Source organism: Myotis yumanensis, unplaced genomic scaffold, assembly GCF_028538775.1.
Source record: "Myotis yumanensis isolate MYYU_CA2020_CCGP unplaced genomic scaffold, mMyoYum1.0.hap1 SCAF_23, whole genome shotgun sequence".
NCBI classification, from domain to species: Eukaryota; Metazoa; Chordata; class Mammalia; order Chiroptera; family Vespertilionidae; genus Myotis; species Myotis yumanensis.
In genome coordinates this window covers 382,250-520,888 of record NW_027223774.1, presented here as the reverse complement: position 1 = coordinate 520,888, position 138,639 = coordinate 382,250, and the positions used below count along the sequence as shown (strand labels likewise).

At 47.9% G+C, this 138,639-nt stretch overlaps 7 protein-coding genes and 1 pseudogene across 13 annotated transcripts in view; 4 read left to right on the top strand and 4 right to left on the bottom strand.

Moving 5' to 3' along the window:
• LOC138999749 (zinc finger and SCAN domain-containing protein 4-like) overlaps positions 1–11,948 on the bottom strand; it is a 32,219-nt gene extending 20,271 nt beyond the window's left edge. For 2 of the 3 annotated variants that reach the window (XR_011469444.1, XM_070401968.1), the window contains exons 1-4: positions 11,723–11,948; positions 4,369–4,451; positions 2,420–2,775; positions 304–430 (exon numbers count right to left, since the gene is read on the bottom strand). The gene's annotated coding sequence lies outside the window, so the exon portion shown is untranslated. Of the gene's footprint in view, positions 1–303; positions 431–2,419; positions 2,776–4,368; positions 5,208–11,722 lie in introns of those variants that run through there. The other variant, XM_070401969.1, reaches the window with a different exon arrangement.
• A 13,402-nt stretch (positions 11,949–25,350) lies between these two features.
• Positions 25,351–43,129, bottom strand: LOC138999745 (zinc finger protein 814-like). Its single transcript, XM_070401963.1, has 3 exons — positions 42,984–43,129; positions 41,308–41,434; positions 25,351–30,347 (listed from the first exon to the last, which is right to left on the bottom strand). Exons 1-3 carry the CDS (start codon positions 43,014–43,016, stop codon positions 28,195–28,197), a joined length of 2,313 nt encoding a protein of 770 aa, XP_070258064.1. The 5' UTR covers positions 43,017–43,129; the 3' UTR covers positions 25,351–28,194.
• A 5,322-nt stretch (positions 43,130–48,451) lies between these two features.
• Positions 48,452–57,555, bottom strand: LOC138999920 (zinc finger protein 420-like). Its single transcript, XM_070402139.1, has 3 exons — positions 57,367–57,555; positions 55,898–56,024; positions 48,452–51,984 (listed from the first exon to the last, which is right to left on the bottom strand). Exons 1-3 carry the CDS (start codon positions 57,400–57,402, stop codon positions 49,541–49,543), a joined length of 2,607 nt encoding a protein of 868 aa, XP_070258240.1. The 5' UTR covers positions 57,403–57,555; the 3' UTR covers positions 48,452–49,540.
• A 1,099-nt stretch (positions 57,556–58,654) lies between these two features.
• LOC138999526 (vesicle-associated membrane protein 3 pseudogene) lies at positions 58,655–59,557 on the top strand (annotated as a pseudogene).
• Positions 59,558–60,322: 765 nt separating this feature from the next.
• On the top strand, positions 60,323–88,796 carry LOC138999980 (zinc finger protein 418-like). 2 transcript variants are annotated; one of them, XM_070402219.1, is made up of 5 exons: positions 60,323–60,544; positions 61,919–62,045; positions 69,475–69,677; positions 76,800–76,926; positions 86,857–88,796. In XM_070402219.1, exons 1-5 carry the CDS (start codon positions 60,509–60,511, stop codon positions 87,762–87,764), a joined length of 1,401 nt encoding a protein of 466 aa, XP_070258320.1. In that variant the 5' UTR covers positions 60,323–60,508; the 3' UTR covers positions 87,765–88,796. The 2 variants fall into 2 exon arrangements, with proteins under 2 accessions (XP_070258320.1, XP_070258319.1); XM_070402218.1 differs by lacking the exons at positions 76,800–76,926; positions 86,857–88,796 and having other exon boundaries at positions 69,475–72,933.
• Positions 88,797–91,243: 2,447 nt separating this feature from the next.
• LOC139000191 (zinc finger protein 587-like) lies at positions 91,244–99,982 on the top strand. The gene is made up of 3 exons (XM_070402469.1): positions 91,244–91,276; positions 93,858–93,984; positions 97,180–99,982. The coding sequence occupies exons 1-3, from the start codon at positions 91,244–91,246 to the stop codon at positions 98,742–98,744; spliced, it is 1,725 nt and encodes a 574-aa protein (XP_070258570.1). The 3' UTR covers positions 98,745–99,982.
• A 2,187-nt stretch (positions 99,983–102,169) lies between these two features.
• On the top strand, positions 102,170–115,573 carry LOC138999985 (zinc finger protein 417-like). 3 transcript variants are annotated; one of them, XR_011469494.1, is made up of 4 exons: positions 102,170–102,271; positions 104,604–104,730; positions 110,064–112,054; positions 112,095–115,573. XR_011469494.1 is itself a non-coding variant. In XM_070402228.1 (4 exons), the coding sequence occupies exons 1-3, from the start codon at positions 102,239–102,241 to the stop codon at positions 111,599–111,601; spliced, it is 1,698 nt and encodes a 565-aa protein (XP_070258329.1). In that variant the 5' UTR covers positions 102,170–102,238; the 3' UTR covers positions 111,602–111,612; positions 114,172–115,573. The 3 variants fall into 3 exon arrangements, 2 of the variants coding, with proteins under 2 accessions (XP_070258329.1, XP_070258328.1); XM_070402228.1 differs by having other exon boundaries at positions 110,064–111,612; positions 114,172–115,573; XM_070402227.1 differs by having other exon boundaries at positions 110,064–115,573.
• A 3,570-nt stretch (positions 115,574–119,143) lies between these two features.
• Positions 119,144–135,517, bottom strand: LOC138999975 (zinc finger protein 418-like). 2 transcript variants are annotated; one of them, XM_070402211.1, is made up of 4 exons: positions 135,129–135,516; positions 133,002–133,128; positions 124,265–124,853; positions 119,144–123,838 (listed from the first exon to the last, which is right to left on the bottom strand). In XM_070402211.1, exons 1-4 carry the CDS (start codon positions 135,159–135,161, stop codon positions 122,026–122,028), a joined length of 2,562 nt encoding a protein of 853 aa, XP_070258312.1. In that variant the 5' UTR covers positions 135,162–135,516; the 3' UTR covers positions 119,144–122,025. The 2 variants fall into 2 exon arrangements, with proteins under 2 accessions (XP_070258312.1, XP_070258311.1); XM_070402210.1 differs by having other exon boundaries at positions 119,144–124,853; positions 135,129–135,517.
• Between the last annotated feature and the right edge of the window lie 3,122 nt (positions 135,518–138,639).

Here is a 138,639-nt window from a genome sequence, read left to right as displayed (position 1 = left end):
CCAAGTACTGCCGGACACTAACGCAGCAACATGAACGCCAACTGCAACGGAGAAGGTGGAGCCCAGCGGCCTGGTGACTGAGCGTCGACCTGTGAACCACGAGGTCATGGTTTGATTCCTGGTCAGGGCACAGGCCCGGATGTGGGCTCCGTCCCCAGTGGGGGGCGGGCAGGAGGCAGCCGATCCGTGATTCTCTCTCATCATTGATGTCTCTCTCTCTCTCTTCCTCTCTGAAATCAGTAACAATATCTTTAAAAAGAGAAGATGCGTCTAACCCGTCACTGGGTGGGTGTGGGGACTCACCCAGCGAGGTCACCAGGGCGAAGTTGTCCAGCATCACGTCGTGGTAGAGGCACCGCTGCGTCTCGTCCAGGAGCCCCCACTCCTCCCAGGAGAAGTACACGACCACGTCCTCAAAGCTCACGCGGCCCTGCCACGGAGGAGAGACGAAGCTGCAAACCCGCTGCAGGCCCGGCAGCCCCTCTCCCCGCACACCTGCCCCAACACCCGCCCAGAGGAACGCCAGGCCTCTCCCCAGGTGGCCCCCGTGCGCTCACCAGCACCCCAGCCAGGCGGCTCCCCAATACCCTCCCAGTGGCCTCCACGCTACACCCGTTGTGCCTGCAACCTTCGCTTACGTCCCTATGCCTAGGACCGGGGGCCCCTGCCTCACACACTCCCCACCTGCTCTTCTCTGACATGTCAGCCCTCACATGGCATCACAAGTACTTGGCTCAGCCCGGCCGCGTGGCTCAGGGGCTGCGTGTCACCTGTGAGCCAGGTCAGGGCTCAATCCCAGGCTGCAGGCTCGATCCCTGTGTGGGGCCTGCGGGAGATCAAGGATTCTCTCCCGTCACTGATGCTTCTCTCTCTCCCTCCTCCTTCCTCTCTGAAATCCATAAAGTACGTGGCACAAACTGGACCTCGTACTGTAACAGACCAAATGGACCCTCACGCCCCCTGTGAAGGCCTGTCTGCTTGGGGTCTCGCTTCCATCTCAGCCGCCTCGAACCTACCCAGGGTCCTCTCCTCCCGCTGAACCGATGTCCGCACAGTCAGACCTTTTCCTCTCTCATCCACCGGCCACGCTAATCCACCGTGTTGCCCCCACTGAAGTGTACGTGCTGCCGAAGAGCCGCAGCCCCTGTCCTCACACCTGCCCTCACTCCTCCCGGGCGACTGCTCTGCTGGGGCTCACACAGCCCAGTCACCCTGTGTCAGAGCCCAACTCCCAGGACCCTGTCGCCAACGACAGTCACGCCCTGCGGTTGGGGATGCAGGACCTGAACCCCACACATTTTAGGGGACATGACTCAGCCCGCACCTCACCGATGAGCTCATCTAACAGCCTGACTGACACGCCGGCTCCGTGAAAACCCCACGAGCTCCGGCCACTAAGGAACGACCTCCAGGTCACCTCGCTCCCACCACCCCAGCCCCTTCACCTCTGTCCACTCCTCCCAGGAAGCCTGGCACCTGCTACGTTCCTCTTCCCTCCCTCATGTGATTGACAGGCCGTCCTCCAGCTGGGGCCCAGGAAGAGGCCCAGCCCTGCACTGACCTCTTCTTCCCAGCCGGTCACTCCCCTGCCACCCGACTCCGCCCTGCACCCAGCCCCTCCCCTCACAGCGCCCAGCACCTGCCAGGGGGCTAACGTGGACCTCGGCTCCCATTTCCCGTCTGCAGACCTTCACAGCCAACCGCCCACACTCCCGCTCTCTGAATTACGTCCAATCTGGACTGAAATTACGCCCAGTCCCGACTGCTCAGCCCAGTTAGGGAGCTCCCACCCCCCGCGACTCCCTCCTCTCCACAGGCTGCTCCACCCCCATGGCTACAATCCACACACCCCGCCTGGCCTGTGGCAGCTGCTCTCTCTGTTCCCATCCATCTGCACATCCTGGCCCCTGGGCTGGACGCTGCCCCAGGGGCCCAGCAAACAGCAGACGCAGAGGACCAGGACCCCCTCCCACGAGCCGACGGTGAGGGGAACCCGAGGGCAGAGGGCGGGGACGGACACAGTGAGGGGAGCTATGGGCTCCGACCCCCTGCACCTGGGCCCAGTGCTGGAGCCTGGAGACCCGCCACCTGTCTACTCGGGATTCGACCCTCAGCGCCAACCCCTCACCCCCCCTCTGCTCTGCTCTCGGGGGAACAGCCTCCTGGTGCATCGTGCTTCTCCTCTGGGGACCCCCCCTCCCCCTCCTCCGCCCCCAGCCCGGCCCGGCTCCGGCCTGTGACTGCCACACGCCAGGCCGGCTCCCCGCTCTGCTCCCAGCAGCAGCAGCAGGGCCTCGGGCTCCGGGCAGCTCCCGTCCCTGCCCGGCTGGCCCCGGGGGTGTCACCACGGGCGCCTCACTGTCCTGAGTGCCCGCCCTGGGGCTTTAGGGTTTGCGGGGGGGGGGGGGGGGGCACTCACCTCGGCCAGGCCCCCCAGCGAGGCCGCCATTGCGCTCGGTGCCCCCAGGACAGCGCCCGCCCTGCCTTCTCCGCCGGGTCTCGGCGCCCAGAGTCTCCGGACGAGGCGCCGTCACCAGGGGGTCCTGCCAGCCCGGTACCGTCATTGGCTCCCGCAGACGCCGCTCCGCACAGGGCTTTCTGGGCGACGACGGTCCCACAGCCACGGCCTCCACAGCCACGGCCTCCGCGCCGGGCAGCCCCGTGGAACCTCCCGGAACAGAGGGGGCAGCAGTGCCGGGCGTCAGGGCTGCGGGGCAGCTTTTCCTTGAAGCGGCCGGCCCGGGGTCCTGGGAAGCTGCGGGCAACTGATCGCTTCTGTGTTTAGAGACAGGATTTCAGACTCAGGAAGGACCAGAGCTGCAGGCGTCCTTTTAGGGCGCCCCCCCCTTCCTCCCAACTCTTCCATCGGCCGTTCTGTGTCACGGCCCGTCTCCCCCCCCCCCATTCCTCCCAACTCTTCCATCGGCCGTTCTGTGTCACAGCCCCCCCCCCCCATTACTCCCAACTCTTCCATCGGCCGTTCTGTGTCACAGCCCCCCCCCCATTACTCCCAACTCTTCCATCGGCCGTTCTGTGTCACAGCCCGCCCCCCCCATTCCTCCCAACTCTTCCATCGGCCGTTCTGTGTCACAGCCCCCCCCCCCCATTCCTCCCAACTCTTCCATCGGCCGTTCTGTGTCACAGCCCCCCCCCCCCATTACTCCCAACTCTTCCATCGGCCGTTCTGTGTCACAGCCCGCCCCCCCATTCCTCCCAACTCTTCCATCGGCCGTTCTGTGTCACAGCCCCCCCCCCCATTCCTCCCAACTCTTCCATCGGCCGTTCTGTGTCACAGCCCCCCCCCCCCATTACTCCCAACTCTTCCATCGGCCGTTCTGTGTCACAGCCCGCCCCCACCATTCCTCCCAACTCTTCCATCGGCCGTTCTGTGTCACAGCCCCCCCCCCCCATTACTCCCAACTCTTCCATCGGCCGTTCTGTGTCACAGCCCGCCCCCCCATTCCTCCCAACTCTTCCATCGGCCGTTCTGTGTCACGGCCCGTCTCCCCCCCCCCCCCATTACTCCCAACTCTTCCATCGGCCGTTCTGTGTCACAGCCCCCCCCCCCATTCCTCCCAACTCTTCCATCGGCCGTTCTGTGTCACGGCCCGTCTCCCCCCCCCCCCCATTACTCCCAACTCTTCCATCGGCCGTTCTGTGTCACAGCCCCCCCCCCCCATTACTCCCAACTCTTCCATCGGCCGTTCTGTGTCACAGCCCCCCCCCCCCATTCCTCCCAACTCTTCCATCGGCCGTTCTGTGTCACGGCCCGTCTCCCCCCCCCCCCCCATTACTCCCAACTCTTCCATCGGCCGTTCTGTGTCACAGCCCCCCCCCCCCCCATTACTCCCAACTCTTCCATCGGCCGTTCTGTGTCACAGCCCGCCCCCCCCATTCCTCCCAACTCTCCCATCGGCCGTTCTGTGTCACAGCCCGCCCCCCCATTCCTCCCAACTCTCCCATCGGCCGTTCTGTGTCACAGCCCGCCCCCCCCCCCATTCCTCCCAACTCTCCCATCGGCCGTTCTGTGTCACAGCCCGCCCCCCCCCCCATTCCTCCCAACTCTTCCATCGGCCGTTCTGTGTCACAGCCCCCCCCCCATTCCTCCCAACTCTTCCATCGGCCGTTCTGTGTCACAGCCCGCCCCCCCCCCCGCCCCATTCCTCCCAACTCTTCTATCGGCCGTTCTGTGTCACAGCCCGTCTCTGCCCCGAGATGCCCTCCCGCTCCCCGGCCCCTGGAGCCGAGCTGTCACCTCCTGTGCTATTCGCAGCCCCGGCTCCTGGACCAGCTGGAGGGAGGGGAGGGTTCCCTCCTCCCCCAGAGGCGCCGCCAGAAATGAAGGAGAGAAGGAAGCACACTGCTCACCAGGACCAGGTTGCGCCAAGGCTCTGGCTCCGCAGGAAGGTCCGAACCAGTCAGCGCCGCGGGCCCAGCTTCCCGGCTCAGAGCTGTCAGGCAGGACACAGAGCCGTCAGTCTCTGCATGAGGCCAACACGTTACCCGAAAATCAGAGTCTGACAATTTCCCTGGATCTCTCCGTTCCGTCTGGAATATTCCAGGGAATGTGCAGGTCACTCTCAAACTGTCAGCAGATACACCGAGAGCTTCCGGAGCTTCCGGACCCAGTAGAGCAGTGGTTCTCAACCTCCTGGCCCTTTAGATACAGCTCCTCACGTTGTGACCCAACCATAACATTATTTTCGTTGCTACTTCATCACTGTCACGTCGCTACTGTTATGATCGTCATGTAAATATCTGATATGCGGGATGGTCTTAGGCGGCCCCTGTGAAAGGGTCGTTCGACCGCCAAAGGGGCCGAGACCCACAGGTTGAGAACCGCTGGTCTAGAGGAAAGAACAGGAGCTGAGGTGCTGAGACAAAACCACAGACCTGCAACCTGCTCAGGAGGCAATTCCTGCTGGGAAGACCCAGGCCATTCCGTGTAATTCTCTCATCACTGATGTCACTACCTCTCTCTCCCTCTCCTTTTCTCTCTGAAATCAATAAACTATATTTTAATAAAACAACAGTTGAGCAACATTATAAAGAACAAATCTGGGGGTGAGGAAGACATGAGACAAAAATAAAAACATAATGACCCACAATCCATGGGACACAGCCAAACAGTTCTGAGAGAAAACCATACAGCAATATAGGCCCACCTCAAACAAACAAAAAAAAAAAACACAAGAAAAATATCAATAAATAAGAGAAGAAAGGTCAGACCAGAAGTAAACAAAACAAACTAAAAACTACAAAAGTTTAATGAAAACAAGAGGTGGCTCTTTAACAAGAAAAGCAAAATTGGTAAACTAACCAGATTCATCAAGGAAATAAGAGGACCCAAATAAAATCAGAATCGAAAGAGAAATGATAACCGACACCACAGAAGTACAAAAGCATCGTAAGAAAACTAGAGGCCCGGTGCACGAAATCAGTGCAAAAGCAGGCCCTCCTTCCCCGGCTGCCGGCACCAGCTTCCCTCTGGCACCCGGGACCAGGGCTTCCCTCGCAGTCCCGGCTTCGTCTGGAAGGTCGTCCAGAAGAACAGCCGGTCTAATTAGCATATTATGCTTTTATTATTATAGATAATCTGAGTGAATGCCAACAAATTAGCCTAAAGAGAAAAATTCCTAAAAACAGAAACACTGAATACACCAGACCAGTGGTCGGCAAACTCATTAGTCAACAGAGCCAAATATCAGCAGTATGACGATTGAAATTTCTTTCGAGAGCCACATTTTTTAAACTTAAACTATACAGGTAGGTACATTGTTATTAACTTCATTAGGGTGCTCCTAAGGCTTAGGAAGAGCCACACTCAAGGGGCCAAAGAGCCGCATGTGGCTCGCGAGCCGCAGTTTGCCGACCATGGCGCCAGACCAATAACAACAAACAAAAGCCCTGGACCAGATGGCATCACAGGTGAGTTTTACCAAACTAGTCCAAAAAGTTCAACAAGAGGGAAGACTCTCAAACATGTTTACAAAGCCATCATTACCCTGAAACCAAAACCAGGGAAAGGCATCACAAAAAAAGAATGTTATAGTCCAATAACTCTGAAAAAAAAAGAAAAGAAAATGAGCATACTGAATTCAGCAATACATTACAAAGATCAGCCCTGATGCCCCTACACCAAAAGGTTGCAGGTTCGATTCCCAGTCAGGGCACATACCCTAGGTTGTGGGTTCAATCCCTGGTTGGGGTGTGTGCTTGAGGCAATCCATCGATGTTTCTTTCTCACACTGATGTTTCTCACTCTCTCTCCTCTCCCTTCCTCTCTCTCAAATCAATAAAAATATATATTTGGGTGAGGATTAAAAACAAAACAAAACAAAAAAACAGAGAGACCCTGACCGGTTTGGCTCAGTGGATAGAGCATCAGCCTGCAGACTCAAGGGTCCCAGGTTCGATTCTGGTCAAGGGCATGAACCTTGGTTGTGGGCACATCCCCAGTGGGAGGTGTGCAGGAGGCAGCTGATCGATGTTTCTCTCTCATCGATGTTTCTATCTCTCTATCCCTCTACATTCCTCTCTGTGAAAAATCAATAAAATATATTTTAAAAAAAAAACAGAGAGAGAGATCACACACTTTGATCAAGTGGGGTTTATTCCTGGGATGCAAAGATGGTTCAATGTATGCAAATCAATTAACATGATACTACATAAGCAAAATTGTATGATCATATCCATAGAGGCAGAAAAAGCACTTGACAAGATCCAACATCCTTATATATAAAAATATTTCTTAACTTTGGAGAGAGAAGAAGGAGAGGGAGAGGGAGAGGGAGAAACATTGTTCGGTTGCCTCCCCATATGCACCCTGACTGGGGATCAAACCCACCACCTGGATATGTGCCCTGATCAGAATCGAATTAGTGACCTTTTGATTAGCCCCACAACACTCAACCAACGGAGCCACACCAACCAGAGCCCAACATCTGGTAGAGTGGGAATAGAAGGAACATAATGCAACATAATGAAGGCCATATGGCAAACCCACAGCTAACATCATACTCAATGGCGAAGTCATCAAAATTAGAAAGGAAGAAGTTAAACAGACATTATTTGCAGATGACATGATACTATGCATGGACAACCCTAAAGAATCCACTAAAAAAATCTATTAGAAATAACAAATTCAGAAAAGTAGTGGGATGCAAAATGAATATTCAGAAACTAGGTGCATTTTATACCAATAACATACTATCAGAAAGAGAAACTAAACTTAGAAACATGCAAAAAACAAACAAACAAACCAGAAACTACTCTCTTATACCATATAGAAGAATAAACACAAAATTGGTTAAAGAACTAAATGTAAGACCCCAAACCAAAAAACTCCTAGAAGAAAACATAGGCAGTAAACTCTCTGATATTACTCTTAAAGAGTTTTTGCACAGCAAAGAAACCATCAACAAAACAAAAAACCAATCTATTAAGAAAATATTCCTCAATATCACATTAGGGGTTGAAAGGTAAAATATGTAAAGAACTCATAAAACTTAACACCAAAAAACAAAAACAAGCAATCTAGTTAAAAAATGGGCAGAGCACCTGAATAGACATTTCTCCAAAGATGACATACAGATGACCAATAGACATATGAACAGACAATCGCTGTCACTAATCAACAGAGAAATGCAATTTAAAACTATAAAGAGATATCACCCCACATCTATGAGAATGGCTATCACCAAGAAATCCACAGCCCTGGCCAGTGTGGCTCAGCTGGACGGACATTGTCCTGTGCACGAAAAGGCTGTCAGTTCACTTCCCGGTCAGGGCACATGCCCGGGCTGTGGGCTGACTCCCCGGCTGGGGTGTGTGTGGGAGACAGCTGTTAGATGTTTCTCTCTCTCTCTCTCTAAAATCAGTTACACACACACACACACGTGTGTGTGTTCATTTTTTTAGTGTGTGTGTGTGTGTGTGTGTGTGTGTGTATTTAAAAAATGAACATCAATAAAAAGATCTTTCTAAAAATCCTCAGTTCTGGATCTGAACTTATCCTCGCTTTCCTCACCTTCCTATAAAAAAAAACAAAAATGAAATCTTACTAGACGCAAAGACAAATACTAATGATTTCACTTTCACGTGGACTTCAAAAAACAAACGAACACACAAAACAGAAAAAACCTCATAGATATACAGCACATTTTGATGGGTGCTAGATAGAAAGGGTATTGGGCGACTAGGTGAAAAGGGGAAAGGGATTAAGAAATACAAATTGGCCCCAGCTGGTTTGGCTCAGTGGCTAGAGCGTCGGCCTGCGGACTGAAGGGTCCCAGGTTCGATTCCAGTCAAGGGCACATGCCTGGGTTGCGGGCTCGATCCCCAGTAGGGGGTGTGCAGGAGGCAGCCAATCAATGATTCTCTCTCATCATTGATGTTTCTCTCTCTCTCCCACTCCCTTCCTCTCTGAAATCAATAAAAAATAAAAAAAAGAAAGAAAAGAAATACAAATTGGCAATTACAAGAGTCCTGGGGATGTAAAGAACAATATAGGAAATATAGTCAATAATATTATAAATTACTAGAGGCCCGGTGCATGAAATTCATGCAGGGCCCTCACAGTCCAGGGGCCCTTGAGGGATGTCCAACTGATGGCTCAGGCCCGCTAGCTGTCAGCTGGACATCCTTAGCACTGCGCAGAGGGAGAGGCTCCCACCACCGCCACTGTGCTCACCAGCCGTGAGCCCGGCTCAGGGCTTTTGGCTGAGCAGCGCTCCCGCTGTGGCAGTGCACTGATCACCAGCGGGCAGCTCCTGCATTAAGCATCTGTCCCCTGGTAGTCAGTGTGCATCAGAGCGACCAGTCATTCTGCCGGTTGGTCTATTTGCATATTACCCTTTTATTATATAGGATCATGGTGCCAGGTGGGTACTAGACATTTGCACAACTACTTATTGGGGAATCATTTCTATGATGTACACCTGAAATTAATAAAATATCAAATGTCAGTGAAATTGAAAAATGAGCCCTGGCTGATGTGCTTAAATGGTTAGAGCACTGGCCCTTGAGGGCCACATGAGAGATGAAACCAATCAATGTTTCTCTCTTTCTTTCTCCTCCCTCTCTAAAAATCAATGGGAAGAATATTCTGGGGTGAGGATTAAAAGAAAAATAAAAAATTTCTGCAAAAAATTAAAAATTGTAATTCCTTGAAGGGATTTGCATGGGTTGGTAGGGTAGGAAAAAGGACAGATTAGGAGTGTTTCTAAAGCTGATCAAACTGTGCACTGAGAAGATATGTGGGTTGTTTTTTTAAAATAACTTTTTATTGATTTCAGAGAGGGAGAGTGAGAGGGAGATAGAAACATCAATGATGAGAATCACTGATTGGCTACCTCCTGTATGCCCCCTCGGGATCTAGCCCGTAACCTGGGCATGTGCCCTGACTGGGGATCGAACCCTGACCTCCAGGTTCATGGGTTGATGCTTATGAATTCCTGCCATTTAAAAGTCACCTGGTTTATGGTATTTTATTATAGAAACACCAGCACCCAGGACACTTTCCTTCCACATTAGGAAATCTAGTTGGTCCTTAATATAAACACCTGCAGAATTCAGCCACTTCCCCCGAAGCCACTACTCTGGTTCCATGACCCTTCACTGAATTACTGCAGTGGTCACCCTGGTTTTCCTTCCTCTTCCCTCGCCCTCACAGTACATTCTCCACTGTGCAAGGAGGGGGCCTAAGACCTGGGTAAGGCCATCTGCCTTCTCTGGTCCAAACATCCCGTCCCCTCCAGAACAGAGAACCAGCTTCTCGGACAGTGATTCCGGCCCTGCACCCCGTCCTCCTGCTCCTAGTTCCCATCCGGAAGAAAGGGGCTCTACAGGTTCCTAAATATTCCCAGTTTTACTAGTACATCCTGGTCCTAGGGATAGCCTTTCCACACCTGCTCACATGAGGTGCCAGAAAGGAAAATAATAAACCACAACCAGGTCAGGTTCCCAGGGGTTCATACCGGCCCGGGAGCCAGGTCAGCACCAGGCTGGATGCCTAACCTGGATTAGCACTAAGCCCTTGGACAAAGATTTCAAGGCCTAGTGCCTCCATGTCTTCATCACTCTCCTTTGGTCTGTTCTCGCCTCAAAGGGACTTTGGGGAACTTGCAAAACCCTCATGTCCCTCCTCTGTTTAAAATCCGCCATGGCGCCCGAGGAAGAATAGCGCAATTGGTTAAAGCCACGTCCTGATACAACAAGGCTGGGGATTCCATCCCAGTCAGGGCACAAAGGAGAAGCAACCGCCGGCACTAGCCAGTGTGGCTCAGTGGTTGGGCATCCACTTACAAACCAGGAGGTCAGGACACAGGCCCGGGTTGCGGGCTGGATCCCCAGTGGGGGCCGTGCAGGAGGCAGCCGATCCATGATTTCTCTCATCATCGATGTTTCCATCTCCCTCTCCTTCTCCTTTCCTCTCTGAAATCAATAAAGAAATATTCCTAAAAATAAATAGTGAGCCCTGACCGCTTGGCTCAGTGGATAGAGTGTCAGCCCGGGGACTAAGCGTCCCAGGTTCAATTCCGGTCAAGGGCATGTACCTTGGTTGCATCCCCAGTAGGGGGCGTGCAGGAGGCAGCTGATAGATGTTTCTAATTCTCTATCCCTCTCCCTTCCTCTCTGTAAAAAATCAATAAAATACATTTTTTAAGAAAAATCAATAAAAGGCCGGAGCCATCCAGGCTCAGCCAGCTGGAGTGCGGATGATTGAATAAATTCGTAATCCCTCACTAGAAAAAAAAAAAAAAAAACCACACACATTAAAATATAAATAAATAAAATTTCTTAAAAAAAAGAAATAGAGGGAAAAAACCCCAATGAATTCGCAAATGAGTGGAATAACAAAACCATGTCTCTCTTTCTCCCGTCCGCTCTCCAGTCAGTCAACCAGGGCAACCCACTTGGGCCTGGGGTCCCTTCCCTGCTAGAGAGAGTCTATCTTTCTCTCCATAAAACTCTGCCTTTCACCCTGGCTGGTGTAGCTCAGTGGATAGAGCACTGGAGGGGGGACTGGAAGGTGCCGGGTTCGATTCCCGGTCAGGGCACAGGCCCGGGTTTTGGGCTCCATCCCCCGTGGGGGGCGTGCAGGAGGCAGCGGATCCATGATTCTCTCTCATCAGTGATGTTTCTCTCCTTCTCCCTTCCTCTTTGAAATCAATAAAAACATATTTAATTAAAAAAACAAAAAAAAACTAAACTCTGCCCTGACTGGTTTGGCTCAGTGGATAGAGTGTCGGCCTGCGGACTGCAGGGTCCCGGGTTCGATTCTGGTCAAGGGCATTAAAAAAAGAAAAGAAAAAAAAACCCCTCTGCTATCGCTGAAAAAATAAAATCAAATAAGTAAATTAATTAAATTAAATTAAATTAAATTAAATTAAATAAGCCCGCCCTGGCGTGAGGAGCAGGCAGGGCGCACAGACTGGTATTGCGGGCGCGACCGGGCCTCCACCCAGGGCCCCGCGGACACCGCGCCCCCGGCTCCCCGACCCCCGGCTTCCGCCCCGACCGGTTCCGCGGGCTGCACCCTCCCCCGCCGCCCTGCGCACCCCGACAGGGCGCCCCGCGTCCGCAAACGGGAGGGACCCCAGCTCCCCCCGCCTCGCGGTCCCGGCGCGGGGCCTGGGCAGCAGGAGGGAACGGGACCCGCCCCCCGAGCTGCAGGGGAGACGGGAGGGGGCGGCGGGGAGGCCCCGGGGGACGCGCTCACCTCAGCCGGGCGCCTCGGCGCGGCCGCCGCCATCCGGGTCTGAGGGCGGAGCGGGACGGCGGTTCGCGTCCCGGCCCCGGGGCGGACCCTCTCCCGCGGCGCCTCGTCCGAACCTCCGACCCGCCTTCCTGCGGTGGACGCGACCCTCCCGGCGTCTTCTCCGCCTCGTTCACCAGCCACGACCGCCGCGCTCTGGGACCGCCGCGGCTGGGAGGAACACACCCAACCGGCCAAAATGACCGCCGGGGAGGAGGACGCCGGAAGTCCCGCCCCACGCTCGGGGCCACGCCAGGGGACGCCTCCATCGAGAGCTCTCATTGGCCCAGCGAGCTGCCACTCGGCGCAGGGAACGCTGGGTAATGTAGTTCTCAGGGACGGATGCTGGCGCTACCTCTACCGCAGGGAAATTTAGACCCGCCCCGCGCTGGGAAACTGGTTCCCTGGGTGCGAGGGCTTGGAGCAGCGGTTCTCAACCTGTGGGTCGCGACCCCTTTGGCGGTCAATCGACCCTTTCACAGGGGTCGCCTAAGACCAGCCTGCATATCAGATATTTACATGACGATTCATAACAATAGCAACATGACAGTTATGAAGTAGCAACGATAATAATATTATGGTTGGGTCACAACATGAGAAATTGTATTTAAAGGGCCAGAAGGTTGAGAACCACTGGAGCGACCTGGGTCCCTCCACAAAGCACCAGGACCCAGGCTTCTGGGGGGAGTCGGGTGCTGCCTGCCCCTTCTCACCCGAGTGTTTGGGGACATTCGCTCCAACTTCTGTGAAGTTTGGCTTGTTCTCAGGAGCTAAATGTACTATTTCAGATGCACACCCCCCCTACCCCCCAGGGCTACAGATGCAAATGACCTTATTATTCCAGAGTGTTCACCAGAATTATTTCCGTTCCCGGCTTTGAATCACTAAAAAGACATTGTTAATAGATTTTTGCAATTTGCATTTTTTTATTTTTTAAATGTATGTTATTGATTTTTTACAGAGAGGAAGAGAGAGGGATAGAGAGTTAGAAACATCCATCAGCTGCCTCCTGCACATCTCCCTACCGGGAATGTGCCCGAAACCAAGATACATGCCCTTGACCGGTTAGGGCACAATTTGCATTTCACATGCTGGGAGTGCCTTCAATGGATTTCAACTCCTCGCTGGGAAGTAATTACCACTTTTCTTGTCATTGCAGGGACTCACTTCCATGGGGAGTTGAACTTATCTCAGAAAAGAAAGAAAAAGGTTTAAAATGCAAAATTGCCAAACCGGTTTGGCTCAGTGGATAGAGCGTCGGCCTGCGGACTCAATGGTCCCAGGTTCGATTCCGGTCAAGGGCATGTACCTGGGTTGCAGGCACATCCCCGGTGCGGGGTGTGCAGGAGGCGGCTGGTCGATGTTTCTCTCACATCGATGTTTCTAACTCTCTATCTCTCTCCCTTCCTGTCTGTAAAAAATCAATAAAAAAATAAAAAATAAATAAATAAAAATAAAATGCAAAATTGCCCTGACCTGTGCGGCTCAGTTAGTTGGAACAAGGTCCAGTGCACCCAGAGGTGGTGAATTCCACTCTCCCTCAGGGCAGCCTTTAAAAAAAAAAATCATATATATATATATATATATATATATATGATTTTTTTTTAAATTGATTTCAGAGAAGGGAGATAGAAACATCAATGATGAGAATCATGGATCGGCTGCCTCCTGCACTGCCCATGCAGGGGATCGAGCCCACAACCTGGGCATGTGCCCTGACAGGGAATCTAACCGTGACCTCTGGGTTCATAGGTCGATGCTCAACCACTGAGCCAGGCTGGCCGGCCTATTGATGTTTCTCATTCACATTGAAGTGTTGTTGTTTTTTCCCTTCCTCTCTAAAAAATCAATAAAAATAAAATGCAAAATTACAGAAAGCTATTAACAATGGACTACATAGTGATTAGGAAATAGTTCTGGTGAAGCATGGGTGGATGGTGAAAACAGTTAAAGGCCTCAGAGAAGCTTTATTTTATTTTATTCTCTTAAAATATATGTTTACTAAAAATAAAATAAAATATATGTTTACTGATTCCAGAGAGGAAGAGAGAGAGAGAAACATCAGTGATGAGAGAGAATCACTGATCGCTGCCTCCTGCACGCCCCCCGCTGGGGATCGAGCCCGCAACCTGGGCCTGTGCCCCCAACCAGAATGGAACCCGGGACCCTTCAGACACTCTATCCACTGAGCCAAACCGGGCCTCAGAGAAGTTTTAGCAGTGAAGTCTGAGAAAGCGAAATTAAGGTGAGCACATAACTGGAATGGTCACCCAAGGTTTTGTGATTCTTCATACTTTAAAAAAATATTTTTTTATTGATTTCAGAGAGAAAGGGAGAGGGAGACGTAAGAACATCAATGATGAGAGAGAATCATTGATTGGCGGCCTCCTGCATGCTCCCTATTGGGGATCGAGCCCACAACACAGCATGTGTCTCTGACTGGAATCGAACCCGGGACCCTTCAGTCCTCAGGCCAACACTCTATTCCACTAACCAAACTGGCTCGGGCTGTGATAGGTAAGAAATAGTCAAACCTGTAGAGAATCTTTTGAGAGGCGCCAATATAATCAGGTCAGAGAGGTCAAGGAACAAACGGCATCAAAGTGTTACCAGAGTGTTACATTTAACAAGCACCAGGGCAATCAGGAAGGTTAGGAGGGGGAGATGGAACAATCAACTTTTATGGGACACAGCTGCAGCCAGGGAGGTTACGGAGATGGCTGCAGCCCGGGAGTAAACTAAAAAGCAAGCAACCTGATAAGAAAGTGGACAGGCATTAATTCACAACGGCGCCAAGATTCCCAGAAGAGTGACCCCTTTGCTTCCCCCGTTTGCTCCCCCCGTTAGCTAGAAAAAGTATATAACCTATGCCTGAACCCTTAGTCGGGGCTCACGGCCACTGCTCTGCCGCGTTCAGAGTAAGTTGTGGGCCCCGACATATGTTGGAAGCTAAATAAACCCCTTGCGTTTGCATAGAAAGCGTCTCTTGGTTCTTTGTGACAGCGGCTTGCACCCCGGATTTTACATTTGGAGGTTCCACCGAGATACCGGCGGGGGTGAGAGGGACCCCTTATTTAGGGCTGGAGGCTCTCCCCCTGCGGGGAGGAGAGGGACCCCCTATTTAAGGCAGGAGGCTCTCCCCCACTTGTCGCCGGGCACGCAGCGAGGTATTTGTTGCAGCCGCCTCTGGGTTCCAACAGACGCTTCTTGGGGTAAGTGACGGCGCCTTTCTGAATAGCGATCGCTTAGATATTGGAAACACAAATTTAGTTAGAGCTGGCAAATCTGTTTGGTCGGGTGGCTGTCGGGGAGGGGCGTGAGCCTCCCCCGACTGCGACAGACAGACGTGTCGGGAGGTCGCAGGCCACAACCCCGGGGGACGCCCTGGTGGAGTCTGGAGAGGACCAGGGACGCCTGGTGGACTCCTGTCTGTTCCGTCAGTTAGGTACGGATTCTGATTCTGGTTCTGTAGTTCTGTTGCCAGCTAGGTCAATTGGTTCTGTAAAACCTTCTTTTTGGATCCTTCGATTTTTGTCTCAACGCGTTGTGTCTGTCTTTGTCTTTTGTTCTTTGTTTCTTGTCGTTGGTGTGTTGGTGTGTTGGTGTGTGTGTGTTCTCTCCTCCACCCTCTGCTCCCTCCCTCCACCCTCTGCTCCTCCTGGATGGACGCTGTGGAATGGACTCAGACTGCTCCTTTGGGTATTGTGATTGATCAGTTCAAGGAGATTGCGGGAGGCTTTAGAGCTCCCTCAGAAATTGGGAAGTTGTTAAAAATTGAATGGATTGTTTAAACTCTGAATGAATGTCAAATAAAAATATGTGAATGTAAAGACGGAGAGGGAGGGGGGAGGGGGCAAGTGTGCTGGAGCGCGGTGCGCGGTGACCGCAGCCCTCGCCCCGGAGCCTGGCCGCGCCACGGGCCCAGGCAGCTGGGCTGCAGCGGCTGAGGCCCGGTCGGCGGCGGGTGCTGGGCCGGAGCTGGAGCCCGAGCTGCGCAGCCTGGAAGAGGCCGGAGGCCGGGAGAGGCGGCGGCAGCCCAGGCAGCCCGAGCCCCGCAGCTTGGGCCTGCGCTCGCTCAGCGCCGTAGGCGGCGGCGCGCCTTCGGGGGGCGGCGCTGGGGGGCTCGGGCCGGGCGCGGACTCGTTCGCGGAGCCTGGCGGCAGCGGCTGCGGCCAGCGGTGGCCGGCGTTGGCCCCGGGCTTGTGTGGAGCGCGGGGGGGCGGGGCCGGCGAGTCGCTTGCAAGAGGCCGGAGCAGCGAGGCCCCCGGCGGCGTCGGGTCCGGGGGAAGGTCTGGGAAAGGTCCCGCGCGGAGCCCACGGGCCGGACAGCTGGGGGCGGCGCGGCTACTCTGGACGGGAGCAGGGCTCTTCCCATGGAGATCGCGCCAGCTAGATGACAAAAAGTCCTTCTTGTAATTGAAAAGTTTTAAAATGTGTCTGGTATTTCTGTTCACATGTAAAGAGAAAAGCTGGTTTAAAACTAATGCGCGCAATTGTCCTGTTTTTGGACATTTAGATAGAGTTTTGAACTAGAGTCTCTTCACACATGTACAGAATAAAACCCAAGACTGATTATTTCCTAAGGAAAATAGCTAATTTTACCCAGGGAAGCAATGCAGGCTTGTTCTAGCAACAAGCCTCCAAAAGAAAATTCAGTAAGATTGCCTCTGTTACAAAATTTGCCAAAGTACATGCCTTAATAATAATAATTGGATTTGAATCTCAAGAAATTATGTAGCTACAAATTTGCCTCTTGACTTTCCCGAGAGAAAAATGGTGGTTTTAAAGTCAAGGGCTGGGCCAGGCCTGTTTGCCAGCCTCAGGTGTGGTTTTCCATAGCTGCTGGAAACTTGAGACCTTAAAATTTACTGAGTCAAACAATAAAAAAAAGAAAAAAAAAAAATGTTCATCTAGGTATTACTAATCTGAATGTGCCTCATACGAAATCTAGAGGATAGAATTGAATCTATTGGTTAATTGTGCCTTATATTTTTGAAGTTTACGAGAAGTCGCTGACCACAGAGAGACAGACAGCTATCCCAAGATGACGTCAACAAGGCCTGTATACTCACAAACTGATAATTGCTAGCTGTGATGATTCAAAGTTTTAATGGGAAATGTTATCTGTCTTTATTGTTTAAGTATATGTCTTTGTTGTTTAAAATTGTTTAGCTAGTAAAATTTTTGTTTGTATCTCCAAGAAAAAAAAAAAAAAAAATGATGAATGTATTGCTAATCTGAGGAATGTTAATTACTTACATGTCACCTTAAAAATTAATTAAGGCTCAGAGTTCTAACTAACTGGAATGTACAGCTTTGATGTGATGGAGGAAGGTAAAGAAATACTTAATGGAAGGTCTGAGGCATGGTTATGCATTTTTGAAGGACATAGAAAGAAGGTTTGAAGACTAACCTAAAAGAATGAAATTTGTAAAAATTGTGTATGTAATAAAAAGAAAAAGATAAATGTTAAAAGAAAGATGAATGCATGATAGACCAGTAAGCTGAGACAAGTAGAATAGGGAAACTAAACAAAAATCCTGTTTTCCCTAAACCAAAGACATTTGGAGTAAATGCTTTGCATTTGCCTCCCTAAACAAAGGTTAAATCGTTTATGTCAATCTGATTAGTGTCATTTGTTGTCCATGCCCAGGGACAAATGAAGTTAGAAAATAAGCCTTATTTTGATTAGTTCTTTCATTCAGGAGGAGCTAACCCGGTCCCTCCCTGCAACATGAATGATAAAATGTATGTTAAGAAATTTTAAAATTGCTCAAAACTCGCTGCCTTGGGTCCAGTTCTGCATGTATAAGAAGGGACAGAGTAAGGTTTAGTAGCAGGAGTGGAGAGGCAGGCAGGGCAGGAGCAGGCCAAAAGAAGCTGGCGAGGCCATCCAAACCACCCAGCCGCTATTGGCCAGAGCCGCCTGAGGCAGACCTCCTCGGACTGGCAACAGCTGACTCTGACTAGGACAGGCTGGGCTCTTTCCAACTGGGCCCCCATGAACCGATGGTCGAAATGAAAATCGGGGGCCAGACTGTGAACTTTATGGTTGGTACAGCGGCAGAGCACTCGGTAGTTACTCAGAAGGTAGCTCCCCTCTCAGGACAGGAAGTCACCATTATTGGAGCTACCGGGACCACAGCTGCAGACTGTTCTGCCGCCCCCGCCGATGTCAGTTAGGCGGCCATCAGGTGGTTCATGAATTCCTGTATTTGCCAAATTGCCTGGTCCCTCTAATGGGCAGAGACCTTTTAGCCAAAATGAAAGCAGAAACCACTTTTGCCCCAGATGGTTCAGCACAGCCCTGCCTAGGTGAAGAGACCTCTTCAATGATCCTGCCCTTAGCAGTGCCGAGGGAGGAAGAATGGAGACTTTATACCCCCCCAGCCAAAGGCCCCCACATCTGTTCCTGTCAGGCCCCCATCAGGGGACTTGGATGATGTTCCTGTTATCTGCTCAAAAGCCCAAGACTGTAAAGATACTTGTTCACTAAAAAGATAATTGTCTCTTTTCTTGAGAGGGCTCCAGAGGGCGCACGAGGACATTTGGCTGCGCCTTGGCGCCACCCAGGCAAAAGGCACCTCCTGGAGCCTCAATGGAAAGGTCCCTACACCCAACTCCGTGGTGCTGACGACCCCCACCGCTCTCAAGATAGACGGCGTCGTGACCTGAGTCCATCACACCCACGTCCGGTCAGCGGACCCATCCATGATCCGGAAAGACTTCGTCAAGCTACAGCGTGCTCGACCTGCCTGATGCTGGTAACATTGAATAGACTTAGATAATGCCTGCATCTTCATGGACATGGCTCCAAAGAGACAAGGACAATTTATAGAATCACATGTTTAGTAGCAGAAGATGTGGCTGCCTAAAGCGGCCATGATGCCTATATTATGTTTCATTGTCACATTAACCTTTAATTCTCTTGCAGGTTTAAATGTATGTTGACTATCCTGGAAGGGTACTATGTGGGGTGAGCCCCAAAAAGTAAAGGGTGCCTAGCTGCCAAGAGGGCAGGTGCCCACCTGGGCAGGGAACAGTGCCCATCAGGTTTTGGTCTCTGTTAAGAGACAGCTAATAGTTGGCAGCCTGTGTACTGCTTGCAGGCCTTTATGACCATGCCCATGTCAGGGGTAGTCTGAAAAGAGAAAAAAAAAAAAAAAGCCTGTTTAGAGTAAAAAGTCTGAAGCATAGTTATACATAAAAAGAAAGTTTAATGCCAACAACTAAAAGGAATTGACAAGGAAAGTCAGAAAATCTTAGAGTAGATCAGTATGTCTTTCTTCTTATGTAATTCCTCCGAAATTTGGCGATGCTAACATGGCAATACATTTCTTTGCATAGATTCAATAAGACCGGTTCCTAATAGTGGTTTTATTAACGAAAAACTTTGACTGGAGTATCATGTTTTAAAGAGCCCTGTCTAAGCTCTAAAGACTTGAAGCCAGTAAAAATGCCACGAAGGAAGCCTGGTATTCTGCTTGGAAGCCCTGAAGATGGCTGGCGCTGGAGTGTCAGGCCGATGCCCTACCATCACTGGCGGTTGGTAAGAGTAAAAGGGGAGCAGTAGGGATGCCTCTACGTTCCTGCGGAGCCCCCACACGCTCTGGGCCGCAACAAGTAGGAGGGCTACTGAGATGGGCTTAAAGCCTGGAGCGTGGGCTCAGGTGGAATTGCTACAGGTGAAGAATTCACCTAACTCAGCAGATACTGCAGGCGGGCCTGATGGCAGCTGGGTGGCATGGCTTCCTAGCCCTACGGGGCACATTAAAATTCAACCATGAAATTCCAGCAAAGGTAGTCAGTTACCATTCTTGTTGTGTTTATACAAACATCAGAACAGTAGATAAATTAATCTTAATTTGGCTTTTTAATAGCCATGGAGAAATTTTAAGAAGAAAAATCCTATTTCAATAGAAGTTGCTAAAGCTAAAATAGTTTCTTTCCTTATCATCAGGCAACAGTACTCAGCCTTAGCTGAGCCTGAGGGTCTCTAAGATTAGAAACCGTCCACAGAAAAAGGGGGGAATGAGAGGCGCCAATATAATCAGGTCAGAGAGGTCAAGGAACAAACGGCATCAAAGTGTTACCAGAGTGTTACATTTAACAAGCACCAGGGCAATCAGGAAGGTTAGGAGGGGGAGATGGAACAATCAACTTTTATGGGACACAGCTGCAGCCAGGGAGGTTACGGAGATGGCTGCAGCCCGGGAGTAAACTAAAAAGCAAGCAACCTGATAAGAAAGTGGACAGGCATTAATTCACAACGGCGCCAAGATTCCCAGAAGAGTGACCCCTTTGCTTCCCCCGTTTGCTCCCCCCGTTAGCTAGAAAAAGTATATAACCTATGCCTGAACCCTTAGTCGGGGCTCACGGCCACTGCTCTGCCGCGTTCAGAGTAAGTTGTGGGCCCCGACATATGTTGGAAGCTAAATAAACCCCTTGCGTTTGCATAGAAAGCGTCTCTTGGTTCTTTGTGACAGCGGCTTGCACCCCGGATTTTACACTTTATGAGTTTACTTGACCCAAAATGACAATTGCTGGGAAGCCCATCTCAACCGATTAAGAAAGTGCTCCAGAGAACGGCAGTTTTGCATCTTATTTTATTTTCTAAGTATGTTGTTATTGGTTTTAGAGAGAGGGAGGACAGAGAGATGGAAACACTGGTGAGAGAAACTACCCACCATAAACTGCTTTTAGTTAAAATTGTAATTTCAGACCATCCTATGTGGTTACTTTAGGTCTCTGAGTTTGTAAGGCTGTCAGGCAGGCCTACCTGAGCCTGGGTTAGTATGTGGCCCGTTTTGTCCACAGTCCCTCCTATCACCACACATTGTGGGCCTACAGAAGCCTGTCCTTAACAAATGCATGCTCACCCCGGCCAGTGTGGCTCAGCTGGTTGGAGCATCATCCTGTACACCAGAGGGTGGCAGGTTCAATTCCCGGTAGGGCACATACCCACATTGTAGGTTTGATCGTCGGGGCGCATGTGGGAAGCAACCGATTGATGTTTCTCTCTCACCTCAATGTTTCTCTCTCTCTCCCGTCCTGTCTATAAATATCAATAAAAGTTTTTTTAAAAGAATGCATGCTCTGTGACTGGCTAGCTACAAGGGGCACGAGCCAGACCAAGCTGGCTGACCTCTCCTTGTTGCCTGCAAGGTCCCTCCTTAATGCCCCCGGAAAACTCCATTTAGATGCCCGGCATCATCCCAGGCTGGTTCCTCGGGGCCCCAGAGCCCCAGGACCAACACCCAGTACTAGGTAATGTTGGTATTAAGACTGGAGCATAGCCCTAACCGGTTTAGCTCAGTGGGTAGAGCGTCCGCCTGCAGACTGAAAGGTCCCAGGTTTGATTCCGGTCAAGGGCATGTAAATTGGTTGGGGGCACATCCCCAGTGGGGGGTGTGCAGGAGGCAGCTGATGGATGTTTCTAAGTCTCTATCCCTCTCCCTGTAAAAAATCAATAATAATTAAAATAAAGACTGAAGCATAAGGAAGCATTCCAAAGTCTTGGGACCCAGATCAGTCCTGTCCTTGGGGTTAGTGTCAGGTTTGATCTCCTACCTCTTTTTTTTTTTTTTTTTTTTTTTAAATATATTCCATTGATTTTCCACAGAGAGGAAGGGAGAGGGATAGAGAGCTAGAAACATCGATGAGAGAGAAACATCGATCAGCCGCCTCCTGCACACCCCCTACTGGGGATGTGCCCGAAACCAAGGTACATGCCCTTGACCGGAATCGAACCTGGGACCCTTCAGTCCGCAGGCCGACGCTCTATCCACTGAGCCAAAACAGTTAGGGCTGTCTCCTAGCTCTTGAAGAAGTCCGGGAGGCAGCAACAAGAGCTCCATCATTCTGTGTCCTGCCCTCCTTACTGGTCGCTGGCATCGTCCTGACACTCAGGGGCAGCGCAGTTCCAGTGCCTGAATTTAAATAATCTCCTGCTCAGGTATGGCTCACTCAAAAAAACACAGCTACAGAACTTCCAGGCGGGCTCCAGGGTCCTGAGCTCTGAGCTCTCTACCTCCGCCCTCCGCTCTCTGGCTCCCTGTCCCTAAGCAGGTTCGGAAAGTGCCTGGGCGGGGTGGGAAGGTGCCACCTCACCTGCTATACCATCTTCCCTTCAAGGCTACAGCCCTGTGCTGTCCACTGTCCAAGGCCTGAAATTCGTGGCTTCATGTACGTGGTTGAGCTGGTGTGGCTCAGCGGGTTGGAGTGCAATCCTGTCCACCAAAGGTGGTGGGTTCGATGCCCCATGAGGGATCATACCCAGGGGGTTTGCTCCGGTTGGGGCCTGTGCGGGAGGCAACGAATTTATGTTTCTCTCTCACATCGATGTTTTTCCAGCTCTCTCCCCGTCCTGCTCTAAAATAAAAAAAATTGGCAGTCTAGATGCATAAAATAATTTATTGGCTACAAGAGATTCCTGAAGACATTGGTGCTTTATTCTCTAACATTATCTAGAAATTTTTAATATCCACAAAAGGGAGAGGAAGACACTCATCAGAGACTGAGGATTATAATAGGGTTGGTTAGAACAAGCCATCTCTTAAGTTCTAGATGACACACTTGAAACATATATTGACTCAGTCTTTACAAGTCTTTTTTAGAGAGAAGGGAGAGTAATATTCAGATGCCATGTATGCATAAGATATGCTTTCTTTTTTTAAAAGAAATTTATTTTATTGATTTTTTACAAAGAGAGGAAAGGAGAGGGATAGAGAGTTAGAAACATCGATGAGAGAGAAACATCGACCAGCTGCCTCCTACTGGGGATGTGCCCGCAAACAAGGTACATGCCCTTGACCGGAATCGAACCTGGGACCTTTCAGTCCGCAGGCCGACGCTCTATCCACTAAGCCAAACCAGTTTAGCCTTTCTTTACTTTTTTAAAATTAATATATTTTTATTGATTTAAGAAAGGAAGGGAAAGGGATAGAGAGAAATAGAAACATCAATGATGAGAGAGAATCATCGATCAGCTGCCTCCTGCTCGGCCCCTACTGGGGATCGAGCCCGCAACCCACGCATGTGCCATTGGCTGGAATCGAACCTGGGACCCTTCAGTCCAAAGGCCAATGCTCTATCCACTGAGCCAAACCGGCTAGGGCAAGATATGCTTTCTTTTTTTTTTTTTTTTTTTTAATATATTTTATTGATTTTTTACAGAGAGGAAGAGAGAGAGATAGAGAGTCGGAAACATCGATGAGAGAGAAACATCAATCAGCTGCCTCCTGCACACCCCCCACTGGGGATGTGCCCGCAACCAAGGTACATGCCCTTGACCGGAATCGAACCTGGGACCCCCCAGTCCGCAAGCCGATGCTCTATCCACTGAGCCAAACCGGTTAGGGCTCAAAATATATTTTAAAAAAATAAAAATGTCCTAAAGTTAAAAAACTATAAACTTGAATGCTTTATTGCATATCACTTATACTTTACTATCTAAAAAATTGTTAAAAATAAAAACTTCGACCTTCTACTCAGTAAGTATGGCAGCTCCATATTGACCCCAAAGCTCTTCTGTCCTCGTGTGGCCAGCCTGGCCTCAGTGGGATGTGGCCAGCAATGAAGGGCAGAGGTGGTCACTATCAGGACTGTGATAATTGTTTCTTAGGCTCATACCGATGTCAAACTGTAAAAAAACGGCTAAAGATTTCCCTAGTGGGTGTGGCTCAGTTGATTGGGGTTCCATCTTCTACAACAGAAGATAAGATAGGGGTCTCGATTGGAGGAGACCAAGATGGCGGCATAGGTAAACACCGGAGACCGCTGCCGCAAACAACCATTTCAAAAATACAACTAAAAGACTGAACGAACATCACCCAGAACCACAGGAAGGCTGGCTGAAGAGAGACTCTACAACTAGAAGGAAAGAGAACAGCAAATCGAGGCTCAGAGGCGGCGCAGTGTGGAAAATACAAAGGTACCGAGGTGCGCGCGCAAAGCGGGCTGGTGGCTGAGGGCTCGGTTGTCGTTTTCTGTCGGGACTGAGTCTCAGACTCTGGGCTCCAGATCCGGGCGAGTCTCTAGGGACCCAGACTCAAACGGGAGAAGCGGGATTATCCGGCATCAGTTGGAACCTGAGGGCAGCTTTCTCTCTGAGGTTTGCAGCGGCTGCCGGGGTTCTGAGAAGCAGAGCCTCTGGGAACGGGACTGAGCGTGGCCATAACTGCTCCCTCCGCCCGCCCTGTTGATCCCGCCCCGCCCAAAGCCTGCGCACAGCCATTTGCCGATCGCCTCAGGCAAAGGCTGGATTAGCGCCTCCCCAGAAGGCAGACGTTTTCCGTACAGCTGATTCCTATAGCCAGCCGGCCTGGGGGTCAAATCCCTCTAGTGTTAACTACAACAATTAAGGCTTGGCTAGAACAAGACTGCGCACAGAGACCACAAGGGGGTGCACCAAGAAAGCATAAAAGATGCGGAGACAAAGAAACATGACAGAAATGGAGGATATGGAGCTAAGAATCGCAATTTTGAGGGCTTGCCATAAATTTGTGCAGAGCCTCACGAAAACTAATGAGACCCTCGATGCTACGATAAAGAAATTAGAAAGTAAGCATACACGGACTGAAATAAAGAATATTATACCCAATAGCAGACCAGAGGAGTACAATAATCAAACCAAAGATTCGACAAAAAACACCCAATTGGAAAAGCAAAATGAAAAAAGAATCCAAAAGTGTGAAGATAGTGTAAGGAGCCTCTGGGACAGCTTTAAGCGGACTAATATCAGAGTCATTGGAGTGCCAGAAGATGAGAGACAGCAAGATATTGAAAACCTATTTCAAGAAATAATGGCAGAAAACTTCCCCCACCTGGAGAAAGAAATGGACTTACAGGTCCAAGAAGCGCAGAGAACCCCAAACAAAAGGAATCCAAAGAGGACCACACCAAGACACATCATCATTAAAATGCCAAGAGCAAAAGACAAAGAGAAAATCTTAAAAGCAGCAAGAGAAAGAGGCTTAATTACCTACAAGGGAATACCCATACGACTGTCAGCTGATTTCTCAACAGAAACTTTGCAGGCCAGAAGGGAATGGCAAGAAATATTCAAAGTGCTGAATACCAAGAACCTACAACCAAGATTACTTTATCCAGCAAAGCTATCATTCAGAATTGAAGGTCAGATAAAGAGCTTCACAGATAAGGAAAAGCTAAAGGAGTTCATCACCGCCAAACCAGTATTATATGAAATGCTGAAAGGTATCCTTTAAGAAGAGGAAGAAGAAGAAAAAGGTAAAGATACAAATTATGAACAACAAACATGCATCTATCAACAAATGAATCTAAGAATCAAGTGAATAAATAACCTGATGTACAGAATGAACTGGTGATTATAATAGAATCAGGGACATAGAAAGGGAATAGACTGACTATTCTTGGGGGAAAAAGGGGTGTGGGAGATGTGGGAAGTGACTGGACAAAAATCATGCACCTATGGATGAACACAGTGGGTGGGGAGTGAGGGTGGAGGGTGGGGTGGGAGCTGGAAGGAGGGGAGTTATGGGGGGAAAAAAGAGGAACAAATGTAATAATCTGAACAATAAAGATTTAATTAAAAAAAAAAAAAAAAAAAAAAAAAAAAAGATAGGGGTCTCACTCCTGGCCAGGTCACATACCTCCCTCGGTTGTGGGTTTTATTCCCCGCTGGGGTGTGTATGGAACACAATCGATCAATGCCTCCCTCTCATATAGATATTTCTCTCTCTCTCCCTTTCTTTTTCTAAACATATGCTTGAGTGAGGATTGAAAACAATGGCTCAAGATAAAAAAAACAACACACTTTGTGTCCCCATCTTTTGGGAAAGTAGGTTTGACTACGCTATATTCACTCCCCTGCCTTCCTCCTTATGGTCTATACTATAGACTCTATACATACAGACTCTATAGGGATCAGTATTCCCTAAATCAGTGGTCGGCAAACTGCGGCTCTCGAGCCACATGCGGCTCTTTGGCCCCTTGAGTGTGGCTCTTCCTAAGCCTTAGGAGGACCCTCATGAAGTTAATAACAATGTACCTACCTGTATAGTTTAAGTTTAAAAAAATTTGGCTCTTAAAAGAAATTTCAATTGTCGTACTGGTGATATTTGGCTCTGTTGACTAATGAGTTTGCCGACCACTGGCCTAAATAACAAAGTATGCTAAGTAATGAACATTTCCACCTGAGTCAACAGGAATGCGGCCCAGCTCAACGGCCACATCATGGACCCCAGGCCTCTCTTTTCTTCTCTTCTCGTGTCGTCACGGCTTTGAGGCGGACGTAACTAAGAGGCTACAGGAATCCACAAAACGATTGGATGATCATTTTTATTTTTTCTGACCATGATGGCAGCTTCCCAGGATGAACATGCCAGCGGGTCCTGAGCTCTGTGCACACTGATGGTGCAGTCACCGCCACAGACACATTTCTGGCTGCATGTTTTGAAGAGGAACGGTCCACCGAGTCGGCCGCATCTCCTCCCATCCCTATTAGGCCAGTGATTCTGTACCAAACACTGTGATTTTCCCTGGACCGTCTTTCAACCACTGACCACAGCCCAGCGAATGGTGGACATCAGGGCACGTGACACATTGAGACCAAAGAAATATAGATCCCCCACCAGTGGTTCTCAACCTTCTGGCCCTTTAAATACCGTTCCTCATGTTGTGACCCCCAACCATAACATTATTTTCGTTGCTACTTCGTCACTGTCATGCTGCTACTGTGATGAATCGTCAGGTAAATATCTGATATTCAGGATGGTCTTAGGCGACCCCTGTGAAAGGGTCGTTCGACCGCCAAAGGGGTCGCGGCCCACAGGTTGAGAACCGCTGCAGTGCCAATGTAATCTGCCAGATCCGCTCTGAGTGAAGGAACCATCATGCTACTCTCATAGGTACCTGAGGATCTCACCTGCTCCCCCAGGGTCATCGCCAAGACCCCTCAAACGCAGAGCAACCAAATCAGGACCAGAGAGTCTTTCAGTCCTTCCTGGGAGGCTGTGGACAGCGACTCAAATTTGGTCAAAACTGGACACTTATTTTTTGCCATCGCACAGCCTGTCCATAAGCAGAGAAATGTTGAGACCCCCCGTTACAACGTTGTTCACCTCTTCATGCTTGTAGAGCCTGAATCGGGTTATACACAACCCCATACAATGAAAAAGAATAAGCAAGATTAAAAAGAATGAAAAGCCCTGGACGGTGTGGCTCAGTGATTAGAGAATTGCCCTGTGCACCCACGGGTCATGGCTTCGATCCCCGGTCAAGGGCACTTACCTGGGTTGCATGTCCCATCCCTGGCCCCAGCTGGGGTGCGTGTAAGAGGGAACCAAGCCATGTGTCTCACGCACATCAGTGTTTCTCTCTTTCTGTCCCTCCCCTTTTCTATTCCTCCTTTCCATTCTCTCTAAATATCAGTGGGAAAAATATCCTTAAGTGAGGATTAAAACAACAACGACAAAAAGAATTGAAAGAGTAAGACCATGCCCAGCCAGTATGACTCAATGGTTGAGCATTGACCTATGAACCAGCTGGTCATGGTTCCATTCCCAGTGAGAACAAATGCCTGGGTCATGGGCTCGATCCGCAGTAAAGGGCGTGCAGGAAGCAGCTGATCAATGATTCTCTCTCATCATTAATATTTCCATCTCTCTCCTTCTCCCTTCCTTTCTGAAATCAACAAAAAACACATTAAAAAATAGAGTAAGGCCTTGTCTTGGCCAGTGTGGCTCAGCTGGTTGAGCATTGTCTGATGTACCAAAAGGATGCGGGTTCAATTCCTGGTCAGGGCACATGTTCAGGTTGCAGGTTGCATCACTGGTCAGAGCGAGTGCACGAGGCAATCAATCAATGTTCCTCTCTCCTCCTCTCCCTCTCTCTAAAATAAATAACAAAATATTTTTACAAAGAGTAAATTCTGAATTATTGTATAAGCCAACGTCATGAGCAGCAGACAGTTCCAAGTTCATACACTGGACGGTGGAATATCTCATCACAAATTATCACCCTCGATGAACACGTAGTCATTCCTCTGCAAGCTGCAATTCATTACTGCAGCTTATCCGTGTCCAAATTAGTCCTAATAGGAAAGCTGACCCCCTGGTCACTTCCATTTTGCCACAATATACACGAGGCCAGAGGTCAGCGTACATAAGCACATTGGGGTGTTGACTATCACAAAGTCTGTGGACCTGCCAGGTGGGAAAGGTGGAAGGAATTAGCCTCAGAATCTAGGAGCACCATAAGCCGAGAAGAAGAAGGCCTGGGAAAGTCAGAACGAGTAAAATACTTACACACACTTCCAACATAAATAAAACTTATGGCGAGTCTCCCCACTGTGCATATCCAGATAGAAGAGTTTCAATTCAGACAAATGACTCCCCAAAATGTTTCCTCCTCAAGTGTTGTCGCACCACACAGGAGATTGCTCATTCCCAGCACACTTAAGGCCTTTCAGCAGTGTGAACTCGCTGATGATAGCGGAGTTTGGAGCCATAGATAAAAGATTTCCCACATTCACTGCACTTATAAGGCCTCTCACCAGTGTGAACTCTCTGATGGTAGCGAAACGTAGAGCTGTAGATAAAAGATTTCCCGCATTCGCCACACTTGTAAGGTTTTTCGCTCGTGTGAACTCGCTGATGATAGCGGAGTTTGGAACTATATATAAAAGACTTCCCGCATTCACTGCACTCGTAAGGCCGTTCGCCAGTGTGAACGCGCTGGTGATAACGGAGTTTGGAGCTATATATAAAAGATTTCCCACATTCACTGCACTCGTACGGCCTTTCTCCCGTGTGAACGCGCTGATGGTAACGGAGGGAGGCGCCGGAGGAGAAAGACTTCCCACACTGGCTGCATTGGAAAGGCTTCTCTCTGGCGTGAACCCTCTGATGGTAACAGAAGATGTCACTCCCGGCAAAAGATTTCCCAGCGTCGCCGCACCCGTAAGGCCTTTCTCCGGGATGAACTTTCCGGTGTTTTCCGAGGCTACTGCTGGTGGGGAACGACTTTCCGCACTCGCCGCACTCGTAGGGCCGTTCCCCGGTGTGAACTCTCTTGTGACAATGAAGGGCATAGACCCTGGTAAACGATTTCCCGCATTCGCTGCACTCGAAGGGCCTCTCTCCAGTGTGAACTCTCTGGTGGTAAAGGAGGCTGCTTCGCCGGGTGAAAGATTTCCCACAGTCACTGCACTCGTAGGGCTTTTCCCCCGAGTGAGTTTTCTGGTGGGAATGGTAGGTCGAGCGACAGATGAAAGACTTGCCACACTCGCCGCATTTATACGGCCTCGTTCCGGCGTGAATGCTGAGGTGGTAGCGCAGGCCAGAGCTGGTGGTGAAAGACTTCCGGCACTCGCCGCACTCGTAAGGCCTCTCCCCCAGGTGGCCTTGCTCGTGGTACCGCAGGGTGAAGCTGTTGGTGAAAGCCTTGCCGCACGTGCCGCACGCGTAGGGCTTTTCTCCCGTGTGAATTCTCTGGTGGCGAACGAGCTTCCACCGGTTATTGAAGGATTTCCCACACTCGCTGCAGCCGTGAGACCTTTCCCCGGTGTGAACGCGATGATGGCAGCGCAGGGCCGTAGGCGTGATGTAAGATTTCCCGCATTCGCCGCACACGTAAGGTCTTTTCCCGGTGTGAGAGCTCTGGTGATAACCGAGGCCCGCCATAGAGGTGAAGGATCTGGCGCAGTAGGTACACTTGTAAGGCTTCTCTCCAGTGTGAACTCTCCGATAGCGAATGAACGCCGAGCCACGACTAAAAGATTGCGCACACTCACTGCACACGTGGCTGTTCTCCCCGCCGTGCCGAACCCGGGGACAAATAACGACGGGCTTGTGGCTGAAGACTTTTCCACATTTGCTGCACGTGGACTGCCTGGGGCCTGGATGCATTTTTCGATGCGGACTGAGGGCTGAGCTTCCACGGGAGAATCTTCCACTTTCGCCGGACACGTGAAAACCCTTTCCTGTGCGGACTCTGGGGTGCCGAACAAATGAGGGTTTGTACCTGAACGGTTTTCCGCACTCACTGGACGCAAAACACGGCCTTGCCGTATGGACGTTCTGGTCCTGAAGAAGCATGCCTTGGGGGTTGAAATCTTTCCTGCCTTCTCCAGAAGGGCCAAGGCTTGTTCTGTTCTGTGGAGTTAAACACGGGGTGACTTTGGTTGGCTCCTCCCTGGTTTGAGTGAGCGGTGGCTGCCGGTGTCCCAGGCTGGGCAGGAAGTCCCTCTCACCCTGCTCAGAGGCCAAGGTCTTCCCTGACAGGTGGGTGCTGCCGCTCCTCACGAATGAGGCCTTGTCCGCCCGACGTCTGAAGGGCTCCCCTCCCACGCGCGGCCCCTCTGGCTGGTGAGAGTTCACACCGAAATAAAATCGCCTTGCGCACGCCCCACACCTCAGCAGTTTCTGGCTGTGCTGTGTCCCCTGCTGCTCGACCACGTGGAAAATGTCCCTCAAGACCGGCCCGCAACTCTCGCAGGGGTGTCTCTTCTGGGAAGACGAGGCTGTCTGAGGATTCTTCCCCCGTGAGATTCCCACAGAAACCCTCTGTTCACCGGGTGCTTCCACATCGTCGGCTCCACAGCAGCAACCTGAACGCAAAGAAACGCCGGTGAGATACCTGTTGACTGAAGGGAGGGGAGAACCCCATCAATCATACTCACGTGTCAGCCCGAGCCGGTCTGGCTCAGTGGATAGATCATCAGCCTGCGGACCGAAAGGTCCCGGGTTCGATTCCGGTCAAGGGCACACTCCTCAGTTGCAAGGTCCTCCCGGGCCCGAGCCCTGGTCGGGGTGCATGCAGGGGGCAGCCGATGGATGTGTTTCTCTAGCATCAATATTTCTGTTGTTCCCTCTCTCTTCCCCTCTCTCTAAAAATCATTGGGAAAAAAATCCTCAGGTGGGGATTAAAAACAAAACAAAACAAATTAAGTATCAGGCAAATACTATCATATGTGAAGGCAGAAAATGCAGCCACCGAATGTTCATGAAAAACGCCAATATCGCACTGACCGGTGTGGTTCAGTGGATAGAGCGTTGGCCTGCGGACTCAAAGGTCCCGGGTTCGATTCTGGTCAAGGGCATGTACCTTGGTTGCGGGCGCATCCCCAGTACGGGGTGTGCAGGGAGGCAGCTGATCGATGTTTCTAACTTCTCTATCCCTCTCCCTTCCTCTCTGTGGAGAATCAATAAAATATATTAAAAAAAGAAACAAAAACACGCCAATATCCGCCTTTCAACACTGGGTGGATAACCAAATATTGTTCTTAATATGAAAATTTAACAAAGATGTATTTCAACGGAATGACACTTTAATCCAAGTGGATCTAACAGACGTACAAAGGACATCCCATGCTATCACAGCACAATACACATTCTCTCAAGTGTACACGGAATATTCTCGAGGATAGACAATTCGTAACAACGCAATGTTCCAGGACAGGGGCCACCTGCAGATACTCAACCTCAGGCCAGTCTGCAGTGTGTGGGTTCTTGACCTCATGTAGAAATGATTTCTTTTTTTTAAACCCTCACCTGAGGATATTTTCCCACTGATTCTTAGAGGGAAAGACAGAGAGAAATATCGATGAAAGAGAAACACATCAATTGGTTGCCTCCTGCATGAGGCCTGACCAGGGGCTGGGGAGGAGTCTGCAACTGAGGTACCAGCTCTGGACCGGAACTGAACCTGGGACCCTTTGGTCCCCAGGCCGATGCTCTATCCAATCAGCCAAACCGGCTAGGGCTCTTTGGCCCCTTGAGTGTGGCTCTTCCTAAGCCTTAGGAGGACCCTAATTAAGTTAATAACAATGAACCTACCTGTATAGTTTAAGTTTAAAAAATTCGGCTCTCAAAAGAAATTTCAGCCGAAACTGGTTTGGCTCAGTGGATAGTGCGTTGGTCTGTGGACTGAAAGGTCCCAGGTTCGATTCCGGTCAAGGGCATGGACCTGGGTTGCGGGCACATCCCCAGTAGGGAGGTGTGCAGGAGGCAGCTGATTGATGTTTCTCTCTCATCGATGTTTCTAACTCTCTATCTCTCTCCCTTCCTCTATGTAAAAAATCAATAAAAGATATTAAAAACAAAAAAAGAAATTTCAATCGTTGTACTGTTGATATTTGGCTCTGTTGATGAATGAGTTTGCCGACCACTGGGCTAGGGCATAGAAATGATTTTACAATACGAGTCCAAGGGATAGAGAAGTATGTGTATAAAAGCTGAGGCGGTGCCCAGCCGGCGTGGCTCAGCGGTTGAGCATCGACCTATGAACCAGAAGGTCACGTTCAATTCCCAGTGAGGGCACATGCCTGGGTTGAAGACTCAAGCCCCAGTGTGGGGCGTGTAGGAGGCAGCAGAACGATGATACTCATCATTGATGTTTCCCTCTCTCTCCCTTCCTCTCTGAAATCAATCAACACACACACACACACACACACACACACACACACATACACTAGAGGCTCAGTTCACAAAATTCATGCACTGGAAGGTGTGGGGGTCCCTTAGCCTAGCCTGGTCCTCTCACAGTCTGAGAGCCCTTGGGGGATGTCCAACTGGTGTGAAGGCAGGAGAGGCTCCTGCCACTGCTGCTGTGAGCTTGGGTCAGGGCTTCTGGCTCCCACAGGGGGAGCGCACTGACCACCAGGCAGCAGCTCCTATGCTGAGCGCCTGCCCCCTGGTGGTCAGTGCACATCATAGCGACCGGTCGTTCGGCTGTTTGGTCCATTTGCATATTAGTCTTTTATTGTATAAGTTATTTCATGTTTTAAATGATTTTTTAGAGAGGGAGAGGGAGAGAAAATAAACACACCCATGACAGAGAAACATCGATTGGCTGCCTCCTGAACACCCCCTACTAGGGAATGGAGCTGCTGCCCAGGCACCTGCCCTGACCAGGAATGGAACCAGAAACCTCTTGGTGCATGGGACAATGCTCATTCCACGAAGCCATGGCGACCGGGCAATGAAGTACAGTATTTAAAAAGCTGGGAAAGGCCCTGACCGGTTTGGCTCAGTGGATAGAGCGTCGGCCTGCGGACTGAAGGGCCCCAGGTTCGATTCCGGCCAAGGGCATGTATCTTGGTTGTGGGCGCATCCCCAGTGGGGGGTGTGCAGGAGGCAGCTGATCGATGTTTCTCTCTCATCGATGTTTCTAACTCTCTATCCCTCTCCCTTCCTCTCTGTGAAAAACTAATAAAATATATTAAAAAAATAAAATAAAATAAAAAGCTGGAAAGGGCTTAGGATAGAAGAAACAACAGGGGGGAGCCTAGCCCAGCTGTGGGCAAACTACAGCCCACGGGCCGGATCCGGCCAGTTTGAAATGAATAAAACTAAAAAAAAAAAAAAAAAAAAGACCGTACCCTTTTATGTAATGATGTTTACTTTGAATTTATATTAGTTCACACAAACACTCCATCCATGCTTTTGTTCCGGCCCTCCGGTCCAGTTTAAGAACCCACTGTGGCCCTCGAGTCAAAAAGTTTGCCCACCCGTGGCCTGGGCGGTGCTCTGCTTTGTTGCTCCAGAAATGTTATAGGAAAGTCCACGCCGTTAAGCGGAAGGTTGCTCTGAGTCTTTGTCCTGAGACCCTTTTATTTTTCCTGCAGGTGAGAACCTCAGGGGAGGGGGTCGACAGAACATCCATGGGTTTTCGGGTGTTTCTTTGTTTCGCTTTAGTATATTTTTATTGATTTCAGAGAGGAAGGGAGAGGGAGAGAAACATCAATAATGGGAGAAAGTCACTGATCGGCTGCCACCTGCACGCCCCACACTGGGGATCCAGCCCGCAACCCCAGCAGGTGCCCTGACCGTGAATCGAACAGGTGACCTCCTGGTTCGCAGGTTGACGCTCAGCCGCTGAGCCACGCAGGATGGGAGAGTTTATTTTTTATTTTTATTTTATTTATTTATTTTTTAAATATATTTTTATTGATTTTTCACAGAGAGGAAGGGAGAGGGATAGAGAGCTAGAAACATCGATGAGAGAGAAACATCGATCAGCTGCCTCCTGCACACCCCCCACTGGGGATGTGCCCCCAACCAAGGTACATGCCCTTGGCCAGAATCGAACCCAGGACCCCTGAGTCTGCAGGCCGGCGCTGTATCCACTGAGCCACACCGGTCAGGGCAGGAGAGCTTATTTTTTAAATACATTTTTTTTTATTTCAGAGAGGAAGGGGGAGGGAGACAGATAGAAACATCCATGATGAGAGAGAATCACTGCCTGCCTCCTGCACACCTCCCACTGGGATGAAGCCTGCAACCTGGACATGTGCCCTGACCGGGAATTGAAGGGTGAACTCAGGGTTCACAGGTTGGACGCTTCACCAATGAGCCACACAGGCTGGGATACACCTCTAGATTTTTTTTTTTAAATATATATATTTTATTGATTTTTTACAGAGAGGAAGGGAGAGGGAAGAGAGTTAGAAACATCGATCAGCTGCCTCCTGCACACCTCCCACTGGGGTTGTGCCCGCAACTAAGGTGCATGCCCTTGACCGGAATCGAACCCGGGACCCTTCAGTCCGCAGGCCGACGCTCTATCCACTGAGCCCAACCAGTCAGGGCCACCTCTAGATTTTTAAATAGACCCTCTCCCCTGGTGAAACTCGGTAGCCTTTCTTGAGGGCGTTGTAAAATTAGGTTTCCACATTCCTGTGATGCCTTTGGCATCTGTCTAGATCAGTGGTTCTCAACCTTCCTCACGCCGCGACCCTTTCATACAGTTCCTCATGTTGTGCTGACCCCCAATTTCATTGTTACAAATGGAACATCATGAAAGCATAGTGATTCATCACAAAAACAACATGGAATTATATATGTGTTTTCCGATGGTCTTAGGCGACCCCCGTGAAAGGGTCGTTCGGCCGCCTAAGGGATCACGACCCACAGGTTGAGAACCGCTGGTCTAGATTAAGGGAGTCACAGAACAGCTGACAGGCTGCCTCGTCTACCAGCAGGTCCGACCTGAGGAAGGGCCTGCACAGGTGAGTTCCAAGGGGCTCACCTGTAACTTTTCTTCAGGTGTCGCTTTTACTCCCATGGGACCTCGGGGTCACACAGACCGACCAGGACTCAGGGTTTTTTTTTTGGCATCGCTTGCCTAGAATCTTTTTTTTTTTTTTTTTAAATATATTTTATTGATTTTTTACAGAGAGGAAGGGAGAGAGATAGAGAGTTAGAAACATCGATGAGAGAGAAACATCGATCAGCTGCCTCCTGCACATCTCCCACTGGGGATGCGCCCGCAACCCAGTTACATGCCCTTGACCGGAATCGAACCTGGGACCCCTCAGTCCGCAGGCCGACGCTCTATCCACTGAGCCAAACCGGTTTCGGCTGCCTAGAATCTTTTTAAGGGATCGACTGCCTCGTTTCTATCTTACCTGAGGATGGAGGTATCCATGATGAGTGTCAGTGATCGTTGACTTTTTTGTTTTATTGATTTCAGAGAAGAAGGGAGAGAGAGAGAGAGAGAGACAGAAACATCAATGAAGAGAACCATTGATCGGCTGCCTCCTTCATGCCCCCTATTGGGGATGGAGCCCGCAACCGGGGCCTGTGCCCTTGGCCGGAATCGAACCTGGGACCCTTCAGTCCGCAGGCTGACGCTCTATCCACTGAGCCAAACCAACTGGGGCCATAGTTAATTTAAAAAATATATATATAACTTTAAGCAATAAGAAAATATATATATATATATATATATAATATATATATTTTATTGATTTTTTACAGAGAAGGGAGAAGGATAGAGAGTTAGAAACATCGATGAGAGAGAAACATCGACCAGCTGCCTCCTGCACACCCCCCACTGGGGATGTGCCCGCAACCAAGGTTCATGCCCTTCACCGGAATCGAACCTGGGACCCTTCAGTCCGCAGGCCGACGCTCTATCCACTGAGCCACACCGGTTACGGCACGATAGTCGATTTTTAAAGTTCGAGGCAGCTGCGTGTAATTGTGGTTATAAAAGAGGGTCCGTTGTAACTCTGTCAGCTTCTCGGTAATCCAAATTTAGGTGAGATTTCTATTTTCGTTAAGTACTTGGCCTCCAGAGTGGCTTTTCTTTTGGTAGGAAAAGCTTCCGTTTCTCTGGTGAAAGCATCTATAAATACTAGCTTTAGGGGGCACTTGAGCGAAATCAACTTGCCATTCCTTCCCAGGGCACGTGCCCCGGTGTTGTACTGGCATCGGGGGGAGAAGGAGGAAGGTGACTTTGGGGGTACGGCAGTGCTTAGTCCAGATGTCCCCGCGTAATAAGGGAATGGGGCACCCCGGAACTGCAAGGCATGACTGAGGGGGACTTCCGAGGCTGGAGCTGAGGGGCTGAGTGAGACGGTACCATTGAGGGTACCACTGAGGACATGTATTCACCCCAGTGGTTGAACAGGCTTAGGAAGAAAGAGGCCCGGTGAGTGAGTCAGGGCAGCGAAAGCAGCCCCCCACACCATCCCGCCCGCCGTCTAAAAGCAATGCAATGGGCCCGGCCAGCGTGCCACAGTGACGGAGAGTCGACCTATGGATCAAGAGGCCACGGTTCAATTCCCGGTCGGGGCACATACCCAGGTGGCAGGCTCCATCCCCAGTGCGGGGTGTGCAGGAGGCAGCTGGATCCACGATTCTCTCTCATCACCGATGTTTCTTTCTCTCCCTCTCTTCCTCTCTGAAATCAATTTTAAAAATATATATTCGGCCCTAACCGGTTTGGCTCAGTGGATAGAGCGTCGGCCTGCAGACTCAAGGGTCCCAGGTTCGATTCCGGTCAAGGGCATGGACCTGGGTTGCGGGCACATCCCCAGTGGGGGGTGTGCAGGAGGCAGCTGGTCGATGTTTCTCTCTCATCGATGTTTCTAACTCTATCCCTCTCCCTTCCTCTCTGTAAAAAATCAATAAAATATATTTAAAAAAAAAATATATATATATATATATTCAAAAGAAATGCAGTGGGGTTACCTGCCACCTCAAGGGTCACCGAGGCTGCTCTGGTGTGAGGATGAGATGGTCGGTGGGGCCTCAGGCACCGGCAGTTCTGGGGTGTTCTGACAACCACTGGTGTGAAGACCCAGGGGTCCCTCTGGAGCCCAGGACACTCCCTTCTCCAATGGCCCTGCCTCCATAGGAGGGGGGTGCTCCTGCAAGGGGTTGACCCTGAGACTGGTGAGCGCCCCTTGTCCTCAGGAATAAGACCGTCCCTCTGATGTCTGCTGTAGTCTGGGCGCAGGGTGACCCTGAGGGGCACAGGGGCGCCGTTTGTTACCACCAGGCACAGCTTTTTACTCTTCCTCGGCCCTGCCTCAGTGGTCAAGGACACTGCGATCGATTTCCACCAGTTGCTCTGTGGGGTCTGGAGCCCCAAGGCAACTTCTGTGATGCGCTTCTGGTGTCTGGGGCCGCCTGCTGATAAAATGTATCCCCAGAAGTTTTCAGCTCTTGGCAGACTTTGGGGTGGTGTTTCTTTTTTTAATTTATTTTTTATTTTATTTTTAAAATATATTTTTATTGATTTCAGAGAGAAAGGGAGAGATAGAAACATTGGTGAGAGAGAATCACTGATCGGCTGCCTCTGCACGCCCCTCACCGGGGACCGAGCCCGCAACCCAGGCATGTGGCCTTGACCAGAATCGAACGGGGGACCCTTCAGTCCGCAGGCCCACGCTCTATCCAGTGAGCCGAACCAGCTAGGACACAGTTATCTTTTTTTTTATTATTATTTGACAAAGTTTTCCATGTATTTTCAAACACTGAATAAGCCTGAAAAGTCCAAAATTTCTCTTTTATAAGGAGAAAGAATAAATCCTTGAGGTACTACAGGAGCCCTTTAGAATAACTCTAGCCCTAATCGGTTTGGCTCAGTGGATAGAGCCTCGGCCTGCGGACTCAAGGGTCCCAGGTTCGATTCCGGCCAAGGGCATGGACCTTGGTTGCAGGCACATCCCCAGTAGGAGGTGTGCAGGGGGGGCAGCTGATCGATGTTTCTCTCTCATTGATGTTTCTGACTCTCTATCTCTCTCCTTTCCTCTCTGTAAAAAATCAATAAAATATATTTAAAAAATATATATGTATATATATATATATTTTTTTAAATAGAATACCTCTTGCCGAAACCGGTTTGGCTCAGTGGATAGAGCGTCGGCCTGCGGACTGAGGGGTCCCGGGTTCGGTTCCGGTCAGGGGCATGTGCCTGGGTTGCGGGCACATCCCCAGTGGGAGATGTGCAGGAGGCAGCTGGTCGATGTTTCTCTCTCATCGATGTTTCTAACTCTCTATCTCTCTCCCTTCCTCGCTGTAAAAAATCAATAAAATATATTAAAAAAAATAAATAAAAAAAAATAAAATAAAATAGAATACCTCTAAGCCACTTCTAAGTTAAGAAAAATTCTTAAAATTCAAATCTTGGGAAGCTTGTCAAACATGCTTAATATTGTTATGAAATAATATTAAATAATTATTTAGCTAAGGTGGCAATAAAAAGTATGAAACATTAATACAGACTGGCAAAACTTTAATTCTTCAGATTGAAGATGAATTTCCTTGAAAGTTAATCAAGTATCTGATAAATGATTAACACAATCATTTGACAAATAAGTAGAGCCCTAGTCAAAAGGCAGAATTAAAAGGGACTAAAAAAAGTAGCAGATTTATCAAAAATCTTGACCAGGGCTCTACTTGTTTCTTCAAAACTATGAGATTTTAAAGTTAATTATTACTGATGTCATTTTCATGACAAATTTTGTAACCAGAGATAAAAACAGTAACATCGATCAACTGCCTCCTGCACGCCCCCTACTGGGGATGTGCCCGCAACCGAGGTACATGCCCTTGACCGGAATCGAACCTGGGACCCTTCAGTCCACAGGCCGACGCTCTATCCACTGGGCCAAACCGGTTTCGGCAATAAAATATATTTTAAAAAAATATAAATAAAAATAATTTTAAACGACATTAAACAAATTCAGGCTAGCTTTAGTATCAAATATTTTTCCAGAACATGACTAAAAAAAAAAAATTTGAGATAGTTCTTATTTTTTAATCTTTACATACACAATATTATTAATAAATGAAGAGAAGCCCTAACCGGTGTTGCTCAGTGGATAGAGCGTTGGCCTGCGGACTGAAGGATCCCAGGTTCGATTCCGGTCAAGGGCATGGACCTGGGTTGCGGGCACATCCCCAGTAGGGGGCGTGCAGGAGGCAGCTGGTCGATGTTTCTCTCTCATCGATGTTTCGAGCTCTCTATCCCTCTCCCTTCCTCTCTGTAAAAAATCAATAAAATACATTTTTAAAAAAAGAAGCTCTTTGACAGTGGTTTTGGCAGGAATATTTTGGATGACACTAAACGCAGACAACAAGGGCACAGGTAGAGGAGCCAGACACCATGGAAACACAGAGCTTGTGCACAGCAAAAAGGCAATTAACACAATGAAAAGTGTGAAAGTACTTGTAAGGGCTGCCACATAATGGGTAAGTATTTAAATATATAAGGTGTTCAACAACTGCACAGCAAAGGAACAATCCAATGAAAAAATGGGCAAAAAAAACTGAATAAACATTTCATCAAAGATCTAACAACGTCCAAAGATGTTGTTCCTACCGGTTTTGGCACAAAAGACAAATAAATAAGCTAAGACGGCCACCATCCAAAAAGCAGAAGTAAGTGCTGGTGCAGGTAGAGATACAATGGAACCATTGGCCCCTATGGTTGAAAGTGTTAAAAAAAAAAAATGTCAAAATTATAGAAAAAGAGTAGACTGCCAGGATTTGGGGCGCAGGGGAAAATGGAAACATGATGGTCAAAACATGCAGCACACGTCCCGTTAGAAGCTGAGTCAGTTCTGAGCATGTAATCAGGATCATGGTGACTATCGTTAATAATGTTTTACTTGCATTCCTAGCATAAAAAAATATAATAAATTAGTTTTATATGTTTAATTAACTTCAGTGAGGCAATTATTTATGAGTAGAGGCCCAGTGCACAAAATTAGTGCATGGGTAGGGTCCCTAGGCGTGGCCAGCGATTAGGGCCGACTGGGGCCTTCTGGCTGCTGGCCAGGGCCTCCCTTTGTTCGGCGCCGCCCCCTGGTGGTCAGCGCACGTCATAGCGAGTGATCGAACTCCCGGTCGAACTCCTGAGGGGACACTTTGCATATTAGCCTTTTATATATGTAGATATAGGGTATCCACCAGAAATGTATACATACTTTGAATAATTGTAAAGGCAGTGTTTTCGGGTTGTTTTTTGTTGTTTTTTTTAAGATATTTTTATTGATTTCAGGGAGGAATGGAGAGGGGGAGAGAGAGATAGAAACATCAACAATGAGAGGGAATCACTGATCGGATGGGTCCTGCAAGCTCCCTACTGGGGATCGAGCCCGCAACCCTGGGCATGTGCCCCTGACCAGAATCGAACCCGGGACCCTTCAGTCCCCAGGCCTGCGCCCTATCCCCCGAGCCAAACCAGCCAGGGCAAAGGCAGTGTTTTTTAAAATACATTGCATTTTCAAAATTTGGCTATCAGTTGTTAAAGTTTATATACATTTTGGGGGGGGGGACACTCTGTATATATAAAAACAGCACATTGTACACTTTAATATATACAAGTTTGTATCCTGACAAGGCTATGGGAGGTGGGGGGGAGGAAAACACATCTAAACACTACACACGCCGAAACCGGTTTGGCTCAGTGGATAGAGCGTCGGCCTGCAGACTGAAAGGTCCCAGGTTCGATTCCGGTTAAGGGCACGTACCTGGGTTGCGGGCACATCCCCAGTGGGAGATGTGCAAGAGGCAGCTGATCGATGTTTCTAACTCTCTGTCTCTCTCCCTTCCTCTCTGTGGAAAATCAATAAAATATATATATTTTTTTCTTTTTTTTTTAATGTATTTTACTGATTTTTTACAGAGAGGAAGGGAGAGAGATAGAGAGTTAGAAACATTGATGAGAGAGAAACATCGATCAGCTGCCTCTTGCACATCTCCCACTGGGGATTTGCCCACAACCCAGGCACATGCCCCTGACCGGAATCGAACCCGGGACCCTTCAGACTGCAGGCCGATGCTCTATCCACTGAGCCAAACCGGTTTCGGCAAAATATATTTAAAAAATAAAATAAAATAAACACTACACACTTCAGGAGAGTCTTAAAGCAAAGCCCAGGCTTCAGGTAAATAGCTACCCAGACACCTGCAAGTCCTGGCGCAGGTGGGCAGGAGGAAATGACAGCTACAGAAGGGATCGAACCCTGGGAGACAGAAGTCGTATGGATCTGGAGGATCTGGACACATTCACCCAGACACTGAGAGGCGAATCCGTGAAGCTCAATGCAGTACTACTTACTGACCCTGAGTCCCTTCCCCAAAGGGCTCAGTATGGGGACTGCAGGGGGGAGCAGAGGGCCGTGCACACCCACCAGCCACAGCAACACAGCAACTGCCCAGAAAACTGGGGAGGCAGCAGTGCTGGGGTCCAGGCCCGAGGACTGAGGGAGGGGACAGGGGGAGGGAGGAGAGTCCAGGCCAGGTCCCTGGGGAGGCTGTGAGTCTTACCCAGAGAGGACACAAGTGCAAAGTTCTCCAGCATCACCCGCAGGTACAGGCGTCTCTGAGCCTCGTCCACCAGCCTCCATTCCTCCCGGGAGAAATGCACGGCCACATCCTCCAAGGTCACGCCGGCCTGTAATGACGGGGACAGAGGGACATGACCGTTCTGTGCCTGAGAACCCACAGTCCCTCTCCCCACCCATCTGCCCCTCCCGCCTCCTCCTCCCCAGCTCCCACCTCAGAGGAACCCCACAGGTGGGCACAGGTGCCAGGGCGCCCACCCGACCCTCAGGGTCCCGTTAGGCAGGAGGCTCTGCCCTCAGCAGCACCAGGCAGGAGGGCACAGAGATGGACTCCAGTTCTGTTCCTGGCGGGCAGGGCGCCCATCATGCCATGCATTCCCCTCGGGGTCTCTAGATGGTGACGAGGCCCTGCCAAGCCTCGGCTCAGGCTTCACCTGTCGGTCCCCAGTGCTCGGCCCTGGAACCCTAACTCCCACTTCCCCCCAATGCACACAGCCTTCTGCAGACTGTACCCCTCACACCTCCATCCCCCGGGGGCACCCACCGCCACCCACTCGGGGAGATGCCACTGGGAAGGGCTCCTCTGTGCATCTGGCCTCCATACCCGCCCCCAGGGGCTCCCCTGCAGCTCAGAGGCCATGACCCCCCCCACTTCTGTGCGGCCCCCCAGCAGCCACCCTGTCCTCCCTGCACTCACCCTCCCCGCACACCCCAGGCCGAGGGCACCGGCAGGCACAGAGTCACTCAAAAAGGACCGCATTGCCCTGGCTGGCTTGGCTTGGTGGATAGAACGACGGCCTGGGAACTGGGGGGGGGTCCCGGGTTCGATTCCAGCCAAGGGCACATGCCTGGGTTGCGGGCTCGATCCCCAGTGGGGGGTGTGCAGGAGGCAGCCAATCGGTGATTCTCTCTCATCATGGATGTTTCTATCTCTCTCTCCTTCTCCCTTCCTCTCTGAAATAAATAAAGAAATATATTAAAAAAAAAAAAAAAAAAAAGGACCGCATAGGGGCCAGGTCGGGTGGCTCAATGGTCGAGCTTCAGCCTGTCAATCAGGGGGGTCACAGTTCGATTCCCAGTCAGGGGGGCACCTGCCCGGGCTCGATCCCCAGTGGGGGGCGCGCAGGAGGCAGCCGATCCATGATTCTCTCTCATCGTGGATGTTTCTATCTCTCTCTCCCTCTCCCTTCCTCTCTGAAATCAACAAAAAAAAAAAAAGATTTTTAAAGTGACCACGTGCAACACGGAAACTCCCGCGCCCCCTCAGAGCGCACCCCCACCTTCTGGGGGCTCCACGCGGGAGGGAAGAGGCGGGAGCTCGGCCCGCGATGTCATCTCATCTCCAGGCCTCCTCGGCCTGCAGGGACCCCCTGGTCCACGCACCTGCGGACGGTCCTCCCTCCCATGGGGTCCCCCGCCCACCTCCCGCCCGGCGCCCTGACCCAGACGCCGCGCAAGGAAAAAAAAAACAAAGAAAAGGAAAAAAAAAAGCTCATCATGAACCCCGATCTTTCCGAGCAGCTAGTTGCACCGCCACGATGACCTGCCTCCCGCCTAAACGTCACCCCCCGGGGCCTGGGCTGCAGGGGAGACGGGCGTCTGCACCCCGGGTGCAGGGTTGGGGTGGGGGGAGCGGGGTGCCCCCGGGGACACGCTCACCTCGGCCGGGCGCCTTGCAGCCGCCGCCGCCATCGGACTCTGCGGGGAGCCGGCCAGGCCGTCACGGTCCCTTCCCCGGCCCCGGCCTCGGACCCGAGCACCGAGGACCACGCCTCTTCGGCGCCCCGCCGCTTTGTTACCTGAAAAGGGGCTCTGGCGCCAGAATGCACTCGGGCCAACCTGCAAAGATGGACGGCTGCCCAGCGGCCGGAAGTCCCGCCTCCAGGCCGGGAGGTCTCCAGGCAACGCTTTCATCCTGAGGTGTCAGTGCCTCCACGCAGCGCAGCGCCTTCTGGGAAATGTAGTTCCCAGAGCTAAGGGGACACAGAAGGGAGTTCAGCCTCCTGAGCCCCGGGAACAGGGGTCCTCCAACTACGGCCCGCGGGCCACATGCAAATACAAATATTGTATTTGTTCCCGTTTTGTTTTTTTTTTGGTTTATTTATTTATTTATTTATTTATATTTTTTTGGTTTTTTTTTTTTTTTTTTTTTTTACTTCGAAATAAGATCTGTGCAGTGTGCATAGGAATTTGTTCATAGTTGTTTTTTTTAAACTATAGTCCGGCCCTCCAACGGTCTGAGGGGCAGTGAACTGGCCCCCTGTTTAAAAAGTATGAGGACCCCTGCTGGAATGTTTTCCCCTGGAGGGGTCCCGTGGTTCAGCTGCGACCCGCGTGAAGGGCCCGCTCCGTGTAAATTGCAGCGAAAACTCGAATCTGACGATATCGACCTTCGGATGGGTTATGAGGGCTCACTGCTCCCCCCACTTAGGGTACCTATTGCAAATTCCGTGGTCACCTGAGCTTCAGAACAACAGGCTATTTTAAAAAAAATACATACATTTTATTGATGTTTTACAGAGAGGAAGGGACACGGATAGAGAGTTAGAAACATCTATGAGAGAGAAACATGGATCAGCTGCCTCCTGCACACCCCCCACTGGGGATGTGCCCACAACCAAGGTACATGTCCTTGACCAGAATCGAACCTGGGACCCTTGAGTCGGCAGACTGACTCCTCTATCCACTGGGTCAAACCGGTTGCAGTGGTTGGCAAACTGCGGCTCTTTGGCCCCTTGAGTGTGGCTCTTCCACAAAATGCCGAGTTCTGCGCATGGGCCACAAAGTTTCAATCGCACTGTACCTGCGTGCCCACACGTGGTATTTTTGTGGAAGAGCCACACTCAAGGGGCCAAAGAGTCGCATGTAGCTCGAGAGCCGCAGTTAGCGGACCACTGGGTTAGGGCACAACAGGCTATTTGAAACAGAGAACCACAGGGCCTGGCTGGCGTGGGTCAGTGTGGCTCAGTGGCTGAGTGTCCACTTAGGAACCAGGAGCTCCAGGTTCAATTCCCGGTGAGGGCAGGAGTCCGGGTCAGGGCACATGTGGGCGTGGTCCCCAGCGGGGGGCTTGCAGGGGGCAGCCGATCTATGACTCTCTCTCATCATTAAAGTTTCTTTTCTCTCTCTCCCTCGCCCTTCCTCTCAGAAACCAATAACATTAAAACATAAAATAAAATAAAATAAAATAAAATGAAATAAAATAAAGAAAATGACAGGCTGGCCTTGACGCTGTGGCTCAGTTGCTCAGTGGATCCTGCTGATTCACCAAAGTTGCAGGATTGACTCCAGGTCAGGGCACATATAAGAATCAATCAATGAACGCATAATAAGTGAAACAACAAATCAATGTGTGTGTGTGTGTGTGTTTTATCTCTGTCTAAAGTCAAGAAATAAAAAAATTGCCCTGACCGACTTCGCTCAATGGTTAGAGCGTCAGCCCAGGTTTAATTCCCAGTCAAACGCATGTATCTGGGTTGCAGGTTCAATCCCCAGTCCCAGTTGGGGTGCATGCGGCAGGGAAACCAGTCCATGTGTCTCTCTCACATCCATGTTTCCCTCTCTCTCCACTCCTCTTCCCTCCCTTCCACTCTCCCCCTGAAGATTAAAGGAAAAATATCCTCGGGTGAGGATTAATAAAAGATAAAATAACTAATAAATTAATAAAAGATCAATTCTGGTCAAGGGCATGTGCCCAGGTTGAGGGCTAGATCCCCGGTAGGGGGTGTGCAGGAGGCAGCCGATCAATGATTCTCTCTCATCATTGGTGTTTCTATATCTCTCTTCCTCTCTGAAATTAATAAATACATATTTTAATAAAAAATAAAAGAAGCAATAAAAAAATTTTAAAAAGAAAGACCACAGGTTTACATGGTATCACTCATGCTAAAAGCCCATGATACCAAAAGTAAATACCTAATATATCATTGCAGTTCAACTTCTCTCAGAAGCATTCTTTTTAAGTTATTTTGTTGTTGTTAATCTTCACAGGAGAATATTTTTTCCATTGAGTTTTTTTTTTTTTATTGATTTTACAGAGAAAGGGAGAGGGAGAGCGGAGAGATAGAAACATCAATGATGAGAGAGATTCAATGATTGGCTGCCTCATACAAGCCGCCTACTGGGGATCAAGCCCACAGCATGGGCATGTGCCCTTGACTGGAATTGAACCCAGGACACTTCAGTCCGCAGGCTGACGCTCTGTCCACTGAGCCAAACCAGCTAGGGCTCCATTGAGTTTTTAAAGAGTGGAAGGGAGGGAGAAGAGGGGAGAGGAAGGAAGAGAGAGAAACATCAAAGCGAGCGACAAATCAATCGCTTGCCTCCTGCCTGCACCGGAACTGTAGATTGAACCTGTAACAAGGGATGTGCCCTTGAGCAGGAATCGAATCCAAGACCCTGCAGTGCTCAGGACAATGCTATAACCACTGAGCACCCCAGCCAGGGCTACATTTTTTTGGGTCTTTTTTCTATTTTCCCAGAAACAATCTTTTTTTTTTTAACAGTAATATCATCCTGTAGTTTGCTCACTCCATAACACTTTCCCAGAAATAATAAAACCCAGTCTTTAAAACCCTCAAAATGAAGGTTCAGCATGCACTCTCCTGAATAATAAATTTAATTAAATTAATTTTAAAATAAAAAATAAGCTAATACAGAATTGGAAATTGGTTCTTTTTCCACTTTGCTAAAACGACAAGGAATTTCCTTATTTTCAAGATACAAGGAGGCTTGTATTTTTTAATATATATATATATATGTATTTTTTTTTAAATATATTTTTATTGATTTCAGAGAGGGAGAGGGATAGAGAGTTAGAAACATTGGATGAGAGAGAAACATCGATCAGCTTGCCTCCTGCACACCCTCCACTGGGGATGTGCCCACAACCAAGGTACATGCCCTTGAACCAGAATTGAACCTGGGACCCTTCAGACTGCAGGCCGCCAGTCTATCCAGAGCCAAGCCGGTTAGGGCAGCAGTTTTTCTTCTAGACATATTCAGTGTGTAAGATATTCCAGAGAACAAAGGTGTGCAATTCCTCAGTGGGCAGCTGGACACACAATTCTGGAACTCTGTCAGATGGACAGTTTACCTAAGGTGGTGGGCAGTGTGTGGAGAGGGGGAGCTCTTAGTAACAGTAACCGGAATCCTAAACATGATGGTAATGCTAACAGTGAATCAGGAGGCGGACGTTGGATGCCCGAGTGCAGGTCTAGCTTGGGCACCGGGGTGCGGCTGGGCATCTAGGATAACCCAGCCGGCGGCCACGGCTTCTGAGGAAGGAGGGGACATGAAATGGTCCTGGAGGCATAGGCGTTATTAAAGCAAAATGACAGGAAAGCCTGTTGTTTATACATATTGGTCTTCCTAGTAACAGAATATCAAGCCCCACCCTAGCTGGTGTGGCTCAGTGGATAGAGCGTCGGCCTGTGGACTGAAGGGTCCCAGGTTCGATTCCGGTCAAGGGCACATGCACAGGTTGTGAGCTCAATGCCCAGTTCTGGGCAAGCAGGAGGCAGCCAATTAATGATTCTCTCTCATCATTGATGTTTTCTATCTTTCTCTCCCTTCCTCTCTAAAATCAATAAAAATATATATATTTTTTAAAAAGAACACTGGGCCTTGCATCAGGTCCAGATGCCTGCTTTGTTCTTTTGTGCATCCAGACCTGAAAAAGATTTCCCACAGTCGCTGCACTGATAAGGCCTTTCTCCGGAGTGAACTTTCTCATGATAATTGAAGACAGAGCTCGGGGTGAAACATTTTCCACATTCACTACACTCATAGGGCCTTTCTCCTGTGTGAACTCTCTGACGTTGAACGAGGTTGAACTTTGAACAATAAGATTGTCCACATTCACTGCACTGATAAGGCCTCTGATCATTGTGGCCGTGGGGTGAGAGCGAGCACCAGGACCTGTGGTCTTCTTTGAGGTGGGATGACTGGGAATAATGTTACCAGAGAATGAATGTGGGGATGTTTGGGGGAGGAAGGGACATCATTCTGGTGTTAGGAGAGAAGCTACTATAGAACAAACCACCTCTATAATGACGGAGTATGACATTGGAGACCATGGCCATTAACTTCTCCCTGGAGTGGGGTCTCCTGGGTGAGGCTGAGGTTCACGTACCGTGATGGGATGTGGGAGAACTTTGCGTTTACTGCACCGACGAGTAAGACCCTCACATCCCTCCCGGTATCCTGAGCGTGTCTCTGTCCTCCCTCCTTCCCCAAAGCCATTTCTGTCATTCCACAGCTGGATCAGAGCTGGAGTAAAGTCCACTTTCTCGCATTTGAGCCGAGGGCACCATTGCTGACCAGTGTGCACGGCTCCCAGAAAATCTCTCTCACGCTCCACTCCCCAACCAAAATGCCACGGGTTCAATTCCTGGTCAAGGGCATGTACCTGGGTTGCAGGTTCGATCCCCAGCCCTGGTTTGGGGTGCTTGTGGGAGGCAACCAATCAATGTGTCTCTATCACACTGATGTTTCTTACTCACACCCCCCTCCCTAATTCCTTCCATTCTCTCTAGAAACCAATGGGAAAAATATCCTCGGGCGAGGATTAACAACAACAACAAAACCAAAGTGTATGGTGTATGTTTCCATCACATTGTGCACAGCACAAAATTTTTGAAAATAATTAAGAGGCCAGGCTGGGGAGCTCAGTTGGTTGGAGCACCATCACAACACGCCAAGGTTGAGGGTTCAGTTCCTAGTAAGGGCACATACAAGAATAAACCAGTGAATGCATAAAGAAGTAGAATATGCCATGGCCAGTGTGGCTCAGTTGGTTTGGCAACCTCCTGTGCAACAAAATATTGTGCATTAGATTCCAAGTAGGGGACTTACAGGAGGCAGCCAACTGATGTATCACTCTCACACTGATGGTTTTTTTTTTACCCTCTCTCTAAAATCAATAACATATTTTTTTTAATGGAAATGATCCAAATGTCCATAAAGAGATGAATGGATAAACCCATTGTGGCACATCCAAAGGTGGTGGTGGGGGGGGGGGGGGGGGGGGGGAGTTGAGGCAATTATATCATAGATGAATCTCTAAGTAATAATACAACATAAAGGAAACCAGAAAAAAAAGTAAACATTCAATGATTGCCATCATATATAAATTATAGAAAACACAAAGGTATCTATACTAAAGGAAAGTAAACCAAATTACTTGGAGGGCTGTGAAGAGCAGGGAGAGATTATAAGAGGACATAAGCCAAAAATACACCAAAAATTAAATCATTACCATAACTGCAGTGGTGTTTTCGGTTTCACATGAATGTCAAGATTGATCAAATACAATTTACATATGTACAGTTTATTACATGTAAGTTACACCTTATTGAAGTATTTAAAAACTTTTGTATTAATAGGTTTAATGCCCTGCTGGTGTTGCTCAGTGGTTGAGTGTAGACCTACGAATCAGGAGATAATGGTTTGATTCCCAGTCAGGACACGTGACCGAGTTGTGGGCTCATCCCGTGTGGGGTGTGCAGGAGGCAGCCAATTGATGATACTCTCTCATCATTGATGTTTCTATCTTCCTCTCCCTTCCTCTCTGAAATGAATACAAAAAATATATTTATATATTTTAAAAAGATATAGGTTTGGTAATCTTATATGGACACCACCATATTTCTCCTATTGCCATCTGAGGGTGTTGCCTCAGTAGCAAAAAATATTGGCTAGTTATAAAGGATATTTTTACTTCACTCAGGAGTGCTGGCTGGATCACAAGAGCCACATCCCTAGACAGTTTTCTCTTAACTTACAATGGCCCTGGGGTGATCATTGCTACAGGCATACACAAAACTCTTATTTTCGCCCTACCAGTTTGGCTCGGTGGGTAGAGCGTCGGCCTGTGAACCAAAGGGTCCTGGGCTCCATTCAGGTCCAGGTCATGTACCTCGGGTGCAGGCTCCTCCCTGGCCTGGCCTGGTTAGGGCTCATGTAGTAGGCAACCAACTGATGTGTTTCTCTCACATTGATTTTCTCTCTTTGCTTCTCTCTTCCACTCTCTCTAAAAATCAATGGAAAAATATCCTCGAGGATTAAAAAAAATATAAAATAAAAAGGTAAGAATTATGGCTGAAAAATGTTCCCCCATTTTTGAAACGCCTACCTCCAGTGTGAATGCTCCAGTGTGAATTGGACTGGGAACTATCCTTAAAGTTTTTGCAACATTCACTGCAATCGTAAGGCCCTTATTTTGCGTGAACCCGTCGGTGTGCAAGAAGATGATGTCTCTGCATAAAAGACTTCCCACATTCACTACACTCTTGAGGTCTTAACCTGGTGTGAACACTCTGGTGATAACGGAGGCCAGAGCCCGATGAAAAAGACTTCCCACATTCTCCACATTGATGAGGTTTTTCTCCAGTGTGAACTCTCCAGTGTTCAATGAGGTGAGAATTTGCTCTGAACGATTTCCCACATTTTGTGCATTCATAAGGTTTTTTGTCTGTATGAAGTCTCTTATGGTCATGGAGGGCATAATGAGAGGTAAAAGATTTCCCACATTCGTGGCACTCATAGGGCCCTTCTCCGGTGTGAACTCCCAGATGATAACGAAGCTTCCTCTGGGTGGTGTAGGAGATCCCACATACAGTGCACGCATAGGGCTTTTCTCCTGTGTGATCTCTCTGATGATTTCTGAGATTGAAAGCGGATGCAAAAGATTTCCCACATTCATCACACTGATGCCTCTCTCCTGTGTGAACTCTCTGGTGTGTATGAAGGTGGGAACTTCGGAAAAAGGATCTCCCGCAGTCGTTACACTCATAGGGTCTTTCTCCTGTGTGTGCTCTCTGATGAGTATTGAGGTTGGAACTTGAGAAAAAAGATTTCCCACAGTCGCTGCACCGATAAGGCCTTTCTCCAGAGTGAACTTTCTTATGATAATTGAAGACAGAGCTTGAGGTGAAACGTTTCCCACATTCACTACACTCATAGGGCCTTTCTCCTGTGTGAACTCTCTGATGTTGAATGAGGTTGAACTTTGAACAATAAGATTTCCCACATTCACTGCACTGATAAGGCCTTTGACCTGCATGAACTCTCTGGTGTACAAGGAGGTGCTGTCTTAGGATAAAAGATTTCCCACATTCACTGCATGGATGAGGTCTTTCCTTTGTGTGAATTCTCTGGTGTGCAAGAAAGTGATGTCTTCGGAGAAAGGATTTACCACATTCACTGCACTGATAAGGTCTTTCTTTTGTGTGTACTCTCTGATGATTACTGAGGTTGTTACCAGATGTAAAAGATTTCCCACATTCGCTGCACTGATAAGGCCTTTCTCCTGTGTGAATTCTCTGGTGTGTAAGAAAGTGATGTCTTCGGAGAAAGGATTTACCACATTCACTGCACTGGTAAGGTCTTTCTCCTGTGTGCACTCTCTGATGAATACTGAGGTAGGAACCATATAAGAAAGATTTCCCACATTCACGGCACTGATATGGTCTTTTTCCAGTGTGAACTCTCAGATGGTAACGCAGGCCCGATTGTGTGGTGAAAGATTTGTCACAATCACTGCACTGATAAGGCCTTTTTCCAGAGTGAACTCTCAGATGGTAACTAAGGCCACGGTGAGAGAGAAAAGCTTTCCCACATTCACTACATTCATAAGACTGTCTTCCACTGTGAATTACCTGGTGTCGACTGAGGGAAGATTGTTGGCTAAAGGATTTCCAACATTCACTGCACTCATAAGGCCTTTCTCCTGTGTGTACTCTCTGGTGAAGAATGAGTATGGAACTACCGGTAAAAGTTCTCCTGCATTTGCTGCACCGAAAAGGCCTTTCTCCTGTGTGCGCTCTCCGGTGTAGAGTAAGGACTGATCTCCTGGTGAAAGATTTCCCACACTCACGGCATTCATGGGGCCTTTCTCCAGTGTGAACTCTCCAGTGCAGAATGAGGTAAAATTTTCTTCTAAAGGACTCCCCACATTGCATGCACTCGTAACGCCTTTCCCCAGAGTGAACGGTCCGTTGTCGAATGAGGATGCATCTCCGGCTAAAAGATGGCGCACATTCACGGCACAAGTCACAGTTTTCCCCAGTGTGACTTCTCCAGGGATAAATGAGCACAGATTTTCGGTGAAAGGACTTCCCACATTTGCCGCACTTGTACTGCCTTGGCGCACAGTGAAATCTTCGATGCTGACTGAGGGTTGAGGTTCGCCTAAAAGACTGACCACACTGGCCACACACGTGAAGGCTTTTACCTGGATGCACTCTCTGGTGAACAGCCAATGAGGACTGATCCCGGAATGTCTTCCCACATGCACTGCACATAAAACACTGTCTTGTAGTGCGAACATCTTGGTCCTGAGCAGGTGTGTCTCTCAGACTGAAGGCGTTCTTACATTCTCCGCAGGTGAAGGAAGCTTTTCTCTCTTTCCCGTGTGTTTGGAGGTTTGCACCCAAATAGAATTCCTTCCTACATTTCCCACACCTGACCACGTTCTGGCTGTGTGGTGTTCCTTGGTGCTCAGCCAAATGGAATATGACTCTCCAGACTGGACCACAGCTCTCACAGAAGTGGGTGTTCAGCAAAGACAGAGCTGCCTTGGAGGGGCTGGACGGTGACCCTCCTCCAGAAACACTCTGTTCACAGGGAGCGTCTGCATCCTCTGCTCCACAGCAGCCACCTGAACAGAAATAAACACTGGTGAAGTACAGGCTGACTTTGAGGATGGAGCAATACAATTACAAATGTGCATTCGTCACATCGAGAACTGAGTGTATGACTTGCTTTTTATTTTTAAAAATATATTTTATTGGTTTTTTTTTTTACAGAGAGGAAGAGAGAGGAATAGATAGTCGGAAACATTAATGAGAGAGAAACATCGATCAGCTGCCTCCTGCACACCCCCGCCCCGGGGATGTGCCTGCAACCAAGGTGCATGCCCTTGACTGGAATCAAACCCGGGACCCTTCAGTCCGCAGGCTGATGGTCTATCCACTGAGCCAAACCGGTTAGGGCTATGGCTTGCTTTTTGATGCAAGGATTTAAAACCTGGTGGCGGAAGTTGCTACTGGGCATCTTCTAAGGCAAAAGAATGGGAGAGGACTCGCCAGAGAAAGGATATAAGAATACGGTGTAACACAAAAAAAGACATTCACCTGTATTATAGCTAATTTTTGGTCAGATGGACAAAACATAAATTTTTTGCTGTGCCTCAGAATTTCTGTAATTAGTTTACGTGTGCCATGTGATGGGAAAGGTTGAAAATCCCTGGATTGCCCTAGTCAGGTTTGGCTCAGTGGATAGAGCATTGGCTTATAGACTGAAGAGTCTCCTGGGTTTGATTCCAGTCATGGGTTGTGGGCTCGATTCCCAGTAGGGCGGGGGGTGCAGGAGGCAGCAGATCAATAATTCTCTCATCATTGATGTTTCTACCTCTATCTCCCTCCACTTTCTTCTCTGAAATCAATAAAAATATATTAAAAAATAAAAATAAAATCGCTGGATTAATTCAAGGCAGTGGAAGGAGGTCAAACACTGAAATTGTGACGGATAGGCCAGACACCCATTCCTCAGCGATGCTGAGAAGGGATTTGTGAGTAGGGAGGAAAGTCTCTCAAGTTCAGAGATCTCCAGATTTGGAGATTTGTGATGATGATGAGATTGACTATCTCGGGTAGGAATATTAACAAGTAGCTTTTCTTTCCTCTTGAAATTGGTTTCAAAGTCCCCATGGCTGAGCTGGCATGGCTCAAAGGTTGAGCGTCCTCCTATTAACCAGGAGGTCACAGTTCAAGTCTAGCATGAGCTTGATTCCCAGTGGGAGGTGTGCAGGAGGCAGCCAATCAATGATTTGCTCATCATGTTTTTTTCTCTCTCAGATCATTGATGTTTCTCTTTCTCTCCCTCTCCCTCTCTCTCTGAAGTAAAAATATATGTATTTTTTTTAAAAAAAGAAAATCCCTGTCCGATCGGTGCAGATCAGTGGATAGAGCATCGGCCTGTGGACCAAAGGGTCCCAGGTTGGATTCCCGTTAAAGGCAAGTACCTCGGTTGCAGGCTCCTCCCCAACCTGGGCCCTGGTTGACCCATTAGGAGGCAAGCAATCGATGTATTTCTCTCACATGATGTTTCTCTCTGTGTCTTTCTCTCTCTTCCACTCTGTCTAAAAATTAGTGGGGAAATACCTTCGGGTGAAGATTTAAAAAAAAAAAATCCCTTTCAGATTAATGATTAGTATCCTCCATAAAAAAAAAAAATTAAAAAAATAAAATAAATAAATAAATAAATAAATAAATTTTTTTTAAGTCTCCCTGGATTTGGACTTTTGATGCTTTCTGCTTAATTTTTTGCACTGTTTTCTGTGTTCGATTGAATTAAAACTATTTTCTATATATATATATTTTTTAAAAAGAGGTATGTTCTAAAACAACTTCTGTTAGGTGGGTGGGTGTGAGGTAATCAACCAAGGATCGTGTATACATATATGCATGTCCCCAGGACACAGACTATGGGGTGGTGAGGGCCTGGGGCAGGGGACAGGAGAGGGCTGGAGGGGGTCAAAGGCAGAAATAAGTGGACATATGTAATACTTTCAACAATAAGGAATTATTTTTTTTTAAAAAGATAACCTTTAAAAAATAAAAATGAAACTACTTCTGATGCAAAGGAATTTCCATATGACCTTTCCTTCTAGTGACAAAAGGCTGTGTTAGAAACACAGGCGCAAATGGAAAAAAAAAACAACTGCAAGAGAGTAGCTGCCATGAAGGCCAATTTTAAAACGGATACTGATCTCATGGCACATGTGGACCAATGTTGCAAAGCAACAGAAGAAGAGGTGAGAGAAATATGAGAGCTAGAAAGACCAGAGATTCTCCATGCACTACAAGTCGGAGCAACAACAAAATAGTAGAATAGGCTACTCAGCCAAGTAGCAACAGTGAGGAAGAGGAAGGAGAAGTAAGCTTTGGCACTGGCTAAGACAACAAAACACGGGTCACATGGAAAACGTTCCTGGTATAATAGGAACACAGGTTGCTCGCTCACCCTACTCAGGCTCAACATGACCAGATACCTGTGAGTTCACCTGGCAGCCTTGGCTATGGAGAATCCTCACAACGTTAGCCATTCCTTACAGGTCTGGTTCCTTCCCAGAGCCACAACTGCTACACCCTTGAAGGATAATGACCTGACAACCAACTCAAGATGAAAACTTTTGCACATCAAAAGGAGTGTATAAAAGCAGGAAAAGGTACCTGTTCCATCAAATGTGGAGACATCAAGAAAATGTTGGAACCCCAAAATATCAAGGAAACATTTCATCACCAAAGAAGCACAATAAGTTTCCAGCAAGTGAAATAAAAAAAGTGCTGGGCAAAGAACTCTACGTAATTGCTTCACTGATGCTCACCAAGCTCCAAGAGGGCACAGAGACACCACTCGGGGAAATCAGGAAAACTACATGAACACATCAAGTTTAGAGACAGAAACTTTATTTTATTTTACTCACTTATTTTTTTTTATTATTATCTTTTTAATTTTTTTATTGGTTAAGGTATTACAAATGTGTCCTCATCCTCCCATTATCCCCCAACCTCTCCCCCCCCCCCCCCCCACTCATGCTCTCATCCTCCTGTTGTCCGTGTCCATTGGTTTGGCTTATATGCACACATACAAGTCCTTTGCTCACTTATTTTTTAAACTAGAGGTCTGGTGCACAAATTCATGCACCAGTGGGGTCCTTTGGCCTGGCCTGCGGGATCAGGCCAAAACCGGCTCTCCTACATCCCCTAAGCGGTCCTGGATTGCGAGAGGGTGCAGGCCAGGCCAAGGGACTCCATAGGTGCACAATTGGGGCCAGGGAGGGATGTGGGAGGTTCGCCAGCCAGGGAGGGCTCCAGGGTGTGTCCAGCCTGACTCGGTCTCACTAAGTCCCAATCGGCCAGACCCCAGCAGCAGGCTAACCTACGAGTAGGAGCATCTGCCCCATGGTGGTCAGTGCACATCATAGCGACAGGTGGACCAGTCGACTGTCTGCCCATCTGGTGGTCAGTGCATGTCATAGCAGGCTGTTGAGTGGCCTTAGCATATCATTAGCATATGACGCTTTAATTGTTTGAACAGACGACTGGACACTTAGCATATTAGGCTTTTATTATATAGGACATGCTTTATTGATTTGAGAAAGAGAGAGAGGATGGGAGAAAAAGAGAGAGAGCAACATCAATATCACGAGAAACAGTGATCGGCTGCCCCCCTCAGACTCCCCAACCAGGCATTCAGCCCACAACCTGGGCATGTGACCTGACCCAGAATCGAACTGGAAGCCTTTCAGTGCCTGGGAGGATGGTCAACCAACTGAACACCCTGGAAAATTTTAAAAAATGAAAAATGTTTACATTTTCATATTTTTGGCCCAATGGCCAGAAACTTTTTTTTTTTTAACATGTGGCAGATAGAAACTGGTCGGTATATCTAGGCTGTGAAGGTATCTGAGGAGCAAGGGGGCTCGGCCCCACACCAGGAACCTAGCCAAACTCTGATTGTAAAAACTAGCCGGAATTGAAGCTGAGTGATGAGACGGTGAGTCTTACCCAGAGAGGATGCAAGGGCCAAATTCTCCAGCATCACCTCGTGGTACAGGCGTCTCTGAGCCTCGTCCAGGAGCCCCCACTCCTCCAGGGAGAAGTACACAACCACGTCGTCAAAGGTCACGGGGTCCTGTCAAGATGAGGACAGAGGTCACCATCCACTTGGTCTTTCTGAGACCTTCACAGTCCACCCCTCACACACCTTCCCAGGCACCTCCTCCTCCAGGGCGGCCTCCCTCCAGGAGACACGAGGCCTGGGGACCCTGACATCGGCTCACTTATTAGGGTTCCATAGTGACTATGATTATCTTTTTTTTTAACTATATTATATTGATTTCAGAGAGGAAGGGAGAGGGACTCCTATAGAAACATCCACGATGAGAGAGAACCATTGCTCGGCTACCTCCTGCACCTGCCTCACTGGGGTGGGAGCCTGCAACCCCGGCACATGCACTGACCAGGGATCGAACCTTCACCTCCTGGTTCATAGGTCAGAGCCCAACCCCTGAGCCACAGTGACTGTGCTTAGCCCTCAGCGAGGGCAGCGTGGACACGCAGATGGCACCGGAGCTGCGGGCCAGGCCGAGGGGCCCCCTCCCGCCTGCAAAGCAGCTCCCTGTGGACGCAGCCAGAGGGGGCGCTGCTAAACCGGGTCCCTGCACCAGGGCCTCGGCGCCACCAGCTCACAGCGCCTCCTCGAGGGCACCCCGGTCTGTCCCCCCCAGCGAGCGACCCAGGGGGCAGCCCCACCCACTTCCCTGGGCGGGGCGTTCTAGCCACGCCCACCGCATCGTCTATCCCCTTCCTTCCAATTGCACGGGCTTTCGGGAGGCCAACAACTGGCAGGTCCAGAGCAGACCGGAAGTCCCACCCCCAGGACGCACACCAGGAAAGGCCCTATCAGGATGCCAATGGACTGGTTCGCGTGGCCTTCTGGGAAATGTAGTTCCTAGAACTCTATTCCACCCTACCCCCAATACGCATGCCAGGAAAGGCCCTATCAAGATGCCAATGGACCGGCTCGCGTGGCCTTCTGGGTAATGTAGTTCCTAGCACTCTATTCCACCCTACCCCCAAGACGCATGCCAGGAAAGGCCCTATCAAGATGCCAATGGACCGGTTCGCATGGCCTTCTGGGTAATGTAGTTCCTAGCACTCTAGACTCCGCCCACCCGGCCCTGTCCCACCCCCAGCCCCGCTGCCTCCCTGCCCCGCCTCACAGACACCTGCCCCCTCCCCCGTGTCCGTGCTCACGGCGCCCGGTGACTCACACGCTCCACACCGTCAGCCACGACCCCCGCCCTGAGGGGCCCCCAGCCAGGAGCCGCCCCCCCTTTCCTTCTCCATCAGGAGCCCACACCCCCTTTCCACCGGGCGCGGACCTGCTGGGCTCCTCAGGAGTCCCGACCCGCCGCTCGGCCCGGGCTGCGCGGTTGGGCGTGGGAGGCAGGTGGCCCCGGGGACACGCTCACCTCAGCCGGGCGCCTCGGCGCGGCCGCCGCCGCCATCGGGCTCTCCAGGCGCAGCGGGGGGGGGGCGGGGGCGGGGGCGGGGGGGGAGGCCCGGGCCCGCCCCGAAGCGGGTCCGTCGCGGGGTCGCCGAGACCCACACCCGCGTCTGAGCTGCGGGGAAACCGCCTCCTCCGCGCCTTCTCCTCTCCCTCCGAGTGAAGCTGGAAAGGACTCCTGGGAGGAGGACCCAGCAGGTTTAGCCCCCAGCGAGGCAACGTCCTGCTCGGTCATTGGCTCATATGGGCGCTTCGCCTTCTGGGTAATGTAGTTCCCAGGCTCTGTAGGCGGCGGGGAGGAATTCTGCAGTGGGCATATTAGGACAGCGGTTCTCAACCTGTGGGTCGCGACCCCTTTGGAGGTCGAACCACCCTTTCACAGGGGTCGCCGAAGACCATCCTGCATATCAGATATTTACATGACAATTCATCACAGTAGCAGCATTACAGTTAGGAAGTAGCAACGAAAATAATATTACAGTTGGGTCACAACACGTGGAACTGTATTTAAAGGGCCAGAAGGTTGAGAACCACTGTAACTAGGAGGAATTCCTAAGTGGGGAGGGGGAGTCCTGCAAATGTGTTGTTCCCACCTCCCGAGAGGGGCTTTGTTCATGGTTATGGCAATTTTTTGAACGTCCAATACTATCCTACTTTAAAAAAAAATTTTTTTTTTTTTTTATTGATTTCAGAGAGGAAGAGAGAGGGAGAGAGCGAGATACAGAACGACGATAAACCCTAGCCTTTGGCTCAGTGGATAGAGGGGCAGCCTGCGGACTGAAGGGTCCCAGGTTTGTTTCTGGTCAAGGGCACATGGCCTGGCTGCAGATCCATCACCAGTGGGGGGCGTGCAGGAGGCAGCCGATCCATGATTCTCTCTCATCGTGGATGTTTCTATCTCTCTCTCCCTCTCCCTTCCTCTCTGAAATCAATAAAAAAATATATTAAAGCCCAAACCGGTTCGCCTCAGTGGGTAGAGCGTCAGCCTGCAGACTGAAAGGTCCCAGGTTTGATTCTGATCAAGGGCATGTGCCTTGGTTGCGGGCACATCCCCAGTGGGGGGTGTGTAGGAGGCAGCTGGTCGATGTTTCTCTCTCATGTTTCTAGCTCTCTATCCCTCTCCCATCCTCTATTTTTTAAAAAAATCAATAAAAATATATTTAAAAATTATATATATAGGTCATCGGTCCCTGCGCCGCCACCGCTCCGCCCAGGTCCTGGCCTCTGGTCCCGCTCCGCCGACATTCGCCCGCCGCCACCGCCGCCAAAAATGTCTACGGGTGCGCCTGCAGGTCCCAGCGCTGCCTCCGGCAGTAACCGCAGACTTCAGCAGACACAGAACCAGGTGGATGAGGTGGTGGACATCATGAGAGTGAACGTGGACAAGGTGCTGGAAAGAGATCAGAAGCTCTCCGAGTTAGACGACCGCGCGGACGCACTGCAGGCAGGAGCTTCCCAATTTGAAACGAGTGCTGCCAAGTTGAAGAGAAAATATTGGTGGAAGAACTGCAAGATGTGGGCCATAGGCATCAGCGTGGTGGTCATCGTCATCATCATCATCATCATCGTGTGGAGCGTGTCTTCATGAAGAACCAGCGAGCCTCCAGCCTCTGTTCCAGAAACCTCTTCAAGACTTTGACGTAGAGCCTGCTATCGTATCAAGCTTACAAACTGTAATGTGTAAAATGATTATTCTCTGCTAGTTAATGTAAAGTTTGATTTTTAGGAAATGTGCCCTTTTTTTCACATGCACTCCAAACCAGAAGTGTGGTCAGCCCGGCCCGCAGTTTGCACAGTGCCTTCACCACTTTACCCGGGCTGAGGAGAGGCTTCTGGAGTCCCAGAGTGCATCGCCTCGCAGTAGCCTTGTCTAGTAATCGCCTTTAATTCCAGCTAGGGAGCTTCCTTCCAAGTTAGCTGTCCCGTCATGTGACCTTATCTTCAGAACCACATTTAAACCTTTGGGTGATCAGATCTCCCGTCTGTGCCTTCCAGAGAGAACACTACTGTCTCCCTCAAATCTGTGACAACGACAGGTTGTGCCTTATTGTCTCCTTTCCTGGTTCCTTATGCGAGAACCCTCTACTGTTTATAAGCACTACTGATGCTTTCACTGTGTTTAAAATAAGATGCTGGTAAAGAATTTTTGTTCTTACATTAGAAAAAAAAAAATTATATATATAGCTCTAACCGGTTTGGCTCAGTGGCTAGAGCATCGGCCTTCGGACTGAAGGGTCCAGGTTTGATTCCGGTCAAGGGCTTGTACCTTGGTTGCCGCACATCCCCAGTAGGGGACGTGCAGGAGGCAGCTGATTGATGTTTCTCTCTCATTGATATTTCTATCTGTTCCTCTTCTTTCCTCTCTGTAAAAAATCAATAAAATATATTTTAAAAATAAAAATAATATATATACACACATATATGTGCATATATGTATATATATATATATATATATATATGAAGAAGAAAAAAAGCCTGGCCTTTGTGCCTCCGTGGGTTGGAGCATTTGTCCCCAAAAGTCGCAGTTCAATTCCCCATCAGGGTACGTGCCTCAGTTACTGCTCCATCCACAGTAGGGGGTGTGCAGGAGGCAGCTGATTGATGTTTCTCTGTCTCTTTCTCCCTTCCTCTCTCTCTCTAATATCAAATTTTAAAAAATACAAAAATCAATCAAAACATATTCTCAGGTGAGGATTAAGGCGAAGTTTTAAAATTTTTTGAACAATAAAATAACAGAAACACTACTATCACAGACTTGTCCAATAGCAAACCTAGCAGGCAAGCCCTGGAGCGCTTGGAACTACATTACCCAGAAGCCCATGCGCCAGGTGGAGCCAATGACAAACCAGAACGTCATCCTCTCCGCGTGACGTCGCCATAAGGGGCGGGGCGTTTGCTGTCCTGCTCCAGGCCGGCGTTTTTTCAGATTCCGCCGGACCCGCTGAGGTGAAGGCGACGGGAATTTGAAAAAAGGCAAAAAAAAAAAAAAAAAAAAAAGGTGGGGGTTGTTATCCCCGCTGCACGGACGCGGGGTGCGGCTCGGCGACCCCAGGAGGGACCCCCTCTTCGCCCGCCGCCCCGCCCCGCCCGCTCCGCCTCAGAGTCCGATGGCGGCGGCGGCCGCTCCCCGGCGCCCGGCTGAGGTGAGCGTGTCTCCGGGGGCCCCCCGCCCCCCGCACCCAGCCCCGCAGCCCAGGCCCCGCGTCCCTGAGGAAAGTCGGGGGCACAGAGGCGGGTTGGGGCTCCTGAGGGGCCCAGCAGGTCCGCGCCCGATGGAAAGGGGGGTGTTGGCGCCCCAAGTCCCCGCCCCTTCTGGGGCCTGATGCTGAAGAGAAGACATTGGGGTCCCCCCACCCCCCGGGCCCGGGGTCCCCCCACCCCTCGGGCCCGGGGTCCCCTCAGAGGGAGGTGTGAGAGGGGATGGGCTGGGAGAGTCTCAGAAAGACAAAGTGTATAGTTTCCTCCGTCCCCATTTTTTTTTTTTTTAAAGAAAACATCAAATTTAATTTAAATTTTTTTAAAAATCCAGAAATTGTCTGGGGGGGAAAAAAGCAACGGAGGAAAGCCACTCCTAGAAAAGAGGGCTCCGTTTTGCGGAGCACATTGATTGGAAGGGATGGAGAAAAAATTAAAATGCCACTTAGCTTGAGGGTTTGTGAGTTCCGCGCAAATAAACTCATTTTCGGAGCAGAAGGATCCTTGGCCATTTCTTTTCTTTTTTAAAAAATATATATTTATTGATTTCAGAGGGGAAGGGAGAGGGTGAGGGAGAAACATTAATGATGAGAGAGAATCATTGATTGGCTGCCTCCTGCACGCCCCCCACTGGGGATCAAGCCCACAACCCAGGCATGTGCCCCTGACTGGAATCGAACCCGGGACCCTTCAGTCCGCAGGCCGACGCTCCATCCACTGAGCCAAACTAGCCAGGGCTTGGACATTTCTTTCTTTTTTTTTTTCTTTTAATATATTTTATTGATTTTTTACAGAGAGGAAGGGAGAGGGATAGAGAGTTAGAAACATCGACGAGAGAGAAACATCGATCAGCTGCTTCCTGCACACCCCCCACTGGGGATGTGCCCGCAACCCAGGTACATGCCCTTGACCGGAATCGAACCCGGGACCCTTCGGTCCACAGGCCGACGCTCTATCCACTGAGCCGAACCGGTCAGGGCTCAATAGCATATTTAAATGTTAATCATAAGCATGTCATCTACCTCAAAGCTCTCTGTCATTTCTCATCTAGACTAATAATAGGGTAATATGCAAATTGGTCGAGCCACCGTCACATAAGGACCAATCAGCAGGCTGCGTGCACAGCAGGTGGGGATGGGCAGGCGAGACCCCCGGGTGCACAAATTTCGTGCACCGGGCCACTAGTGTTCACATAAATTCGCTCATCCAGGCTGAGCCTGATAAGATCCAGGGGCTCTTCTACAGTTTTCATAGTTTGTTGCTGGTCCTCGTCCGACATGTTTCCAAGCCTGCGCCCTTTTCCTCTGTCCCCATCTCGACAGGACCCCGTGACCTTTGACGACGTGGCCGTGTACTTCTCCCGGCGGGAGTGGCGGCTCCTGGACGAGGCTCAGAGACGCCTGTACCACGAGGTGATGCTGGAGAACTTGGCCCTTGCATCCTTTCTGGGTAAGACGGTCACCGTCTCACCGGGAACGTGGACTAGGCTCTGCCCTGCCTCCCCCTCCTTCCCCAGAGGCTGCTCTGTGGACCCCACATGCCCCTCTGTGTACCCCAGGCCGTGCCCTCTTCTCTATGCTGCAGCCCCAATACCTGCTACTCTGAACTCTTCTCATAGGGACGGGATGCCGTGAGCCTAATGACGTTCACCATGCTTGCCCCCTCCTTGGCCTGGACGGTATATCCAGATCCTAGGTCTTTTTTGTTGTTGTTGTTGTTGTTTTTAAAAAATATATTTTATTGATTTTTTAGAGAGAGGAAGGGAGAGGGATAGAGAGTTAGAAACATTGATGAGAGAAACATCGATCAGCTGCCTCCTGCACACCCCGCACTGGGGATGTGCCCGCAACCCAGGTACATGCCCTTGACTGGAATCGAACCCGGGACCCTTCAGACTGCAGGCCGATGCTCTATCCACTGAGCCAAACCAGTTAGGGCTGTTGGTGGTTTTTTTAAAAAATATTTTTATTGATTTCAGGGAGGTAGGGAGAGGGAGAGAGTGAGAGAAAAATATCAATGATGAGAGGGAATCATGGATCGGCTGCCTCTTGCACGCCCCACACTGGGGACTGAGCCTGCAACCCAGGCATGTGCCCTTGACCCGAATCGAACCCGGGACCCTTGAGTCCACAGGCCAACGCTCTATCCACTGAGCCAAATCGGCTAGGTCTGTGGTCAGCAAACTGCGGCTCGCAAACCACATGTGGCTCTTTGGCCCCTTGAGTGTGGCTCTTCCTAAGCCTTAGGAGTACGCTAATTAAGTTAATAACAATGTACCTACCTACATAGTTTAAGTTTAAAAAATTTGGCTCTCAAAAGAAATTTCAATCGTTGTACTGTTGATATTTGGCTCTGTTGACTAATGAGTTTGCCGACCACTGGGCTAGGGCAGTGATGAGAATTATGGATCGGCTGCCTCCTGCACGCCCCACACTGGGAATGGAGCCCGCAACCCTGGCATGTGCCCTGACCAGGAATGGAACGGTGACCTCCTCCTTCATAGGTTGATGCTCAACCACTGATCAACATGGGACCTCCCTTTAGCTGACATTTCCTAGGGCCAGCCTGTGCCAGGAATTGTAGGGATTGTCCTGGTCACTACTTCGCTAGACCAGGGGCTGTTTTTCAAGCGCCTTTGGCAGGGGTTATAGTTTTCCTAGTTCTCTGTTTTTGTTTATTTGTTTTTGTTCCAGTGTTGCTGTTCTGTAAAATTGTATATATCTTTACATTGTACAGCCCTGACCGGTTTGGCTCAGTGGATAGAGCGTCGGCCTGTGTACCAAAGGGTCCCAGGTTCCATTCCGGTCAAAGGCACATGCCTGGGGTTGCAGGTCCATCCCCAGTAGGGGGCGTGCAGGAGGCAGCTAATCAATGATTCTCATCATTGATGTTTCTATCCCTCTCTCCCTCTCTCTTCCTCTCTGAAATCAATAAAAATATGTTAAAAAAATAAATGAAAAAATTGTATAATGTGATGTTTTATATATATATATATGTACACACACACACATGCTGTGAAATAATTGCCATAGTGAAGTTAATGAACACTTCCATCAATTGAATCACTTTTGTTTGTTTGTTTCTTTGGCAATAGCACGTAAGATACCCTCTCCCAGTAACATTGTAGTGTAAAATACAGTATTATTAACTATAGTCACCATGGTTTACATTAGATCCTCAGAACTTACTCATAACTGAAGATTTGTGCCTTGTCATCAATAACTCCTCATTTCTCCCTTCTCATGGCCCTGACATTTGACTCTGTGAGTTCACCATTTTTTTTCTTTATTTTCCACATCTAAGTGATATCATACAGTGCGTGTGTGTGTGTGCGTGTGTGTGTGTGCGTGTGTGTGTGTGTGTGTGTGTGTGTGTATTTGTAATCCTTACCAGTGAATATTTCTGTTGATTTATTGATAGAGTAAGGAAGGTGTGGGAGGGAGAGAGAGAGAGATTAATGTGAGATAGACAATTGGTTACCTCCCACACACACCCTGTCGCACACCAGGAATCAAACCTGTCACTCAGGTACCTGCCCTGGACCAGGAATCAAACCCAAGACCCTTCGGTGCACAGGCCGATGCTGTAACCACTGAGCAATTCTGGCCAGAGCCACCAGTATTTATCTTTCTGTGACTGGCTTGTTTTATGTGGCATAATGCCCTTCAGGTTCATTCAAGTTGTTGCATATGGCAGGGTATTATTTTTTCCCCCCTCCTTTTTTCATATTTATTTTTCATTTTCATTTCTTTTGGGTGGGGGCCAGGTATTCTTTTTTAAGGCTGAATAATATTCCCTGTGTGTGTGTGTGTACCTGTTTTTTATCCAGTTATCCATGGATGGACACTTAAGTTGTTCTTTATTTTGTGTATTGTTTGTAAGAGTAGTACAGCGAAGATGGTACAGGTATCTCTTCCATATTCTTATTTCATTTTCTTTGGGTATATTCTTACAAGTGATGTTGCTGGTTCATACGATAGTTCTACTTTGCATCTTTTGAGATATTTCCATTCTGCTTTTCATATCGCCTTTAGGGATTCACATTTCTACCAACAGCATGCGGCCCACAACGAATACTCATTAATGATGACTCATTTATTTCAGCCCTTGGTTTTCAGCATGTCTCTATCAAAATAAACCTGCGTTTCTATGAAAATTAAAGCTTTTCTTTTTCTGCGGCTCACCTACGCTTAAACCTTCTTTATTTGGCCCATGTTAGCCTCTGAGTTTGACATGATTGGTGTACAAGCATTTCTTTGTACATGTTTCCTAATATTTACCTGTTGCCCTTTGGTGATAATCCTTTCTTCTTTCTTTTTTTTTCTATGTATGTGTATATTTTAATATATTTTTATTGCCGAAACCGGTTTGGCTCAGTGGATAGAGCGTCGGCCTGCGGACTGAAAGGTCCCAGGTTCGATTCCGGTCAAGGGCATGTACCTGGGTTGCGGGCACATCCCCAGTGGGGAGTGTGCAGGAGGCAGCTGATCGATGTTTCTCTCTCATCGATGTTTCTAACTCTCTATCTCTCCCCCTTCCTCTCTGTAAAAAATCAATAAAATATATTTAAAAAAAAAAAAAATATATATATTTTTATTGATTTCAGAAAGAAAGGGAGAGGGAGAGATAGAAACATCAATGATGAGAGAGAATCATTGATTGGCTGCCTCCTGCACGCCCCCTACTAGGGATTGAACCTGCAACTGGGCATGTGCCCTTCACTAGAATTGAATCTGGGACCCTTCAGTTCTCAGGCTGATGCTCTACCCACTGAGCAAAACCAGCCAGGGCTTGGTGATAATCCTTTTAACATGTATGAGTTAATATCTTGTGGTGTTTTTTTAAATCCTCGCCCAAGGACAGATTGTGGTTTGAATTTACGTTTTCCTGATGATTAGTGAGGAACAGCAATCTTCCATCAAAATGGACCTGTTAGCCACTTAATCAGATGTTTTGCACATATTTTTTCTTCAACCCCATTGATCAGTAATATATTATTTAATGCCTGCATATTTGTAAACTTGCCAGCTTTTATCTTGTAATTGGTTTCTATTTTCAAATTCTTGTGGTCAGATAAGATTCTTTTTTTTTTTTTTTTGAGATCAACCAAAGGACTTGTATGCATGCATATAAGCCAAACCAATGGACATGGACAACAGGGGAATGAGAGCATGAGTGGGGGTGGAGGGGGAGGATGGGGGTTAATTCGGGGGGAATGAGGACACATTTGTAATTCCTTAACTAATAAAGAATTTAAAGATTTAAAAAATGAGAATTTTAAAAAATATATTTTATTGATTTTTTACAGAGAGGAAGGGAGAGAGATAGAGAGTTAGAAACATCGATGAGAGAGAAACATCGATCAGCTGCCTCCTGCACATCTCCTACTGGGGATGTGCCTGCAACCAAGGTACATGCCCTGACTGGAATCGAACCTGGGACCTTTCAGTCCGCAGGCCGACGCTGTATCCACTGAGCCAAACCGGTTTCGGCAAGATTCTTTTTTAAAAAAAATATGTTTCTTTATTGATTTCAGAGAGGGAGAGAGAGAAACATCAATGATGAGAGAGAATTGTTGATTGGCTGCCTCCTGCACGCCTCCTACTGGGGATCGAGCCTGCAACCCAGGCATGTGCCCTTGGTCGAAATTGAACCTGGGACTCTTTAGTCCGCAGGCCAACGCTCTATTCACTGAGCCAAGCTGGTTAGGCCCAGATAAGATTCTCAATATGCTTTCAGTTTTCCTAAATTTGTTAAGACTTATAACCAAGCATATGATCTCTTTGAATATTTTGTGTCTACTTGACATGTATATACTGCCATAGTTAGACAGTGTTATATATATATATTTGTTAAATTTAGTTGATATTAAGTATTGTTCAAGTCAAATATTTCCTTATAGATTTTCTGTCTGGATGAACTACACATACCAGAAAGATGAGTATTGACGTGTGCTGTTATGATTATGTTGGCTGCCCTTTCTATAGTCCAGCCTGTTAATATTTGCTTAATATATTTAGTTGCATCGATCTCGGGTGCATATAAATTTATAATGCTTATGTCCTCTTTTTTCAAAAAATGTTGATTTATTAATTTTAGAGAGAGAGGGAAGAAGAGAGAGATTCGTTGTTCCACTTACTTATGCATTTATTGGTTGACTAGAGGCCCGATGCACGAAAATTCATGCAAGAGTAGGCCTTCCTTCCCCAGGCTGCTGGCACCAGCTTCCCTCCTCCGGCCACTGGCAGGCACCCAGGACCCAGCTGGCTTCCCTCCAGGCCCCAGCTTCCTCTGGAAGGACATCTGGAATGATGTCCAGAAGACGTCCGGTTTAATTAGCATATTACCCTTTTATTATTATAGATTCTTGTTCATGCCCTGACCAGGGATCAAATCCATGACCTTACTGTGTCAGAAATATGCTCTATGCCCTCACTGGTCTGGCTCAGTGGATAGATCGTCAGCCTGCTGACTCAAGGGTCCCAGGTTCAATTCCAGTCAAGGGCATGTACCTTGGTTGTGGGCACATCCCCAGTAGGGGGCGTGGCGTGCAGGAAGGCAGCTGATCAATGTTTCTCTCTCATTGATGTTTCTAGCTCTCTATCCTTCTCCCTTCCTCTCTGTAAAAAAAAAAATCAATAAAATGAAAAGAAAGAAATATGCTCTAACCAAATGAGCTACCCAGCCAGGGCAATGGCTGTATCCTCTTGATGAGTTGATATCTTTATCATTATAGAATAACTTTCTTAGTCTCTTGTGACAAGTTTTGACTTAAAATCTATTTTGTCTGGTAGAAGTATAGCTACTGATAATAGTATAAGCTACTCTCTTTTGATTTCCATTTGCATGGATTATATTTGTTTTCAGTTTTTCACTTTGAGCCCATTTCTGTCCTTAAAGCTGAAGTAAGTCTCTTTAAGGCAACGTATATTTGAAACTCGTCTTTTTTTATTTCATTAACCTGTGTGCGATTTGATTAGAGAATTTAAGTACTTGACAACTGCCATCTTGTTCATTTTCGTCTGGCTGTTTTGTTCTTTTGATTTTTTTTTTTCCTCTCTTGCTATGATTTGATTTTTTGCTTTGATTTTTCTATAGTGGTATGTCTTCATTTCTTTACCGTAATTTTTGTTTATATACTGTAGGACTTTGCTCTGTGATTACCATGAGGTTTGCTTAAAACATCTTAGAGTTAAATACTCTGTTTAATGTAATAACCATTCATCACATACAAAAAGTACACTTAGTATTTTAGTTCCATCCCTGTGCCTGCTTGCTTGCTTGCTTGCTTTCTTTCTTTCTTTCTTTCTTTCTATACATATATATAATTTTTTTATCCTAACGCGAGGATATTTTTTTATTGATTTATTTTTTCTTTCCTTGTTTTTCTTTCTCTTTTTTTTTGTTCTCTCCCCCCCCACTTTTCCCCCATTGATTTTTAGAGGGAGTAGAAGAGAGAGAAACATCGTTGTGGGAGAGCCACATTCATTGGTTGCTTCCCTCCCATGCCTCAACTGGTGGTCTGAGGTCGAGCCTGCAACTGAGGTATGTGCCCTTGACTGGAATTGAACCCGGGACCCTTTGGTTTGCAGGCTGACCCTCTATCCACTGAGCCAAACCAGCTAGGGCTCTTTTTTTTAAAAAAAATGTGCATTTATTGATTTTAGAGAGAGAGGAAGGGAGATGGAGAGAGATACAAACATCAATGAGAGAGAAACATCATTCGGTTGCTTCCTACATGCCCCCTACTGGGGATGAGCCTGCAAGCCAGGCATGTGCCCTGACCAGGGATGAAACTGAAGACATTCTGGTGCATTCTGGCTTAACCAACTGAGCCATCCTGCCATCCCAGGCAGGCCAGCCATTATTTCTTTTTCTTTTTTTTCTTTTTTTTTAGTATATTTTTATTTACTTCAGAGAGGAAGGGAGAGATAGAAACATCAATGATGAGAAAGAATCATTGATTGGCTGCCTCGTGCACACCCCCCTACTGGGGATCAAGCCCACAACCCGGGCCTGTGCCCTTGACCAGAATCAAACCCAGGATCCTTCAGTCCATAGGCCAACGCTCTATCCACTGAGCCAAACCAGCTAGGGCCAGCCATTATTCCTTTAAAGGAATTTTCTGACCCTGTATCATCATATCTTGTGGCACTCACCATATTGCAAATATTAATTCCCTTGATGGCATCACATCAGTTACTAGGCATTTTCCAGTCTGTGTTCTCCTCTGACTGAAATATTTGAAATGACCTGATGCTAGATCACAAGTTTTTCTCCTGCTTCATTAACTGCCTTTGAAGTTCTCTGTTGCATTTTTCAGTTTATTCTTTGTATTCTTCAGGTCCAAAAAATAATTTATTTTTTATTCATTTAAGAAAAAGTTTCTGGCCCTAACCGGTTTGGCTCAATGGATAGAGCATCAGTCTGTGGACTGAAGACTCCCAGGTTTGATTCTGGTCAAGGGCATGTGCCTTGGTTGCAGGCACATCCCCAGTGGAGGGTGTGCAGGAGACAGCTGATCGGTGTTTCTCTCTCATCAATGTTTCTAACTCTCTATTCCTCTCCCTTCCTCTCTGTAAAAAATCAATAAAATATATTTTTAAAGAAAAAGCTATAGTCATCCCATAGCCACATTCCCAAACAGATTTTGATTCCCTTCATTGGAAAGCATCACATAAACTCATTCCTAGATATGACAGATACACACTTATGATAGCATTGTCTTATTTTTTTTAATTTCAATTTTTTATTGTTTGATGTATTACATCTTTCTCCTCCCCTCCCCCTTTGACCCTCTCCCCGGTGCTCCCATCCCCCTGCATGGCGCTATTCTATTAGTCAACGTGTACTTCACCAGCCATTTATTTGTGTTCAGGTCCCTGCTGTGGATCAGAGGATGCAGACGCTCCCTGTGAACAGAGTGTTTCTGTGGGAGGATCACCATCCAGCCCCTCCAAGGTGGCTGTGTCTTCCCTGAAGACCCACTTCTGTGAGAGCTGTGGTCCCATCTTGAGAGACATATTCCAGTTGGCTGAGCACCAAGGAACACCACACAGCCAGAACCTGGTCAGGTGTGGGGTAGGTAGGAAACAATTTTATTTGGGTGCAAACTTCCAAAATCACCAGAAGCAGCACCTGGCAAAGAAGCCCTTCGGAATCTGTGTGGACAGGGCCCTGCTCGTGAAGAGCGATAAATTCCATGTTTCAGAGAAGCCCTTCCCCTGTGATGAAGTTGGGAAGGACTTCCTGTCCACCTCAGAACATCTCCAGCAGCAGACGACTCCCACTGGAGAGGAGCCCAACAAAACCGCCCAGTGCTGGGCAACTGTACAAAACAGAAAAAGTCGCTTTTCCTGGGGAGACTGTAAGAAAGCCTTCAGCCCCAGAAAGTCACACACTCGGGTCCCAGATGTCCACACCAGAAGACAGTGTGTTGCGCGCCGTGATCGTGGGAAAACATTCAGAGATCAGTCCTCATTAGTTGTTCAGCAGAGAGTTTCCACAAGTGGAAAGCGTCGTGTGTGTGGCCAGTGTGGCCAGTCTTTTAGGCGAGCCTCAACCCTCAGTCAGCATCGAAGATTTCACTGTGCGCCAAGGCAGTACAAGTGTGGCAAATGTGGGAAGTCCTTTCACCCAAAATCTGTGCTCATTTATCCCTGGAGAAGTCACACTGGGGAAAACTGTGACTTGTGCCGTGAATGTGCACCATCTTTTAGCCGGAGATGCATCCTCATTCGACAAAGGACCGTTCACTCTGGGGAAAGGCGTTACGAGTGCACGCAGTGTGGGGAGTCCTTTAGAAGAAAATTTTACCTCATTCTGCATTGGAGAGTTCACACTGGAGAAAGGCCCCATGAATGCCGTGAGTGTGGGAAATCTTTCACCAGGAGATCAGTCCTTATTCTACACCGGAGAGTGCACACAGGAGAAAGGCCTTTTTGGTGCAGCAAATGCAGGAGAACCTTTGCCGGTAGTTCCATACTCATTCTGCACCAGAGAGTACACACAGGAGAAAGGCCTTATGAGTGCAGTGAATGTTTGAAATCCTTTAGCCAACAATCTTCCCTCAGTCGACACCAGATAATTCACAGTAGAAGACAGTCTTATGAATGTAGGGAGTGTGGGAAAGCTTTTACATCTGTTTTCATCCTCAATCATCATCAGAGAGTCCACAGAAAAGAAAGACCTCATCAGTGCCGTGAATGTGGGAAATCTTTTATGCTCAGTCTACACCTTCATATACACCAAATAGTTCACACTGGAGTAAAGCCTCATCAGTGCAGCGAGTGTGGGAAATCGTTTTCAGCTGGTTCCAAGCTTAGTAATCATCAGAGAGTGCACAGCGGAGAAAGACCTTATGAGTGCAGCGAATGCGGGAAGTCTTTTATCCAAAGGCATCACCTTATTACACACCAGAGAGTTCACACCGGAGAAAGGTCACACCAGTGCAAGGAATGCGGGGAGTTTTTTGCTTCCGGTTTTAACCTCAGAAATCATCAGAGAATCCATACCGGAGAAAGGCCTTACGAGTGCAGTGAATGTGGCAAATCCTTCATCCAAAAATGTTACTTTCTTACACACCTGAGGATTCACACAGGAGAAAGGCCTTATGAGTGCAGTGTATGTGGGTCATCTTTTACCACTAATTACGCCCTCCATAAACATCAGAGAGTTCACACAAGCAAAAGGCCTTATGAGTGTACTGAATGTGGGAAATCCTTTAGGACAAATTCTTACCTCATTGAACACTGGAGAGTTCACACTGGAGAAAAGCCTTATCAGTGTAGAGAATGTGAGAAATCCTTTTCGACTGGAACAGGCCTCCGTTATCATCAGAGTGTTCACACCGGATTAAAGCCTTTTGAGTGCAGTGAATGCGGGAAATCTTTTCCCTGTAGCTCAGCGCTCATTCGACATCAAAGAACTCACACAGGAGAAAGGCCTTATGTGTGCGTTGAATGTGGGAAATCCTTTATTCGAAGACATCATCTTGTTGAACACCAGCGCATTCACACAAAGGCCTCAGGATTGTAGAGAATATGGGCCATCTTTTTTTTCCTCCCCTGGGAAATCTTTTAAAAATACTTTCTAGTCCAATTAACAGTGGATAGTTCACACGGGAGAAAGGTGTTTGATTGCAAAAATATGCTAAATCCTTTAGCCGTAAATCTTCCCTTTCTTAGCACCTGAGACTTAATGTTGATGAAAGGTCTCATGAGTGTAGTGGACGTATGAAATGTTTTAGCTGTATCTATGGTATTTGTTTTTATCTGAGAGTTCACGTACGTTGAAGGCTGTATGTTGCAGCAAATGTGAAAAATCGTTTACCCATAGCTTGCCAGTCTTTCTGTCCCTGTCAGTTCACTCAGTAGAATGGTCTTAGGGCTGCATGGAATGTGGGAAATCCTTTTCCGAAAGGATTTACCTTATTGTACAGTGTAGCGTTTACATGAGAGAAATATTTCAGACCCGCAAGGGAATTCGAAATTTTCTTCCTTCATGACTCTGGAAGAATCCAGGAGAAACCATCTGTCTGTATTCAATCTCCTGTGTCTCGTTATCAAAGTTGAGAGATAACCTTTAATTTGTAGTTACTTTGCAAACATGTAAAGGGTGTCCCAAAATTCATGCAAGAAGTAATTTTGATAGAAAACACAGGTTTATAATTAAAAACTGTAAATTTCTAATTGATTCAGAAAGTATATAGTATAGGGTTATGTATGGAATCACACATCGGGTAAATGGCCCCCACGGCTTTGCTGGCACATACGCAAAGCCGTGGCCTTCATTGGTCTTCATTGTCCCTGCTCCTGGGCCATAACTGGTACTTGGTAATGCTTATCAAATTGAAGGGATTAAAATCAAAGGGCAACAGATATTAGAATCTGATTCAATAAACCAAGTAAAATTAGGCTTTTATTTTTTGTTGTTGTTAATGCTCAGGCAAAATTCAAATCTTGCGTGAATTTTGGGACACCCTTTATATCTGTTGCATTTTCTAACCTGCTGTTTTCTGTTCTCAAAGCCACATCGCCCTCCCACACAACTGGTTTCCACGGGTTGTGTCAGTTACCATCCCCATGTGCTCCAGGAAGCTGACTTCTCTCCTCCCGTTTATTGGAGGAAATTAGGCGTAACCTCAAGTCTTCAGAGTTCACATTCGGCTCAGAGACTATGGCATGAGCCTGGCTAGAGGGCCGAGTTCTCCCATGAATTTTTTTCAACTTCCTTGTCGCCAACCTGAACCGTCCCCTGCACATTGCTTTGGTTTCTGCAATACTGTCTAAGTCCCTCCTCTGAAAGTCCTCTTTCATTTTGGTTGTTCTGTTTATTATGTGGGATGATTTATAAACATAATTTGACTCCACAAGTGTGAAGGGTGAACGTTTGTGTGTTTTTTTTAAAATATATTTTATTGATTTTATTTTTTTAATTTTTTTTTTTTTACAGAGGGGAAGGGAGAGGGATAGAGAGTTAGAAACATCAATGAGGGAGAAACATTGATCAGCTGCCTCCTACTGGGGATGTGCCCACAATCAAGATACGTGCCCTTGACTGGAATCGAACCTGCGACCCTTCTGTCCGCAGGTTGACGCTCTATCCACTGAGCCAAACCGATTAGGGATACATGGAACCTTTTTTTCCTGATGAAACATAATAACAGAGTAATGTTTCAGGCTACTTTCATTTGAAGATCAGCAATGTAATCTTTCCAGCTATGCATGGACTCCTTTTAGGTATGAATGACTATGGAATGATACAACCATTTACATCAATAGATCGGAAACTATCTCAGATACTTTTTATATATGTATTTTTTATGGATTTCAGAGAGGAAGGAAGAGATAGAAGCATTATTGATGAGAGAGAATCATTGATTGGCTGCCTCCTGCACACCCCACACTGGGAATTGAGCCTGCAAACCAGGTAGGTGGCCTTGATGGGAAATCAAACTGTGACCTCCTGGTACAAAGGTTGATGCTCAACCACTGAGCCATGCTGGCCGGGCTTTTTTTAAATATATATTTTATTGATTTTTTACAGAGAGGAAGGGAGAGAGATAGAGAGTTAGAAACATCAATGAGAGAGAGAGACATCAATCGGCTGCCTCCTGCACATTCCCTATTGGGGATGTGCCCGCAACCAAGGTACATGCTTGAGTCTGTAGGCCGACGCTCTATCCACTGAGCCAAACTGGTTAGGGCCTGGCCGGGCTTTTTTTGTTGTTAATCCTTACCCAAGGATATTTTTCCATTGATTTTTTTTTATAGAGACGGGGAGGGGGACAGGTGAAAGAAAGAAACATCGATGTGAGAGACACATCGATTTGTCGTCTACCGCATGTGCCCTGACCCAGGCCAGGATCTATCTTGCAACTGCGGTAAGTGCCCTTGACCAGAATCGAACCCAGGACACATCAGTCTGCTGGCAACACTCTACCCACATAGCCCAACCAGCTGGGGCAGTATCCTCCTGTATGATAAAAGGGTAATATGCACATTGAACAAACAGCAGAACATTAGTGGCTGGACCGACCAGTCGTTATGACATGCACTGACCACTAGGGGGCAGAGGCTCAATGCAGGAGCTGCACTCTGGTGGTCATTGTGCTCCCACAGGGGGAGCTCCGCTCAGCCACAAGCGGGGCTGACAGCTGGCGAGCTCAGAAGCCATGGGAGCAGACCTTAGCCATCAGTCGGGCATCCCTCAAGGGCTCCCAGACTGCGAAAGGGCGCAGGCCAGGCTGAGGGGACACCCTCCCCCTACACGAAATTTCCTACTTCAGTTTGTTTTTTAAATATATTTTTACTGATTTCAGAGAGGCAGAGAGAAAGAGAAACATCAATGACCAGAGAGAATCATTGATTAGCTGACTCCTGCATGCCCCTACTGGGGATGAAGCAGGTAACTGGGCAGGTGCCCCTACTGGGAATCAAACCATTAGATGCAGGTTCATAGGCATATTATTTTTTTACAGAGAGGAGGGAGATGGATAGAGAGAAACATCGATGAGAGAGAAACATCGATCAGCCGCCCCCTGCACACCCCCCACTGGGGATGTGCCCACAACCCAGGTACATGCCTTGACCTGAATCGAACCCGGGACCCTTCAGTCCACAGGCCGACGCTCTATCCACTGAGCCAAAACTGTTAGGGCTACATAATGTTTACAGTAGCAAAATTACATTTATGGAAAAAAGAATTACCGTTATGCAGTAGCAACGAGAATAATTTTATGGTCCGGGGTCACCACGACTTGAAGAACTGTAGTAAAGGGTCGCGGCATTAGGAAGGTTGAGAGCCACTGCTTTAGGAGAACACCAGGTCTCTAGTGCGCCCGGAACTACATTACCCAGAAGGCCACGCGAACCGATCCATTGGCATCCTCGGCGCCTTTCCCTGCGTGGGGCTTGGGGGTGGGACTTCCGGTCTCCTCCGGCTCTGCCAGTAGCCGGCGACCCAAGCGGGAGAGACGACGCGGGGGGCGTGGCTATAAAGTTCCGCGAGAGAAGTGGGTGTGAGGCTCCCCCAGGCGCCTGGGTCGCTCGCGTGGTAAACGAGCGTGGACCGGGCGCTGGTCCGGCGGCACCCCGGCGCTCCCGGCTCAGAGTCCAGTGGCGGCCGCGCCCAGGCGCCCGGCTGAGGTGAGCGTATCCCCGGGGCCACCCGCCTCCCCCTCACAAACCCCGCAGCCCCGGGGGGCGGCGCCCGTCCCTCCAGCATCCCCGGCCTCGTGTCTGCGAGGAAGGCCGAGGGCCGAGAGGCTGGTCGGGGCTCCTGGGGCGCAGCAGGTCCGCTCCCGATAGAAAGTGGGTGTTGGCGCCTGATGGGGGAACGGAAAAGAGGGCGCAGGGCGGACTCCGCGCCTCCTTCGGGGCGGCTCTTGTTGGGGGCTCCCCGGGGCGGGGGTCGCGGCCGACGGTGTGGAGCGTGTGAGTCACCGGGCGCCGTGAACACGGACACGGGTGAGGGTGGAGGTGCCTGTGACGCGGGGCAGGGAGTCCGCGGGGCTGGGGAATAAAGTGCTAGGAACTACATTACCCAGAAGGCCACGCGAACCGGGCCATTGACCTCTTTATAGGACGTTTCCTGGCGTGCGTCCAGGGGGTGGGACAGGGACGGTAGCCGGAGGAGAGTGTGCTAGGAACTACATTACCCAGAAGGCCACGCGAACGCAGCCATTGGCATCCTGATAAGGCCTTTCCTGGCGTGCGTCCTTGGGGGTGGGACTTCCGGTCTCCTCTGCACTTGCTAGTTGCTGGCCTCTCGAGCGCGCGCTCGCACGCGATTGGAGCGAACGGCAGAGGCGTCGTGGTGGGCGTGGCTGGAACGTCCCGCCCAGGGAAGTGGGTGTGGCTCCCCATGGGTCGCTCGCGTGGAATGATGGATAGGCGGCGGGTGCAGATCCGGGTGCCCGCGGGGAGGCTCTGTGAGCCGGTGGTGCCGAGGCCCTGGTGCGGGGACCCGGTGCAGCAGCGCCCCCTCTGGCTGCGTCCACAGGGAGCTGCTTTGCAGGCGGGAGGGGGCCCCTAGGCCTGGCCCGCAGCTCGGGGGGCATCTCCGTGTCCCGGCTGTCCTGGCTGAGGGCTAAGCACAGTCACTGTGGCTCAGGGGTTGGGCTCCGACCTATGAACCAGGAGGTGAAGGTTCGATCCCTGGTCAGTGCACGTGCCCGGGTTGCTGGCTCCAACCCCAGTTGGGCAGGTGCAGGAGGCGGCCGAGCAATGGTTCTCTCTCATCGTGGATGTTTCTATAGGAGCCCCTCTCCCTTCCTCTCTGAAATCAATTATATATATATATATATATATTTTTTTAAATATATTTTATTGATTTTTTTTACAGAGAGGAAGGAAGAGGGACAGAGAGCTAGAAACATGGATGAGAGAGAAACATCGATCAGCCGCAACCAAGGTACATGCCCCTGACTGGACTCGAACCCGGGACCTTCCCTTCTGCAGGCCGACGCTCTATCCAGAGCCAAACCTGTCAGGGCCAGTAAAATATATTTTAAAAATAAAAGATAATCATAGTCACTATGGAACCCTAATAAGTGAGCCAACGTCAGGATCCCCAGGGCCTGGTGTCTCCTGGGAGGGAGGCCTCCTTGGAGGAGGAGGAGCCAGGAAGGTGTGTGAGGGGTGGACTGTGAGGGTCTCAGAATGACTAACTGTATCGTTTCCTTTGTCCCCATCTCGACAGGACCCCGTGACCTTTGACGACGTGGCCGTGTACTTCTCCCGGGAGGAGTGGCGGCTCCTGGACGAGGCTCAGAGACGCCTGTATCACGAGGTGATGCTGGACAACTTGGCACTTGCATCCTCTCTGGGTAAGACTCTCACCGTCTCACCAGGACGTGGACTAGTCTCTGCCCTGCCTCCCCCTCCTTCCCCAGAGGCTGCTCTGTGGACCCCAGGCCCTGCCCTCTTCTCTCTGCTGCAGCCCCAATACCTGCTGCTCTGAACTCTTCTCGTAGGGTCGGGATGCCGTGAGCCTAATGCCGTTCACCATGCTTGCCCCCTCCATGGCCAGGGCAATGTGTCCAGATCAATGGTTTTCCTTCTTCTCCTCCTCTTCCTCCTCCTCTCCTCCTCCTTCTCCTCCTCTTCTTCCTACCCTCCACCTCCCTTCTTCTTCCTCCTTTCTTCTTCTTCCTTCTCCTTCCTTCCTTCTCCCTTCTTCCTTCTTCTTTTTGCTTTTTAACCAGCATTGGTTGAGCCCTGAGTCTGTGCCAAATATTTCCACATACATTATTTCATTAAATCTCCAAACATCATCCCTACTTATAGTTGTGGAAACTGTGGCTCCAAGAGGTGAACTGGTTTGCTTTACTAGTCAGGGTCGTTAATGCTGGCTGTTACGACAAATAGCCCTCATTTCTCCATGGCTTAGCATCTATTTTTATTTCTTGCTCCTATTACCGTCTGAGGAGACCCAGGAGGCTGGTCCGGGTAAGTGGATTGAGCTCCCTGCCTTTGTATGACCCTGACCTCTCAGACTATTTTGTTTCCATTGGTGTGCACACAGGGACAGAGAGTGTGAACAGTCACTAGGGATGCTGGGGGGGTAAGACCTGGAGTGCCCAGTGGTCCATGGTCCTTCTTTTGATCCCTTCCTTTAGCCAACACTTCCTAGGACCTGCCTGTTTGAGGAATTGCAGCCATGGTCATGGTCACTATTTTCCTGGACCTTGGGCTATTTTTCAAGACCTTTTCCACGGTTCCTAACGTTATTTTGAAATAAGAAATAAAAAAAACAAAAAAAGAGAGATTTCCTTTTTTCTTCTGTTTTTGTTCCAGTATTGCTGATCTGTAAAATGTTATTTATTTATTCTATTTTTTAAGGCTTTTAATTGACTTTATTGATTTTTTTTTACAGAGAGGAAGGGAGAGGGATAGAGAGTTAGAAACATCAATGAGAGAGCAACATTGATCAGCTGCCTCCTGCACACTCCCTACTGGGTATGTGCCTGCAACCAAGGTACATGCCCTTGGCCGGAATCGAACCTAGGACCCTTGAGTCTGCAGGCCGACGCTTTATCCCAGGGGTGGGCAACCCCTGGCACGCGTGCCAAACATGGCACACCAGTAACTTTTGCTGGCATGTGAAACCCTCTCTTATAATCTCCCATTTACAATTTTTTTCTTAATATCGACTTTTTTATTTTTCAGAAAATTCAGTGTAGGTGCATCTTAGATAAATAAATAATTTTACATAACAAGTTATCTTAAAGACCATAGACATGGATTGACGAGAGGGGAAGAGCAATTTCTATGCCTCTGCCTTAACTCTCCCTGCCTTCCTAGATCCAGCCAGTGTTTTGGTTTCATCCACATACGCTTGTGAATCTTTGTTCTCAGTGATGAATTTTGTTAAGTCTCGTAATAGGAGTAGCCTGACGGATGAAAGTAGTAGCGTGTGCATATCTCTGAAGGTCACGAAATATAAACCTGATGTAAAATCTCTGTCATCGGTGATGCAGCAGCAAAAGTCCCACTGATAATATCAAACGGAGTCATAAAGTTTTCTGTCGGACTACCAGTGTACATGTATACATTAAAAAATAAATGTATTTTTCATTATTTCTAACTCTCTATCCCTCTCCCTTCCTCTCTGTGTTTTTGTCGCTTGAATGAATTTTATTATTTCTTCAAGGCTCTTCACATACGTACACCTTAAGAGATATCAAGTAGGCGTAACATGTTCTCAAAAAATTAGGGTTGGCACGCAGAAGAATTTTGAGTCAGAGATTTTGCTGGTTTTGGCACGCACTCACAAAAAGTTTGCCCACCCCTGCTCTATCCACTGAGCCAAAGCGGTTAGGGCTTTTAATTGATTTTTTGAGAAAGAGGAAGGGAGAGGGGGAGAGAGAGAGATATCCATCTGAGAGGGAAACATTGATTGGCTTCCTCCGACACAATCTCTCCCGAGAATGGAGCCATCAACCCCGGGTGTGTGTCTTGACCAGGGGAATCGAACAGCAACCCTTGAGTGCTTGGGACAACACCCAACCGAGCGAGACGGGTCAGGGCAGAACAGTATATATTTAACGTGTACAATGTGCTGATTCTGAGTATGTCTAGAGTGTGAAATAATTGCCATAGTCAAGTGAATGAACATTTCCATCACCTGATATAATAACTTTTTAAAAAAAGAAGAATGCTTAACATATACTCTCCCAGTAAGTTTTTAAGTGTAAAGTAGATTATTAACTGCAAGTTGTCACCACATTAGACTCTCAGAACTTACCTATCTTATAGCTGAAGGTTTGTACCTTTTGGCCAATAGCTCCCCATTTCCTTGGTTGCCTGGCCCTGACATTCTATTCTGTTTGTAGGAGTTTTAACTACTTTTTAGTTTAGATTCCACACCTCAGTGATACCATATAGTATTTATCTTTCTGTGACGGGCTTATTTCATGTAGCATAATGCCCACAAGATTCACTTTCTGCATTTCTTTTTTCTTCCTTTGTTTTATTTGTTTTGGTGGCGCTGGGATGAGCTTCTACTTTTTAATGGCTGAATAATATTTTAGGGTGTGTGTGTTTCCCATCCGTTTTTGTTTCTTTTTTCCTTAGTTATTCATGGGTGGACGGTTACATTGTTCCCATATCTTGGGTATTGTGTATAAGAATGGTGCAGTGAACATGAGATTGCACATATGTGTTCCACATTCTGATTTCATTTTCTTCCTATACAGTGGGACCTTGACTTATGAGTGTCCCGACTAACGAGTTTTTTGAGATACCAGCTTTCTCTTGGCCAATTTTTTGCATTGAATTGACAGAGTAATTTGAGTTAACGAGCTACTTAACGAGCTCGGTCTTAGAACGAATTAAACTCGTAAGTCAAGGCCCCACTGTATATGCCAAGAAGTAGGTTTGCTGGCTTATACAGTAGTTCTACTTTGCATTTTTTGAGTTTTTTTAAAAAATATATATTTTTATTGACTTCATGAGGAAGGGAGAGGAAGAGAGAGACAGAAACATCAATTATGAGAGAGAATCACTGATTGGCTGCCTCCCGCACATCTCCTAGTGGGGATCAAGCCCACAACCCGGGCATGTGCCCTTGACCGGAATCGAACCTGGGAGCCGTCAGTCCCCAGGCTGACGCTCTATCCACTGAACCAAACAGCCAGGGTTTTTGAGATATTTTTATGCTCTTTTTCTTAGGCAAGCAAAAGAAACAAAAGGCATCAAAATCAGAAAATAAATAAAACTTTACAGAACACAAGATAAAATAAAGGCATATTTTTATGCCTTTAAGAATCTATATTCTTGCCCTAGCTGGTTTGGCTCACTGGATAGAGCTTTGGCCTGTGTACTGAAAAGTCCCGGGTTCAGTTTTGGACAGGGGCACATGCCTGGGCTGCAGGCTTGATCCCCAGTAGGGGGCATGCAGGAGGCAGCTGATCAATGATTCTCTGTCATCATTGATGTTTCTGTCTCTCACCCTCTCCCTTCCTCTCTGAAGTCAATAAAAATATATTTTTTAAAAAAAGAATCTATATTCCCACCAACAATGTACAAGTGTTCGAGTCTCTGCAGGTTCACTAACACTGCTTGTCTTTTTGGTGATCTCCCTCCTCACATGTATGGGGCAACATGTCATTGTTTGAATTTACACTTCCCTGATGATGCGTGAGGAAGAGCAGTTTTTCATAAATATGATCTGTTAGCTACTTAATGAGTTCCTTTGCACTTATTTTAATCAGATTGTTCTTTTGCTTTGACGTTTGAGTACCTTACATTTTGAAAATACTACCCCCTTATCAGATATATGGCTTGCAAATGTTTACTCCCGTTTTGTTGATTTTTTCCCCTTTCTGTGCACAAGCATTTTAGTTGGAGGTAATTCCACTTGGTTACTGTAGATTTCTTTGCATCCTGTACTTTCGGTGCATATCCAAAAAAATCATTGCCAAGCCTATAATAAAAAAATATCCCCTTTTTCCAAGGGTTTTTACATTTTCATGTGTTACATTTAGCTTTTCTTTTAAATATATTTTTATTGATTTTTTACAGAGAGGAAGGGAGAGGGATAGAGAGTTAGAAACATCGATGAGAGAGAAACATCGACCAGCTGCCTCCTGCACAGCCCCCACTGGGGATGTGCCCACAACCCAGGTACATGCCCCTGACCGGAATCGAACCTGGGACCTTTCAGTCCGCAGGCGGACACTCTATCCACTGAGCCAAACCGGTTTCGGCTAGCTTTTCCATCCATTTTGAGTTCATTGTTAATGGTGAAAGGCATCCGGTTTCATATTTTTGCAATTAGGTATCCAGTATTCAGAATATTATTGAAAATAGTACTTTTCCCTGACTGGTGTAGCTCGTGAATTAGAGCAGTGATGGCGAACCTATGACACGTGTGTCAGAGGTGACATGCGAACTCATTTTTTTGGTTGATTTTTCTTTGTTAAATGGCATTTAAATATATACAATAAATATCAAAAATATAAGTCTTTGTTTTACTATGGTTGCAAATATCAAAAAGTTTCTATATGTGACACGGCACCAGAGTTAAGTTAGGGTTTTTCAAAATGCTGACACGCCGAGCTCAAAAGGTTCGCCATCACTGGGTTAGAGTGTCAGCCTGAGTACTGATGGGTTCACTTCCTGCTCTAGGGCAGTTACCTGGTTTGGAGGTTTGATCCCCTGCCCCTGTTGAGATGTGTGCAGAACGCAACCAATTGATCTCTTTCAGTGATGTTTCTCTCCCTTTGTCTCTCCCCATACTTCCCTCCCTTCCACTCTGTAAAAATCAATGGAAAAATATCTTCAGATGAGGATTAACAACCAAAAAAGTACTATCTCCCCCCCACCCCCCACTGTGTGTTCTTGGTGCCTTGTTAAGGATTAGTTGACTACATATGCATAGGACTAGTTAATGAGCTCTTTTTATTTTATTTTATTTTATTTTATTTTATTTTATTTTTTAAATATATTTTATTGATTTTTTTACAGAGAGGAAGGGAGAGAGATAGAGCGTTAGAAACATCCATGAGAGAGAAACATCGACCAGCTGCCTCCTGCACATCTCCTACTGGGGATGTGCCCGCAACCCAGGTACATGCCCTTGACCGGAATCGAACGTGGGACCTTTCAGTCCGCAGGCCGATGCTCTATCCACTGAGCCAAACTGGTTCCGGCAATGAGCCCTTTTTAAAAAAATTTTTTTTATTATTGATTTCAAAGAAGAGCGGGAGAGGGAGATAGAAACATCAATGATGACAGAGAATCATGGATCGGCTGCCTCGTGCACGCCCCCTACTGGGGATTGAGCCCACAACCCGGGCATGTGCCCTTGACAGGAATGGAACCTGGGACCCTTCAGTCCGCAGGCTAAGGCTATAGTAAGTGAGCCAAACCGGCTAGGGCTGTTGCTGAGCTCTTTATTCCATTTCTTTTTGTGTCTGCTTTTATGTCAGTATCATACTTTTTTTTAATTAGTGTAGCTTCATACTTTGAGATTAGGAAGTGTGGTATCATTAACCTTGATCATACTCAAGATTGCTTTGGCATTGTGGTCATTTGAGGTTCCATGGGAATTTTTGATTTTTTTTATTGTTATGAAAAAGTCTAGTTTGAATTTTAATAGGAATTGGATTGAATCTATAACTTCCATTGGGTAGTATGCACATTTGAACAATATTAATTTTTCCAATCCAGAACATGGGATATCTTTCCATTTGTTTGTGATGTCTTTTAGTTTTCAGTGTCCAGATCTTTCACCTTCTTGGTTATATTAATTTGTATATATTTATTGTTTTTTGATGCTATTTGTCTATGTGATTGCTTGCTTAATTTCTTATTTAAAAATATCGTTATTAGTGTGTAGAAACACAACTGATTTTTCTTTGTTGATTTTTGTTTGTTTGTTTAAATATGCTTTTTTATTACCATAGAGAGAGAGGAAGGGAGAGGAAGAGATAGAAACATGGATGAGAGAAAAACATCAATCAGCTGCCTCCTGTACGCCCCCTACTGGGGATCGAGCCTGAAACCTGGGCATGTGCCCCAGCCTATGATCAAACCAGTGACCTCCTGGTTCATAGGTCAACACTTAACCATTGAGCCACACAAGCTGGGCTCTATGTTGATTTTGTATCTTGCAACTCTACTAATTGATTTGTTAGTTCTGACAGTTTTATGCTATAGGTATTTAGGGCTTTATATGTATATATTAACTTGTGTTTTGTAAACAGTTTTATTTATTTTCTGATTTTGATGCCTTTTGTTTCTTTTGCTTCCCTAAGTACTCTGGGTAGGCATTCCAGGACTATTGTGAGTAGAACTGAGGAGAGTGGACATCCTTATCGTGTTCCTGATTTTATTTTTTACTTGTTTTTTTAATCCTTATGCGAGAATCTATTTTCAGAGAGAGTGGAAGGGAGAGCAAAAAAAAGAGAAAGGAACTTCGATGTGAGAGAGAAACAGCAATTGGTTGCCTCCCGTATGCACCCTGATGGGATTAACCCGAAACCTGGGTGTGTTACCTCGTTGGGAAGCCAGCCTGTGACCTTTACGTGCACAGGACAACGCTGTAACCAACTGAGTCACCCCAGCCAGGGCTTGTTCCTGATTTTATTTTATTTTTTTATTTTTATTTTTTAAATTGTTTTATTGCTTAAAGTATTACAAAGAGTATTACATATGTCTCCTTTTTTTCCCTGCCCTTGACAATCCCCCGGCCTCCCCTACCCCCCAGTGTCTTATGTCCATTGGTTATGCTCATATGCATGCATACAAGTCCTTTGGTTGATCTCTTACCACACCCCTCTCGCCCCCCAACCCTCCCCGGTCTTCCCGCTGTAGTTTGACAGTCTGTTTGAGGCAGCTCAGCCTCTATTTATTTTTGTTCATAAGTTTATAATGGTCTTTATTATCCATGAATGAGTGAGATCATGTGGTATTTTTCCTTCATTGACTGGCTTATTTCACTTAGCATAATGCTCTCCAGCTCCATCCATGCTGTTGCAAATGGTAAGAGTTCCTTCTTTTTTACAGCAGCATAGTATTCCATCGTGTAGATGTACCACAGTTTTCTAATCCATTCATCTACTGATGGGCACTTAGGCTGTTTCCAGATCTTAGCTATGGTGAACTGTGCTGCTATGAACATATAGGTGCATATATCCTTTCTGATTGGTGTTTCTGTTTTCTTGGGATATATTCCTAGAAGTGGGATCACGGGGTCAAATGGGAGTTCCATTTTTAATTTTTTGAGGAAACTCCATACTGTCTGGGTCAGGTCTCATGCCCAGGTTGCAGGCTCCATCCCCAGTGGGGGGAGTGCAGGAGGCAGCTGATCAATCATTCTCACTCATCATTGATGTTTCTCTCTCTCTCTCCTTTACCCTTCCTTTCTGAAATCAGTAAAATTCTATTTTTTAAAAAAAGATATTTGTGTTTCTGTGGCATGGTTATAATGTCTCCTCTTTTATTTTATTTATTATTTGTTTTTAATCCTCACTTGAGGATATTTTTTCCATTGATTTCTAGAGAGAGTGGTAGGGAGGGAGGAGAGGAAGAGAAAGAGAGAGAGAGATACATTGATTGGTTGCCTCCCTCTCACTCCCCTACCATGGCTCAGTAAGCTGAAACTGTGGTACATGTCCTTGAACAGGAATAGAACCCATGACCCTTTTGTCCGTATGCCAGGGTGTTAACCACTGAGCAAAACTGGCCAGGGCTATTTACTTCTTTTTAAAAAATTAATTTCAGAGAGAGAAAAAGAGAGAGAAATACCAATATATGAGAGAATGTTGTTCTGCTGCCTCCTGCACTGCCCCCAACCAGGGATTGGCAATATGCAGCCAATCAATCTTTCTCTTATAATTGTTTCACCCTCCCTACCTCTCTTTTGAAAAAAATCAGTAAAAACATGTTCAAAAGAAAAAATGTATAATGTTTTTATTCTCTTGACGAATCAGTTTCTTTGTCATTATACTAGAGGCTTGGTGCATGACATTCTTGCCGTGGGGAGGAGGGGATGGTCCCTCAATCTGGCCTGCGTCCTCTCACAATCCAGGACCCCTCGCTCCTTACCTACCACCTGCTTGCTGCTCCGTACCATTTGGCTTGCTGCTGCTTACCACTGCCACCGAGGCAAGAGAGGCTCCTGCCACCACCACTGCGCTTGCCGTCCATGATCCTTGTGGGAGCCCACCGAGCACCAGGGGGCAGCTTCTGTGTTGAGCGTCTGCCCCCTGGTGGTCAGTGCGCATCATTGCAACGAGATGTTCTGGTCGTTCCCCCATAAAGGTCACTTAGGCTTTTATTATATAGACTAGAGGCCCGGTGCATGAAAATTCATGCACTGTAGGGGGATCCTTCCGCCCGGCTTGCCCCCTCTCACAGTCCAAGAGCCCTCAGGGGCGGGAGGCGACACCCCCATCACACCTCTCCTGCTGCCACTGTTGGCAGCGCAAGCCTCGGCCGGCCATGGTTACCTGAGCCTTGGCCCACCCTGGGCGGCTGGGCAGCAGACCTCTGAGGCTTGCCTGCGCCTGGGGCTGGCCCTGAGCAGCTGGCGGCTGAGGGGACTGGGGGACTCCAGAGGCAGGTGCGCGGAGTGGCTGGACCCACCTGGGGGCAGGCCTGGCTGTGCCGTGCGCCTGCCGCCCTGTCCGGGCTTCTGGTTCTGGGCGCCGCCATCTTGTGGCTGTGTGTGTTGCCATGTTTGCGGGTGTGTCAGTCGATTAGCATATTCCCTCTTTATTGGCTGTGGGCACTGCCATCTTGTGAGGGTGTGACGGTCAATTACTACATTCCCTCTTTATTAGATAGGATAATGACTTTCTTAGTATTCTGAGTTTAAGTTTATTTTTCTGGTATAAGTATAGCTAGTTATAAGTGTGGGCTATTCTCTTTTTACTTCCGTTTACATGAACTATTGTATCCAACTTCTTCACCTTCAGAGTCTTCCTGTCCTTAACACTGTAGACTTTTTCAGGCAACGTGTTTGAAACTTGTTTTTTTAAAATATATTTTATTGATTTTTTACAGAGAAGAAGGGAGAGGGATAGATAGTTAGAAACATTGATGAGAGAGAAACATCGACCAGCTGCCTCCTGCACATCTCCCCCACTGGGAATGTGCCCGCAACCAAGGTCCATGCCCTTGACTGAAATCGAACCTGGGACCCTTGAGTCCGCAGGCCAATGCTCTATCCGCTGAGCCAAATCGGTTAGGGCGAAACTTGTTTTTTTAATAAGTTAAGCTACTGTGTATAACTTGATAATTTTTTAAGTACTTGAGGATTGCCGTCTTGTTAACTATTTTTTTCCCTTTATTGATTAAGGTATTACAAATGTGTCCTTCCCCTCCCACCCCCCAAATCCTGCCCTCACCCTCGTCCTCTGTTGTCTGTCTTGTGAACTTTTGTGTACATGTTTTGTACCTTTTTTTGTTTCGTTTTTTTTTTTTTTTTTCTCTCTTGCTAACTCTCTGGTTGAATTATTTTTCCATAGTGGTATGCATTCATTTCTTTTCCTTCATTTCTTTTGCTTTGTGATCACCATGAGGGTTACTTAAAACATCTTAGAGTTACAGCACTGAGTTTTAATCTGATAACCATTAAACGCATACAAGAAGTATACTTTTAGTCATGCCTAGTGGCCATATTTTAATTCCCTTTGTTCAACAGCATCCCACAAACTCATTTCTACATATGGTAAATATACATTTGTGATGGCATTAACCCATTCCTTTAGCCAACCTGTACTTCACCAGCGTTTATTTGTGTTCAGGTCCCTGCTGTGGAGCAGAGGATGCAGACGCTCCCTGTGAACAGAGTGTTTCTGTGGGAGGATCACCGTCCAGCCCCTCCAAGGTGGCTGTGTCTTCCCTGAAGACCCACTTCTGTGAGAGCTGTGGTCCCGTCTTGAGAGACATATTCCAGTTGGCTGAGCACCAAGGAACACCACACAGCCAGAACGCGGTCAGGTGTGGGGTAGGTAGGAAACAATTTTATTTGGGTGCAAACTTCCAGATTCACCAGAAGCAGCACCTGGCAAAGAAGCCCTTCAGAAGCTGTGTGGACAGGGCCCTGCTCGTGAAGAGCGATAAATTCAATCAGCATCGAAGATTTCGCGGTGGCCCAAGGCAGTACAAGTGCAGCAATTGTGGGAAGTCCTTTCACCCAAAATCTGTGCTTATTTATCCCTGGAGAAGTCACACTGGGGAATACTGTGAGTTGTGCCGTGAATGTGCACAATGTTTTAGCCGTAGATGCATCCTCATTGGACAACAGACAGTTCACTCTGGAGAAAGGCCTTATGACTCCCTTGAATGTCGGAAATCATTTAGCCAACGGTCTTCCCTCACTCAGCATCAGATAGTTCGTAGTGGAAGAAAGTCTTATGAATGTAGTCTATGTAGGAAATCTTTTACCTCTCAATATGGGCTTCGTTACCATCTGAGAAGTCACACTGGAGACAGGCCTTACCAGTGCAGTGTGTGTGGGAAATCATTTTCAATTCGATCCAAACTCTGTAGTCATCAGAAAATCCACACAGGAGAAAGACCTCATCAGTGCAGTGAATGTGGGAAATCTTTTACCCTTCAATATTACCTTGTTAAACACCAGAAAACACATACAGAAGAAAGGCCTTGTCAGTGCAGTGAATGTGGGAAAAGCTTTACCCAAAAATCTTAGCTTATTACACACCAGAGACTTCACACTGGAGAAAGGCCTTATCACTGCAGTGAATGTGGGAAACCGTTTTCCCGTAGTATTGACCTCAAGAATCATCTGAGAGTGCACACAGGAGAACGACTTTATCAGTGTAGTCAATGTGGGAAGTCTTTTAGCAGGAAGTCAAATATGGTTCAACACCAGAGAATTCACACAGGAGAAAGGCCTTATCAGTGCAGTGAATGTGGGAAATCGTTTTCCTGGCGTTTCATCCTCAAGAATCATCAGATAGTGCACACAGGAGAAAGACTTTATCAGTGTAGTCAATGTGGGTGGTCTTTTAGCTCGAGGTCAAATATGGTTAAACACCAGAGAGTTCACACAGGAGGAAGGCCTTATCAGTGCAGTGAATGTGGGAAATGCTTTGCCCATAGTGACACTCTCTCTTATCATCAGAGACTTCACAAAGGAGAAAGGCCTTATGAGTGCAGTGAATGTGGGAAATCTTTTATCAATCATTCCAGACTTCTTATCATCAGAAACTTCACACTTGAGTAAGTCCTTAAAGCCGTGATGACGAACCGACGCGAACTCATTTTTTTGGTTGATTTTTCTTTGTTAAATGGCACTTAAATATATAAAATAAATATCAAAAATAGACATCTTTGTTTTACTATGGTTGCAAATATCAAAAAATTTCTCTGTGACACGGCACCAGAGTTAAGTTAGGGTTTTCCAAATGCTGACAAGCCGAGCTCAAAAGGTTCACCATCACTGCCTTAAAGTGTGCTGAGAATATGCAACTTTCTGTTCTGTGTAACAACCCTGGAGCCATCTGTTCGTATTGAAACTGGTATCCCTGAACATGCAGACTGAAAATTACCCAGAGTTCATTTATATAGCAAGGATGTGTAAATATGTTACACTTTTGACTTGCCCATCAACCTTCCTAGATTTAAGTTGCAATCTATGCACGTGCAAAACGCAATTTAAATGACCATTCTTTTTCATACATTGGCCTTGTAATTTATTAATAAACAATTGAAATTTGGACATTTTGTGTATTAAATTTCTTTGTTTTGTTAATCCTCACCCCAGGATATTTCCTATTGATTTTTAGAGAGTTGAAGGGAAGGGGAGAGACAGAAACATAAAAGTGAGAGAACGAGCGACATTGATTGGTTGCTTCCTGCACGGGCCCTGACCAGGGCTGGGGATGGAACTGCAACTGAGGTATGTGCTCTTGTCCCGAATGGAACCTGGGCCCTTCCGTCTGCGGGGAACACTATCTACTGAGCCAAACCTGTCGGGCAAGTTTGTGTTTGTTCATCTTCACCTGAGGATATTTTTCCCATTGATTTTTTTTAGAGAATGGAAGTGGGCGAGAGAGACACACAGGGACAAATATCGATGTGAGAGGGTCACATTCATTGGTTGCCTTGACACATGCTCCGGTCAGGACACAGATTGATCCTGCAGCCCTGGGACACACTCTTGGCCGGGGCTGAAGCCGGGACCCTTCAGTCCCCAGGCCGACGCTCTTTCCACCGAACCAAACCGGCCGGGGCTGAAGTGTTTCTTTGTGGTTTTTTAAAATGGTGATTATTGAGGTCAGGTGTCCTGCCAACGTTTGTAACCTCAGTTGTGAAATGTTGCAGCTGTCGAGGAGATTCACGGTTGTCACATGAGCTCCAGTGCCCTGTCCACAGGAACCACAGCAAGAGGTGCAATTCGTTTTACTCTCCATCTGCCCGACCTAAAGGTGCCTCAAAGCGCTGATTCTTGGGGCTCACCCCCACAGTGACTCCATAGGTTTGGGCTTGGTACTGACAAGCAGCATTTCTAAGCTGTCCCAGGTGGTGCTGGTGGGCAGGGTCGGTGCAGAGGTGAAACCTTGACAACTTGTGAACACCAGGACGGTTACCTCCGGTTCCAGGCCATGGGGCTATCGATGTGCTCACTCAGCAAGGGCAGCTGAGCTCGCGTTTCCAGGGGACACCCTCTGAGTGTCTGCAGTGGGCCGAGCTGCTTGCTGGTATAAGGTCTCGATTCCCAGAACCTTCAGACACTGAAGCGACCTGCTTCTCGGGCTTGGGACTGTCATTCAAGACGGATGCCCTAAGCCTGCGGTGGCTCCAATGCCACGCAGCCGACGAGTGGACGGTGGGAAATCTGGTAAATGCCTCACTGGTAAGAAATGACACCTAAGAGAGACCAGTCACAAATAACAAACGAGGTTCTCACAACGGAGGCAACTATTTAAGCGGTTGCCATTTAAATAATTTTCTTATTTTACTTCCTTTCTGCTCAAGGAAAGCCTTTCCTCTAGTCTAGCGAGGTGATGCCTGTTTGGAATTTTCTCAAACTTGAAAGCAACATCTGCAGTGGGGGGCAAGTAGGAGGCAGCTGATCAATAATTCTCTCTCATCGTGGATGTTTCTATCTCCCTCCCTCTCCCTTCCGCTCCTAAATCAGTAACAAAATATATATTTAAAAAGTGTTTACTTTGCGGTTTTTTATAGTTGCTGAGAAAGGAGGAAGAAGCATCGGTTTGTGGTCCTACTTATTGACACCTTCGTTGGCTGATTTATGAGCCCTCACCCGGGATCCAAGCTGCATTGGGCCCGTCGGGAAGGTGTTCTAACCACCTAGCTCCCTGGCCGGGGCTCCATGACCGCCTTCTGTGGCCATTTCCCAGGAGTCCCTTGGGCACAGCGACTGTCATGTCCCAGCATGCCTAGCGGTGGGTCCCAGATTTCCTCCTAGAGCAGCGGTTCTCAACCTTCCTAGTGCTGTGACCCGTTAATACAGTTCCTCATGTTATGGTGACCCCCAACCATAACATTATTTTGTTTTTTCAATTTATTTTTATTTTTTTAGATTATTAGTTAATTTTCGTTACTACTTCATAACTATAATGTCATCATGTGATGAATCATCTACTGTGATGAATCATCATGTAAATATCTGACATGCAGGATGTATTTTCATTGTTACAAATTGAACATCATGAAAGCATAGTGATTAATCACAAAAACAATATGTAATTATGTGTTTTCCGATGGTCTTAGGCGACCCCTGTGGAAGGGTCATTCAACGGGGTCGCGACCCCCAGGTTGAGAACCGCTGTCCTGGAGGCTGGGGGGGAAAGGCCCGCTCACCACCCCACCTGGACCTCAGAACCTCATTACCCAGAAGGCCCTCCGTGAAGTGCAGGGCCGGGAGCCAATCAGGGTCCAGGACAGGCGTTTTCCATAGAGCCCAGCGGCGAGGGCGGGACTTCCGGTTTCCCCAGTTCGCGCCACGTCTCCCCTCAGGGTCACCTGACCGGGTCGGAGCGACGGGAGCCGCAGCTCCGCCTGGAGGCGCCGGAGGGGAAACCGGCGGGAAAGGCCGCTGCTCCCGCCGCCGACGGGGTTCGGCTCCCGACCCCGCGAGGGACCCGCTCAGGGCGGGACGGGGTCCCGGTCCCGGTCCCGCCACTCCGCCCGCGGAGCCCGATGGCTGGGCCCGCGCCCCGGCGCCCGGAGGAGGTGAGCGCGTCCCGGGGCCTCCCCGCCGCCCCCTCCCGACCCTGCAGCCCGGGCCCCGCGTCGGGACCGCCAGGCGCTGGGGGGTGACCCCCGGGGTGAGGGGCTGAGGGGCCGCCCGGGGAGCAGCGCAGGGGCCGCTGACCCGGGAGGACGCGGAGTCCTGGGGTCCGTGTGGGAGGCGGAGAGGCTGTGCCTTCGCTCCGAGTGCCCGCGGGGCCGGGGGGTGGGAACAGGGGGGCTCGGGCTGTGTTGGTTTTTGTGGGTTTTTTAATTTATTTTTACAGAGAAAAAGGGAGAGGGACAGAGAAACATGGATCCGCTGCCTCCCGCGCGCCCCCTTCTGGGGATGCGCCCGCAGCCAAGATCCATGCCCTTGACAGGAATCGAACCCGGGACCCTTCAGTCCGCAGGCCGAGGCTCTATCCACCTAGCCACACCGGCCAGGGCTGTGTTGGGTTCGGAAGGGTTTTCAATGCCCCCGGGAGGGGACAGACCGGAGTCGGGTGCGGCCGGAAAGGGGGCCACGGGCTCACCTGCCTGGCCGCCCTGCAAACCCAAAGACCGGAAGTCACCTAAAAGGATGGTCTGAAATCAGAACTTTAGCTAAAAGAAGCCTGTGGTGGGCAGCCCTGTCCTGGGCCGGGATCTTCCCTGACAAAGGTCATTGCGATGTTTTGTTTGTTTAATTTTTTATTTTTTATTTATTTATTTTTTTAAAATATATTTTACTGATTTTTTACAGAGAGGAAGGGAGAGGGATAGAGAGTTAGAAACATCTATGAGAGAGAAACATCGATCAGCTGCCTCCTGCACACTCCCCACTGGGGATGTGCCCGCAACCCAGGTACATGCCCTTGACCGGAATCGAACCCGGGACCCTTCAGTCCGCAGGCCGACGCTCTATCCACTGAGCCAAACCAGTTTCGGCTGTTTAATTTTTTTATTTAAAAAATCTTTATGGTTGAAAGTATAACATACGTCCCCCTTTTTCAGCCCATTAACCACCCCCAGGATTCCCCGCTGAGGCAAAAAAAACGAATTCTCCAGGGCCATCAGCTCCTGCATTGTTATGGTCATCACGTTAATTGTTGGCTGTTACCTACCCTTTACCCAGCAAAGCACAGGAAGTCTGTGTCTAGCATTTCACTTTTTATCCATTTCCCGAGGGTCCCCCACCCCTTTGCTTTCTCCTGCTGCCCTGATCAATCACCAAAGGATTTCACCTAATACATGTACCTCTCCTCCTTTGATTGTGATGTATAAAACACGGTGAGCCCTCACCTGTGTGGCTCAGTGGATAGAGCGTCGGCCTGCGGACTGAAGGGTCCCGGGTACGATTCCGGCCAAGGGCATGGACCTTGGTTGCGGGCACATCCCCAGTGTGGGGTGTGCAGGAGGCAGCTGATCGATGTTTCTAAATCTCTGTCACTCTCCCTTCCTCTCTATAAAAATTCAATAGAATACATTATAAAAAAAGTAAGAATATAGTTTTAGTTTGTTGCTGTGTCACCTCTCTGCTTGCAGGGTCACTCTCCCGGCCTTCCCTGAGCCTTTCAGGTTATCTGTCAGGTGGATAGATTTTGTCCACACAACTGCAGCAGAGAAAGGGAGGACATGAAGACAACGAGAGGGTTTTTGGTCCTACCAGCCAAACTGATGCTGGCCCTATCAACTGGGCTGGGGAAGATGGTAGAAGGTTAATTTTGTTGGAGAATTTCAGTAGGTTCTTTTGGTCATTTTTTTTTAAAATATATTTTTATTGATTTTTTACAGAGAGGAAGGGAGAGAGATAGAGAGTTAGAAACATCGATGAGAGAGAAACATCGATCAACTGCCTCTCGCACATCTCCTACTGGGGATGTGCTCGCAACCCAGGTACGTGCCCTTGACCGGAATCGAACCCGGGACCCTTCAATCCGCAGGCCGTCGCTCTATCCACTGAGCCAAACCGGTTTCGGCTCTTTTGGTCATTTTTTAGAAATTTCAACAGTGAGTGGAAATATCTAGTGAGCAGCTGGTCACATGGTAAGGTTAGGGTCAGGGTCAGGGTCACGGTCAGGGGAGAGCTCCGGGATGGATACATGCAAAAGTGGTAGCTCTTTTGTGCACCAGGACAAAGCAGACAGAGCTGAGGGAGGGACCCTGGGGTGTGAAGATGGGAAGCAGCTAGAGGTTGCACAGTGGTGTGCAGACTAGAGGATGTTTGAGCTGATGGTCCGGGGCGCCTGTGTGTGGATCTAAGGGTGACGCACAGCCCATGTTTTGCTGCGTCCTGCAGGAATGATCTGGGACATCCCCGTGGATTTGCGGGGCGGGAATGACGGAGCCCTTCTGGCAGGGCCCAGAGCTTAGGGGGCATTGACCTGCCCCCCTCCCCTCCCCTTGCCCTTGCCCTGCCTGTTGTTGTGAGGGTGATAAGAGTGGTTAATGGGACTGTGATGACAGAGCAGGCAGCCCTGGCACCAGGGCTGGGTCGGTCTTCTCAGAACTGGGGTCCCTGGAGGTGGTGGGTTGTGGGGAAGAGGAGGATTGTGGGTTCTCCGACAGACTGTTCCCGACTCAGGTTTATTCATTCCGACAGGTCGGTGTGGCCTTTGAGGATGTCGCCGTGTTCTTCTCCAGGAAGGAATGGCGCCTCCTTGCTGAGATCCAGAGAGGCCTATACCTCGAGGTGATGCTGGAGAATTTTGCCCTCGTATCCTCACAGGGTAAGACCATCGCTTTCCTGTGTGTTCGTTCAGCATGCCTGCATCTCCCCGCCCCCCCTCCTTTCCCCCCCCCTTGCTCAGGATTGTAGTTTTAACTTTTTGCTAAATTTTTGTCTTCCTTATAAAAAGTTGATTTATTTACACTGCATTGATTCCCCCCCCCCCCCCCCCCCCCAAATACACAGATTCTAAAAGACAAGAGTTAGAAGAGGAGGTGCCACAAACCATGATTTACTAGTAAAAATATGCAGGCACTGTACCTTTGGGTTTAAGTGTACCTGACATCTACTGATGCTGCAAACCAGCTACACGAATAGCAACTGTGGGAGCATCTAGATCAGTGATGGCGAACCTTGTTGAGCCCTGCGTGTCAGCATTTTGAAAAACCCCAACGTAACTCTGGTGCCGTGTCACATACAGAAATTTTTTGATCTTTGCAACCATGGTAAAACAAAGATTTATATTTTTGATATGTTATATATTTAAATGCCATTTAACAAAGAAAAATCAACCAAAATAATGAGTTCCCTTGTCACCTCTGACACGCGTGTCACAGCTTCGCCATCACTGGTCTAGAGTTTGGCCCTGACCTGGAGGGAGGCACAGCGCACCGGGAACACACGCAGCTGCACAGGTGACACGAGCCCCAGTCCCAGGGCGCGGCTGAGCACCGCACAGGCCCCGATAGAGGCCCGCCACCGGCAGGAGTACCGGGCCAGCGCCTCCTGCCGCTGCCACCACGGCAGCCATCCCTGCCCCCACCTCCTCCACCTCCTCCTCGGTGTCCTCACGCGCGTCACCGGCCTCGGCCCGCTCCATCGGGCTCCAGGTCCGGGTCCGCTGCGCTGGCCTTTTTGCTAAACTTTAAGGGTCCCCACTAGATATGCAACCAGAGGAACAATGGGCTCTCCATTTCCCGCTTGTCTCTGACATCCCAGTGAGCTAGCAGCAGGCCTGTCCTGACTCACTTCTACCATTTTGATGGTCACTTCCCCTTGAGCGAACTACAGCCCCCACTTGGCTCACTGCTTTCCAGTAGCTTTTCCAAGGGGCACAGCCCAGGCTCTCTCCTGTTCTCTCCTGTGGCTGCTTCTACCCTAAGTTCTTTCTCCGTTTCTATGTCCTTCGCTTTAAGAAGTGCGGACTCACAGGTCACCTAGCCTCCTGTTGACAGATCTTTCCTCCTCTAATTCAAGAACCCACCCAGGATAGTCTGGTCTGAGGCAGACCTGCTGTGCCCTGGTCCCCTTTTGGTAACACCTTGATGTACGGAGAGAATGTTTCATGTGTGGCTGGACAAGAAGGCCTCTGCTGCCGCATTTGGATATAATTCCCTCTATATATTCAGGATTAGGGTTCCTCTAAAGAGGAATCAAACGTCAATTGCTTACTCATTTTAGATGGGACGATCTAGACCAGTGGTTCTCAACCTTCCTAATGCCGTGACCCTTTAATACAGTTCCTCATGTTGTGGTGACCCCCAACCATAAAATTATTTTCGTTGCTACTTCATAACTGTCATTTTGCTACTGTTATGAATCGTAATATAAATATCTGATATGCTATATGTGTTTTCTGATGGTCTTAGGCGACCCCTGTGAAAGGGTCATTCAACCGCCAAAGGGGTCGCTACCCACAGGTTAAGAACCACTGATCTAGACTTTGTGAAAGGAGAATATTGAAGTTCTCTATTAACCTTTTTTCTGCTTTCAGATCTGATATTATTTGCTTAATGTACTTAGTTTTTCTGTCCTTGGGTGCATATTACTTAAGTTTGTTATCTTCTTGATTTTTGTTACCTTCATGGGGAAGGTTGTGGCCATGGAGTTTTTATTGGAATTCACGCCGACATGCTCTGTAGGTTCCTCTGATGTGTAAGGTGTGGTGGTTTCACCGATGTTGCAGGAGGTACTCGTGATTCCTAAAACAAAGTTTCCCAAGGTCCATCACAGAGCAGGCCACTAGGGTCACACTAGTGAAAGCTCCGCAGATAACTGAGGCATCTTCAACCCTTGTATATTGACCCCTGCCATTTCCACGTGGGTTAGCTCACCCAGTCTGCCACCCTCTCTCTCACTTTACTGCTGCCTGCAGAACTTTGGATATGCACGTATCTTTGTGTTGACCTGGAACATCATTCGCTCCTTTTCAGTTAATTTTTATGGGCTTGTGTACATTCCCATTTCTTTTTTTTTTCTTTCCTTTCAAATATATTTTTAATTATTTCAGAGAGGAAGGGAGGTTGAGGGAGAAAAATCAGTGAAGAGAGAGAATCATTGACTGCCGTTTTCCTGCAGGCCCCACACTGAAGATTGATTTAAAATTCTGGCTTGGCCCTGGCTGGTTTGGCTCGGTGGATAGAGCGTCAGCCTGCAGACTGAAGGGTCCCAGGTTCAATTCTGGTCAAGGGCATGTACCTTGGTTGCGGGCACATCCCCACTGCGGGGTTTGCAGGAGGCAGATGATCGATGTTTCTCTCTCATCGATGTTTCTAACTCTCTATCCCTATCCCTTCCTCTCTGTAAAAAATCAATAAATATGTTTAAAAATAAAAAATAAAATTCCGGCTTGTCCCTGAACAGGAACCAAACCTTAACCTCCTCATTCGTAATTTGATGCTCAAACACTGACTCCAATTGGGAGGGCCACATTCACATTCTACTACAAATTGTTATGGAACTAGCAGGAAACGTCCTGGAGGATGCGATTTGCAGAGGAACAGCTAGTAGATTGATCCTCATTATTTTGTGTCCCATCCTATAACCACGTTCCTCTTTTCTTGAATTCCCCTCTCCCCATTTAATTACCACTTAATGTATAAAAGCCATTTCTTCAGATTCTATGTCGTTTCTCTTGAAAATCAATACATAGAATCATTCCACGTGCGAGAGATGGACATTTGTAATGAGATTACCTTTTTTTCATCCTTTTAAAAATATATATTCATTGATTTTTATTGGAAGGGAGAGATAGAGAAATGTAATCAATGATGGGAGAGAATCATTGATCGGCTGCCTCCTGAATACTCCCTAATGGCGATGTGGCCCACAACCCGGGCATGCACCCTGAGCAGGAATCGAACCATTACCTCCTGCTTCATCGGCCACCCTCAACCACTGAGACACGACGGCTGGGTGAGATAACCTTTGGCCATCAACTCAACGTGTAATTTACTCAGCGATTCCTTTTGTTCAGGTTGCTGCTGTGGAACACTGGGTCTGGAGGCGTCCATTGAACAGCACGTTTCTGTAAGAGTGTCACAGGCCAAGAGGATCAAAGGAACTGTGCCTTCTCAGAAGAGTCACCCTTGTGAGAGTTGTGGTGCCGTCTTGAGGGACATTTTCCAGTTTGTTGAGCAACAGGGAACACAGCACAGTTTGAAATTCTTGAGGTGTGGGGCATGTGCAAAACCATTTTATTTCAGTGCCGAGTTGCACCAGCGCCATGGGCAGGACGTGAGAGCAGAGTGTTTGATAAGAGGTATGAACAAGAACTCTGTAGTGAAGAGCAGCACAGTCAGTGTGTCCCAGAAGCTTTTTACCGGTCGGAAGGTTGGACACAGCATCCTTACTGCCTCAAGACAACTTCAGAAACAGGCTCCTCTTACCAGGGACAAACCACGTGAACTCCCCTTGTCTCAGGTAACATTTCAAAACGGGGAAAAATTCCTTTGCCAGAAAGAATCTAAAAAAGCCATTGGCTGCAACGACACACTTGTTCCAGACCGAGCTGTCCATACTGGAAGGCAGTGTGTTGTGAGCCCTGAAAGTAAAAACTGTTTTAAAGGAATCTCCGACCTTCGTGATCATCAGAAAGTCCACTCGTTGGAAAAGCCATATGAATGCAGTGAGTGCGGGAAACGTTTTAGATATCGGTCGATCCTTATCCGACACAGTCGAGTTCATGCTGGAGATAAGCCTTACGAGTGTGGTGAATGTGGGAAATTCTTTAGCCAAAGTTCCTGCCTCATTCAACACCAGAGAATTCACAAGGAACAAAAGCCATATGAGTGTAGTGAATGTGGGAAATATTTTACCAGAATGTATAGCCTTCATCTTCATAAAAGAGTTCACTCTGATGAAAGGCCTTATGGGTGCCCTGAATGTGGGAAATCTTTTGCCAGCATATCCAACCTTCGTCGTCATCAAAGAGCTCACACTGGAGAAAGGCCATATGAGTGCAGTGAATGTGGGAGAACTTTTTGCAGTGCCTCTGGACTGGATTATCATCAGAGGGTTCACCTTGGGGAAAGACCTTATGAGTGCACAGATTGTGGGAAATCATTTACCGGTAGATCTGGACTCCTGTATCATCAGAGTGTTCACACTGGGGAACGGCCATATGAGTGCAGGGAATGTGGGAAACCTTTTACCAGAATATCCCACCTTCGTCGTCATCAGAGAGCTCACACTGGAGAAAGGCCATATGAGTGCAATGACTGTGGAAGAACGTTTTGCAGTCCCTCTGGACTGAATTATCATCAGAGCGTTCACAGTGGGGAAAGACATGAGTGCACAGATTGTGGGAAATCATTTGCCGGTAGATCTGGACTCCAGTATCATCAGAGAGTTCACACTGGGGATCGGCCATATGAGTGCAGGGAATGTGGGAAATCTTTTTTGTATGGCACTGGACTCCGTCGCCACCAGACAGTTCACACTGGAGAAAGGCCTTATGAGTGCATAAATTGTGGCAAATCTTTTATAAGGAAAACTCATCTTCTTCAACATGAAAGTTCACACAGGAGAAAGGCTCTTTGAGTGCTGTGAATGTGGGTAATCTTTTAGCCAAAATCCTAACTTCTGGACGCATGAAAGTACACATTAGAGTAAGTTCTTAGATGTGTAGGAAATGTACTTTCTTTGTTCCCTGTTAACACATTGTATGCGGGAAACGTATTTATACGTTTTACGTTGACTGGTAGTAGAGTGTGGGACAGGTATTGATACGTTTTTTATAGGCTAGCAGTAGAATGCTGCTAACCTATGAATACGTTTATTTTTATACTTTTTTATTGCTCTAAAGGGATGCTAACATGCAGATATACGAATTCCAAAGGACAAAATTTGGGTCTCTAACACATACAATGGTGAATTATGTCTGTACTTCCAGGTATAACGGTAATCTATTCAACTGCGTAGAGTTATCCCTTCACACAGTTCTCTGCCTCGCCACGCATTCAGTGCGATTCTAAGAAAAATAATTCAGTATACATTTTATAGTAAATCACAAAAAGTTTCATTGAAAAAAAATGTAAAACTAAAGTTATTGTAATTTTACTGAACGTTGCCATTTGCGCGAAAATCGCCCGCGCCACCTGTTAGCGCGCGATAAAAACTACCTGCAAACAATGTGTTAAGCACACTGGACGAAACTCAGGCTTCAGTTTTCTGACTTTCATCTCATAAATCCCGTTCCCAACAGTAGGAAGATTTTCCATGTTTAGTTACATGGGAAGCATGCTAACCTGCTTATGTTATCCATTCTAACCTGCCCAGGGCTTAGTGCAGATTGATATCACTGCAGATTTCTGTGACAGAATCCATTTTACCTGTGCAAACACTGAGCAGGTCCCCACAGTTTTCATCAGTCACCATCCTATTGTCCTCAGGTAAGCTGACACTGTTCTCTTATTAGTTAAAGGAAATTAGGAGTAACGTGAACCCTTAGGAGATCTGCATTTCATTTTCTCTGTTTGGGACCTTACCCATTGTTGACCCCAGAGAACATCATCTGAGTTCAGCTGGCAGCTTCCAGGAAAAAAAAAAAAGTATTTTTAAGAAGATGATTGGAAAAAGGAACTCAGTGGGACCCTTACCCCCTACCCATGTGGGAGTCCGTACTTGTTCTTCAATAAATCTCCACCTTTGCTATACCAAAAAAAAAAAAAAAAGAAGATGATTGATGATTTCGTAGATACCTCTGGTGAATATTACCACTGTCGATGCCACTGTCAGAAGATTGGTTGGGTCGATGTCCTTTGGGTCTTTAACATAATAAAAGCCTTCTTGTTTTAAATCCTCTCTAATTTTGGATGTTGTCTTTGTGGGGTAGTTTGTAAGCATATTTGGGCTCTATAAGTATGAAGAAGACGTGAACAGTTTTTACTCTGGTCTGAACCTTTCTCTACCTCCAAGGGTAGAGTATGGTGGGGGAATTAGCTCAGTACTTTTCACCAAATTTGCATTGCTTACCCCCTTCCTTTTAGGAAAGACTGCAGAGTTTTCCCGTACTCGTGAGAAGCCTGAATGCTATGAGTTTTCGAAGACTTAGACATCATTTTCAAAACTTAGCTGGGATGACAACTTCACCTGTTTCTAGGATCAGCAGGAATTTTGTTTTTCACACAGGCTATGTGAGCATGTGCCCGACCAGGAATCAAACTGTGACCTCCTGATTCATACGTCAACGCTCAACCACTGAGCAATGACAGCCGGGCTATAGTGTCTTTTAAATTCTTATTTATTATTTCTAAATTTTTGTTTATTGATTTGAGAAAGAGAGGGAAAGAAATATTGACTTTTTGTTGTTGCTGCTCCATTTTAAAAATATATTTTTTTATTGATTTCAGAGAAAAAGGGAGAGAAAGAGAGAGGCAGACAAATGATGAAAGAGTATCATTGATCTCCTGCCTTCTGCTCGCTCCCTCCTAGGGATTGAGCCTGGAACCCGGGCATGTGCCTTAAACCAGAATCAAACATGGGACCCTTCATTACACATCTCTCCACTGGGCCAAACTGGCTAGGCCGCCCCCCCTTTTTTTTTAATCCTCACCGGAGGATATGTGTATTGATTCGTGTGTGTGTGTGTGTGTATGTGTGTGTGTGTATTGATTCTTACTGAGAAAAATGGAGAAACATTGATAGGTTGACTTCCCTATGTGTCCCAACTAGGGATCAAACCTGCAAACCAGGTATGTGCCCTGACTCAGAACCGAACCCGTAAACTTGTCTTGTACAGAAGGTTGCTCCGAGTCACTCAGCCAGGGTTTCCCCCACTTATTGATCCACTCACTGGTAGATTCTTGTATGTGCCCTGACCAGAGATCAAACCCACCACTTGGCAATTTGGGATGACACTCTAACCAACTGAGGGACCTGGCCAAAAGTAAATTTTAATTTATTCACATTAGAGAAGATGTCAGATAGTGAAAGAGAAAAATATCAATTTGTTGTTCCATTTATTTATGCTTGTATGTGCTCTGACCGGAGCTCGAACCCATAACCTTGGCATAGCAAGATGACACTCAAATGAGTTTACACAGCCATAATTGATTTATCGTGTTAAAAAACAAAATTCGCCCTCACCGGCTTGGCTCAATGGATAGAGCGTCGGCCTGCCGACTCAAGGGTCCCAGGTTCGATCCTGGTCAAGGGCATGTACCTGGGTTGTGGGCACATCCCCAGTAGGGAGTGTGCAGGAGGCAGCTGATCGGTGTTTCTAACTCTCTATCCCTCTCCCTTCCTCTCAATAAAGTATAAAAAAAAAAATTTAAGATGTTCTAAAAAAACATTAAAAAATCAACATATATATGTTTTAAAAATAGCCTGTTGTTCTGAAGCACAGGTAACATGTGGACTTCCATTTGCATTTAAGGAGAGGATTGTGCACAGACTTGTGGGGCTGAGCCAGTAACCAGTCTCCAGGTGGATGGGGTCAGAATGGAGCCAGGAGCCAGCCCTTCCCTCCAGGGAGCAGCCTCACTTTGCAGCAGGGGTTCTCAACCTTCCTAATGCCGCGACCCTTTAATACAGTTCCTTAGTGTTGTGGTGACCCCCAATTTCATTGTTACAAATTGAACATAATTAAAGCATAGTGATCAATCACAAAAACAATATGTAATTATAGATGTGTTTTCCGATGATCTTAGGCGACCCCTGTGAAAGGGTCGTTGGACCCCCAAGGGGGCCGCGACCCACAGGCTGAGAACCGCTGCCAGGATCCCTCCAGGGGCTAATGTCCTAGCTGTGAGCTTGTGGGCCCTGGAGCGTCTGGAACTACAGTACCCAGAAGGCCGTGCGCGGTGTCCTGCCCGGGAGAGATCGGCAGGAAACCATTTCCGGGATTTTTCCACATGGGCTTCCGGCCTCCTCCCCGGGGAGCCTGTTCGGTCTTTGGTCTTTGGGGTTCTCTGTGGGGTTTTGAGGCGACGGAACAGAGGAGGCGCGGCCCCCGCCGCACGGACGGACGGACGGAGCCCCGAGGCACCCGCTTCCGGGCGGGAGGGGACCGCCGCCCCTGCCCGCCGAGCCCGATGGCGGAGGCCGCTCCGGGGCGACCGGCCGAGGTGAACGCGCACCCGGGGCCTCCCCGCCTCCCTCACCCAACCCCGCAGCCAGGGATGGGGGTGCGGGCGCCCTTCCCCTCCTGCAGCCCGAGCCCCGCGACAGGACCGCGAGGCGCCCGTGGGTGACACCCGGGGTGACGGGGGTGGGAGCGGGGCCGGGGCTGAGGGTTCCCCGGGGAACAGCGAGTGGGAACACCCCGCGAGCAGCGGGACTCGTGGGGCTGAAATCGGGGAGGGAGGCCCGGGAGGGAGGCTTGCAAATGTGGGAGCTCCTGCCCTGGCCGGTGTGGCTCAGTGGGTAGAGCGTCGGCCTGCGGACTGAAGGGTCCCGGGTTCGATTCCGGTCAAGGGCATGGACCTTGGTTGCGGGCACATCCCCAGTAGGGGGTGTGCAGGAGGCGGCTGATCGATGTTTCTCTCTCATCGATGTTTCTAACTCTCTGTCCCTCTCCCTTCCTCTCTGTAAAAAATCAATAAAATATATTTAAAAATCAATAAAATATATATATTTTAAAAAGTGGTAGGTCTTGGGGGAGAGATGAATCAAAGGACTAGTATGCATGCGTCTAGGCCTGACCAATGGACACAGACACGGGGTGGGGGGCATGAGTGGGGATAAAGACACATATGTAATAATTTTTTAAAAATATATTTTATTGATTTTTTACAGAGAGGAGGGGAGAGGGATAGAGAGCTAGAAACATCAATCAGCTGCCTCCTGCACGCCCCCCACTGGGGATGTGCCCGCAACCCAGGTGCATGCCCTTGACCGGAATCGAACCCCGGGACCCTTCAGTCCGCAGGCCGACGCTCCATCCATTGAGCCAAACCGGTCAGGGCCACATATGTAATAATTTAATCAATAAAGAAATTTTTCGAACGTGGTAGCGCTTAACAACAAATACACATCTATCAAGTGAATCTAAAATTCAAGTGAATAAATAATCTGACGAACAGAATAAACTGGTGATTATAATAAAATCAGGGTCATAGAAAGGGAATGGACTGACTATTCTCGGGGGGGGGGGGGGAAGGGGTGTGGGAAGAGATTGGACAAAAATTGTACACCTATGGATGAGAACAGTGCGGGAGGGGGAGGCAGGGGGGGTAAGGGCAGAGGGTGGGGTGGGAACCGGGTGGAGAGGAGCTATGGGGGAGAAAAAGAGGAACAACTGTAATAATCTGAACAATAAAGATTTAATTATAAAACAAAAAAGTGGTGGCTTTTGCGGGAGAGATCAACCAAAGGACTTGTATGAATGCATATAGGCCTAAACCATGGACCCAGACACCAGGGGGCGAGGGCATGAGTGGGGGTTTGGGGGGAGGTAATGTGGGGATAAGGACACATATGTAATAATTCAATCAATAAAGAAAAATTTTAAAAAGTGGTAGCTCTTTTGTGCACCAGGGCGAGGCAGGCAGAGCTGAGGGAGGGACCCTGGGGTGTGAAGATGGGAAGCAGCTAGAGGTTGCACAGTGGTGTGCAGACTAGAGGATGTTTGAGCTGATGGTCCTGGGTGCCTGTGTGTGGATTTATTTTAAAAGAATAATATTTCTTGCCGAAACCGGTTTGGCTCAGTGGATAGAGCGTCGGCCTGCGGACTGAAGGATCCCGGGTTCGATTCCGGTCAAGGGCATGTACCTGGGTTGCGGGCACATCCCCAGTAGGGGGTGTGCAGGAGGCGGCTGATCGGTGTTTCTCTCTCATCGATGTTTCTCGCTCTCTATCCCTCTCCCTTCCTCTCTGTAAAAAATTAATAAAAATATATTTTTAAAAAATATATATATTTCTTTATTGATTTCAGAGATAGAAACATCAATGATGAGAGAGAATTATTGATCAGCTGCCTCCTGCACACCCCCTACTGGGGATCGAGCCTGCAATACAGGCATGTGCCCTTGGCCGGAATTGAACCTGGGACCCTTCAGTCTACAGGCTGACCCTCTATCCACTCAGCCAAACCAGTTAGGGCTGGAGTGTGGATCTAAGGGTGACGCACAGCCCATGTTTTGCTGCGTCCTGCAGGAATGATCTGGGACATCCCCGTGGATTTGCGGGGCGGGAATGACGGAGCCCTTCTGGCTGGGCCCAGAGCTTAGGAGGCATTGACCTGCCCCCCTCCCCTCCCCTTCCCCTTGTCCTGCCTCTTGTTGTGAGGGTGATGAGAGTGGTTAATGGGACTGTGATGAGAGAGCAGGCAGCACGGGCACCAGGGCTGGGTCGGTCTTCTCAGAACTGGGGGCCCTGGAGGTGGTGGGTCGTGGGGAAGAGGAGGATTGTGGGTTCTCCGACAGACTTTTCCCGACTCAGGTTTATTCATTCCGACAGGTCGGTGTGGCCTTTGAGGATGTCGCCGTGTTCTTCTCCAGGAAGGAATGGCGCCTCCTTGATGAGGCTCGGAGACGCCTATACCTGGAGGTGATGCTGGAGAATTTTGCTCTCGTATCCTCACAGGGTAAGACCATCGCTCTCCTGGTTCCTTCTTCTTTGAACTTGCCCGCACCCCCCCTTAACTCAGGATTGTACTTTGTTTCTTCTGTTTGAAGCTCTGAGGGTCCTGAGGAAACTTGCCCCCAGGCAGCTATGGCCAGCGGCAACTACCCTTTGGCTAACCCCTGATCTGTTCTTTTTTTAAAATATATTTTTTAAAAATATGTTTTATTGCCGAAACCGGTTTGGCTCAGTGGATAGAGCGTTGGCCTGCGGACTGAGGGGTCCCGGGTTCGATTCCCGTCAAGAGCATGTACCTGGGTTGTGGGCACATCCCCAGTGGGGTGTGTGAAGGAGGCGGCTGATCGATGTTTCTCTCTCATAGATGTTTCTAACTCTCTATCTCTCTCCCTTCCTCTCTGTAAAAAATCAATAAAATACATTTTTTTAAAAAAAAGAAGAGAAACATTGATGCGAGAGAAACATCGATCAGCTGCCTCCTGCACACACCCTACTGGGGATGTGCCCACAACCAAGATACATGCCCTTCAACGGAATCGAACCCGGGACCTGTCAGTCCACAGGCCAAACCGGTTAGGGCTCCTGATCTGTTTTTAAGGTTCCTTCTTTTTTCCTCCTTGTCCTAAAGTTTAACAAACTTTCACTTCGACAACAAAAAAAGACCCTCCCTCTCCGTAGGGACCTGGACTCGGCTTCACCTTTCCTCCTACCACCTTTCGTGAAAGCGTGCTTCATTCTCACTGTGTGCTGTGGGCCCCACTTGCTTCCCCAGTTTCCCGGGCAGTGGCTGTGTCTGGTTGGGCTTGGTCATTGGCAATCCCCTTTTCTCTAACTGCAGCCACAATCCCTACTGTAGTCAACCCTCGAAGGGAAGTATTTTTTTTTTTAAATATATTTTATTGATTTTTTACAGAGAGGAAGGGAGAGAGAGAGAGAGAGTTAGAAACATCGATGAGAGAGAAACACCGACCAGCTGCCTCCTGTACACCTCCTACTGGGGATGTGCCCTCAACCCAGGTACATGCCCTTGGCAGGAATCGAACCTGGGACCCTTCAGTCCGCAGACCGACACTCTATCCACTGAGCCAAACCGGTTAGGGCTCATGATTCATTTTTTTTTTTTAATATATTTTATTGATTTTTTACAGAGAAGAAGGAAGAGGGACAGAGATTTAGAAACATCGATGAGAGAGAAACATCGATCAGCTGCCTCCTGCACACTCCCCACTGGGGTTGTGCCCGCAACCCAGGTCCATGCCCTTGACCGGAATCGAACCCGGGACCCTTCAGTCTGCAGGCTGAGGCTCCACCGAGCCAAACCAGTTAGGGCTCATGATTCATTTTTAATCTTCTGTGTAAAAGACGATTGGAATTGTGATTGAGGTTGCATTCAATCTGTAGATTGTTTTATGTAGCGCAGACATTTCAATATTAAGTCTTCAAAACCAAGAATACAGGATTTGTTTCCATTTGTTTGTGTTTTCTTCCATTTCTTTCATCACTGTGTTCAGCGTACAGACCTTTCAACTTTTTGTTTGAATTTATTTCTGAGTGTTTTATTGTTTTTGATGGTATTGTAAATTGGTCTGCCTTCTTCATTTTATTTTCAGAAATTGTGTTGTGCCCTATCAGTGGTTAGAGCATTGGGCTGCAAACTGAAAGGTCCCGGGTTCGATTCCGATTAAGGGCACATTTCCGGGTTGTGGGCTCGATCTCCATTGGGGGACTTGCAGAGGCAGCCGATCCATGATTCTCTCTCATCATGGAGGTTTCTATTTCTCTCTCCCTCTTCCTTCCTCTCTGAAATGAATAAAAATATATTTTAAAAAATTTTGTTGTTAGTGTATAAAAATGGAAGTGATATTTGTATGCTTCTTTTTGTGTCCTGTATCTGTTCTGAATTTGCTTATTAACTTCAGAAGTTTATAGTGGAATCTTGACAATTTTCTGTGTGCAGTGCCATGTCATCTCCCAACAACTCATGATGCGTTGTGGTTCAAAGTGTCGGGTGTTATGTCTTTCATTTCTGTGTTTGTTTACTTGAATCTGTCATGCCCAGATTTCAGGATCCCCAAGAAACCAACAGGGAGCCAGCCAGTCCGATGCAAAAGCAAAGAGTCCTTTATATTTCAAGCTTGCTTGAGCTCCCCGTCCACCACACTCACCGACACAACGCCGAGCCAAGTGGCTGAGAGCGATAACTCTGTGTGGAGACGGGTTTTATAGGGGGTTGGAGTAAGGGGAGGAGAAAGGACTGTGCTCTGCCGATTGGCCAGGAGCAAGTCGGTGTCTTGTTCCTGGGTGTGGCTAGCAGAGTCTTAGACTTCCGGGAAGAAGCTCCTTGCCAAGCACGTGGCCAAGGTAAGATGGAGGGCGTAGCCCTTACCCTGGGGCAAGATGGAGGGCCTAGCCCTCGCCCTTTCAGAATCTTGTTTCTCTTGTTTTAGCCTAACTAATGTTTTGGCAATTTTGGGCATCTTATTAAAAAACAGCTCTCCCTACCTGGTGTTTCTCAATCGTTAGAACATTGGCCCAGGGATCCAAAGGTCTCAACTTCAATTCTTGGTCAAGAGCATGTACTTGGGTTGTGGGCTCATTTCCCATCCCCTGTAGGAGTCCACCAGTCAATGTATCTCATATCTGTGTTTCTATTTCCTCTCTCCGCCTCCCTCCCTCCCTTGCACTCTCTCTGAAGCAATGGAAAAAATATCCTCAGGAAAGGATTAACAAACAATAAAATAAAAAAAACCAAAAACATCAGTTCTTAGTTATGATATTAATTTTTTTTGCCTTTCTTGTTTCTATTATATATATATGTCAGTTCTAATATTTTTTCTTAATTTTTTAAAACATACTTTCAATTGATTTCAAAGTGGAAGGGAGAGGGGGAGAGAGATAAAAACATCAATGAAGAGAGTCATTGATCAGCTGCCTCCTGCAATGCCCCACACTAGGGATCGATCAGGCAACCCAGATATTTTCCCTGACGAGGAATCAAACCACAAGCTCCTGGTTTGTAGGTTGACGGTCAACTATTGAGCCACACTGGCTGAGCCCCTGTCTCCGTTTCCCCCTTGTCTCTGACATCCCAGTGAGCTAACTGCAGGCCCAGCTTGGCACCCTGCTTTCCCATAACCTTTCCAAGGGGCCGGAGCGCTCTCCTCTTCTCTCCTGTTGCTTCTTCTACCCTAAGTTCTTTCTTTGTTTCTGTGTCCCTAGCTTTAATAAGGGCACTCTCAAAATCACCCGGACTCCTGCCGACATATCATGCCCACTGAAATTAATAACCCCACCCAGTATGGTCTGGCCTGAGGCAGATCCGCCGCACCCTAGTCCCCTTTCGGTAACAACTTGATGTACCGAGAGATTGTTTCATGTGTGACTTGAGAAGAATGCCTCTTCTCCCCCTCGCCGGTTGGATAGAGCGTCGGCCTGCAGACTGAAGGGTCCCAGGTTCCATTCTGGCCACGGGCACGTGCCTGGGTTGCAGGCTTGATCCCCAGTAGGGGGCATGCAGGAGGCAACCGAACAAGGATTCTCTCTCTCATTATTGATGTTTCTCTCTCTTCCTTTCTCCTCTTCTCTGAAATCAATAAAAAAATATATTTAAAAAAGAAGAATGCCTTTTCTCCTGCATTTGGATGGAATTTTCTATTTATATTCAGGATTAGAGTTCCTCCAAAGTGTAGTTAAACTTCAATTTAACTACATTCGGGGACATGCTGGCGTTGCGCTATCGATCCTCAGTGTGGGGCCTGTAGGGTAATTCTGTGTTCATGTCAGATGGGATGGTCTAGACCAGTGGTTGCCAACGAGTGGTCCATGAGGTCCGAAATGTTTGCGACCACTGATCGAGACTATGTGAAAGAGGAATATTATAGTTCTTTATTAACATATGTTTTTTTTTCTGCTTTCAGATCTGATATTATTTGCTTAATGTACTTAGTTTTTCTGTCCTTGGGTGCATATTACTTATTGTCATCTTGATTTTTGTTATGTTTATGGGGTAAGTTGGGGCCAAGGGGATTTTTATCGGAACTTCTGCCAACATACTTTTGTAAAGTGCAGTGTTGCAGGGGCTGCTGTGGATCCTAAGAGCAAAGTTTCTCAAGGTCCATCACAGAACAGGCCACTAGGGTCTCACTAGTGCAAGCTCTGCAGATAACGGGGCATCTTCACCTTTTTGTTTTGACCCATGCCATTTCCACGAGGGTTTGCTCACCTAGTCGGCCTATCCTCCTACTCTCTTTACCGCTGTCACATCTTGGTCCTTGCCTGATCAGCATTGGATATACACATATCTTTGTATTGACCTGGAACATCACCTGCTCTTTTTCAGTTAATTTTTATGGGTTTATGTCATTCTTTTGTTAAAACTATATTTTTATTGATTTCAGGGAGGAAAAGAGAAGGGAGAGAGACATAGAAGCATCAATGATGAGAGGGAATCATTGACTGGCTGCCTCCTACAGGCCCCACATTGAGCATCGATAGCTCAACCCCAGCATGTCCCCGAACCAGGAATCAAACCTTTACTTCCTGGTTCATAGCTCAACACACAACCAATGAGGCAGCTGGGCCACATTCACATTCTTTTTTTTTTTTTTTTTTAATATATTTTATTGATTTTTTTACAGAGAGGAAGGGAGAGGGATAGAGAGTTAGGAACATCCATCAGCTGCCTCCTGCACACTCCCTACTGGGGATGTGCCCGCAACCAAGGTACCTGCCCTTGACCGGAATCAAACCTGGGACCCTTGAGTCCGCAGACCGATGCTCTATCCACTGAACCACACCGGTCAGGGCCACATTTACATTCTTGTACAAAATCTCGTGGAACGAGCAAGAAATGTCCTGTAGGAAGCCGTGTGCAGAGGAACAGCTAGTAGATCCTTCCTCGTTGTGTATCATTCTAGACCATGTTACTGTCTTTGTGGATTCCTCTCCTCCCCCCATTTAGGGACCATTTAATGTATAAAAGCCATTTTCTCAGATTCTAAGACGTGTCTTGAACATCATTCAATAGAATCATGCCTTGGTGTGATAAATGGACATTTATGAGGAGATTTCCATTTTTTTTCTTTTTAAAATATATTTTCATTTATTTCAGAGTGGAAGGAAGAGGGAGAGAGAGAAACATCCAGGACGAGAGAGAATCATTGTTTGGCTGCCTCCTACAAGCCCCTGACAGGGGATTAAGCCCGTAATCCAGGCATGTGCCTTGAGTGGGAGTCAAATCCTGACCTCCCGGTCCATAGGTCGAACCACTGCGGCCCGGCAAGACTACCTTCTGCTATAGGACCAACATGTGATTCACCAGGCTTTCCTTTTGTTCAGGTTGCTGCTGTGGCAGTCAGGATCCAGAGGCGTCCCCTGAACAGAGCATTTCTGTACGAGTGTCACAGGCACAGGAGACCAACGTAGCTTCGTCTTCCCAGAGGAGCCATCCCTGCGCGCGTTGTGCTGCAGTCTGGAGGGGCATTTTCCAGGTCCTTGAGCAGCAGGGAACGCGGTACAGTACGACGCTGCTGAGATGTGGCGCATGTGCAGAGTCCTTTTATTTCAGTGCCCAGTTTCACCAGCACCAGAAGCAGCACATGAGAGCAGAGTGTGTGGCCAGGGCCTCACTTGTGAAGAGCTGCACATTCGGTGTGTCCCAGAAGGTCAGAGACAGCATCCTCACTGCCTCCGGACAACTCCAGCACCAGGCTCCTCATCCCAGGACGGAACCAAGTGAAACCCCCATGTCTGGGGTGACATTTCAAAACAGAAAAAGTTACCAGAGCAAGAAAGACTGTAAAAAAGCCATGAGGTGCAACGACACACTAGGTCCAGGTCAAGCTGTCCATACTGGAAGGCAGTGTTTGGTGGGCACCAAAAATAAAAAATATTTTAAAGAAATCTCTGGACTTACTTGTCATCAGAAAGTTCCCTCATTGGAAAAGCCATATGAGTGCCGTGAGTGTGGAAAATGTTTTAAAGAACATTGGATCCTTATTCAGCACCGTCGAGTTCATTCTGGAGAAAAGCCTTACGAGTGTGGTGAATGTGGCAAGTCCTTTAGCCAAAGTGCTGGCCTGACTAGACACCAGAGAGTTCACACTGGAGAGAAGCCATATGAGTGTGGCGAATGTGGGAAATCCTTCAGCCAGAATTCCAGCCTCATTCACCACCAACGGGCTCACACTGGAGAAAAGCCTTATGAGTGTGGCGAATGTGGGAAAACCTTCACCCAGTGTTCCAGCCTCATTCACCACCAAAGGGCTCACACTGGAGAAAAACCTTTTGACTGTAGCGAATGTGGAAAGTGTTTTACCAGAATAGCCTGCCTTCGTCGTCATCGGAGACTTCACTCTGCTGAAAGGCCTTATGGGTGTAATGAATGTGGAAAATCTTTTAAGAGGAAATCTCTCTTTTGTTATCATCAGAGATTACACACTAGACAAAGTTTGTATGAGTGCAGTGAATGTGGGAAATCTTTTATCCATAGCTCTGGACTCCATTATCACCAGAGAGTTCACAACGGAGAAAGACCTTATAAGTGCACTGATTGTGGGAGATCTTTCATCAGGAACTGTGACCTTCATAACCATGAGAAACTTCATACTGGAGAACGACCCTTTGAGTGCAATGACTGTGGGAAATCTTTTATCAGGAACAGTGACCTTTATAAACATCAGAGAGTTCACACTGGAGAAAAACCGTATAAGTGCAATGATTGTGGGAAATCTTTTACCCATAGCTCTGGACTCCATTATCATCGGCGAGCTCACAGTGGAAAAAGACCATATGAGTGCACTGATTGTGGGAAATCTTTTATCAGGAATTGTCATGTTCGTACTCATCAGAGTTCACTCAAAAGAAAGGCTCTTTGAGTACTGTGAAGGTGGGTAAATTTAACAAAAATTCTAGCCTCAGGACGAATGAGCGTCCACATTAGAGGAAGTTTTTAGATGTGGAGGAACTGTAGTTTCCTTGTTCAGTGTTAACAATACTGAAAGAAATTCAGGCTTCAGATATCGGACTTTCAGCTCATAAATCCCATACTCAACAGTGGGGAGATTTTCCATAAAGTTAGTTGTTGTATGTGTGTTCCCCCATGTCCCGCGTGGTTTAGGGTTCAGGATCTGGAAGAGGAGCCCCACACAAATGAAAGAGAAGAGACAAGAGGTCATTTGGAAATACTGGGGGGCCAGGCGGGCAAGTCCAACTCAAGTGGAAGGACCTCCACTGGTGCCCAGGCCTCGCCAGCCTTTTATTCAGCTTTGGATAAACATAAAGCCCTTAGGCAGGTAATTGCAGTAGCAGACAGGCTATCTTAAAGGTCAGTAAATATTAGAAGGATTTACTCTGAGACTATTCGATCAGGAAATAGCTTGAGCCCCCATTGTCAGAACTAGACAATCGGTGCATAACTCAGGCCCTGCCGTGGGTTCAAGGGTCACCAGCATTCCGGAATCCTGTGTGCACTTCTCTGCTAGTGAAGACAATGGGTGGCGTCCTGCATCTCCCGCATCTCCCCCGTTTCTTTTCCTTAATAATTCTTTTTTTTTTAAATATATATTTTATTGATTTTTTACAGAGAGGAAGAGAGAGAGATAGAGAGTTAGAAACATCGATGAGAGAGAAACATCGATCAGCCGCCTCCTGCACATCTCCTACTGGGGATGTGCCCGCAACCCAGATACATGCCCTTGACTGGAATCGAACCTGGGATCTTTCAGTCCACAGACCGACACTCTATCCACTGAGCCAAACCGGTTTCGGCTCCTTAATAATTCTTGAAAGGTGACTGCTGCCTGAAGGGTTCGGATCCTTTTAAGACTCTTCATTCCGCATCTGCAGACTAGAAATAAGCATATGAGAACAAAAATGAGACAAGCAATAGTGGTTATGCTGAGAGGCAAATGTAATGAGATCCAACGGAAGGGGTTGAATTCTTGCATGTCCTTTTTAAATTGTTGCCAGGCATCTAAGGAATTGGTCTGTAAGTTTGCCTTGGATAATTGTACAATATGCTGTTGTAATTCTAAAATATCGAGGGTTGTGTTACCTTTACCCCAAGCGCCAAGAAGGTGATTTTTTACTGATTCCCAAGGGTGCAAGGTACTATTATAAGGAACAGGGGTAACACAAATCTGAGAAAAATTATAATGACACTGCAAGGATATTCTTTGCTCTAGGCCGTGGATTTTATCACCCATCCACAGGACTGTAGACTTCAGTGCTGACAATTCCATCTCAAACTGGCTGTCAGTTTTCTTTTGTATAGACAAGGTCTTAGTTACATTTTCCTTAACTTGTTGTACAAACTGAGAGGTTTGAACAGTTTGTACCATGGATGAAGCAGCGATGCCCACAGAAGTAAGTAACATTACCAGGGCAAAGATCCCTGCAATTAACATTCCAAGAAATCTTTTTTGTCTTTTTAAGATTTTTACTAGAGCATGTAACAGTTGGTAGGTTTGATGAGATTCCCAAGGCTCGGTTAGGTTAGTAGGAACCCAAGCGAAAGCTGGTTGTTTTAAAATCATGAGGGAGTCCGTTTGGAACGTAGGATTAATGCAGTGGGATAGAGTGCAGCCTGTGCATGACACCTCATACAGATGGCTTGTAACATTAAGGCGCATCTGGATGGGGCCTGAGAGGAGTACAAACGGATCAAACACACAGGCGGTGGCAAACACTGTCCTATTGGGAGTTCCCCGTAAGGGATGAATGGAATTATCTGAGCCGTAATTAAAGCTATTCCATTTGATAGGTGCGAGTGCAGCAGCTAATTTCCATTGCGTATTTTGGAGGGGCCAATTGTCCTGTTGTAATTGTGATCCAACAAATCCTCCTCCACTCCATAAAACGGGGTGATTAGCTTTAACATATAGACAAGATGTGTTCCCCTCCCATTTTAGGGTGCGATTGTTACTATATGCAGAGCTGTAGGGGCTCCAGTCCACAAAGGAAAAACTGTTATTAAGTTGTCTGCTGGTGGGGTGGTCACTATAGCAGTCTTGCCAGTTAATTTCTTCCTCAGTGAGATGCCATTCATAAGACTTTATACCTAATGGCGTAGTCGGGGGGTGACTTAGTACACTTACATTGTCTGCACCTCTCCCTGAGCAAGGAGTGATAGTATTTGGGCACTTTCTTCCCCTTCCTTTGGTGTCCATGCCGGCCAGAAGCCTCTCTTTAATTTTACACACCAAGGAGCAGTGGTTTGATTCTGTGTCATACAGAAGGGAAGCTGGGTGGTGACACCCGTGTAATTATACTTTGCCCATATACCTCCTTGCCCCACCCATGGTCCTCTTGGGTGACCAAGGTATTTGGTGTTATTGGTGACTACATTAGGCGGGGAATGAGCCCACGTAAGGGGTGTTACCCATGGTGGTCAGGAACATAAGTCTAAAATACTTCCCCATTTTCCCCTGGTACTATTACCGCACAGCTGATGACTGCCAGCATGGCGAGAAAGACGTTCTCAGGCGTTCTTGGGGTTCCGGTCTCCTCACAAATTCGCTCAGCTTTCTGGACCTTCTTCACCATGCCCCAGATGACCTCCCGGCTGTTCCCCATCCTCCTGGTCCTCCCATTCCTTATCATCAATGGATTGTTTGAAGCTGCTGCTGTCTGCGGCTGGGTTAGTTGATTGTCTGCAGCTGTAAAGCGAGGCTCCAGGTGCAGGGTTCTCATTAACCTGGCCAGTTGCTCCCTCGGATCCATGTTGAAGCCTAATATTTCTTGCGGGAATCCACACGGGCTTGGAGAAATTTTCTGGAAATACACAAGCGTACCCTGGGCCGAATGTTAAGAGGTGATCGGGGCCCTTCCATAACCCAGACTCAGGATCTTTCCATTTAACCAGACCATTTTCGACTTATTCTGACACCAGTGTACTTCCATGGGTGTCTTGCCATCAGCATCACAAGTGAAAAAATTTAAAGTAATTAAAGCTTGGTGTAGTCTACTTACAGGCGATTTCTCCATAATCCCCCCTTTTTGCTGCTGAACTGAGGTCAGGTCGCCACCTGGTGTCGGTTTGCCACCAAGGGCTCTAGCAAGTTAATTTAACCTGAGGAGGGCTTCATAGGGTTTATAGAATTTTGAAAACTCTTATTTCTATATTTTTACTTATTAATTTTAGAGAGGATGAGAGAGAAACATTGATGTTTTTGTTGTTACTGTTAAACTTTGTTGTTTTAATCCTCACCCCAGGATATGTTTATTGATATTTGGAGACAGGAAGGGAAGGGAATAAATATTGTTTTGTTGACTTCCCTGTGTGCCCCGACTGGGGATCAAACCTGCAAACCAGGTAATGTGCCCTGACTGGGAATCGAACCCGCAAACATTTGGTGTACAGGACGATCCTGCAACCACCTGAGCCACTCAGCCAGGGCTTCTTCCACTTAGTGGTGCAATCATTGGGAGGTTCTTGTGTGTACCCTGACAGAGATCAAACCCACCACCTTGACTCTAACCAACTGAGGTCCTCGGCCAAAGCTAAATTTTTATTTATTTACTTGAGAGAGAGTGTGAGAGAGTGAAAGAGAGAAACATCAATTTGTGGTTCCATTTCTTTATATTTTCATTGTTTGATGCTTGTGTGTGCCCTGACCAGAGATCTAAACCACAATATTGGTTTATCAGGTTGACACTCTACGTCACTTACCTGGCCACAATTGATGTATAGTGTTAAAAACAAACAACAACAAATAGAACTTGCCCGGCCTGAGTTGCTCAGTAAATACAATCCATGAACCAGGAGGCCATGGTTCTATTCCAGGAAAAGGCACATGGCGCATTGTGGGCTCAGTCCCCTGTGGGGCCTGCAGGAGGCAGCCAACCAATGAGAGAAGCACAAGCCAAGGCCCTGCTGGCTGTAGGAGGTGCTCTCCCCGCAGGGAGCGGCTGTTCCCAGGGGGTGGGGATGGCGCCAGGGCCAGAGAGCAACCGGAGTGGCCATGTGAGGGGCGGCCAGGTGAGGGGCAGGTGTCGGCCACCTCCCTAACGAGGAAGTCCTGGAGTCTGCCTGTGCGTCCGTCTGTCCACCAGTTGTCCGGAGCCCACGTCCTTGCTTGTCTAAAGCCGTCAGTAGGAATCCTCCCCCCAGCTGGTCCTATGTAGTGACTTTCTCAGGGGAAGCTTACCTCGTGCCCAGAGGGGAGGGGCCGGGCGCAAATATATGAGATCCGGGAACCCAAAGTCTGATGACCACGCACCTCCCATGCTACTGCCCCCCCCGCCCGCCCCCCCGCTCCTTAATGCATTAGGAACCAAAGTGTAAACTGAGTCAGTAGCTCCCCAGTGCCCTCCCTCCGTTCCCACCCTGCTGAGCGCTCTGGCAGATGGACGGGCCCTGTCCAACCCCTAGCGCTCTCATCCTGGTCCCCAAGGGCTGCCCCCCGCCACCAAGAACTGCTGGGAAGAGATTCAGGCCCGAGGGACGATGGGCGGGCGAGAGGGCAGAGTGCGCCCTGGGGCGAGCTTGGTTCGGGAACTGGGCCTTGTGTTAGCACGTGCTGGCCAAGGCTAACAGTGGGAGAGAGAGGCCGGTGTCAGTGCTGTACTGATTTACAGGGTGTGGTTTTTTAAAAGATATATATTTTATTGATTTTTTACAGAGAGGAAGGGAGAGGGATAGAGAGTTAGAAACATCGATGAGAGAAACACTGATCAGCTGCCTCCTGCACACCCCCCACTGGGGATGTGCCCGCAACCCAGGTACATGTGCTTAACAGAATCGAACCCGGGACCTTTCAGTCCGCAGGCCGACGCTCTATCCACTGAGCCAAACCAGTTCCGCTACAGCGTGTGCTTTTGATACCTGCAATGAGTTCATTCAGATGTTTTATGCAACCAAAGACTAACCCAGGCTTATTGCCTCTGTGCTCTCAATCTGCTTAACTGTTCCAGAGGCGCCCGCGGGTCCATGGCCGAAGCCTGGGTCGCCAGCTCAAAGCCCTGTGTCCCTCCTCCCTCCCTTGGTCAGAATGCTTTCGCTGGGTGGTCTCGGCCACCATCTCTGCAGGGCAGCGGCCTTCTGTCATTTACACACATTGTTCTCATGAAAAAGCGAATTAGACTCGGAAAAAAACAAAAGAAAGAGGCTGCCATTTGGTGCCTGTGGTTTTCTGTTAAAAAAGTAGCCTGTTGTGCCCATCCGGTGTGACTCAGTGGTCGGAGTCGAGCTTGGACCCTTGAGTTAGGAGGTCAAGGTTCAATCCCTGGTCAGGGCACATGGTCGGGTTGCGGGCCCCATGCCCAGGAGGGGTCTTGCGGGAGGCAGCCAATTCATGATCCTTCATCACTGATGCTTCTCCCCCTCTCCCTTCCTCTTTCTGAAGTGAATAAAATCATATATATATTTTAAATGAGCCTGTTGTGCCCTGACCGTGCTGCTCAGTTGGCTGAGCGCGGTTCCATGCATCAAGAGACCTCAGTTCCATTCTGGTCAGGGTGCCTGCCCCGGGCTCAGCTGGATCCCCATAAGTGGCAAGGAAGAGTGTTTCTGTCTCAGGGATGTATCTATCTCCCCCCACCCCCCGCTTCCCCTCTCTCTCTTAAATCAATTAATCATTGATGCTTCTATCCCTCCCCCCTCTAAAATCAACAAAAAATATTTTAAAAATAAAGAAAAAATTCAGTGGAGTAAATTTGAATATCTCTTTGCCTTTAAGTGATTTAGAAATGGAAAGCAACCCATGAGCAAAATTGAAGGGTATATTCAGAATTGTTCTGAAGCACAGATAACAACTGGACTTGCAATTGACATCTTAGGGGCGGGGCGCGCACCGCCTTGTGGCGCTGAAGCCGTAACCAATCTCCAGGTGGATGGGGTCAGAAGGGAGTTTTTTTCTGTAAATTAACCAAGAGCGAGCCCGTGCCTCCAGAGAACAGCGTCACTTTACAGAACCCGTGCAGGGGCAAATACCCTAGTAACTCACAATGGAGAGCTCTGTGGCCTCTGGAGCACTGGGAACTACATTACCCAGAAGACAGTGCGCAGTATGAGAGATCAGGATGAGAGCATTTCCCCGAGTTAGGGCGGGACTTCTGGCTTTGTCCTACTTGTGGCCATACTTGCTGATGGCTGCCTTTGGGTTGCTGTGCAGATGTTTGCTTTTTAAGTTAAAAAAAATATTTTATTAATTATTTTACAGAGAGGAAGGGAGAGGGATAGAGAGTTAGAAACATCGATGAGAGAGAAACATCCATCAGCTGCCTCCTGCACACTCCCTACTGGGGATGTGTCTGCAACCCAGGTACATGCCCTTGACCGGAATCAAACCTGGGACCTTTCAGGCTACAGGCCGATGCTCTATCCACTGAGCCACACCGGCCAGGGCCAGGTGTTTGCTTTTTAATATATATTTTTATTGATTTCAGAGAGGGAGAGGGAGAGATAGAAACATCAATGATGAGAATCATTGATCAGCCGCCTCCTGCACGCCCCCCACTAGGTATTGAGCCTGCAACCCGGGCATCTACCCTTGACAGAATCTAACCTGGGACCCTTCAGTACACAGGCCAATGCTCTATCCACTGAGCCAAACTGGCTGGGCTCTCTGTGGGTTTTGAGGAGACACAACAGAGAAGTCGTGGTCCCAGTCACACAGACACAGGTGTGAGGCTCGCTTCACAGGTTACTGTTCATTGACAAAGTAATTCACTTAATAATATGAGGCTGATATCAGTGGTTCTCTCTGGAGAGGGATCAGGCTTGAGTGAGGTGGCAGGAGGGGGACTTTTCTCATTACATCTGCTTCAGATTCTCACTTCATTTTGTTATACATCAGTGAATATGGGTGTTCTCAGGCAGGCTGTGCAAAGCCTTTGTGGAAGGAGTAGCCAGTAGATTAAAAAGAAATACTTTAAGTTACAGGACACAGGAGTGAAAATATAAAAACAGCAGCACCCAGGAAGAACAAGTATGGAATCCTGAGGAATTTAAGAGCTCAGATTTAAGGGAAATGAGAAAGAGATTTAAAAAAAAAAAAAACACCCCACATTTTTATTGATTTCAGAGAGGGAGAAACATCAATGATGAGAGAGAATCATTGATCGGCTGCCTCCTATACACTCCCCCCCACCACCACCACCTGGGGTGGAGCTCACAACCTGGGCAGGTGCCCTTTACCTGAATCGAACCTGGAATCCTTCAGTCCGCAGGCTGATGCTCTATCCACTGAACAAAACCAGCCAGGCCAAGAGATTTTACTACAACTTTAAGATGTTCCCCAGAGAAAAAAAACAAAACTAAAAAATGTTCTTGTCCCAGGAGCTTCCCTGCAGTGTCAGACCAGGCCTGTAATCACCGTGCCAGAAGCAGTGCGCTGGAGACTGTTTTATATTTTAAATTTATTTGTTATTGTTGACAGAACAAACCCCTGTAGACCCTCCCCCCCGCCCCACCTCTACCCCCACCCTTATTCTCAGATCTGTCGAACTGTCCCATGCATCAGAACATATTTTCTCAGTTAGTTTTGTTCATCAGATCCCACATATAAGCAACATCATGTGACATTTGTCTTTAACGGCTTATTTCACTCAGCATCAATCTCCAGGTCTATCTATGCTGGTCAGAGATCTTTTTTACAGCCCCATAGTGTCCCATTGTGTAAACACATCACAGCTTTTTTACCCACTCACCCACTGGCGGACACTTGGGCTGCTTCCGGATCTTACTATTGTAAATGCTGAGCACCGGCAGAGCACCAAGTACCCTCTTGTCTGCCTCCTCACCAGCACTTGTTCTGCGGACTTATTCCAAGCAGCCAGTCTAGTAGCTGTGAGGCAATACTTCATTATATTGACCTGGACCACTTTCTCATGTACATACCAGGGCCCCAGTGCACAAATCTGTGCACCTTAAAGGGAACTGTGGGCCATGAGGCTGCAGTGGGCACAGGACCAGGTGTCAGCCCATCCTCCGTGCCCCTGCCCAGCCCTTCCCGCTGCAGCCCCACTCCCGCTGCCACCTCACACCCACTGATAGCACTGGCCTCGCTCACACCTGCAGGTGGCACTAGAGCAGGTGTAAGTGGGGCCACTGCCAGCTGCGGGTGTGAGCCACAGCTGATGGGCCCGATCGCCCTTCAGGAGCAGGGGAAGATGGAGAAGCCCTCAGAGGCGACTGGGGCCAGCAGCCGTCACTCGCACGGGGACGGCACTGAGCGAATGGGGCCAGCGCCGGGGGCCAGCAGTGGCTGCAAGGAGGCCGCGGCGTGCAGGAGCAAAGAGTTTTCAGTAACCACCAGAGGCTCGCCCCGATGACTGTGACCAGCGCCCATCTTGGTCTGGCACAACTGCTCACCGGCTCCACCATCCTGCAGCAGCCAATGCGCCCCCTGGTCGTCAGCCCACGTCATAGTGACCGTTGTTCTGACGTTCTGCCTGTTTGCATATTAGCTTTTTATTATATAGGGTATTGGTCATCTGTACATCATCTTGGGATAAATGTCTATTTAGGTTCCTTGCCCATTGTTTTGAATTGGATTGTCTTCCTTTTGTTGAAGTGTAAGAGTTGTTTCATTGCCAGGTGCAAGTGACCAGGGCTGTGAATGGACCACAACGGAGTAACGTTTTTGTAATTCCTTGGAAATGTTTTGACATTTTTCTACTCCTGTCATACATTGCTTTATTATTTCTCATAATAAAAAAAAAAATCCTCACAGGATGATATTTATTCCATTGGTTTTTAGAGTGGAGGGTCGGGAGGAGGGGAAAAAGAGAGGGCCGTCAGCATGAGACACAGGGATTGCTCCCCCAAAGGCCTCATTGGCGACTGGGGGTGGAACCTGTCACCCAGGTACCTGCCCTTGAGCTGGAATCAGCACACTGGCTTGGGCAAATGTTTAAATTATGTACATTATTGCCTGAAAACATAATGGCATCGCACATTTCATAGACTACAGTGATGTAGAGTGTAAATGTGACTTTTATGTGCACGGTGAACCATTAAACTTGTGTGACTGGCTTTACCACAGTTGTTCCGGAACCAAACACCTGTCTTCCCTGAACGCGTGTATGGCACACCTGTGATGTCCTTAACTAGTTCTCCTTTGTTTGCAATAAATACATAGTTGGAGCCAAAGGCATTAGATCAAATCCTCGATTCTAGCCACACTGCTGCACAGGCAGAGCTTAGGCACAGATGCTATGAAGTATCAGTGTCATTTTTGTGTTGCGAACGTTGCATAGTGAGTTTAACTGTTAAAAGGTTTTTCATCCAATATCATTTTTACCCATTGAAATTTTGTCTACTCTGCTGGCTGTCATTGAATATATTTGGTTGAAGTAATTGGTTGATGATTTTGGGCTAAATCAATTATTTTATGAGCTGTTGAGACATGTCTGCATTCTATAAAACTTTATCAGGATGTTAGCACTTATTAAATAGAAATCATCTCTAAGTTTTCCTAACTTTATGTTTACCCAAAGTACATTTTAGACATAAAAAGAGAGGAGAGCATTAATACCCTGGTTTTGGTTTCTCATATTAAAGATGTCTTTTCGCCCTTGCAGGGATGACTCGATGGTTAGAGCATTGGCCCACATACTGAATTATCTCAGGTTGAGCCTAGTCAATGGCATGGACCTGGGTTGTAAATTTAGTCCTTGGCACCTGATTGGAATACGTGTGGGAGTCAACCCATCCAATCTGTCTCTCCCACACTGATGTTTCTGTCTCTCACCTTCCCTTCCACTTTCTCTAAAATCCAATGGAAAAAATAACCTCAGGTGAGGAATAACAACAAAGAAAATACAAGGCCTCGACTGTTTCACAAGGCAAAGCAATGAGCAATAGGCACTTCCAAATACATGAACTGGAAGCCGGTAAATTCCATCACAAGTATCATGTGAGACCAACACATCCCTGGAACCGGAAGTCATTTCTCTGTAAGCTTGAAGCAGAAGTCAGGATATTCACTGAAATCCATGTCCAAATTAGTCATAAAGGGAAAGCTGACCACTCAGGGTTTGGTTATTCCTAGATTTCTACAATATATGAAACCAGAGGTCAGCTTCCCAGAACACATTAGGCCATGACTGTTGCAAAAATTCTAAGGACAGGCCAGTGGGAAAGGTTAAAGAACTTTAGCCACATAAACCTAGGAAGAGCCCTGGCCAATCAAGAGAGTATAACGTATTTACACAGGCTTCTCGTAAATGAAACTTACGGGGAATCTACCCACTGTACATACTCAGACGTATGAGTCTCAATTCAGACAAATGAGTTCTGAAAGAATTTCCTCCACGGCTTTTACACTGAACAGAAAATTGCACGTCTCTAGCACTTCTAAGGCCTGTCCCTCATGTGAACTCTCTGATGTTGAGAGAGCGTAGATTTTCGTATATAAAGTTTCCCACATTCATTGCACTCAAAAGGTCTTTCTCCAGTGTGACCTCTCCGGTGTTGATTGAATTGGGAACTATCCCTAAACAGTTTTCCACATTCACTGCATTCATAAGGCCTTTCACCAGTGTGAACTCGATGGTGATAGCGAAGTTTGGAACTACAGATAAAAGATTTCCCACATTCACTGCACTCATAAGGCCTTTCTCCTGTGTGAACACTCCGATGATAACGGAGGGTGGAACCAGAGGCAAAAGATTTTCCACACTGACTGCATTTGTAAGGCTTTTTTCCTGTGTGAACTCTCTCGTGATAAGAAAGTGTGTCACTACTGGCAAAACATTTCCCACATTCACTACACTCATAAGGTCTTTCTCCTGTGTGAACTCTCTGGTGTCGAACAAGTATCGAGCTGCTGGTAAAAGACTTCCCACATTCAACGCACTGGTAGGGCCTTTCTCCACTGTGAAGTCTCCGATGATAACCAAGACCAGAGGTAGAGGTAAAAGACTTACCACACTCGCCACACTTGTAAGACCTTTCTCTATTATGAGTTTTCTGGTGTATTGAGAGGGAAGATTTGTGGCTAAAAGATTTCCCACATTCATTACACTCATAAGGTCTCTCTCCAGTGTGACCTCTCTGGTGTTTAGTGAATTGTGATCTATCCTTAAAAGTTTTCCCACATTCACTGCACTCATATGGCCTCTCTCCAGTGTGAACTCTGTGATGATAACGGAGGCTCGAACTAAAAGTAAAAGATTTTCCACATTGACTGCATTTATAAGGCCTTTCTCCTGTGTGAACTCTCTGATGGTAATTGAGGGTGGAACTAGATGTGAATGATTTCCCACATTCACTACATTCATAAGGCCTTTTTCCCGCATGAGTTCTCAGATGATAGGAGAGGGTGGAGCTAGAAGTAAAGGACTTTCCACATTCAGTGCACACATAAGGTTTTTCTCCTGTGTGAACTCTCCGGTGTTGAATGAGTGTCGACTTATTGTTAAAAGATTTCCCACATTCACTACACTCATAAGGTCTTTCTCCCGTGTGTACTCTCTGGTGTAAAATGAGGTTATTTCTTCGAATAAAGGATTTTCCACATTCATTACACTCATAAGGCCTTTCTCCTGAGTGAGTTTTCTGATGATACTGGAAGTCAGATCTGGAGATAAAAGATTTCCCACATTCACTGCACTCATAAGGCCTTTCTCCTGTGTGAACACTCTGATGATAACGGAGGGCAGAGCTAGTAGTAAAAGATCTCCCACATTCAGTGCACTCGTAAGGCCTTTTCCCAAGGTGGCCTCGCTCATGATACTGAAGTGTGGAACTACAAGTAAAAGATTTGCCACAACTGCTGCATACGTAAGGCTTTTCTCCTGTGTGAATCCTCTGGTGTCTAACAAGTGTCCACCTATTGTTAAAGGATTTCCCACACTCACTGCAGTCATAAGGCCTTTCTCCAGTGTGAACTCTATGATGATAACGGAGGCTAGAACTAAAGGTAAATGATTTCCCACACTCACCACACTCATAAGGCCTGGACCCTGAATGAACTCGAAGGTGTATAAGGAGGTTATTCCTTCGGGTAAAGGACTTCCCACATTCACTGCATTCATAAGGCCTTTCTCCAGTGTGAACTCTCTGATGATAACGAAGAGCTGTACGGGTGATAAAAGATTTCCCACATTCACTGCACTCATGAGGCCTTTCTCCAGTGTGAACTCTCTGATGATAACGGAGGTCAGACCTAGAGATAAAAGATTTCCCACAATCACTGCACCCATAAGGTCTTTCTCCCGTGTGAGAGCTCTGATGATAACTGAGGGCAGCAAGGGAGGTAAACGATTTTGCACAGTCCTTACACTTATACGGTTTTTCTTGAGTTTGAACTTTCTGATATTCAATGGACACTGAACTATGACTAAACGGCTGCAAACATTCACCGCACACATAACTGTTTTCGTCACTGTGTTGTTCCTGGGTATTAATGAGGACAGGTTTGTGGCTTAAGAATTTTCCACATTTGCTGCACGTGTACTGCCTTGGACCTGTATCAATTTTTCGATGCTGACTGAGGGTTGAGCGTCCCCTAAAGGTTTTCCCACCTTTGTCACACACATAAATACTTTTTTCAGTGTGGACTCTGCAGTGAGTAACAAATGAGGCTTTGTACCTGAATATTTTTCCACATTCACTGCACACAAAACATTTTCTTGCAATATAGACATCTTGGTCCTGAACAAGCAGGCGTTTGGGGTTAAAGGCCTTTTTGCATTTCCCTGGGTGGTGAAGGCTTGTTCTGCTCGGTGAAGGTGCTTCCCACTGGGGGCCCTCCTTCGGCTCCTTCGCTTTATGAGTGAGCTGTGGCTGCCGGTGTCCCAAGCAGGGCAGGAAGTCCCTCTCATTCTGCTCAGAGGCCAAGGTCTTCCCTGACAGGTGGGTGCTGCCGCTCCTCACGAATGAGGCCTTGTCCGCACGACTTCTGAAGGGCTCCCCTCCCACGTGCTGCTCCTTAAGCTGGTGACCGTTTACACTGAAATAAAATCGTTTTGCACACGCCCCACACCTCAGCAGTTTCTGGCTGTGCTGTGTCCCCTGATGCTCGACCACGTGGAAAATGTCCCTCAAGACCGGCCCGCAACTCTCACAGGGGTGTCTCTTCTGGGAAGACGAGGCTGTCTGAGGATTCTTCCCCTGTGACATTCCCACAGAAACCCTCTGTTCGCCGGGTGCTTCCACATCGTCGGCTCCACAGCAGCAACCTGATCACAAAGAAATGCTTTTGAATTACATGTTGACTAAAGGGGAGGGAGAAACACATCTATATATGAAATGCTTTGCAAAGGAAGAAAATTCAGCTGAAGGACTGGCTGATTACTTTGTGCTCCTCGGCTTCTAAGATCAGAAAATGGTGAAAACACAGCAGGGGAAGGATATGGGTCTGACACAACAAAGAGAGGCACAGCATACAACGCATTTCCTATTGCAACGGAGTCCTGCATATCCTTCTCTGCTGCTGGAGCAGAGCTGGGGAGAAGCATGCATGAAAGAACATTGCTATGCAAACATTAGCTGCTGTCCAAGGTCAATACAGACACTTTGAACACCTCACAGCACATACGTGAGGGGCAGAGTTGAAGAGCACTGAGGAAAGAGCGGTGAGAGAGCAGGTGAGATGGGAGTCCAAGGAGGGGGCACTATCCCTGGGCTAGAAACCACAGTAGACACGGGAAAGTGCCAAAGCTGCAAGAGGAAGAGGGGAAATGGGTCTGGTATTGGCAATGACACAAACTCTCTGGTTGAGCAAAGACAGGTTCATGGTATGATCTGAATAATGTACTGACAACACAATTTTCACAACAACCAGTCACTAGGACCACACCCTCTGTGACCCCACTTGGCCATGGCTGGACAGAGACGCATCCTGTGATACATGCAGAAAGGACTCTTCCCCAAAAGTCCTAGCAGGGCAACTACATACAACATGGATGATACAAGAAGAAAACAGAACACGTGAATGGAGAGGTCTGTTCCAGAGTAACTCAGCACACAACACAACTAGAAACACATCTGGTGAGTAATGGCAGCAATGTGGTCGAGGAAACCAGCTTTTGTCACCAACAACAAAAAATTAAGGCAGCTCTTTACAAACAAAATTTGCCCTTAGAGTTCTCCAGAACACAATTAAGACACAACAGCAGCCCATGGAGCATAAAAAGGAGAATAAACACCAGCATAGTGAAGACACCTGGAAAAGAAAAAGAAATAAGAAAGGGGGGAGCCATGTGTATCAGCCAAAGGGCAAATGCCATTCCATTGCCACCGTCCTGCTCTGCGGAGGACGAGAAACCTTTTCCAGAAAGACCCTCAACAGCTCGTGCTACATCTGAGGACACCCACAGCTTGCACAGCAGACTTGGCCGAGTGACTACAGGCATGGATCCCAGCTGCCTTCTCCAGAGGCCCCACCCCATACCCCGGAACCACAACTATTCCTGAAATGCCAATATTAGATAACCTGACCCCATTGCTGTCACACGAATGCCCGGTTCTCAGGCAACAAAGCCGTGGGCAATATGGAATAGCTGAGCCCTCAGACACTAGCTCCTTGTGTGTGTCCTGTGCTCTGCTCACAGGCGCGATCACTGATCAGTGTGGGACTGCATCTCACAGAGCAAAGTCAATGTCACTGGGGGCTGTTACAATCAGACACATATTCCCCCATCACCACGAGGACACCCTGCACTCAGCACCTAAAGGGAACAACTGAGCCAAAAACATTTCCCTTGAGAGAACAAAATCAGCTTGTCTACAGCCATCCTCTCCATGGGTGTGAGCACCCAAAGCCTTAGCTCCTGAGGAACCTGCAATTTCACTAACACTGACTTCCGGTTACACAGCTGCAGACATTACTCGGTTTGGCCTTATAGTCAGAACTGCAACACCAACCAAGTCCGCACAGTGACACCCCAACACAGGTGAGGCTCTTCCCACCAAGACCTTTCCAGAAAGTCAAAGTAATTCGCCCTATGAAATGTACAGACATCAACACAAGGCTACAACAAACAAACAAACACGCAAACAAAACATTTTTTTAAAAATCAAGGAAACATGACACCCCACCAACCAAAGGACACACTAATCTCACAATCACTCCAAAGGAATGCACATCTGTGTATGTCAGAAAAGGATTTCAAAATAAATAATTTAAGCAAGCCCAGGAAGCTAAAAATAAATGAAATAAGATAAAGGACACACAATTGCCCTGGCTGAGATGGCTCAGTTAGTTGGAGTGCAGTCCTAATCACAGGAAGGTAACAGGTTTGATTACCAGTCAGGGCACATACTGATGTTGTGGGTTCGATTCCGGTCAAGGGCAGGTACCTGGGTTGTGGGCACATCCCCAGTAGGAGATGTGCAGGAGGCAGCTAATCGATGTTTCTCTCTCATCGATGTTTCTCTCTATCTCTCTCCCTTCCTCTCTGTAAAAAATCAATAAAATATATTTTTAAAAAAATCAATGGGAAATAATATCCTCAGGTGAGGATTAACAACAACAAAACGTAGAGTTTTACTTTGCAATTGAAGTTGGTACCTTAAAATAGAATGTTTTAATTATAAGATTTTATATAAGCCTATAGTAATCACAAAGCAAAATACAATAGTAGATACACAAAAGACAGAGGAATAAAAACACACCACTTCCCGAGCTGGTTGGGTCTGTAGGTCAGAGCACTGGCCTGTGGACTAAAGGGTCCCAGGTTCGATTCAGGTCAAGGGCATGTGCCTGGGTTGCAGGCTTGATCCCCAGTAGGGTTTGCAGGAGGCAGCTGACCAATTCTCTCTCATCATTGATGCTTCTATCCCTCTTTCCCTCTCAGAAATCAATAAAAAATATTTATAAAAAAATACTATCTATATCTCTATATCTTTATATACCTCTATCTATATATACAAACATATATGGATTAAATATATAGAGAGAGAAAGAGGGAGAGAGACGGAATTTTAAAAATTTCCAAATTTGTTTTAGGTGACCAGCAATAACCTGACACCAAAGCCAGATAATGACACTATAAGAAAAGACTATTATAGCCTCACATCCCTGATGAATATAGATATGAAAGAACAACAAACCCTCAACAAATTAATAGCAAATTCACCAGCATGTAAAAAAAAATCATAAGCTGTAATTACATGGGATTTATGTCTCGAGTGCAAGAATGGTTCATCATGAACAAAATCAATAAATGTGCTTTAGCACATTAACAGAATGAAGGCAAAAAAAATCTTATCATCACAATAGATGCAAAAAAGCATTTAACAAAATTCATAATTCTTTCATGATAAAAACCTCACAAAATATTAGATGTAGAGGCCTGGGTTGGGTATCTCAATTGGTTAGAATGTTGGCCTAATATGCCAAGATTGCAGGTTTGATCTCCAATCAGGACACATAAAGAAGGAATAAAAGAATGCATAAATAATTGGAACAATAAATTGAAGTTTCCCCATCTCTCTTTCTCACTCTCCATTCCTCTCATAACAAAAAAGATAAATCAGCGTGGCCCGTGTTGTTAAGTGATTAGAGCCTCCGCCCTTGGAAGAAGGGGTCACAGGCTCCTTTCTCATGGTCAAGGTTACGAGTCTAGGCTGTGGGTCCATAGCCCACCAGTGCAGCAGGTAACCGGGTCAACATGTCTCTCTCACATCGATGTTTCTCTCTCCTCTCCTCCTCCTTCTCTTTCACTCTCTTTAAAAATCACTGGAGAAAGTATCCCTGAATGAAATTTAAAAACATTTAAAATTACCCAGTCAGTGTCACTCAGTGGTTGGGTGTCAACCTAGGAATCATGACGTCACAGTTCGATTCCCAGTCAAGGCACATGCACAGGTAACAGGCTTAGTCCCCAGGAGGGGGGCATGCAAGAAGCAGCCGAACAATGATTCTCTCTCATCACTGATATTTCTATCTCTCTCTCCTCTCCCTTGCTCTCTGAAATAAAACACACACACATATAAAGGGAGTAAAACTGCCTGTGTTTGCAGATGACATTATCTCATATAAAGGACTTCCTAAAAACTCCACCAAAACACCGCCAGCAGGAATAAACACGCCCAATAAGTTTGCAGAATTCCAAATCCACATACAAGTCAGTTGCCTCTTTACACTAACAATAAAATATCTGCATAAGGAATTTAGAAATCAATCTCATTTATAATACCATTAAAAACAATAAAATATTTAGCAATAAGTTTAATAAAGAAGGTGAAAGATCTGGACTCGGATAACCATAAGACAACTGATGAAAAGAACGGAAGACTCAAATTAATGAGAAGACATCCTGTGTTCTTGGGTTGGAAGAATTACCATTGTTACAGTATCTCTATCAACCAAAGCAACACAATGATTCCATGCACTCTCTACCAAAACCCAACAGAATCTTTACCAGAAATAGAAAACATCCTAAAATTCGAACTACAGATGATTTCTAACCGTCAAAGCAATTTTGATAAACAAGATCATCACTAGACTTACAGGCACGAAACTTCATGATTTAAACCATATTACAAAACAAATTAATCAAAACTAACACAAATAGACACACAGGTCTAAGAACAGAATACATGCAGCCCAGAAACAAACCCACATATGTGGTCAAGTACTCTCTGACAAGGACCAAACGCACAAAATGGGGGGAAAAGTGTCCTCAATAAACAGTGTTGGACCCTGGCCAGGTCGCTCAGTTCGTTAGAACATTGTTCAGATAAGCCAAGGTTGTGGGTTCAATCCCCGGTCAGGGCACATATAAGAAACAACCAATGAATGTGTAAATAAGTGTAACAGCAAATCAATGTTTCTCTCTCTCATTCACTCCCTCTCTCTCTCACTTGCTCTCTGTCTCTAAACATAAACAAACGAAAAACAATGTTGAGAAAACGGGATATGCACCTGCAAGAAAGAAACTAGGGCCCAACCTTACATCGCTCACAAAAATTAACTCAAATGCATTAGAAACTTCACTGTGTCATGAAAATTATAACTCCTTGGGGAAAGAGAGGTTCTGGGCATTGGTTTTGGCAATGATGTTCTTGGACGTCACCAGCCGACAACAAAGACAAAAATGCAGGAGCTGAGCTACAGCAAAGAAAGCAGTCATCAGAAATGAAAAGTGAGGCGGGCGGGGGAGGGGGGGTGCCTTGGGCAAAATATACTTAAAAAAAAATTAAAAAAGAAATGAAAAGTGAGAAAATATGTGTAAAGGCTGTCTCATAAGGGAGAGCCAAAATATACAAGGTGTTCATACAACTTAATAGCAAGAAACAATCCAATTAAAAAATGGGGAGCCCTGGCCGGTGTGGCTCAGTGTTTAGAGCGTCAGCCCCAGCACAGAAGGGTCTTGGGGAGCATATTGGAGACAACAAGGCTATGTGAGACATCACATCAATGTTCCCCTCTCTCCCTCCCCTCCTCCCACTCTTCTACTCTCTCTGAAGAGCAATGGAAAAAATATCCTCAGGTGAGGATTAACAAAACAAAAAAAGGGTACGGCCAAACCGGTGTGGCTCAGTGGATAGAGCAACGGCCTGCGGACTGAAAGGTCCCAGGTTCGATTCTGGTCAAGGGCATGTACGTTGGTTGCGGGCACATCCCCAGTAGGAGGTGTGCAGGAGGCAGCTGGTCAATGTTTCTCTCTCATCGATGTTTCTAACTCTCTATCTCTCTCCCTTCTTCTCTGTAAAAAATCAATAAAATATATTTTAAAAAAAAAAAGGGTAGGAAGCTTCCTTTATAAGATGAGTGAGTTCTAAGGATGTACTTAAGAGCAGGGTGACTACAGTTAATAATGTGATATAATTGAAATTTATTGAGAGTAGATCTTAAGCATTCACAGCATAAAAATATCAGGCAACTTCAAATAGGGAAAGATGTTTAATTAACTTTACTGTGGCCATTATCCTATATAATAAAGAGGTTATATGCAAATTGACCGTCACACCCTTGCACAAGATGGCCAACCCCATGTGGTCACAAGATGGCCAGCAGGGGAGGGCAGTTGTGGGCAATCAGGCCAGCAGGGGAGTGCAGCTAGGGACGACCAGGCTGGTAGGGGAGGGCAGTTAGGTGTGACCAGGCTGGCAGCGGAGAACAGTTAGGGGCGACCAGGCCGGTAGGGGAGGGCACTTGGGGGCAACCAGGCTGTCAGCAGAGAGCAGTTTGGGGTGACCAGGCTGGCAGCGGAGAGCAGTTTGGGGTGACCAGGCCGGTAGAGGAGCGCAGTTAGGTGTGACCACGCCAGTAGGGGAGGGCAGTTGGGGGTGACCAGGCTGGCAGCAGAGAGCAGTTTGGGGCGACCAGGCCGGTAGAGGAGCGCAGTTAGGTGTGACCATGCCAGTAGGGGAGGGCAGTTAGGGGCGACCAGGCCGCTAGGGGAGGGCAGTTAGGGGTGACCAGGCCAGTAGGGGAGAGCAGTTAGGGGTGAACAAGCTGGCAAGGGAGGGCAGTTGGGGGCGACCAGGCCGGCAGGGGAGGGCAGTCGGGTTGGCAGGGGAGGGCAGTTGGGGGCAATCAGGCCAGCAGGGGAGCAGGTAGGCGTCGATCAGGCTGGAAGGAAAATGGTTAGGGGCGATGAGGCTCAGAGGCAGAAGCAGTTAGGGGCAATCAGGCAGGCAGTGAGGTGAGCGGTTGGGAGCCAGCAGTCCCGGATTGTGAGAGGGATGTCAGACTGTTGGTTTAGGCCCGATCCGACCACAGGGATGGGGCCTAAACCAGCAGTCGGACATCCCCCAAGTGGTCTCAGATTGGAGAGGGTGCAGGCTGGGCTGAGGGACACCCCCCCCCCCCCAGTGCACAAATTTCATGCACCGGGCCTCTAGTCTTTATATATATCCTATATAATAAAAGAGAAACATGTAAATTAACTGTCCCTCTCCTACACTCAAGCCACACCCCCCAACCAATCAGAAGCAAGTATGCAAATTAACCCAACTAAGATGGCAGCAGCCACGGACCTGGAATGAGCAGGAGGCTTGGCTTGCCCCGAGCAATGGAGGAAGCCAAGCTTCCTGCCTGCCCTGGCCGGCCCTTGGCTCTGCTCAAGGCTACAAAGTTTCAATCATAGAAGATAAATAAATCCCAGAAAAAAGAAAAGAAAGTAGAGGCTGGGAGTTTGGGTCGCCGGGGGATAATAAATAAATTTATTTAGCCCTAACTGGTTTCGCTCAGTGGACAGAGCGTCGGCCTGCGGACTCAAGGTTCGATTCCGGTCAAGGGCATGTACCTTGGTTGCGGGCACATCCCCAGTGGGGAGTGTGCAGGAGGCAGCTGATTGATGTTTCTCTCTCGTTGTTTCTAACTCTCTATCCCTCTCCCTTCATCTCTGTAAAAAATCAATAAAGTATATTAAAATAAATAAATAAATAAATAAATTTAATCATATAATAAAAGGGAAATATGCAAATTGACCCTAACAGCAGAACAACTGGGAATGACTGGTCACTATGACACACACTGACCACCAGGAGGCAGAAGCTCAATGCAGGAGTTGCCCCCTGATGGTCAGTGCGCTTCCACAGGGGGAGCTCTCCTCAGCCACAAGCCAGGTTGACGGCTGACAGCATGGCGGTGGTGGCGGGAGCCTCTCCTGCCACCTCAGCAGCGCTAAGGATGTCCGATTACACCTTAGGCCTCCTCCCCGGTGGCAAGTAGACATCCCCTGAGGGCTTCCGGGCTGCCAGAGGGATGTCTGACTGCCAGCTTAGGCCCAATCCCCCCCCAGGAAGCGGGCCTAAGCCAGCGGGTGGACATCCCCCGAGGGGTCCCAAACTGCGAGAGGGCACAGGCCGGGCTGAGGGACCCCACTGAGTGCACAAATTTTTGTGTACCGGGCCTCTAATATATATAATAAAATCAGTCCACTGTACACTTTAATGTATACAAGTCTGTATTGCAACCAGGTCAGGAAACAAAAAAGGAAAACAGATCTAAACACTACACACTTCAGGAGAGTCTTAAAGCAAAGCCCAGCTTCAGGTAAATAGCTACCCAGACAACACCTGCAAGTCCTGGCACAGGTGGGCAGGAGGAAATGACAGCTACAGAAGGGATCGAACCCTGGCAGACAGAAGTCGTATGGATATGGACACATAAACCCAGACACTGAGAGGCGAATCCATGAAGCTCAATGTAGTACCACTTACTGACCCTGAATCCCTTCCCCAAAGGGCTCAGTATGGGGACTGCAGGGAGGAGCAGAGGGCCGTGCACACCCACCAGCCACAGCAACACAGCAGCTGCCCAGAAAACTGGGGAGGCAGCAGTGCTGGGGTCCAGGCCCGAGGACTGAGGGAGGGAACAGGGGGAGGGAGGAGAGTCCAGGCCAGGTCCCTGGTGAGGCTGTGAGTCTTACCCAGAGAGGACACAAGTGCAAAGTTCTCCAGCATCACCCGCAGGTACAGGCGTCTCTGAGCCTCGTCCACCAGCCTCCATTCCTCCCGGGAGAAATGCACGGCCACATCCTCCAAGGTCACGCCGGCCTGTAATGACGGGGACAGAGGGACATGACCGTTCTGTGCCTGAGAACCCACAGTCCCTCTCCCCACCCATCTGCCCCTCCCGCCTCCTCCTCCCCAGCTCCCACCTCAGAGGAACCCCACAGGTGGGCACAGGTGCCAGGGCGCCCACCCGACCCTCAGGGTCCCGTCAGGCAGGAGGCTCTGCCCTCAGCAGCGCCAGGCAGGAGGGCACAGAGATGGACTCCAGTTCTGTTCCTGGCGGGCAGGGCGCCCATCATGCCATGCCTTCCCCTTGGGGTCTCTAGATGGTGACGAGGCCCCGCCAAGCCTTGGCTCAGGCTTCACCTGTCGGTCCCCAGTGCTCGGCCCTGGAACCCTAACTCCCACTTCCCCCCAATGCGCACAGCCTTCTGCAGACTGTACCCCTCACACCTCCAGTCCCCAGGGGCACCCCCCCCCCGCCACGCACTTGGGGAGATGCCGCTAGGAAGGCCCCCTCTGCGCCTCTGGCCTCCACCCCCCCACCCAAGGGCTCCCCTGCACCTCAGAGGCCACGACCCCCCCCACTTCTGTGCGGCCCCCCCAGCAGCCACCGCGACCTCCCTGCACTCACCCTCCCCACACACCCCAGGCCCGAGGGCACCGGCAGGCACAGGGACATCAGAAAGGACTGCATACCTTCTATTACATTTGCCGACCCCTTTGGGCATGGCAGAACCTCACCCTCACGTATTTTATTAGCTTTGATGAGCCAGAACAATGACATAGCCGGGAATTAAATTTTGCTTTTAGTCAAAACAATATCAGACTTGTCACCTTTGTCACGGGCATAATATGTCATTCATACCCCAACGGAATTTTTAAAAATTACCCCATTAAATAAATCAATTAAGTAGACTGGCTGTGCCAAATTTAGATGGACTGGCTGTGTGCATGTTATTAAAATCTTTGTAACGTGTGGATTTCATTTAACTATATATTTTTCAAGTTATCTTAAGATGTTCATAAATTTGCCCTATCCGGCTTGGCTCAGGGGATAGAGCGTCAGCCTGTGGATTGAAGGGTCCCGGGTTCGATTCCGGTCAGGGCACATGCCTGGGTTGCGGGCTATATCCCCAGTGTGGGGTGTGCAGGAGGCAGCCGATCAATAATTCTCTCTCATCATTGATGTTTCTCTCTCTCCTTCTCCTTTCCTCTCTGAAATCAATAAAGAAATATATATAGATATATCTATATCTATATATATTTTTTAAAAAGATGTTCAGCCCTGACCGGTTTGGCTCAGTGGATAGAGCGTCGACCTGTGGACTGAAGGGTCCCGGGTTTGAATCCGGTCAAGGGCATGGACCTTGGTTGCGGGCACATCCCCAGTGGGGGGCGTGCAGGAGGCAGCTGATCGATGTTTCTCTCTCATCCATGTTTCTAACTCTCTTTCCCTCTCTTCTCTCTGTAAAAAAATCAATAAAATATATTTTTAAAAAATGTTCATAAATTTAACGTTTATTAAAGATCTGTTTTTGTGAAACCATGGTGATGGACAACAATGGCAAAGCATATGGGGGCTATGGTGTCCTATTTGGATAATAAAACCCATTTGCTAAAATTCAAAAAAAAAAAAAAGACCGCATCGGTCCAGGTCTCACCCACCAGGAACCGGAAACTCCCGCGCCCCCAGCGCGCACCCCCACATTCTGGGGGCTCCACGCGGGAGGGAGGCGGGAGCTCCATCTCGGCTCCAGGATCCTCCGCCTCCAGCACCGTCCGGGCCGCGTCCCCTCCCGGAGCCTCAGCCGCCCGCCCGACCGGCCCCCCGCCCGCCCGCCCGCCCGCCCGCCCGGGAGTCACGTGACCCTCGCCTCCCCCTTTCCCTTCGAGGCCCGGGGCCTGCGCTTGCTCCCCAACCGGCTGCGCCGCCGCCGGGACCTGCCTCCCGCCTACACGGGGGCGCCGGGGCTGCGGGAGGGACGGGGCCCGCCCCCCGGGCTGCGGGGTCCGGAGGGGGAGGCGGGGGACGCGCTCACCTCAGCCGGGCGCCTCGGCGCGGCCGCCGCCATCGGACCCTGCGGGCGGGGTGGGCGGGCGGCGGGCGAAGGGGGACCGTGTCCGCCCTGAGCGGGTCCCTCGGGGGTTCGCCGAGCCGCGCCCACGCGTGTTGCGGCGGCGGGGACCGCGGCTCCTGGGCGCCGTCTCCGTTCCGCCGCCTAAAAACCTACACACAGGCCCCCAAAGGCAGCAAAGACTCCGAGGAGCAGCCGATATGGCGGCGAGGAGGACGATGCCGGAAGTCCCGCCTCAATTCCCGGAAATGCCTTTACCCCGATCCGTCACTGGCTCGACTCAGCGCACGTTCTTCTGGGTAATGTAGTTCCTAGCGCTCCAAGGGCCACAGATTTCTCCCTGGAGAGCAACTAGGACTTTTTTTGTTGTTATTGATTTTATTTTTTATTTCTGTTTTTAAAAATATATTTCTTTACTGATTTCAGAGAGTAAGGGAGAAGGAGAGAGAGATAGAAACATCAATGATGAGAGAGAATCATTGATCGGCTGCCTCCTGCACACCCCCCACTGGGCATCGTGCCTGCAACCCAGGCATGTGCCCTTGGCCGGAATCGAACCTGGGACCCTTCAGTCCACAGGCTGATGCTCTATCCACTGAGCCAAGCCAGCTAGGGCTTATTTCAATTTTTTAATTGTTTGAATTCTTACAAATAGTACGTATGTCTCCTTTTTTTCCCAATTGACCTCCCCCCCTCTCCTCCCCCCACTTCCCCGCACATGCCCTCACCCCCTCCCAGTGTTGTCTGTCCATTGGTTATGCTTTTATGCATGCATACAAGTCATTGCCCGCCCCCGCAACCGTCCCCAACCTTCCCGCAGTAGTTTGACAAGGCTGCTCAATGCAACTAGGACTTTTGCCCCTCGAGGGATCCTGTAGTGATGCTGCTGCCTGGAGGGAAGCGCTGGCTCCTGGGTAACTGCAGCAAAAGCTCCATTCTGACCCCATCCACCTGGAGACTGGTGAGGGGCTCAGCCCCTTAGGTCTGTGCATGCCCCTCCCCTCAGCTGTCAATGGCAAGTCCACATGTTAACTGTGCTTCAGTACAACAGGCTATATATATATTTTTTTCCAATATATTTTTTATTGATTTCAGAGAAAGGAAGGGAGAGAAAGAGATAGAAACATCCATGATGAGATAGAATCATGGATCAGCTGCCTCCTGCACGCCCCACACTGGGGATGGAGCCTGCAACCCGGGCATGTGCCCTTGACCGGAATCACACCCAGGACCTTTCAGTCCGCAGGCTGACGCTCTGTCCACTGAGCCAAACCAACTAGGGCACAACAGGCTATATATATTTAATATGTTTTTTTATTTATTTTAAATACGTTTTTAAAATTGAATTTAGAGAGAGAGGGAGTGTGAGAGAAACATCCATGAGAAAGAAACACTCCTGCACAACCTCACCTGGGGGATCTAGCTGGGCATGTGCCAGGACCCGAATGGAACTGGGGACCCCTTGATGCACGGGGGCCCGCCCAGACAGTGAGCCACACCAGCTGGACACAACAGGTCCCAAGTGGCAACACTTATGCTGAAAGCCCATGACCCCACCTAGTTTAACACCTGGTAGAATGCAGTTTCCCCCTCTCCCAGAAACCATCTTAATCATCCGGTGTTAAATGGTCTGCTAACGCACCAGGAATGTGATGTGTCTCATAATCCCTTTCCATACCCCAAGTTAAAAGAGGCAATCTTGTGATAAAAATTCGTCCAGGTCTGCCCTCGCTGGCTTGGCTCAATGGATAGAGCATCAGCCTGCGGACTGAAGGGTCCCAGGTTCGATTCCGGCCAAGGGCACATGCCTGGGTTGTGGGCTTGAACCCCAGTAAGGGGTGTGCAGGAGGCAGCCAATCAGTGATTCTCTCTCATTATTGATGTTTCTATCTCTCTCTCCCTCTCCCTTTTTCTCTAAAATCAATAAAATATATTAAAAAAAATTCTTCCAGGTCTTTCTTCCCTGAAAGAAAAGGTGTCCCTTCTCAAAAATACTCTGATTTTTAGTTTAGCTAATTGCTTCGCTCCTGTAAAACCTTTGATATAAGACCCCTTTCTTCCCCTAGGTGAAGGTGACGGCCAGAAATAAGGCTCTTCTTCGTCCCCACCTTTCCCGTTTCTACCAATAAAAATGTCCCATTTAAAGAAAAAAAATGTTCCATTTTTTTACAACTCTGAATATACCCTTCAATTTGCTAGTGGGGTGCTGCCCATTTATCGATCACTTAAAGCCAATTAGATCTTTAAATTTACTCCATTGAATTTTATTTTTTAACACCGTAAGTCAATCATGGCCGGGTAAACTCGTTGTTTGAGTGTCATCGTGATATGCCAAAGTAGTGGATCATACAAACACCGACCAACGAATGCATACATACATTGGACAAACTGATGTTCCTCTTTCTCTCACTGACACTCTATCTAAAGTCAATAAGTAAACCATTTTACTTTAGCTGGGTCCCTCAGCGGGTTAGAGTGTCATCCCAATATGCCAAGGTTGTGGGTTGGGTCTCTGGTCAGGGCACATAGAAGAATCTACTAATTAATGCATCAGTGAGTGGGCCAAGCTCTGGCTGAGTGCTCATTGGTTAGAGCATCCTCCTGTACACCAAATGTTTGCGGGTTCAATTCCCAGTCAGGGCGCATACCTGGGTTGCAGGTTTGATCCCCAGTCGGGGCACAGAGGGGAGTCAATGGATCAATGTTTCTTCCTTCCTCTCTCTAAAAACCAATAACCATATCCTTGGGTAAAGATTTAAAAAAATGAAACAGCAACAACTAAAAATGAACGTTTCTTTCTCTCCTTCCCTCTCTCTCTCAAGTCAATCAATTAAAATTTAGAAATAATAAATAAGAATTTAAAAGACAAAATAAAAATAGATTCCTATGACGCCCTCTTCGGGTTAAATTAAGATGCTAGAGCTGTTGGTGGCAAACCCACACCAGTTGTTCCTAGTGATTTGACCTCGGTTCAGCACAGTGTTTGTTTGTTTTTTAATTGATTTCAGAGAGGAAGGGAGAGGGAAAGATGGAAACATAAGAGAATCATTGATTGGCTGCCACTGCACACCCCTAACTGGGGATCCAGCAGCCAGACATGTGTCCTTGACTGGAATCCAACCCTGTACCCTTCAGTCTGCAGGCCAATGCTCTATCCACTGAGCCAAACTAACCAGGGTTTACTGTTCTTTTAAAAAAAAGATATAACAAATAAATACATGAAAATAGCCAAAATTGATAGCCAATTAGGCTGAACATATGATCACACATTTTACCCAATATACAGATATGTAGCAAATACACATCTGAAAAAAAGGCTCCCCATAAATCTGTTGGGAAATGCAATAAAATCACAGTGGTAGCACAACAAAGTTATAAAAAGGGTTGAAATAAAGAATGATTGACCAAACCAAATATTCTCTAGGATGTAGAGCAGTGATGGCAAACCTTTTGAGCTTGGCGTGTCAGCATTTTG

Excerpts from the sequence above, each read along its gene's own strand:
- LOC138999745 (XM_070401963.1), bottom strand. The coding sequence starts at position 43,016 with ATGGCGGCGGCGGCTGCAAGGCGCCCGGCCGAG. Across the intron at positions 41,435-42,983 it reads CTGCAAGGCGCCCGGCCGAG|GCCGGCGTGACCTTGGAGGA; the intron begins GTGAGCGTGTCC and ends CCGTCATTACAG. Across the intron at positions 30,348-41,307 it reads TGCACTTGTGTCCTCTCTGG|GTTGCTGCTGTGGAGCCGAC; the intron begins GTAAGACTCACA and ends CTTTGCGTTCAG.
- LOC138999920 (XM_070402139.1), bottom strand. The coding sequence starts at position 57,402 with ATGGCGGCGGCGGCCGCGCCGAGGCGCCCGGCTGAG. Across the intron at positions 56,025-57,366 it reads CGCCGAGGCGCCCGGCTGAG|GACCCCGTGACCTTTGACGA; the intron begins GTGAGCGTGTCC and ends TCATCTTGACAG. Across the intron at positions 51,985-55,897 it reads GGCCCTTGCATCCTCTCTGG|GTGGCTGCTGTGGAGCAGAG; the intron begins GTAAGACTCACC and ends ATTTCTGTTCAG.
- LOC138999980 (XM_070402218.1), top strand. The coding sequence starts at position 60,509 with ATGGCGGCGGCGGCCGCTCCCCGGCGCCCGGCTGAG. Across the intron at positions 60,545-61,918 it reads CTCCCCGGCGCCCGGCTGAG|GACCCCGTGACCTTTGACGA; the intron begins GTGAGCGTGTCT and ends CCATCTCGACAG. Across the intron at positions 62,046-69,474 it reads GGCCCTTGCATCCTTTCTGG|GTCCCTGCTGTGGATCAGAG; the intron begins GTAAGACGGTCA and ends ATTTGTGTTCAG.
- LOC139000191 (XM_070402469.1), top strand. The coding sequence starts at position 91,244 with ATGGCTGGGCCCGCGCCCCGGCGCCCGGAGGAG. Across the intron at positions 91,277-93,857 it reads CGCCCCGGCGCCCGGAGGAG|GTCGGTGTGGCCTTTGAGGA; the intron begins GTGAGCGCGTCC and ends TCATTCCGACAG. Across the intron at positions 93,985-97,179 it reads TGCCCTCGTATCCTCACAGG|GTTGCTGCTGTGGAACACTG; the intron begins GTAAGACCATCG and ends CCTTTTGTTCAG.
- LOC138999985 (XM_070402228.1), top strand. The coding sequence starts at position 102,239 with ATGGCGGAGGCCGCTCCGGGGCGACCGGCCGAG. Across the intron at positions 102,272-104,603 it reads CTCCGGGGCGACCGGCCGAG|GTCGGTGTGGCCTTTGAGGA; the intron begins GTGAACGCGCAC and ends TCATTCCGACAG. Across the intron at positions 104,731-110,063 it reads TGCTCTCGTATCCTCACAGG|GTTGCTGCTGTGGCAGTCAG; the intron begins GTAAGACCATCG and ends CCTTTTGTTCAG.
- LOC138999975 (XM_070402210.1), bottom strand. The coding sequence starts at position 135,161 with ATGGCGGCGGCCGCGCCGAGGCGCCCGGCTGAG. Across the intron at positions 133,129-135,128 it reads CGCCGAGGCGCCCGGCTGAG|GCCGGCGTGACCTTGGAGGA; the intron begins GTGAGCGCGTCC and ends CCGTCATTACAG. Across the intron at positions 124,854-133,001 it reads TGCACTTGTGTCCTCTCTGG|GTTGCTGCTGTGGAGCCGAC; the intron begins GTAAGACTCACA and ends CTTTGTGATCAG.